The following is a 144,179-nucleotide window of genomic DNA, read 5'->3' on the forward strand; positions in this document are numbered from 1 at the left end:
TCAGTCACTGATTTTGGCCATTGAGTCTGAAAGTGACCATCAGCAAAATTTATAAGTAGTTATGATATCCAAATTCACACACATAGTATTATAACATGTACACATTTTCCATACTTTGTCCAGGCAAATAGTTGGTTATGAGAGTGTAGTATAGTCATCACAAGCATACAATAGAAAATATACCAGAACACTTTGTAATGGCAGGTCTATGAATAATCCATGTATGTGTGTTAATTCTTCTTGTACGTGTTACACTTACTGTTATCATTTCTATTCTTGTAGACTAAGACTCGGCAGCTTTGTGTGTGTCTTTATGTGATTGCAGCAGATCCAACAAACTGAGCCATTAAAGAGTGCTTCAGGAGTTAAGAGCACTGATAATCAGATTCATGAAAACCCGTGTGCTTCTATAAATAATGCATTTTCCTTATGAATTAGAACTCTGAGGTGTCCCAAAGGGCCACAGAAATAAGAAAAGGTCTAAGTTTAATTTAAAATTTCCTCTTTAACATTTTTAACAAATGTTGTGGCTTGTAAGGCTGGAGAAAGTTATGAAGCATGATGGATAACCATTGTCAGGAGTTCCAGGTGGGTGAGTTCCACACCTACTTCTCCACTGTTACTGAGGTGAACTCAAGTCTGATTAGAATACCTGAGGCAACTTTGAAATACAAAAGTGTGCCAAGGCTGAATGGAGGGGTGTGTGGAAATAGGAGTGGTGCAGGAATAACCACCTTGATCAAATGGATGAGTTGCAGGCCTTTTATAACATTCAGAAGGAAATAAACAAGGGGCTGGATGCCCAATTTACCCTGCTTCGACTAGCTATTTGGTAGGAATAGTAGATTAATCCTGGGTTTTGCACAAAGTTGGGGGCCCATTTGAGTCTTTGTTTTTATCATTATTTGTCATGTTGTGGAGACCTATGAGAAACAGTTTTTCAGATCTCCAGAGTTATGACCAACCGAGATAGCATATTAAAAAGCAGAGACATTACTTTGCCAACAAAAGTCCATCTAGTCAAGGCTATGGTTTTTCCTGTGGTCATGTATGGATGTGAGAGTTGGACTGTGAAGAAAGCTGAGCGCCAAAGAATTGATGCTTTTGAACTGTGATGTTAGAGAAGACTCTTGAGAGTCCCTTGGACTGCAAGGAGATCCAACCAGTCCATCCTAAAGGAGATCATTCCTGGGTGTTCTTTGGAAGGACTGATGCTAAAGCTGAAACTCCAATACTTTGGCCACCTCATGCGAAGAGTTGACTCATTAGAAAATACTCTGATGCTGGGAGGGATTGAGGACAGGAGGAGAAGGGGACGACAGAGGATGAGATGGCTGGATGGCATCGCCGATTCGATGGACATGAGTTTGGGTAAACTCCGGGAGTTGGTGATGGACAGGGAGGCCTGGCATGCTGCAGTTCATGGGGTCGCAAAGAGTCGGGCATGACTGAGCAACTGAACTGAACTGATACTACTTGATTTGACTTAGGTCATATCTGAATGGTCTAGTGGTTTTCCCCACTTTATTCAATTTAAGTCTGAATTTGGCAATAAGGAGTTCATGGTCTGAGCCACAGTCAGCTCCCGGTCATGTTTTTGCTGACTGTATAGAGCTTCTCCATCTTTGGCTGCAAAGGTTATAATCAATCTGATTTCAGTGTTGACCATCTGGAGATGAAAGAGATGGGAATACCAGACCACCTGACCTGCCTCTTGAGAAACCTGTATTCAGGTCAGGAAGCAACAGTTAGAACTGGACATGGAACAACAGACTGGTTCCAAACAGGAAAAGGAGTACGTCAAGGCTGTATATTGTCACCCTGCTTATTTAACTTATATGCAGAGTACATCATGAGAAACGCTGGGCTGGAGGAAGCACAAGCTGGAATCAAGATCGCCAGGAGAAATCTCAATAACCTCAGATATGCAGATGACACCACCCGTATGGCAGAAAGTGAAGAACTAAAGAGCCTCTTGATGAAAGTGAAAGAGGAGAGTGAAAAAGTTGGCTTAAAGCTCAACATTCAGAAAACTAAGATCATTGCATCTGGTCCCATCACTTCATGGCAAATAGATAGGGAAACAGTGGCAAGAGTGGTTGACTTTATTTTTCTGGGCTCCAAAATCACTGCAGATGGTGACTGCAGCCATGAAATTAAAAGACGCTTACTCCTTGGAAGGAAAGTTATGACCAACCTAGACAGCATATTAAAAAGCAGACACATTACTTTGCCAACAAAGGTCCATCTGGTCAAGGCTATGGTTTTTCCAGTAGTCATGTATGGATGTGAGAGTTGGATTATAAAGAAAGCTGAGAGCCAAAGAATTGATGCTTTTGAACTGTGGTGTTGGAGAAGACTCTTGAGAGTCCCCTGGACTGCAAGGAGATCCAACCAGTCCATTCTAAAGGAGATCACTCCTGGGTGTTCATTGGAAGGACTGTTGTTGAAGCTGAAGCTCCAATACTTTGGCCACCTGATGTGGAGAGCTGACTCACTGGAAAAGATCCTGATGCTGGGAAAAATTGAGAGCAGGAGGAGAAGGGGATGACAGAGGATGAGATGGTCGGGTGGCATCACTGACACAATGGACATGGGTTTGGGTGGACTCCGGGAGTTGGTGATGGACAGGGAGGCCTGGTGTGCTGCGGTTCATGGGGTCGCAAAGAGTCAGACACAACTGAGCAACTGAACTGACTGACTGACTGATGCTACTTGATAAATATACTAAATGCTAGCTATTAAATTGTCTTTCACAGAAGGCCACTTGAAAATGAAATCTCTACTTTGTATTTGGTGATAATTTCATAGTTCTAAATCCTAATTAATTAAAAATTGGTCCGCTTAAACATGTAGTTACATATTTGTTGTTGTTTAGTCGCTAAGTTGTGTCCGACTCTTTGTGACCCCAGGGACTGCAGCCCACCAGTTCCTCTGTCCATGGCATTTCCCAGGCAAGAATACTGGACTGGGTTGCCGTTTCCTTCTCCAGGGGATCTTTCCGACCCTGAGACTGAACCCACATTTCCTGCATTAGCAGTCTGATACCCCTGATGCCTAATTCTACCTTAGACAAATGGAGCCTTTTCTATTGGTAACATGACTTCATATTCCTCTTATCCTCTGGAAACTGCTCTGTGTTCAAGTTGCTGCTGAGTGCAGGCCTTATGACTGTTTCTGCATTTAACAAGCAATGTTAATAGCATATTTAATTGCACTGATATTAAGCCTTTTCACCTTAAAACTGTAAATTCAATTCAAAGACTGAAGCTTAAACTTTATGCTACCATAAACAAAGCCCACTTTGTAATCAGAATTCTATTCCCCCCTCACCCCCCGCCCCTGACACACACACACACACACACAGAACAATGGTCAGTTATACATCCATGGATTCCAGGAAGCTAAGCAAAAGCATTTGTCATTTAAGTAAAATAGGTTATAGAAATTTTAAATGAATGAAGGAAGAAAGGTCCAAATTAAGAGCAAAATGGATCATTTTTCTTCTTTGAATTGTACTCTTTAATATATTAATAACATAATCTCCGCAAATACAATTTTTAGTATTTTAATATTAATTTAGTTTTGAAAGTAATTTTCCCCAGTAAACATAAGTTAGGTCAACCAAAAAAGCCTCGTTTGTTTTAAACCTTGCTGTTGAAATAATTCTAAATGCATTAGTATTATTCATTACCTTGGTGAGCGCCTAGGGATATCTCACCACGTCTGTAATCTTTGCCTTTACTGAATCTCCCTATAGATGGAGGCTATTGTCAGGAATCTGTACTAACTCGGAGACATAGTCTGGACTGAAGTTGCTTTTAATTGAAGAGGCCTCAGTGTTTGGACCGGAGAAGGCAATGGCAACCCACTCCAGAACTCTTGCCTGGAAAATCCCATGGACAGTGGAGGCTGGTGGGCTGCTGTCTATGGGGTCGCAGAGAGTCGGACACGACTGAAGCGACTTAGCAGCAGCAGCAGTGTTCGGACAATGAATCTCTCTCAATTCACAGCCTCCACGTTTACCCTCCATAAAATGAGACTTCCACTAACTTGAATGACAATTGCAAAGTTCATGTACCAGTTTTCATTAAGTTGGTTTTCCCCTGGTAACCTGTGTCTTGTAAAACCTAAATCTTAAAAAAAAAAAAAAAAAACTATTAATCATAGGGACAAAGGAAATCAGTTTTACGCAAAAATGCAACCACGTATGAGAACTACGCAAATGGATGGTCCACGTTTGGCTGAAGTCATCCGACGTCCTTTCATTTGCTTTTGTATTTCCAGTTTGCCAACCCGTTTCCCAAGATTGAGCGATTACAGCGATGACACAAGTCAGTCTCGCACCCTGTCAAAGACTGTGGCCCGTTGCCAATTGCTCCTCGGCAAACTAGACTCAACTGGGTCTTATCCTCTGATTGTCTGTCGGGACTGAATTCAACACCCGAATTTGGGTGCAGGCTATTTTCTCGGGAAAAGTCAAAACATCCTCAAAGGATCAAAGAGCTCAGTCACAGAGGTGGAGGAAAGTGGAGCCAATGAGTCAGGTTAAGCAAACCCCTCAGCCCTTGTTCCTCAGCGCAGCGCTCCAGATTTTAAAGACGGTTAGGAGGACCAGGAGAGACACGAGGGATGAAGGCAAAAGGCTCGATCCTGAATCTGAGCCAGAGACAAAGGTGAGGAACTGCGCGAGGGGGACGGGGAGACGGACAGAGGGAGGCTCCTCAGCCCCCAGCCAGTGGCGTGACTTCAGGAGGACTCAGAAAACGGGCCAGGACTGGGTAAGGATAGGAAGGTGCCAGCGGGGCGGGCGAACAGGCTAATCGTAGGAGTGGCGAGGCTGGGAACGCCCCCCTCCCGGCCCCGCCCCCACCCCGCAGCGTAGGGCCGGGAAACGAAAGCCAAGCGTGCGCATGGGTCACGGGCCGGGGCGGCCCCTCAGCCTCCGGCTTCCCGGGGTGGGCGTCTCCGAGAAAGGCGCGTGCCTCACGTCCTTCCCACCCCGCCCCCTGCTATCTGCGCACGCGCGGCCTCACCCCGCCCCTCGCGTCCCCGGCGGAGCGATGGGACGGGGGCGGGCAGCCGGGGTGAGGAGGCCGCCGGGAGTCCCTAGATTGCCGGCGCGCTCCGCCTCCGCCGCCGCTCCACCGCCGCCGCTTCCCTCGCCGCGTCACGGCTCCCGGGACCGCCCTCCTCTGGCCCCTCCTACTCGCTCCCTTTCCCCCTCCTCTTACCCTCCCCCTCCGACCGATCGGTGACTTAAGCAACGGAGCGCGGTGAAGCCCATTTTTCTCCTTCCTCGCAGCCGCGCCGGGCAGTTCGCGGCGCGCGGCCCCCACGCTCCCGCCCGAGATGAATGCTGCGGCAGAAGCCGAGTTCAATATCCTCCTGGCCACCGACTCATACAAGGTAGAGGCTCGGGGAGGAAGAGGGTGCGTCGGGGAACAGCGCGAGGCTGCGGGGCGGGGGCGGCCGGGCTGGGGTCTTGGCGCTGGGGAAGCCCCGAGGGAAGGCGCGGCGGCGGGCGGGATGGGGCAGGTGAGGCTGGCGCCGCAGTTGGGAAGGAGGCTGATGGAGCAGGGATGGAGGGATGGACGGCAGGAGGCGGGGCCTGGGGGGTGCGTGGTGGGGCGGTGCGGCGAAGGGTTGAGGCGGGCCCGAACCGGTTCCCCGCACTCGCCGCCCGGGGCTCCGGGCAGCTCAGCGGCCCGACGGCCGGGGCGTCACTGGGTGAGCTCACGCCTTCCCCAGGAGTGCGGCCTTTTGGTCCTGGGCCAGGCAGGGCCGGCCTTGGTTAGGGCTTGCCTGAGGAGAGCAGGTCAGTTAGGTAACGGCCCCTGGGATTCCGCCGTGGAAAGAGGGAGTCAGGTTTGAAAAGTAGGGTTTCCCCCGCGGAGCTGAGTCAAGCAAGCTCACCCCTTAGTCGGCAGATGTGTCCCTCCTCGAGGAAGGGGTGGGCGAGGTCTAGTAGGGCTGCTGGAGCCAGCCACGTTCTTCTGCTGGTGGCCCCGGTGCGGAGGACCCTTATCTGTCTGTTCCGGGGAGCCCTGCTCGATTCCCCAGTCCCACTCCATTGGGCTCGGTTTCAAACTCCTTTGCGTCTGGTGATCACTCACACTCCTCATCGTCTGTTGCAAAGGCCGATCTGCCTTTATTCCATTAGAACCACTTTGTGATTTCTGTGAAAAGGAAAGTGAAACACAAGAAGTTTAAAAAAAACTGTAGTTAACCTAGAGAACATGTTGAGAGGACACAGCGTTCTGTTACTATGGCTATTGGACGCTTGTATGTATAGGTGTCCCGATCATTTTATTTGAAACTCACATACATTAATATAGGGAAGAGTGGTTAAAGGGAAATTTGAAGTAAACTGGATTATACTTTACTAACAAGCTTTGTTATCCAGGACACCTAAAAAATGACATGTCAGACTGAAAACTCCACTTTCACAAAATAAGTTTCAGTTTTTACTTGAGCAGCATGGTAGTTTGGAGTATAGCGATTAAAGCATGTTTTCAGATTTTTTTGTTCTTACTTTTAGTTTTTTTCTTAAATATTCCAGTATTTTCGAGAATCCCATTTTACCTCTTTTTTAACTTTTTTTCCTAGCTGGTTTAAGATTCTACTTTTGATAATTAAGGTGGGTTATTATTTAAAGTAGAACCAAGTTTCTTTAAGGAGTGGTCTTTTAAATGGAACTTTAAAATGGAAATCTACACAGTTGCAAGGAGACCATAGTGCTATCAAGGATGGTTTACTTGTGCTTCTCTTGTGGTTACTTAGTTCATGGTATTTTGAGTGTTTATTTAATAGTGATTTTAGAATGGTCTCATTCACAGTTTTCTAAAACTTTATCCCCTTAACTAAATCTTTAAAATAATTTTCAAGTTTTTTAATGTATTAATAACAAGAAAGGTAAGTTTTAACTTTTAAAAACAGTGTGCAAGCTTCTTTAGTTTGTGGCTCCTCTAGCTATTGTATATAAGGAATGTAAAATTGCTTTAACATCAGTTTCCTGGGATGAAAGGTAAGAGTGGTTACCCTAATGTTTTCTAATCTGCTAGCTAGGCATACTTAACAGCACTATTAGAATTTGTACCTATTTAATAAAGTTTATTCCTGTCCATTTCAAGTCAGACCGGTTGGTGTATTTATCCCCTTCCTAATATAAAACCTTTTAAGAAGATTATCATCTTAGTAACTAACATGTTTCATTTCCCACCCTCCCTCCCAAGAAAACCCTCAAGAGGATTCAATCAGGTTGATGTTTTATTATACCAGTGGTTTGCAGCAGTCAGTAAAATAAATTGTGTATTTTACACTTGCAATTTAGTTTTTAAGTTTCATTTTCCTTACATTTTTGGTGGTACTTATAGCCTGTTTCGGAGAAGGCAGTGGCACCCCACTCCAGCACTCTTGCCTGGAAAATCCCATGGACGGAGGAGCCTGGTAGGCTGCAGTCCATAGGGTCGAGAAGAGTCAGACAAGACTGAGCAACTTCACTTTCACTTTTCACATTCATACATTGGAGAAGGAAATGGCAACCCACTCCAGTGTTCTTGCCTGGAGAATCCCAGGGACGGGGGAGTCTGGTGGGCTGCCGTCTATGGGGTCGCACAGAGTCGGACACGACTGAAGTGACTTAGCAGCATAGCCTGTTTATCATTTTTGCTTTTTTTTTTTAATCTTCTTGGATGAAGAGGAGACAGCAACGGTAATCTTGAGTCTAGAAGCAGTAGAATTACACTTCTATTTGGAAATTACCTGAGAAGATTATATACACATCCTTATCAGTACTTACATACTGTTGGCCAGTTAAAGTAGGGAGCTAGCAGCTTTGGTTGTATTGGTGGAACAGAACAGAACAAACTAAATTGTTGATTTGGTTCTTTTGCAAGGGGTGGGTTGGGTAGAACTGAAGTAAGGATAATTGGCTGTCTAGGCACTCTAGAAAGGTATTTTGCAAGTAGATAGAATAATGTCCAAGCACATGACAACATGTAGAAATTTTGTTTTTGCTTGTATCCTTTCCAGACAGTTCAGGACAATTTGGACTAAAGGGGCATTTAAAATATGTATTCATTTCTGTAATCTCTTACTTCATTATACATAATGATAAATGAAGGAAATAGATGAATGTGGTTGTTTCTTCTGTTTTCATCCTGGGTTCTTGTTACAAATGAAAAGGACACTTAATCTTAAGTGTTAACCACTTATATTTTCAAAATGGTTTAAAGAAAATTATCTACTGGGTTATATTTACATTGTGCTAATAAGCCAGCTAAGGAAAGGTGCATTGGGGCTGGCCTTAGCCATTGCGGTGCTAAAAAAGTATTTGGAACATTTTTTTGTAAAGGAAATAAGTCATTTTTTTCCCCACTTATTTCTGGGATGACCACTGATCAGTTTCCAACTAAATGAATCAGTAAAAGATTCATTTATATTCTATTCTTCTTCCCCTTCTATATAGATAATGTCTGTAACAAACTACAGCAGAGAGTAGTTTTACCATTTCTGAACATTCTACCTGTTAGCAGGTTGAAATGGAAGATGTTGTCAATTCAGACTCAGTTGGAAAAAATAAATAACATGCAGTGCAAGAAAGAAATCTCTAAGCAATTTACAGTTTAAGCCACGTCAGACACATAAGTTATGAAATGTGCTGTCCAGTGCGGGTTGCTTCTCCAAAGGTCATTTTAAACTGGTTATCTTGAATTCAACACATTTTCATCCATTAATTAATAAATATTAGAGACCCATTAGGTATTATAATGGGTCCCATCACTTCATGGCAAGTAGATGGGGAAGCAATGGAACAGTGACAGACTTTATTTTGGGGGGCTCCAAAATCACTGTAGATGGTGACTGCAGCCATGAAATTAAAAGACACTTGCTCCTTGGAAGAAAAGTTATAACCAACCTAGACAGCATATTAAATAAGCAGAGACATTACTTTGCCAAAAAATGTCCGTCTAGTCAAAACTGTGGTTTTTCCAGTACTCATATGTATGGATGTGAGAGTTGGACTGTAAAGAAAGCTGAGCACCAAAGAATTGATGCTTTTGAACTGTGGTGTTGGAGAAGACTTGAGAGTCCCTTGGACTGAAATGAGGTCCAACCAGTCTATCCTAAAGGAAATCAGTCCTGAATATTCATTGAAAGGACTGATGCTGAAGCTGAAACTCCAATACTTTGGCCACCTGATGCAAAGAACTGACTCATTTGAAAAGACCCTGATCCTGGCAGAGATTGAAGGCGGGAGAAGAAGGGGATGATAGAGGATGAGATGGTTGGAAGGCATCACAGATTGGATGGACATGAGTTTGAGTAAGCTCCGGGAGTTAGTGATGGACAGGTGGGCCTGGCATGCTGCAGTCCATGGAATCGCAAAGAGTTGGACAGGACTGAGCAACTGAACTGAACTGAGGTATTATAAAAGACAAAAGATGTCCATTACAATCTAAGATGGGTGAAAGTTGATTTTAGAAAAGTTACAAAAGGCTGTATGATTTATGTATGGTGATTAAGCACCCAAGGTAGCTTTTTGAAAAACAGCTTGCTTCCTCATAAGTGGCAGAATAACAAATCTTATTTGGGCATTTTGGGGTTAAAGATTTGGGGCTAGATGACAATCATTCCTATGGGTAAGTTAGTCCTGCCTCAGACTTGAGCTACCAGTGTCTTCCTCTGAACTGTTCCCTGTTTTTCAAAGTTGCTTCTCCTTCACCAATTCTGGACACTTAAGTATGGTTAAAACAGCTCCAGTGGCAGCCTAAACCCTGTGAGAAGTGTGGTCCTGCTGCAGTTTGTATGTCAGAGAGCACCTGTGCATTCTTAGGATAGCGTTTTCCCAGTAAGTTTTATATTATGAATTACAGGAAAAACCCAGGCAACAGAAATAAAATCCTATATGTAAATCATGAATATACTTCATAGAAAAACTGGATGAGGCCAGTAATAATTGTAGAGTATCTTGCAAAACAAAAATACCAGAAACTGATAGCCTTTTTGTCAGTTTATGAAATCTCTCTTAAAGGTGTGCCAAGAAAAGGTGCAAGTTGCTAGGAATTCTACCAGAGTCAAGGGAAGAGGCAGCATAATGATAATGGCTGGTTTTATCATTTCTCCCCTTCACTAAAATAATATAATCCCCAAATCCTTAAATTGTATTTTGATGTTAGTAGTGCTTTATAAGCCAAATAGCAATGAGTCATTTTCTGGAGCAACAGAAGGACAGGGGTTGAGAAATCCTGAATAATATTGAAAAGAAGAAAAAATCCATTATGATTTTTGCTGTTTCTGGCTCATTACTTTTGAAAAGGTAGAGAGTCTTAATAAGTGCCTCCTACAAATGCCCTTAGATATTACACAGGTAACATAGCTTCATTTGTGACTTCGAGTCTGTTACTCCATATGCTCTTATATACACATGGTAGTGTTGAAATGTTGGCTTGTGATTATTTCTTAGTGATTATAACTGTGAAAGTAGGTTAGTAGTAGTTACCTTTGGTCATGTGATACCAATGTGGGAGGAAAGCTCTTGGAAATATATTATGTCAACCTTATAGGAAATCTAGAGAAGCTCAGGAGAAAAGTATACTTTGCTCTCACAGAAAAACTCTATGCAACTGTAATACTTCTCATATTTCTCTTGAACTGTCATACATGGTTAATTGACACTGGGAGTGCAGTTTTTAGAAGCTTATTTTTTCATGAAGTAAAATCAACCACATAACTGAAATTTAGATTTATTAGAAGAGCTACATTTTCCCTTGTGTCTCTGTTCTTCATCACACATATATTTATGTGCTGGCGGGATTCTGTTAGTTGCAAGAAGGCTATGTCAGTTTAAGAAACATTTTTAGGGGTAGTCTTTGTGGAGAATATTAAGAGAAATTTGTTATTTTCTCATTTTATAAATTTAAATTTATTGTACAGCCATTTTCTCAAGTGGTGGAAGTTCAAGGCAGTGCTGAAAAATAATATGATTTAAGAGTGCTCTTTTGGCAGGTCACTTAATTTTGAATATTATGAAGCTTTTTGTTAGTGTTTACTTACCATACTTAAAACTAAGCTCTTGATTTCCCTACCCAGTCCTTCCATGCCTTTCCTCGTCTCAGCAAATGGCACCATTATTCACTCAGTTGCTCAAGCCAAAAATCTAGGCAACATCATAAAATTCTCCCCCTCTTTATTCCCAAATCTAATCTATCAGCCTACTTCTTCAAAGATATTGAGTCATCATCTCTCACCTGATCTGAGTTTTGGCAATAGTCTCTTACTGATACTCCTGCATCCACTCAGGTCACCCTGTAATCTACTCTCCACCTCTGCCAGGCTTGTCAAATGTGAATCAGATCATAATCACTCTAGCCTAAAGCATACCAGTGGCTTCCCCACTTGAGGTAGCCTGTGAGTCTTATGTGATCTTGTCCCTGCATCTCTCTCTGACTTCATGTACCTCCTCCTCATTCTCTAAGCACCAACCACAGTGGTCTTCATTTCTGTTCTGACCCTGAAGTCAAAATATTTCCTATTTCCTTGTCATTTAGATCTTGTTCACATGTCACTATCTCAGAAGAAGCCTTCCTGGCCTCCTATTTAGTCTCCCATGCCTTAATTTTTCATAGCATCCATCTAGCTCTGAAATTATGTTATGACCTCTCGGCCCTCACTTGGAGAAGGCAATGGCACCCCACTCCAGTACTCTTGCCTGGAAAATCCCATGGATGGAAGAGCCTGGTAGGCTGCAGTCCATGGGGTCGCTAAGAGTCGGACACGACTGAGCGTCTTCACTTTCACTTTTCACTTTCATGCTTTGGAGAAGGAAATGGCAACCCACTCCAGTGTTCTTGCCTGGAGAATCCCAGGGACGAGGGAACCTGGTGGGCTACTGTCTATGGGGTCGCACAGAGTCGGACATGACTGAAGTGACTTAGCAGCAGCAGCAGTAGCAGCAGCCCTCACTAGCCCAGTGAGACTAGGGACTATGTCAGTCTATTTTACTTCCCCATCCTTAGCATCTGAACCAGTGCCTGATTACACAGCAGGTAGAGTATATATTTGTGAATGAATTAACTGTTTATAAAATAAAAATGTATTGATTTGAATTTCTGCTATATCATCTCATTTTCTGATAAAAGTTCCAAGGGGCTTAGGGTGACAAGTTTAGCAGAAATGAAGTTTAGTAAAATGAAGAGGACAGTAAACTTAGCACAACTAAAATGAGCTATTTTAGAAAATATTTACCAAGAAGCTCTGTTTAAAAAATTTTTTCCCATTTAAACAATGTATATGCCAGTATATAAACAGATCGGAACATACTATTATATTTTATTCTTTTCAAATATATTGGCTGTTAGTAAGTGGTTGATAGTAAATTGTTCCATAGTTAATTGCCAGAGAGTTTGCTTATTGTTTAGCTGAATTCTTAAATAGTTCTCTTAAGTTTCTCCAAAGATTTTAGAAGTCATACGTTATATCTAACTAAGCCTAGACAACTTTGTATTTTTAATGTTTGTTTTCAGAGAGACATTCTGAATACTTACGCAAAGGTTTTAAGTACCATAATTAAAGAACACAACTGAAGTAAAGCTTTAAAATTATATAAACGTATTTCATTATTGTCCATAACAGGAACTGTATTTGTAGGATGGAAAATCTTTAGTATACTTTTAAACCAAGGTGGAATTAAATAGCTTAGGTACATTTCCATTTAGCTTTTGACTGCTTGGTCTACTCAGAAGAAGAAAATAATTCATTTGCCTTCTAATACTTTTAAATCTGATATAGAAAAAGTAAACTATTATAAACTATTAAAGGTGCACCATTAAGTATGTGAACCTTGAAAAAGGTCCAATAACTACTGAGTCACAACTGTGAATCTTTGTTCAAATTTTACTTCATCAGAGCTGACTTTTCTCCCACCTCACTGCTTATTCCCACTAAGGAAATTGGAGTTATTTAGATTGTAAACTGGACATTTTCATTTTTATATACATGTATATAAAATGTATATATTTATATGTATACATATATACATTGTGTACATTTTCAAGTGGTGATATCTTTTTCTAACCAGTTTCTTAAGTAGTTAAAGTAGTAATCATTTATTACTGTGATCATCATGCCTATATATACATATGCATGTTTTTGCATTTTAATGAATCAGCTAATAGACTTAATTGCTCTGGATTTTGTATTGGCTTGGAGAAGGAAATGGCAACCCACTCCAGTATTCTTGCCTGGAGAATCCCAGGGACAGAGGAGCCTGGTGGGCTGCTGTCTATGGGTTGCACAGAGTCAGACATGACTGAAGCGACTTAGCAGCAGCAGCCTCTGTATTAGCTACTTCACTGAACTACTTTTTAAATCTGAAATTTACACTGGCATCAGCCCCTGAGTTCTAACTTTAAAAAACTGACATGTACTTCTAGGGTTTTTTTGTTTTTGTTTTGGCCTCGCCATGCAGCATGTGGGCTTTCCTGATGGCTCAGATGGTAAAGAATCTGCCTGCAGTGCAGGAGACCCAGTTTCAATCCCTGGTTTGGGAAGATCTCTGGAGAAGGAAATGGCACCATACTCCAGTGTTCTTGCCTGGAGAAGTCCGTGGACAGAGGAGCCTGGCAGGCTAGGGTCCATAGGATCGCAGAGAGTCAGACATGACTGAGTGACTAACACACATGCACATGAGGAACCTTTGTTCCCTGATCAGGGGTCAAACCTATACCCCCTGTGGTGGAAGCACAGCGTCCTAACCACTGGACTGCTGGGGAAGTCCCTATGCTAGGTTTTGATGAAGCTTCCATATACCTTGTAATATATAGATAACTGCCTGTGTGTGTTCAGTCCAACTCTTTGAGACCCCATGGACTATAGCCTGCCAGGCTTCTCTACCCATGGAATTTTCCAGGTAGGAATACTGGAGTGGGTTGCCATTTCCATCTCCAGGGGATCTTTCTGATCCGGGGATCTAACCTGCGTCTCTTGCGGCTCCTGCATTGGCAAGGGGTTTCTTTATACCACTGCATCATAGATGAGCAAAACAGAAAGTTGCAACTCTTACCTGACTTAGGCAACAGACCACGTATTAACAATAAAGATTCACCTCCAAGGTTACCTGTAAGCAGCATCAGGGGGCTATTAGACAGAGTTGTAAGTTGCTTCAATGAGAAAGGAAACATATTTTAAACATTTGTGACTTTTTTTCTTTCTGTATTCATTTTAGAGTTTTTGTGTTAAGCCACAAAGATTCTTTAGGTTAAAGCCAAGTTTTACTTGGATTGAGATTGTGCAGCCAAACAGGGAAAACATTAGTTTTTCTGAAACTTGAGATCAGAAGTAAACAGGGAAAATGGTTTATGTCCACAGCAGTCGTCCATGAAACTCATCTGCAAACATTTATTCCACCATTACCCTGACTCATCACCCTATCTGTAAGCTTTAAGGCATTATTATTCCTATTTTTTCAAATAGGAAAATACACAGTATTCTTCTAGTTGTTTTTTATTGGTAAAATATTGTAACCATATTAAAATGTAATAAATTCAGATTATAATGAACACAGAAAACAAAAACAAATTTTCAACAGTGGCTCTTACCTAAATTCATGGAAAAGAGATTTGTAATAACACCTCTTCATATCTTTAAATCCACAAGGATTTAATGTTGTAATTGTATAGGCATATATTTTGCAATTCAGAGGTGGTTTGAGAAAAAATTACAGAACAGGGTATTTTTTTCCACTGCTGCTGCTGTTGCTTTCATCCAGGTTTTCACAGTGTCACTATGAAGACTAGAAGAGATCGTTTCCAGTACCTCACTATGCAGATGGAGAGCCTGAAGAAGTCATTGACTATTGACTTGATGAGCGTTCCACACTTAAATAGTACCAGTACCAAATTCTGCTTTCAGTTCATTCTTGTATGTTGTATATCCCCCCAGGCAGCTGCTTCTCTTTCCCAAATGAAGACTGTTCACCAAGAGTAAACGAGATACCTTTTTTTTATTTTTCTCCCCAAGTGTCCGGTTCTATAGAGGCTATGTACTTCCTTAAATCCAGTCTGTTTATAAAAATTTATACTCGCCTGTGATTTTGAATTTAAGATACCGAAGTATTAACAGTGTCTTAATCATAATGGGGCTTCCCTGGTGGCTTGGTGCTAAAGGACCCATCTGCCAATGCAGGAGACATGGATTCAGTCCCTGGATGGAGAAGATCCCCTGGAGAAGGAAATGGCAACCCACTCCAGTATTCTTGCCTAGGAAATCCCATGGACAGAGGAGCCTGGCGGGCTACAGTCCATAAGGTTGCAAAAGAGTCGGACATGACTTAGCAACTAAACAACAATAAGCACGATACTTACTTTTTATTCTTTATCACCGGAAAAGAAGCTCATCAATAGCAAATCAGTATATTTTATCTAGTTTTTACATAATTTCAAGTTATTCTGTTCTTCTGGTATTTTCTAATTCAAGTATTTCTCTTTCATATAGGTTACTCACTATAAACAGTACCCACCCAACACAAGCAAAGTTTATTCCTACTTTGAATGCCGTGAAAAGAAGACCGAAAACTCGAAAATAAGGAAGGTGAAATATGAGGAAACAGTATTTTATGGATTACAGTACATTCTTCATAAGTATTTAAAAGGTATTGCTTTTCCTAATATGTTTAAAATACTGTTTTCATATACCTCTTCATAGTTGTTCTCCTATACTGTCATATTTTATTATTTGAAGTAACTTTTTGAAGAGTCTAATTTTGATATTAATTACATTAGGGGTTCTTTTGAAATTTTTAGCAATCTGTTAATTTGAAAGCATTAAATTGTATAATTTGTATGTACTTGGTGGTCTAAATAGGAGAGAGATTTTCTGAAACTAATAAGCTTGGGAAGAAATTTAGAGAAGTGAATAATTTTCTGAGAGTCATCTGGTTTGTTGGCAGACTTTAGTCACTAATTCAAAATAAAGGATTTGTCACTGACCTGGAAACTCATTTTGAGTTGTGATAGCAGTTAGAATATGTTTATGCTAGTCAGTTTTACCTTAAAGGCCTATGTTTCAAAACTACTTGTAACTGTAGAGTTAGTCTCAAATGCATTTTAAAGAAGCAGAATCCCCAAAATAATTTTTGTACTTTATTACTTGGAAGTCCATTTGGAGGGTGGGGAAATAGTTCCAAAGGTTTCTATACATTTTGGAAAACTTCATTTTTACCTTTTCAAATAAACGTAATCTCAGAATTGAATACAGATTAAGTTGAATTTTATGCAGATAATTTTTTCTGTAACATTGGCAGTTTTAAGATTAGATAGTTGAGATATGTTGTGCTATTGAAAATATACTTGGATATCAAAAGTACTTCATTACAACACAATTACCCAAGATGTTTTAAATAAGTTTACTAGTGATCTTATTTAGAGAGTTACCAAAGACTAATGTTACACTTCAATTTCCTTCAGCTTAAAAGCTTTATAAAGTGTTATTTATTATTAATTACAGCTAAAATATATGGCTTGTTATAGGCCAGCATTCTAAGAACTTTTATTCAGATGTCATAACTCATTTAGTTCTCACAACCACACTATAAGTAGGTATTATTCTCATTTGATAGATAAAGTTAGCTAAAGGTGTATGGGGGGGCGGGGGTGGCAACAACGTAGAAACTGTGAAAATTATTGGATTGTCAGCCTCCAAAGATATACTTTATGAATAAAGTAAACAGGTTAACCTGGAAACCACATGTCAAAGGCTTACTCTCAAATCTGAAGACTGTATAAATTAACACAGGTTTTTAAAAAATCTCCCTAGAAGTGAATTTGTTACTGTAATTTAAAATATATATACATACACACATATAAAAATCTCTTCTACTGCAAATTTGTTTTTCACATAATTAACTTTTATGCTTCTGCTTATGAGTGGTTGGAAGTGCAGATTCCTTTTCTGACTGCTGTTGACTCTGGGTAAATCATTTAACCTCTCAGTTCTTGTTTTTTAATCTATAGAATGTGTGAAATAGCTAGAGACATTAATCCTATGACAACTCAGCAATTCACAGCATGCCTTCAGAAATGTAAACAGGAGATGTTTATTTTTTTAGGTAAAGTAGTGACCAAAGAGAAGATCCAAGAAGCCAAAGAGGTATACAGAGAGCATTTCCAAGATGATGTCTTTAATGAAAAGGGATGGAACTACATTCTTGAGGTAAAAAATGTGTATTTTGTATTTTGGTTTTACTTTTAGTTCAAAATTTCTTGCCAGAATTTGAATAGAAGATTAGGCTATACAGTTGATCTTTGAAAACCAGGTTCGAGTTGCACAGGTCCACTTCTACATGGAGTATCTTTCAGTAGTAAATACTACAGCACTACAAGCCTGCAGTTGGTTGAATCTGCAGATGCAGAACCACAGATACAGAGGAATTGCGGTTACAGAGGCTGGCTGTAAGTAATACAGTAATACTGTAAGTAAGGCTGACTGGATTTTCGACCGTTGGCAGGGGGTGCCTCTAACCCCCACATCGTTCAAGGATCAGCTATAATTACAACTATTGTCTGTATGGGAACCTATAACTAATATCTATTTAGATATTCTTGTGAGAAGTTAAAGGTACGTTTAATTGTTTTTCCTCATGATTAGTATCAAGAATCTATAGCATGTCTAAGCAGTTTGATACAATATGTATTACAGTTTAAATAACTAGCAAATCAGAAAGGTGATTTAATCCTTTATCTGAAAATACATATGATTAAGAAAGGGCGTGGGGCAACTTGAAAGTTTGAGCCTATTTTCTGGACTATAGAATACCTAAGAAAATAGATGGTATGAATCTATCACTATACAATTCTAGGACATTTCCTTTACTGAATAGTTAAAATAGTTTGGTACAGATCTGTGAAATGAATTTTCATTCTTTATTGTACTGTAATATCCTATCTAACACATTTGGATTCCTTGCTTAAACTTTTGGGCATCCAAAGACATGGAAATTGAGTTAAAAGTTGAATTGTCCCCTGGCCGTTTTCTATATTACATAGATAGGTGGAGAATGGGATCTACTGACATCTTTCCATGTTAATTATCTCTAAAATGAATGTGTTTTTCATTGTAAACTACCAAACACAAAGTGATAAGAAATGCTTTAACTTTCATGCCTATATTGTAATACTGAATTTTACTATTTGGTAATTTTGGCTCCATGAAGAAGTTGGGTAAGCTATCTGCTAGTTTTCCATATCTTAAGTAAGGTCAGTAAAATCTATTGGCTAACTACCTCATTTAACTCATTTGATTTGTTTTGAGGATAACAATTATGGTTAAGTTAGATGCTGTACTTAGTAATATAATTCTCAGTCGTCAAGGTGGTAAATCTTTTCATTTTATATTCAGAGAATCTTAGGGATTCATAGATTCTCTAGAAATAATCTTGTATAATCCGATTTTACAAGCATAGAATCTGAGACCTCGAGAATCGTGAATTTTTTTTTTTTTTTAATCTAGTTATCTTGTCCCAAATCACGTAAACTGCCAGGATTTCTGAAACAACCTACCTTACTAGCCAAAAGTTAACCAGCTTTTAACTTTAAAAAAGGGGAGGCTTAATTAAGTATCTAGTAACATGTAGCTACTATATCCTCAGCCTAATCTGGGAGAGACTTGTTGCTCTTGGATGTTGATTGCAAAAGTTCTAGAAACTATACTTAGTTAGTCTACTACCAAAATAGTGTGAGGTCTACTGCCAGTATAGAGAAAACCTATTCAAGATTCTTCTACTGGCAGAGAGTTCTTTTCTTTTTTAGTTTGTTCATTTTATTTTGCTCTCTAACAGCAGTTCATTATTTAATCTTCCAGTCATTAGCCTTTCTTTGATGGAAAAGAAGACTACTTAGAAGAAAGATAGTGCTCTTAGAATATGTTGGAATAAACTCTTTGAAGGGGAAAGAAGAGGAAAACAACTTTGTTTTGAAATTATCTTCAAGTGACAATTTTTCTTAGCAAAAGTACTTTGACAGCATAAAATTTTAAAAATGAGTAATACTAAACTGTTAATCATAATAGCTAATTTTATTTCAGGAGGATAAACATATTCTGACCATATTACTAGCAATATAGTAAGATCTACAATTGTAATTTCTCTGACAGTAAGTTTAGCTTCTGTAAAATATGTAATGGTAATGGTGTACCATCTGTTGAATGAATAATTTCATTATTGTCTTTTACCAGAAATATGATGGGCATCTTCCAATAGAAGTAAAAGCTGTTCCTGAGGGCTCTGTCATTCCGAGAGGAAATGTTCTCTTCACAGTGGAAAACACAGATCCGGAGTGTTACTGGCTTACAAACTGGGTTGAGGTGAATTGTTTTTTGTTTTGCTTTTCATTCTTAACATTAATTGTAGATGTAAAAACCATTCAACTGGAATTCTAGTTTAAAAATTGCTACTAATGAAGTTTATGTAACCTCCTACCACTTCATAAACCTCTCAGGCCTCAGTTTCCTCACCTATAAAATGACAGTTGGACTAAATAATCTTTAAATTACCTTCCAAAATCTAATCTTAAATTGTAAAAAATCGTTAACAGTTAAAACTCAGCTGGCCTCCATCTTATTTGTTGCAATCCTAAATATATACCACCATAGAGAAAGAGTATAAAAACAGCACAGGTACATCTTTAGTAACTTAAGACTTTTAGTAATTGTTTTCTTTATTCTAATCTAATCAGTTTAGGGCCTAGACTCTACCACCTGGTATTTCTCATCTAAATACATTCAAGGTTCACTATAGAAATTTCACCCTATTATCTGAGAGGTGATTACTTGGTGCTTTGTATGCTTTATCTCACTAGTTTATTGGTAAAACTAATTTGTTATATTATAAAATAATACATTTGGGATTCATTTATAAAGACTAGAAACAGTTTAGAAAAATTTTTAATAGCCTAACAGGCTCTGAAACAATGAACAATTAACTAAAATAAAGATTTAAAATAGTTTACTGTTATGTGTTAAAACTCTGAATTGTGAACTCAGAGTAAAAGGAAACATATTAACACTTCTCATACTCCTTTACTGACAGATACTTTATTTTGAGGGGATGAAATTATAAAAAAAAGTAGAAGAGTTCTTAAAGAACCACATCATCTAGTGTATTTTACCTTCAGTGCCAAAAGATCCCAAACAGATAAATCTTACTTTTAAAATCATCATTTATGAATCACCTTTTTTCACTTTTTTTCTTTTTGGTTTTCTGGTTGAGGATTTAGTCAATAAGTACTCTTACCCTGTGTTGAATTGGAGTCTCATAAAGCAGATATTTATGACACAGAACTAGTTCCAAGTCTACCTTGCTTTTCATGTATGTTTTTCTTTAGAAAGTGAAAAATACTAGCCTTGAAAAAAATTTTAAGTACCTGTTTTAATTATCATTATTTAGATGTATTTCACTAAAAAAAAAAAGTTGATGTTTTTATAAATTGTGGACATCTTAGTTTGTTAGCAAATATATTTTTAAAGATTATTAAATACAAAATCCAATATGAGATTTAGATTTTGAAGGGAAAAAAGTTCCCTATTTTCATCTGCTTATCAAGTTTACCTTCTAATATATATTATTTAAATAATTTCAGTCCTTGGTATGTATTTTTATCTAAGGCACAAAAATATATGTTCTGAAACAATCCCTTTCTGATAGATCCTGTGGTTTTTTTTTAAATTGTGTTTAAATACCATGTCTCCAGAAAACACTTTCTCAGAATGACTTTGCCTCTTCTGTGGGTTAGAGGATAGAGGTGGTTCATCTTTGTCTTAGCCATCTCCCACCCAAGTTTACTACCTTGTAAATCCAATCTGTTACCAAATCCAAAAAGCTTGTTATTTAAAAACTTAAGATTTTCTTCAGGAAATGCTTAATTTAAAACATTTAAAATAATAGTGCTTAGTAGTATTCTTTCCATTTCACCCTCCCAGTATGTGCAAAGTTTGTTTTTTTGTGGGGTTTATTTTTTGGCCTCATTGCACAGTTTGCAGGATCTTAGTTCCCCAACCAGGACTTGAACCAGAGCAGTCAAAGTACAAGTCCTAACCACTGGACCACCAGGGAATTCCTTGTGCAGAGTTATTAGTAAGATTCTTTTATTCACCATACACTGAATTTTAAAACCCAGTAAAATTACTGAATTGCTCTATCAATTTTAATATCAGTGCTAGAAGAAATCTTAGTCCTCAAATCAGATTTCAAAACGTATTTAGGAGAGCTTAAGAGTTCTTCAGAGGTATCTCAGACTTAAGAGGGGCTGAAGAATGAGCATGTTGGGCTAAACTTAACAGTTTCTTCCAACCAAAAAAACAAAACCTTTTTGCTGTTAAAAATCAAAGGTGACTTTATAAACTATTACACTGATCAAATGCCCTCATTTCACAGATGAGGAAATTGAGCCCTGAAGGGCAAAGGGACTAGTTAACAGAGTAGGTCCAGTCCCCTTTCTACTATACCACACCGTTTCTCATTCTTTGAAATTCTTTATTCTGCACAGTAATGATATAATGAACACTTCTTAAATAAAACTTGCAGGTTCTTTTACTTTAGTCTTAGTTTTCAACTAAAAATTTTATCTTGATTTGTGTGGGCAAATTTCTGTTTTGGAGAAGTTTCCAACAAGGCCTATTTTATTAGACCTTGGATTAACCCAAACTAACTTGCCTTTTTTTCCCTTGCTTACATCTACAGTGATCTTTTTTAAAGGGGAGTGATTTTATTAAGAGTATAATTTAAGCTGATTTTGTTGGACTATGGAAAGGAAATGGTGATGTGAAGGATCACTGTGTCTCATAGTTATTTCTCTCCTTCCCTGGCATTTTTCGAGGGGTAAGGTCAATCTTCTACCTTTATAACTCAACTAGAGTTTTTCACATTATGTTTTCTATCTTTCTCATACTCCTAGATAATATCATTCTAAGTTAAAATTATGAGTTGATTGAATTAAATCAGCAAATGAATATTGATTACTAGTTATATACCCCAGAAGTGCTGGGCACAGATATTAGAGTAAGGTATGTGTTACTTAACAGCCTTTGGAGGAGGAGCAATTTATTCTTAACTAAACACTAATACAAGTACAAACGCTAAATTGGTAGCAGAAGTAGTGAATTCTGTGTATGGGGGAAAAAAAACCTTTTCCATTTCATGAAGGTATTCTTCATGAAAGAATGAAGAGTTGAGGTATTCTTTGGACAACAAGTAGCCCAAAGGAGACTATAGCAAAAAAGTGGAATATATCATAAAGGATAAACCTTTAGATGATAAATAAGGCAAGATTGCAGAAGGCCTCAGATTTCAACATGAATTGGCCTTCTTCCTCTGTGGAATAGATAGCCACTAAAGCATTTTAAGGAATGACACAACCTGAATAAAACTCTGCTTTAGAAGGATAACCAGCAGCAGTATAAAGAGGAAGAGAAGCTAAAGATTAGTTAGAAGTAGGATACTCATAGGCTGGGGCACTGGAATCACTGAAATTACGAAAGAAGAATTTCAGAAGCAGAATGCTTAGGTAAGAGGTGATTTGTCATAGAGTTCAAGTTAGGAGTTGCATCAGTTTTCTACTGTTATATAACAAACTACCCCCCACCCCCTCACAAAAATGCTGTTATTTCTCATGATTCTGCGGTTGACTGAATGGTTCTCTGCTGGTCTTGCTTGGACTTACGTGTCTGCATTCAGGTAGGGGTTCAGCTCAGATAAGGGACAGTCTAAAGTGGCCTCACTCCCATTCATGTCTGAACCTCAGCTTAGGTAACTGGGACTGTTGGACTTCTTTCCTTGACTTAGGCTTCTTTACAACAGGGCAGTCTCAAGGTTCTAAGAAAATGAGAGTAGAAGCTATAAAAAACCTCTTGAAACAGAAGCTTGGAAGTTATAAATATGGCTTCTGCTACATTCTTTTGGTCAAAAGCAAATCATAGGAACATCCCAGAATCAGGGATGAAGAGATAAATTACACCTCTTGATGGAAGGAGCCGCAAAGAACTTGGAGCCATAGTTAATCGCAAGAGTCTAATGCAGTTTTTCTTTTTAGGGGACTGAGTTGGGAAGTCCAAGAATAAATAATCTTTTTATTTTTACTTATTTTATTTATTGGTCACTTAGCTGGTATTCAGTAAAAGCGTGTTTTGTAAAACTTAGAAAGTAGCTTTTTGAGTGAGCACAGACTTGTTGTCATCTTAGCAGCTCTTTCTAAAATTTTTTTTTTTCCTGTCTAAAATTTGAAGCTGCTGTAATAGCAGGCTATCTGGTTTACAAAAAGAATAGGAAATTATGATCCTAGAATGGAGGAGTGAATTCCTAAGTCGTAATAATTAATATAGTTGCTGTGATTAGACATTTTTTGGAGTTGCCTGGAAGCCAAGGAAAAGGGGAGAAAACCAAGAGACAGTTCTTATCAGGAAGTAGCAAGTCTTAGTATTAGAAGGTAGCAATTCTTTCATCTCCTCATTTGGAAAACTCTATAATAGGAACTGAATTACAAAATAGGGACCTCAGAAGTAAACAGCATATGCAGAAATGTTTCATGTGGCTCTTTTATAATGACTTTTGATAAATGCCAAGGACATAAAACATAACTCTGTGAATTGAATTGTCTAGTACTAAGCAAAAGTATCTCACATACATAACCTTCCAGTAGTCATATTAGATCCAAGGAAAAATTAGATCCAGTACTACCTAGAGGAGTGAAAAAATAACTCCTCTAGATGTATACTATTCAAGGTGCAGTCCATGGACCAGTGCTGGTCCATGAGGTCTTCAGTGCAGGTCTGCATGAAATATAAAAATCAAGGATAAGCATTTAGAAACTTCTATAGAAATTGCCTTAGCATCCAAGTGTGAATATAGTTTATAAAACTATTGATCCATGATAGATTGAAAATAAATACATCGGTCCTTCATCACAGATAGTCTTCATAAAATTTGCTTCTTTGGAGCTTTGGATGGAAAAATAGGTAATTCAACATTCTCTACTGTTTGGGGCCTAGTTTGCTTATCCTTCGTATTATGGATTTGAGAGCTGAGCTCGGCACTGTATCTGAAATACATGTGGTAGGCTTCCCACCATACAGCTGAAATGTCCAATTGGTATTTCTACTAGTATGACAGTCCAGGACATAACTCCAGAGAAAGCTAGGATTTTCCCCAGAAAGAATCCAATTTTTTATGTATTAATGTTTGTGGTTAATTTTATTACTACAGACTATTCTTGTTCAGTCCTGGTATCCAATCACAGTGGCCACAAATTCTAGAGAGCAGAAGAAAATATTGGCCAAATACTTATTAGAAACATCTGGTAACTTAGATGGTCTGGAATACAAGTTACATGATTTTGGCTACAGAGGAGTCTCTTCCCAAGAGGTAAGAAACTGGAGGGAACCTCAATTAATAAAATATAGATTGTTGGTTAGGTTACCAGTATAAAGTTAGGAAGTTACTAGGAAGTTATATGGGAAGTAGGTCACATTTTGAAATTCCAGAAATTCAGTCAAGGATATTAAATACCTAATATGTGTCAGCCTCTGTTAAAGATACCTGAAATAATAGTCTTCAGTAAACATCTCCCTCCTTTATATATTTGATGGATGGATGGACAGATGACTAAATATATGTAATAAACATGTCAGATACTACTACTGAGAAGCACAAGACAGAGTAGTGGAAAAGAGGATGATGGGAAGTGCAGGTAGATTACTATTATTTAAGTAGGTCTCTTTGAGGAGGTAACGGTTGACTTCTCTTTAAAAATAACTGAAGACAGTAACTCCTTTGGGGGCTATGCTCTGTACTTCAAGTATAGGTCTTTTTCTTTTTTTGGAATTTGGTTTATGGTTTATTTTGCAGACTGCTGGCATAGGAGCGTCTGCTCATTTGGTTAACTTCAAAGGAACAGATACAGTAGCAGGAATTGCTTTAATTAAAAAATATTATGGAACAAAAGACCCTGTTCCAGGCTATTCTGTACCAGCGGCAGAACACAGGTAAAATTTCTGTTTTCATCCTTCTGTTATCTCACATTGGTTTTTCATAAATAAGCTTCTTCATTTTTGTAACTGAGTCATATTTTGTTTAACTACACAGATAGGTACTACAGTAAATCTTCTTTATACTGTATATAAAAACTGGTGTCAGGAAGGTAGACAAAACTTTTAACTGTCCTAATAGAAACAATTTAGGAGTTCTTTTTCTAACTTTTATATTGCTCTATAAGTTTTATTGTTTAAAAAATGTTAGCTTCTCTATTGCCATGTACAGATAAGTCGTGTACTTGAAGTCTAGAAGCACTCATTGTGACACCTGGTCAGTGTTCTCTCTTTCCCTGCTCTTCTACATAACTTCACTTATCTTTGTTCTGGAAATTATCTTCTGAGCCCAGTACCTTGAATTGTAGATGAGCGAGTTAACCCTTTTGATGAAAGGAAGAGTGTTCAGATTCTTAGGTTTCCTCCATTCAAGTTAAACTAGAAAACTATTATAGTCCAGGCTATAGCTGCTCTGGTTCTAGAGTTAATTTTACTGGAAGTTAGTGGAGTTTTTTAAATGTATGCCAATCCTTATTTCTGATTCATACAACAAGAACACGGTGCTAAAACCAGCAATGAGTGAAGCTGAGCTTTGATCCCAGCAGTCTACTGGATGCTACAAGGGATGGAAAGACATAAAGAATTAATCCTATCTTTTGGATAAAAAGTACACTAGCAACATTCTGCTCTGTTAAAGTGCTCTTAAAATGATACAATTAAAGTACTGCAGCAGTGCAGAGGAAGGAGAAATAGGGTCATATTCCACTGGTAGGATGAAGAAAGGCTTTATAGAGATGGTATGTAAATATTGACTTCTTGAATGTTTGGTAAAATTTAATGGCAGACACTACGGGATTCTTTATTCTCTGAATAAATATTTATTACGTACCTACCGTGTGTTAAGCATTGTCATTAAAGAGGCAAATATGGATGTGCTTAAGGAATAAGGACTGAAATGTATCTTGTACGGAGATTTTGTAGGTAACGTCAGGTGGGCTGGAAAGACAGGTTAATAAGTAAAAGGCCTCAAATGTATTTTCACATTGAATGTGCTGGGTTATTCTAATTCCATTTTCAAATGAGGGTGGGCATTTAAGTTTTTGAGCAAAGAAGTAGTGTCAGAAATGTTGTAGAAAGATCACTTTGATAGTGGGCTATCTTATGAATTGAAAAATAGAGAAAAATGAGAAGTTAGGGTTTATAGGAAATGTTGCAATAATTTAGATGATGAGATTCAGAACCAAGTGTCTAAATAAAAGAAGGGGATAAACATGAGCAGAGGCTTGGGAGATGAAATTGCTGAAATGATGACTTGAACTGGGGCTCAAGAGAAAGTGGATTCAGCTAACGTTTACTAGCATTGCTCTCTTAGTAGGGACTTGAAATATTTTCACATGTAAGTTTCAAGACTAGTGAAACTAGGAAAATAAGAGTGACATTAACAGATCAAGATTTAAGGGTTGCAGTATTTTAATTTTTGGTCTTAGATACATGCATACCTTTTAAAAACTTACTAATACAGTACTAATAAAGAGTACTCTGTATTAATGGTTTTGTTTCAAAGTAATAACATCATGAGTGTGATACTACAAATCTCAGAATAAAGATATTTTCTTTAGGAATTTCATGTTAATACAGGGTGAAAATCAACTGTGTTTTTATAGCCTCATAATATTTATTACATCTGCAAATCTGACTCCTTAATATATCAGCTGTTCTTAAATAGATAAGTCTTTTTAAACAACAGCATAGTACAGTGAAAAGAGCTCTAGATTGAAAGTTGGGAAATAGGAGTGACCTTACAGCTGACATACTGGGTGGCCTTGGGCAACTCATTTATCTCTCTGTTCATTTCCTCCATCCAAGCCAACAAAAGGAGGAGCAAAAATTTTTGCATTTCCAACATCAGAAGGTCATTGAGGAAAAATGAACTAACATCTAAGATAACTTTAAAATAAGAAAATGCTAAAATTTAGAACATTGCCATTATTGTTATATTTTCTTAAAGAATATATGAATATAGACTTAGAAATATTCAATTATATACCTCTTCCTCAAACTGGAAATGTATCAAATATGATGCTGAAAATTGGAATGGTAGTATAAGTAGAAGTCACTGACCAAATATTTATGATCTCTATATACCAAATAAAATAGGTGTTATGATTGCATTATGTGGAGGGTGCTCTAGGAAATGTCTATGGGATGATGAGATACTCATTTTCCTCCCCAACAAAATGGATCTGGAGTCTGCGGGGGGCGGTGTGGAGGTGGGGGAAACCTGGGCTAAGGTACAGATTTTGGAAACTCACTATAAGGGTATTTTTTTAAAAGCTTTGAGTGGTTTTCACATAGGGAGGTATAGAGAGACAGACTAGTGCCCAGGTCATACTGAGGAAGGCGAGCACAGCCTCTAGGGGAAACAGAAGAGGACCAAAGAAATAGGGGGAAAAATCAAAACATGAGATACGTCAGTGAAGTCATTGGAAAATAAAGCTTCAGGAAAGTTCAAATGCCAAAGAGAAAGCAAGTAAGATAAAGACTAAACTAGTAAGTTTTCTAGAAGTGATACACACAGAGTTAGATGACTGCATTGAAATAACCTCTTCAGAGTTGGTTCTTACATTGCAAAGCTCTCCAGTGCTAGTATTCTTTGAGCTTAATTCTCTCCCTTACAGAGAAAGAAAGAAGAAAAGTCCTGTCCGACTTAGTCGTGTCCGACTCTTTGCGACCCCATGGACTATAGCCTACCAGGCTCTTCCATCCGTGGTATTTTCTAGGCAAGAATACTGGAGTGGGTTGCCATTTCCTTCTCCAGGGGATCTTCCCAACCCAGAGATTGAACCCGGGTCTCCCACATTGTAGGCAGGCACTTTACCATTTGAGCCACGAGGAAGTCCCTTACAGAGAAGACCATAGCAATTCTTGATTTGAAGAAAGAGCTTTCTTTATCCATGTCTTAATTTTCCTTTCAACTGGTAGGTGCTTGCATGAAGTGGAGAGTAGGCATCATAGCTACTTTGTTCACTATAAAATAAATTTTATATAAATATGCTCTCACTCCATTTCAGTAGTTCTGGATAGCGAAGTCTGTATGTATCCCTGAAGTGTACATCCTCTGCTGTCCCCAGCATATCATTGACAGCATGAGAGAAGTTGTTTACTTTAGTCCTTTAGAGGGAAAAAGAAAACAGTTTCAAAAATAGTATGACTCTTTAAATAGTTTGGAGATAAACATATCTGCATGGGATTAAATGAATGGGTTGTTTCACTTTCCATTATTTTACTTTGGAAAATGAAGTAGAGGCAAAAACTAATAAATTAGGGAGAAAGTAAAATTACTGGGCATGAGAAAATCATAACAATTCTAAAATTATTAGGTTCTCATTAAGAATTTGTTATTTATATTATAAGTTAATCAGCAAGTACTTTAGTTAAATGCAGTTAATCTGTTCAAAAAGGACAGTATAAAAATTACTGTTATCATTCTTGCCTAATAGAAACTCTCACACTATTTCCCATCTTAATTATGTTTAGCTCAAACTAAATATTGTAATTCTTACTTCCTGGGCATATGTTAGTTAGTAGATAATCTATAAGTAAAATAAATGCCTATTACAGGCCAATTAAAGATACAACAGGTAAAGAGTTAGTTAGTTGACTATATATATGCATGATACAGTATAAGTAATTGCCTAAGTAATTGTCTTTTAAGTGTAAGGTTTGGAGAGTAAGAAAGATAAAATATATGTCCTTATTATTATTGGTATATGGTTTTGAAAATTCACAAAAGGGAACTGCATTGCTTAGTGAAATAATGGGAGTATGTGTTCATTCTTTCTAACATCTTAGCATAATGTATATAGTATTTAACAGGTGCTTTTTTAGCTTACTCATTTTAAATGAGTTAGGTTCAGGAGTACTAAAAAAGAAAATAATATCATTTATCCTTTGGTTGAATATGACTTAAGAGTTTGAATAACTATTGGAGAGATTACTTGTAGTCTTAAAAATTGGCCAAAGGGTAGTTTGGTTTGGCTCAACTAATATTCAACTAACCTCTTGATGTGCATTCATTAAACTAAATCACTCACCTTCTCTGCACTGTTGATGGTGTAGTATAGTAAACATGAGATATAATTCAGGAACAGATAATGTGTCTACCTAAGTAAATCTGTATTTTCATTTTGTTTTCTAGTACCATAACAGCTTGGGGGAAGGACCATGAAAAAGATGCTTTTGAACATATAGTAACACAGTTTTCATCAGTGCCTGTATCTGTGGTCAGCGATAGCTATGACATTTATAATGCGTGTGAGAAAACATGGGGTGAAGATTTAAGACATTTAATAGTATCAAGAAGTACAGAGGCACCACTAATAATCAGACCTGATTCTGGAAATCCTCTTGACACTGTATTAAAGGTAAATTTTAATACGTAACTTGATTATTAAAAGTGCCAATAGACCAGCTGCATCAACACTACTTTTAATTTCATTCATACACACACCATTTCAGAACTATCTGGACCAGTCCCCTTATTTTAGAGTTGCAGCCCAGAGAGAGTTAATAGATTTGCCCAAGGTCACACATTAATAACTAGAGAAAGTATTTCCAGAGTAAAGGGTTACTAATATGTAACTGTCAAATAGACTATTAAGTACTGTTGACTGTTGAATAGATACTTTCTTTTCTACTTACCTTGAAGATTAATAAATCCTATTACCATTTTTAACCAGTCCTGTGATTTGGTTACCAAGTTTGTGGTTTCTTTCTCTGCCTTTATCACAAGTTATTGCTGTACCTTTGAAGGTTTTAGTGCAAAAGAAGTATGTGCAAGGTAATGTGGAACAAAAATAATTTGAAAATACTTTTCAAGTAGAGATTCTTTAGTGATACTACCGGTCCTCAAGGTAGCCTTGTTGTCTTTTTTTTTCTTCTTCTTTCTTTTATAAGTTTTTAGGACTTGGTTTACCTTCTTTGAAAAGCACTAATAGAAACAGGTTATTGATGCTTACTACTAGAAAAATAGTGTGTTACATGCTTTGCTTAATTGTGTCATTGAATCTCCGAAAACTTTATGATCCGTATTACAACTCTTTTTTTTATAGACAAATAAACCAGCTTAGGTTAAAATTCACTTGCTGAAGGTCAGACAACATGTAATAAAATAAGCCAAATAGCCAGCATAGGTCTTTATGACTATCATACCATCTCTCTTTACCACACTGTTTGCCAGCTGATTAGGTGATGAATTACCCTTTAAAACAGTGGGGTGTAGAATCAAGGAGGTCTTTTCCTATCCTGTTAAGTAAAAGACCAGTCTGATGGTTTTATCTTAGCCTGAAATATGAACTGATTTGGTTTAGCAAACTGAACAGGTTTCATGTTTTTTCTGTTACCTAATAAAAATATACAAACCTGGTTTCAAGAATCAACTGAGTTACCATATGGAATTTTGTCATCGTTAGAATATTAAACCAGTTTATTTAGGAAAAGGGAGTGATGGTTGGGTAGAACCTTTGAATCTCTGAGGAAGCTTTCTGATAAATTTTCAGTCAGTGTTGAAGTATTTCAGCTGCTACCAAACTTTCAATAGTTAGTGAATGAGTTGCACAACTTGCATATTAAGCAATTTGGCTTAAAATAAAATTGGTGTTATTGTTAAGTGAGAAGGACTTCAGAAAATTCAGCTGGATTCATGTTTGAGTTATATCAGACAAATTAAATTATTGGCACAAGCAGAAAAAAATCCAACTCAAAAGTATCATCATGAGTTTTTTAAATGATGTTTTATATACCTTTTAAAAATATTATATTTACCATTGTAAGTTTCTAATGTTAAAGGATTTTTTCTCTGAATCTAATTAGAAAAATGTGAGGGAAAAATACTTACGTTTTGAGCCACTTTACAGCATAAATTGGCTTGATAGAAAATTGCATGCCTGTTCTAAAAATCAAATAGAATTGAGATGAAATTTTAGAAGGCTTATACATGGTAATATAAAATTTAAGTAATTAAATTTTTATATTCAAGATTGTTAGCAAAGTCTTTTTAACTTTGGAAAGTTTTTACACTTTTTTTCAGTCTTAGTTATTTTGTGTTGGATGTGTATTTTTCCAAACAGGTTTTGGATATTTTAGGTAAGAAGTTCCCTGTTACTGAGAACTCGAAGGGCTACAAGTTGCTACCACCTTATCTTAGAGTTATTCAAGGAGATGGAGTAGATATTAATACCTTACAAGAGGTATGTATTTTATATTAAAAAGTTTCAATAAGGTAATTCTTATAATTAAACTGTTTACTAATTTGATAACAATAACAATAATTTAAGTACAATTGTTATTCTTTTAGTAAGACAGTGTATGTCTTTTCTGTTAAATGCTTAAAATTTATAGATAATAGTAACTTAAAATATAGACATACCAGCCAAACCATACTCCCAGTCCTCATTGGCCACTGTGGATGATGAGCCCAAAGAAGTGTCACTAGGAAACAAGAAAATGCCAAAGAGTACTCTTTATATGTAAAACAAAAAGTCTTAACTTTTTGTTTCTTAACACTGTACAAAAAGGTCTCAGTTTCAATAGAATGGAACTTCACATACTCTAATAATGTGAAACCTGAATGATACTACTCTTTTTGATACTGTGCTTTTTCAGATGTATAGAATGGTTTGTTACCTCCTCTAAATTTAGCATTGACTGTTATCACTATTGTTAGTCAAACAGTGTAAGTTTTATATTATCTTAAACCATTTTCCTCTTTTGTTTCTCAAATACGTTTCTAAAGAACTATACTTTTAATATGTAAAGCACTCCACAACAATTAAGACTATCACTGATACCATGATATAGATTGTCAACTATGATAAAGCACTGACATTTTAATGTATACTAGTTTCAGATGATATCCACTTGTATAACACAAGTTACCAAAAGAATTTTCTGTTTGAAAGGGTTGGTGTGGTTAGAGGAAGGTCAGTACTCCAGTTATGAACAGTTTGTTTTCTAAAGATTCATTTAAAAGAAAGAACTATTGCATATAACTCTCAGTACTTCTGTGGTGACATGTATTTAGAGTTCCAAATGAGGTCTGAAATAGATCTCTTAAAATAACAGAAATGAGGTTTCTTCCACCAGCTCTTCCAAACCGCCTTGCCTAAGATAAGTGGAAACTTCCCCAGCTCTTCTAAGACATTTGGTGTTGGGGCATCCTAGGGGCTTTGATGTACAAAGGAAGAAATAGAAGAAAAGTCTTCAGCAAAGAGGAGGGAGGACCTGAGTATAGAAATCTCAGTTGGCATATTTAATTGCTGTTGTCTTCTAGCTCAGCTGAATTGAAGGTTTCTGACATGGTGTCAGTTAAGAACTAGTACCCAACCTCCGTTTCAACAGGTCCCTTTCAGATGAAGAAACCTGGGCAAGGTACTGTTTAACAGAATATCTACCAGCCCAGTGCTCTTCCCATTGCTTATCCCTGTCCTTCCTTATTCTTAGGGGCAGCTCTTTAAGTTCGGTTGTTCCATCGGGTATTTGAACTCCTCTTTAAAAACTGAAGCTCTTTGGCTTTTCTTTTTTTTTCATTTTGCTAAAATAAAGTTTGAAAATGTATATGCATTTTTAAAGTTGAGAATCAGTTCAGAACTTGAACCTTTCTTAAAAAAATAACTCCATAAACAAAAAGTTAAATCCCAAGACACACATTCTCTGGCATTGGTAAAACCTTAAACAGAATGGTCAGAGAATGAGTAGTTTGTGTTAATACATGCACTCATTACCTAAAGGATAATACCTGCTCTCTTTCCATATTGGAGATGGGTCAAAATAAGTTTTTAGAAACAAGGAAAGGAATTTATATAGACTTTTTGTCTAGTCAGGTTTCCTTTTAATTTATATGTGTAAAATTTTTTAAAGGTAATATTTCCTCTAATTCTGTAACATCCAGTAACATTAATAGAAAAATTCACATAAACTTTAAATTGTCTAAATTTCACAACTTGTGATGGTGAAGCTGTATGGGAAGAACACCTTAAAGAAATTGGTCCTAAAAGACAGAATATGACATTAGGTGGTACTGTTTCTTTGTTAATTTCTCATTCTTGTGCTTCTGAGGTGTACCTAAAATCAAGTGACAGGTCTGAAACTGTTTGCTCTATATTTTACCCAGATCTCCTTACCCTCCGTCTGTCGGTCTTTGTTTCTTTTACTCCATTTTTCTGTTCTACTCCTTGTGTTTCTTCTGTGTTGAAATTCACTTATTAGAACTTTAATTTCACGTTGTTTTATAAGGTTTTCGTTATTGTTTTAGTTATACTTGGTTTACAGTTCAGTGAGAAAATTCAGGGCCCTTGAGTATTTTGAATTCAAATGTAATAATAAAAAGACATGAGAATTACTTTAAAATAAATTGCATATGTCTCCATCTTGATTCCTGACATACAGCAGGAGAGTTAGACTGAGATTTAAAAAGAAAGTTGCATTTCTAAATGTGGATTTGTTAAAAGATGTAGGTCCTTGGAGTTTATATATTTGTATCTTATAATGTTGAAAAGTGGTAAAGAATCTGCCTGCCAATGCAGGAGATATGGGTTCAAGCCCTGGATCAGGAAAATCCCCTGGAGAAGGAAATGGCACTCCAGTATTCTTGCCTGGAAAATCCCATGGACAGAGAAACATGTTGGGCTACTGTTCATGGGGGTTGCAAAAGTCAGGTACGACTTAGTGAATAAACAGCAGCAGCTATTCCTCACTTAGATAAGAGGTCAGTTTGAGACTCTTGGTATTGGGAAGTATATAACAAATCTGTATGAATAATTCACATAAACCTATTAAACTTGATTTTGATTTTCTAATCACTTCTGAAAGTTCTGTTTAAATTTAAAAACCCCATACTTTATAATTACTTCCTTTTGACTATTACTTCCTTTTGACTAGTATGAAATTAAAAGAATGGTTATTAAACTTTATCTGCTACCTTCTACCATAAAAGTGATTGAGTATGTTACATAAGAAGAAAGACACTAGTTAACCAAGTCCTGCCTGGGAAAAAGAAATGCAAATAAGACTGATAATAAAGTAATAAATTAATGTAAAATTTAAATTATGTGTCCCTTGAAAGAAATAGTCTAGTTGTTAGAAGTCTGTGTTTATATAGGTCTTTCTTCCTGGCTTTTTAGATAATTCTGCCAAAAAAATGATCCAGTGATAAATCTTAGCTCCCAATCAGTTCATAGTTTTGCTTATGGCACTAGGGTACCAGCCAGGGCCAGACGACTGCCAGTGCCTCAACTCTTAAATTAGAGGGAGTACTTTACACTTTTTTTTTAATCACTAATATCTGATGATTTTAAGCACCCCCATTACATGACTTGCACTGTGACATGTGACAACATGTATTGAAATTTATTAATGATGAGTAGAGTCACAGAATCTACTAATTTGGGGCAAATATCTGGGCCTCATTGCTTGTGCTACTGGCATCTGGGCAGTAAATTAAAGAGGTAGATGAGAGTTTACTCAAGTAACCTTGTGTATTGATAGCCATTTTTTTCTACCTCTCATTCCCTTTATTCCCCCAACCTAAACCACAATCACTGATAACAGTACAGATTCAGGAACTTTGAATGAAATCCCCTCCTTCTACACTTATTCCTGGGCTTCCCTCTTTGAGGTGGGTGGGTCTTTTAAAAGAAAAAAAGTGGGATGTAACTTCATGTAGGCCTTATTCTTAGCTCATTGTTTACTGTGTTATAAACAGCTTTAGATGGTTTATTCATCAGTATGGCCCATGGAAAAATAACTTCTTTCCACTCCCAAATTACCTGACTTTTTAAAATTTTCTTCTTTAATCTAGATTGTGGAAGGCATGAAGCAAAAAAAATGGAGTATTGAAAATGTTTCCTTCGGTTCTGGTGGAGCCTTGCTACAGAAGTTAACAAGAGATCTCTTGAATTGTTCCTTCAAATGTAGTTATGTTGTAACCAATGGCCTTGGGGTATGTCCTTCAACTTCTACTCTTGTGTTGTTACTATCTTCTTTATGTGTAGGCCTAGAATATGCCTGCTGCTGCTGCTAAGTCGCTTCAGTCGTATCCGACTCTGTGCGACCCCATAGACGGCAGCCCACCAGGCTCCCCCGTCCCTGGGATTCTCCAGGCAAGAACACTGGAGTGGGTTGCCATTGCCTTCTCCAATGCATGACAGTGAAAAGTGAAAGTGAAGTCGCTCAGTCGTGTCCGACTCTTAGCGACCCCATGGACTTCAGCCCACCAGGCTCCTCCGTCCATGGGATTTTCCAGGCAAGAGTACTGGAGTGGGGTGCCATTGCCTTCTCTGAGAATATGCCTAGAATACATATATTGAATGCAATAGTCGAAGGATAATATGGTCCTGAACTATTACTGTATTGTACCCCTGACAGTACTCAGAAACGGGAAAAATAAGAGATAGTAGGTGATAACTTGACTTCAGAAAAGGAGAAAGACTTAGAAAAAAGAGGAAAAGTGAGAGATAATTTAAGAGAGATGATTCAGGTCAATTCATTTCTACTCCTTCAGTGTATATCTTTGAATCAAGAAGTTGAGCAAATTTGAGTGAGAATGTCAGCTCACCTGGGCTTCCCAGGTGGCGCTAGTGGTAAAGAACTTGCCTGCCAATACAGAAGATACAAGAGACTCGGGTTGGATCCCTGGGTCAGGAAGATCCCCTGGAGGAGGGCATGGCAACCCACTCCAGGATTCTTGCCTGGAGAATCCCTATGGACAGAGGAGCGTGGCAGACTACAGTCCATGGGGTCACAAAGAGTCAACGACTTAGCATGCACATACAATCATGTCAGCTCACCTAGCCATCATGCATTAAAAATAAGCAAATATGTAAACACTGTCAATATTTTAGGAAGGTGAACTGTGAGGTTCTAGTTGTGACACTAGAATCATTTTCTGGTAGTCTTAGAAGGGGGAACCCAAGCTGCAGGCAGCTGAACAACCAACTCCCTAGTAGCTCTTGACAAGCTCCTAGGAGTCTGTATCAAAGGGTGTGTGTTCAGTTCTGTCTGTAAGTCATGTCTGACTCTTTGCGACCCCATGAACTTCAGTACACCAGGCTTCCCTGTCCATCACCAACTCCCGGAGCTTACTCAAACTCATGTCCATCGAGTCGGTGATGCCATCTCGTCCTCTATCATCCCCTTCTCTGCCGCCTTCAGTTTTTCCCAGCATCAAGGTCTTTTCAAATGAGTCAGTTCTTCGCATCAGGTGGCCAAAGTATTGGAGTTTCAGCTTCAACATCAGTCCTTCCAATGAATATTCAGGATTGATTTCCTCTAGGATGGACTGGTTGGATCTCCGTGCTGTCCAAGGGACTCTCGAGTCTTCTCCAACACCACAGTTCAAAAGCATCGATTCTTCGGTGTTCAGCTTTCTTTATAGTTCAACTCTCACATCCATACATGACTACTGGAAAAACCATAGCTTTGACTAGACAGACCTTTGTTGGCAAAGTAATGTCTCTGCTTTTTAATATCCTGTCTAGATTGGTTATAACTTTTCTTCCAGGGAGCAAGCGTCTTTTAATTTATGGCTGCAGTCACCATCTGCAGTGATTTTGGAGCCCATTGTTTCCCCATCTGTTACTGTTTCCATTGTTTCCTCATCTATTTGCCATGAAGTGATGGGACAAGATGCTATGAGTTTAGTTTTCTGAATGTTGAGCTTTAAGCCAACTTTTCACTCTGCCCTTTGACTTTCATCAAGAGGCTCTTCAGTTCTTCTTCACTTTCTGCCATAAGGGTGGTGTCATCTGCATATCTGAGGTTATTGATATTTCTCCCAGCAATCTTGATTCCAGCTTGTGCTTCATCCAGTCCAGCATTTCTCATGATGTACTCTGCATATAAGTTAAATAAGCAGGATAACAGCATGCAGCCTTGAGGTACTCCTTTCCCAATTTGGAACTGGTCTGTTGTTCCATGTCCAGTTCTAACTGTTGCTTCTTGATCTGCATGCAGGTTTCTCAGGAGGCAGGTCAGGTGGTCTGGCATTCCCATCTCTTGAAGAATTTTCCACAGTTCGTTGTGATCCACACAAAGGCTTTGGCATAGTCAGTAAAGCAGATGTTTTTCTGGAACTCTATCGCTTTTTCGATGATGTGTGTAGGGGATCCACATGAAAATTAATCAATGAAGTCTACTATGTTAACAGAATAAAGGGCCAAAACCATAGCTCAGAAAAAAAAAAAAAAAGAAACATGGATTGGTTCCCTACCTTAGTTCACCTCCATCATTCTTTGGGGAGTTCTAGGTTTCCTTCTTCTGCTCCTCCAGTTGCCTTCTACCTTTCTGATCCTAAAACACTGTGCTCTAGGTCTCTAGGTTCTCAAGGTTGTCTTTGCTTCTCATGGTAACAAGATATCACTAATAGAATAAAAAGTAACAAAAGGGGAAAAGTTATGAAGTGAGCAAGCCTTTACTGTAGTAAAATCCTAGTACCCTTGCCACAGATACATGGATTTATTTTTCAGTAACATGCATGTGCTTGCTATACTTAGATCAGTTTAAGGGCAATGCATAATAGAAAAGGGGATACTTTAAGGGTCACATTGTTGACCTCAAAGACTTACCTCAGATGGAGTTATTAGTATTCTGCACTAGTATGAAAGGATTTCAAAGATTTGGATTTGGTTCATACCTTTTTCCTGACAGAGGACTCTCTCCTCCACAACAGGCTAGAGTTATATCTCTAAGAGCTAGATGCAGATTGGCTTAGTTATACCTGCAAAGTACCTTAAAATTTATTTAAATTTTATATATACTTTTTTTAATGTGACTTGAGTGAACATTTCTGATGATTAGTCTTCTATTTCTCTAACTTTAATTTGGATTCCAGATTAACGTCTTCAAGGATCCAGTTGCTGATCCCAACAAAAGGTCCAAAAAGGGCCGATTATCTTTACACAGGACACCAGCAGGAAATTTTGTTACACTTGAGGAAGGAAAAGGAGACCTTGAAGAATACGGTCATGTATGTATCTATGCCGATTGGGGTTTGTTTTGTTTTTTAAACAGTAATAAGTTCACTTTTCAAATTAAGAAAGGAGGCTTTTTCTTGGAGGACAAGTGTTATTGTAAAATGTTTACAATTGCTGACCTAGCCTACCAAAATAAGATGAAAAATAAGAAATGGCTAGATAATAAATATGAGACCTTTACATTGGGTGAAATATTTTATAAGGAAAAAAAAAATGGTGTTCCATATAGTTACCAGAAGAGAGTGAGTGAGCTTCAATAAGTGTGTGTAGTTAATCTTACTCCTATTGCCAATTAGCAGTGAATCATTTCTGAGCAGGAATAGTTAGGCATACTTAAAGGATGCTGGTCTTAGACTATTCATAGCTGTCCATGTTACAGTAAAACCGTGGTAATTTTAGTAGATGAAAGAAGGGCTTTCCAAATTCCAAGATATTGTTAAAGATGATTGCATTTTTTCAAAACAATAGAATCCAGTTCAGATGGTTTTCTTTAGTCTCATTTAATTCTCACCACAACATCTATGGGCTAAAAAAGCAAATTATGTCATCTTAATAGTGTAAGATATAAAAACAGACTTGATTCAGATTATAACTAATAAATGAACCAAGTTTTCTGATTTAAGTCAACCGAGCTAGAAATATTTATAGGATGCTTAGTCTGTATGCTCATTGACATAGAAGATTACACTTATATTCGACTTCTAGTTTTTATTAATAAGCCACTGGATTGAACAAGAAAATACTCCTTTTTAGAAGGAAACTACTCATAATTGATAAAAATCATAAAAATTTTATTTTTATTGATTATATAATAAAATTGATTTTTTAAACTTTTGATTCTTTATACTACATATATTCTGCTTATGTTACTTTTATTATATTCTTTGAAGATTTTAAGCCATAATTATTACAGTAAGATTTTTCTGTTATCTTTAATGAGAAATACATACAAGTTCCTAAAACCTTTAGAATTAGATTTGTTTATATATAGCCTGTTACACAGCCTTCATTTAACTCTTCTACTACCGAGACTTTGCTGTATTAGTTTACCCCAGCTGGACAAAAGTTACTTTAGACATGGTCATAACTGTGACTAAAACAAGACATTGGTTTTAAGAGTATGTGGATTATACTTTAGAACATTTGAGTCAGTAAGCCATTTATGATCATCTAGACATTATGATTTAACAGGAACCACCCTTCCTCAATAGATTATATTTAAATTTTCATAGTTAAATTCATAAAGAAAATGCCACAGCAAGAGCAGTGTGATTGGAAGCAACACACTGATAGCTAAGATTGTTTCAAGATGGTGGAGTAGGAAGACCACGAACTCAACTCCTCTTATGGGCATGCTAAAATTATAACTATTTACAGAATAAATAATGATGAGAAAGGGCAGAATCTACCAGGAAAAGATCTACAACTAAAGCTATAAAGAAGGAACTATGACAAGACAGGAGGGGCAGAATCACCATATAGTCAAGACCCATATCCCCAAGTGGGCAACCCATAGGAGAATAATTACAGAGGTTCTTCCAAAGAAACAAGGGGTCTGAGCCCCACCTCAGCCTCTCCAACCTGGGGGACCTTGCATTCCAGAGAGCCCCAAAAGAATCAAATTCAAAGAGGACCACACCAAGACACACAGTAATTAAAATGGCAAAAACTAAAGAGAATATTAAAAGCAGCAAGGGAAAAGGAACAACTTACATACACAGGAACTCTCATAAGGTTGTAATCTGACTTTTCAGCAGAAATTCTGCTGGTGAGAGGGATGGCACAATATATTTAAGGTGATGACAGAGTAAAACCTACAACCAAGAATATTCTACCTGATAAGACTTTCATTTAGATTTGATGAAGAGATCAAAAGGTGAGCTGAAGTTCAGCATCACCAAACCAGCTTTACGAGAAATGTTAATAGGAGTAATCTAAGCAGGAGAGAAAAATGCTGTAACTAGAAACATAATAATTACAAAAGGAAAAACCTTGTCAGTAAAGGCAAATGTATAGTAAAGGTAGCAAATCAAGCATTTACTAAGAAAGTTTAAAAGACAGTAAAATCATCTATATCTGCAATAAGCAGTTCAGTGATACACAAAATGAGATGTAAAATATGTCAAAAGCAGTAATGAACCTAAATGTAAGACATGATTCCATTAAACTCCTAGAAAAGAACACTCCTCAATGTAAATCATAGAAATGTTTTCTTAGATCAGTCTCCCAAGGCAAAATCGATAAAAGGAAAAATAAACAAATGGAATCTAATCAAAAGCTTTTGTACAGCAAAGGAAACCTACCAAAACAAAAAGACAACCTACAGAACGGGAAAGTATTTGCAAATATGACCAATAAGGGGTTAATATCCAAAATACCCAAGAAGCCCATGTAACTTAATATCAAAAAACAATCCAGTCAAAAAATGGGCAGAAGAACTGAATAGACATTTTTTCCAAAGAAGTCATACAGATGGCTAACAGCTATGTGAAAAGATGCTCAACATCGCTGACTGGTAGAGAAATGCACACCAGAACCACAAAAAGGTATCACCTCACACCTGTCAGAATAACAGCTGTCATCCAAAAGTCTACAAATAACAACTGCTGGAAAGAATTTGGAGAAAAGAGAACCCTCATACACTGTTGGTGGGAATGTTAACAGGTACAGCCACTATGGAGATTCCTCCAGAAACTAAAAATAGAACTATGATATGATTTAGCAATTCCATTTCTGGGTATATATCCAAAGAAAATGAAAACACTGATTTGAAACATGTGCATGAAATAATAAACCCACACATGAAATAATAGCACCATTATTTACAGTAATCCAAGATATGGAAGCAACCTAAGTATCCATCAACAAATGAATGGGTAAAGAAAATGCGGTGCATGCACACACATGATGAAATATTACTCAGCAGTTAAAAGTGAAATTTTTGTCACTTGAAGCAACATCAATGGACCTGGAGGCTATTATGCTATGTGAAATAAGTCAGAAAGACAAATACTGAATGTTATTACTTGTATATGGAATCTAAAAAAATAAATGGATATAATGAAACAGAAGCAGTGTCACAGATACAGACAACAAATTAGTGTTTACCAGTGGGGAGAGGGAAGCAGGCAGGGGTAAGGTAGGGAAGTAGGAGGTACAAACTTACATGTATAAAATAAGTAAGGTACAAAGACATACTATACAGCACAGGGAATATAGCCAATATTTTATAATAATTTTAAATGGTTTATAATTATTAAATCATTACATTGTACACCTGAAACTAATACTGTAAATCAACTATATTTCAATAGAAAAAGGATAAAAAGGAAACAACATAGTGACAGAAATATTAGATAATGTTATGTGCTCACCTTCAGATGAAATGAAAAACTCTGGCACAATAGATTACTTCTGTGGATTTTTCAAGAAAAACTAGAGGCAATAATTCCTTACTAAGATAGGAATGCTTTGCCAGACTCAAAAGGGAATTTAGTCTTAATTCTCTTAATTTGTCTTTGTTATTCTTATATGGATCAAATGGATTACATGTGTCAGTGACTTCTGGAATATACACAGTCTTTAAAATCAGTGACTATGTATTAGTCAAGAAATCAGTATCTATTAATGTTTCTGTTTGGGTTTGGTTTCTTATTTTTAGGGTTGACTTTTGTTTGTTTGATGGGTTTCCCTGGTGGCTCAGAGGTTAAAGCGTCTGCCTCCAATGCAGGAGACCTGGGTTCGATCCCTGGGTCGGGAAGATCCCCTGGAGAAGGAAATGGCAACCCACTCCAGTATTCTTGCCTGGAGAATCCCATGGACAAAGGAAGCCTGGTGGGCTACAGTCCACAGGGTCGAAAAGAGTCGGACCTGACTGAGGGACTTCGCTTTCACTTTGTTTGTTTAAGGCAAAAGCTTATGATTAGTAAGTTTAGTAAATTCCAGGTTGGTAAGTTTAATCGGTGTTGAGTCTCTTGGCTAGGAACAGGGACGGTCTGGCAGGCTTTCCTTGCCGATCTGTCCGTCATGATTATTAGCAACAGCCATAGTGCTTCTGGGCAGCCAAAGCAGTAAGCATCTACTAGATTTGTTTTGCCTTTAAGGAAAACTGTTTTAAGAATGTAATACTTGAATCATTCCTTTTCAGAAAGTTAAACATGTCTACATTCCATTTGAGATCTGGGTCTTGCCTCCTCTGCCTGCTCCATCAGCATCCTTTCTATATAAAATCATTTCATAATTTGAACATTATCAGCATGTCTGTATTTGACTATTCAGTCTAATTCATCTAAGCATTACTGAAAAATTTTGTTTGATGGCCTAATATAACCATTAAATTTCAATATTGTTATATTTGTGTAGGATCTTCTTCACACTGTCTTCAAGAATGGGAAGGTGACAAAAAGCTATTCTTTTGATGAAGTAAGAAAAAATGCACAGCTGAATATCGAACTGGAAGCAGCACCTCATTAGGCTTTGTTTTATGACTGGGTGTGTGTGTGTGTGTGCCTGCGTATGCGTGTGTGTGTGTTTACGTGCATGCACACATGTGTACCCCTGTGTGTGTGAGTATGTAATACATAATGTTTATTGTACAGATGTGTGGGGGTTCTTTGTGTTTTATGATACGTTACAGCCAAATTATTTGTTGGTTTATGGACATACTGCCCTTTTCATTTTTTTCTTTTTTCCAGTGTTTAGGTGATCTCAAATTAGGAAATGCTCTTAACCATGTAAAAGATAATTGCTAAAGTAAGCTTTTTAGGGCCCTTTGCCAATAGATAGTAACTCAATCTGGTATTGATCTTTTCACAAACAACCAAGAAACTTTTATATATAACTGAAGATCACATAAAAACAGATTTGCATAAAATTATCATGATTGCTTTATGTTTATATTTAACTTGTATTTTTGTACAAACAGATTGTGTAAGATATATTTAAAGTTTCAGTGATTTAACAGTCTTTCCAACTTTTCATGATTTTTATGAGCACAGACTTTCAAGAAAATACTTGAAAATACATTGCCTTTTGTCCATTAATCAGCAAATAAAACATGGCCTTAACAAAGTTGTTTGTGTTATTGTACAATTTGAAATTATGTCAGGATATACCCAACAGAATTACTAAACCTCACTGCCCCTTGTAGACTATGTATTAATCATTCTACATTAAAGAAAATAATGGTTCTTACTGGAATGTCTAGGCACTGTACAGTGATTATACAAGTTGGTCATTGTATTGTACCAGTGAAATGCCAAATTGACAGGCCTGTACTGCAGTTTTATATGTCAGATATTGCCTGTGGCTCTGCACCTCAAGATTTTAAGGAGATTTTTAGAATTTCTGCTTACACTATAGAATATATACATAAATGTAAAATATTGACAAATATGGAAGTAATTATTTTAAAGTAATTACACTTATGAATTTATTTTTCCTATTCTATAGTTGCTATGACTGAAATGAATTAGTGGAATGGGTAGTGAGTGTACTTATTTTAGATGTTTTGATTGTTATATTTTTCATTAAGTTTTTCAAAAATTGGATATTCGATTTTATGGACATCACTTACTAATTTTAAACTGAATCCCTCAATAAATAATGCTCAAGCAAGTACTTACTTAAATGAAGATAAATTATCCCAAATGAAAAATAAGATGACATGAGTTTGAAAAGAAGAATCTGATCCCACAGTGGTAATTTGGCTGAATTCAAAGTGTTCAACATTGACATGTTCTAGAGCGATTAACTACTAGATTCCGAGTCAGTCATCACACCTGACTAGAGACCAGGGTTTTGTAGATTCCTTTCTGTTCTAAGGCTGTGGCCAGCAGGCCAAATTCAGACTATTTTTTTGTAAATACATTCTGTCTATGACTGCCTTCTCCCAACAACAGTAGAAGTTGAATCATTGTAATAGTGATCCTACAACCCATAAAGCCTGAAATGTTTATTATCCGGCCCTTAATAGAAAAGTATGTTAACCCCTGTTGTAAGAAAAAGAGTGTGCCTTGATACATAGAGTTTTTCTCTTTTGTCTTCTCTGTTTTCATTTAAGAGTCTGGTATTAGAAGACTATTTAGAAGAGCTTTAACAATATGACGTTAAAGTGAAATTTTACAAATTGAAAAGCCATATATTATTTGTTCTAAACAGTTACATGAGAAGGTATTTTGTCACTAAAGTAATCTAATTAGAGATGTTATCTTTATTAAGCATCTTTTATAAGCATTATTAAGAAGAAGATGGATTTTTGCAGATGATTCTAACTACTTGTCTAGTAACAGTAGGCATCAGCCACACTCCCAGGAAAAGTTTTCATCCTGTAATCCCATCCCTGGTAAAAAATAATTTTAAAGTGATTACTGTTTTTTAAATGTATCCAAGTGAAGAGTAATAGTAAGAAGAACACACAGTTCTTCATAAAATGTGCTAAGGGGCTACAGCAAAGGGAAGGAAACTTACCAATAACAACTTTGATAACCACTCATAATTTTGATTTTATTAAACACTGGAATTACACTATAGACAACAGTCTTTGTACAGTGAATTTCAGCAATTGTAGAGTATCTAGAGGGGTTTTAATACTTTTCACTGAATGCTAAAATCTGTACATTTGTACATGGCCAATGATTGGGGGGATGGAATGATTAACTGTGTTAGCTTTCAGCCACTTGGAATTGATTAATCCCAAATCTCCATCACGTAAGCACTTAGTATTTTGGCCATCTCCATTCTGAGACGCAACTGGTTAACGTGGATACCAAATAGAGCTCTATTGTGTCACCTGTAAATCAGCTTAATCTTCAGACAAAAGCAAATGGCATGTATGAGTTTGCTCTAAATCATTAGATTTGCAGTTAGCAATTAATCCCCCTCAATTCATCATATCATGAAATATTTGTATTTTAAATAGAAGATAGGAGTTCTGCATTAAGACTCTTTATTTGTACTCTATACTTAAAATGGTTTTAATGATTATCCCTTATTTCTTTTCTTGAAGTAAATTGTTATGAAAATTTTATAAGGAAATCCATCTTGGAAAACTAGAAAGAGAAAACAGCAAGGTAATTATTGTTCTGTTTGCCATAATTTAGAATTCAAACTTAAACAAGTATTTTGTAGTTTTACATTCCTTTTTAACCCATTCAGTGGAGAATGTCAGCTTTTCTCCCAAGTTGTATGTTAAATCAATCTAATATGTATTCAGCATCAAAGATAAACATGTAATAACCATGGAAATAAAGTTTAGCTCTATTAGTTAAATGTTAAATTTGACTGTGTGCTTCAAATAATGGCATTCCCAGAGTTACCTTTTTTAGGTATTCTTCCAGTTCAGAGAATTAAGAGAATGAAAGAGGGAGAAATTTCTAGGATGACTCTTACTTTCTACCTTGTGTAACATATGGCAGTGCCTTTTAGTAAAGACACTGGAGGGAGATCAGATTGGGGGTCAAAGAACACAATTCGTCAGATAAGATTTGAGATGCCCTCTCAGACATTTAAATGTGGGTTTTAGGTAGTTGAAGACACTGATTTGGACATGAATTTGATGTATAGATGGTCAGTGGAGACTTAAGAGGATATGTCTCTAGGCAGGGTGTAGAGTATGGCATAAACAAACCACAGGCTGTAGGCCAAATCCAGCCCACCATCTGTTTTCTAAATAAAGTTTTATTGGAACACAACCACGTCGATTCATTTAATTATTGTTCATGGCTGTTTTCATGCTACAATGGCAGAGTTAATTAGTTGTGACAGACTTTATGGCCTCCAAAGCCTAAAATAATTTATTATATGGCCCTTTAAACAAAAATGCATGAATCTCTGCTATAAAGAAAAGAGGGCTTAGGGCAAAAGCATAAGTATTCTCAAAAGTTAAGTGGCAGATGAGCCAGCAAAGGAGACTGACAAGCAGTAGCTAAAGAGGTTAAAGCCAGGAGGAGAATCATGAAAGCCCAGGGGAGGGGCATTATCCTGCACAGGTGTTGAATACTACTGAGAGGTCAAGTTCAGTGAGGGATGTGAAAGCAGCTATTGGATTTGACCTCTTGGTAGCAATAGGCAGCTTAGAGACATTCTCTCCCAGTAGTAGAGGAGGTAGAGGTCAGAAAGAAGCTACTCCTGAGTGCTGGATGTATAGAGGAGGAGCAAATGAGGCAACAGCGTGTCTCCCTTTCCCTTTGTAGCTAGTACTTTATCTCTGAGAAGGATGTGGGAAAGCGGAAAAAATTGAAGACCAAAGAGTTAAAGAGATCAGTATGGTATTAGGTTCCAAAAAAGGTGGAGGACCATGGAGTCCAAAACACAGGTGAAAAGATCGACTAGATGTCTAAGAGTGTTTGTAATCTAGAAGATAAAGGAGAAGAAGCCAGACTGTGTGCAGGCTTTGGTTTTCTCTGAAATTTGAGACCAGAGCAGATTAAAATGGATGTTTTAAAACAATTCTTACGGAGAGTCAAGTGGCCACAGGTACTGGAGGACTATAGAATGGTGACAGAACTTACAGTGAAATCTGTCTCTTGTGGTTTTATTTTTGTTCCTCTCCCTGGTAACACCCTGATGCCTAGGTACAGAGAAGATAGGTATATGTGGGATTTTTCCAGGTAAGTCTGATAGAACAAAGGATAATAATTTAATAATTACTAAAATTGAGTTGTTGAAAAATGGTCCTGTGGTATCTAAATGGAATATGTTAAGGATGTGAAGGCAACATACAGTGTTGTGAAGACAGCAGTCTGACGGCAGCTCTCATCTACTGGGAGTTGTTAAGCAAGTCAGGAAGAATAAAAAAAAAACCCTCGCCTGATCTGAGAGTAGCAAGTTTATGCTGTGGTACAGTCTAAGGAATGACCTTACAGTGGCTAAGTGAGAGAAAGATCACTGGAGACAAAAGCAAGGTCACAAAACCTAGAGATAAGTGGGTTTGATAGGTGGACATTTTAATTATCCAGAGTCGTCGTGGAGAGGAAAACTAAGGTGCCAGTGTGCTCACAGAACAGAAGGGGCCAGGAGGCAGCAATAAGGAGGGGTGTGAACCTCAAAGGATCAGGCAGTAGAGACCACTGAGCCAGGCAAGCCTGCAAGAGGAGGAGCTCCGCCTCTTGGAAGTGGTCGGACAGGTGTGGACAAGTGAAAAGTTGATTAAGAAGTGCTCTGTGTGTTGCCAGAGTCAATGTCCTTTATCAGGTGCTCAAGCAATATTTGAGTTAATGAATAGACAGAAGGAAGAAATAATCTAGATTTTGAATTTCTTGGTTTCAGTAGCTTCCCACAACATCCCTTCCACTGCCACTAGTCCCAATCCCAAGGAAAGGGCCAAAGAATGCTCAAACTACCGCACAATTGCACTCATCTCACACGCTAGTAAAGTAATGCTCAGAATTCTCCAAGCCAGGCTTCAGCAATACGTGAACCATGAACCTCCAGATGTTCAAGCTGGTTTTAGAAAAGGCAGAGGAACCAGAGATCAAATTGCCAACATCCACTGGATCATGGAAAAAGCAAGAGAGTTCCAGAAAAACATCTATTTCTGCTTCATTGACTATGCCAAAGCCTTTGACTGTGTGGATCACAATAAACTGGAAAATTCTGAAAGAGATGGGAATACCAGACCACCTGACCTGCCTCTTGAGAAACCTATATGCAGATCAGAAAGCAACAGTTAGAACTGGACATGGAACAACAGACTGGTTCCAAATAGGAAAAGGAGTATGTCAAGGCTGTCTATTGTCACCCTGTTTATTTAACTTATATGCAGAGTACACCATGAGAAATACTGGGCTGGAAGAAGCACAAGCTGGAATCAAGATTGCCAGGAGAAATAGTAGCCTCAGATGACACCACCCTTATGGCAGAAAGTGAAGAGGAACTAAAAAGCCTCTTGATTAAAGAGGAGAGTGAAAAAGTTGTCTTAAAGCTCAACATTCAGAAAACTAAGATCATGGCATCTGGTCCCATCACTTCATGGGAAATAGATGGGGAAACAGTGGAAACAGTGTCAGACTTTATTATTCTAGGCTCCAAAATCACTGCAGATGGTGACTGCAGCCATGAAATTAAAAGATGCTTACTCCTTGGAAGGAAAGTTATGACCAACCTAGATAGCATATTCAAAAGCAAAGACAGTACTTTGCCAACAAAGGTCCGTCTAGTCAAGGCTATGGTTTTTCCAGTGGTCATGTATGGATGTGAGAGTTGGACTGTGAAGAAAGCTGAGCGCCAAAGAATTGATGCTTTTGAACTGTGGTGTTGGAGAGTCCCTTGGACTGCAAGGAGATCCAACCAGTCCATTCTGAAGGAGATGAGCCCTGGGATTTCTTTGGAAGGAATGATGCTCAAGCTGAAACTCCAGTACTTTGGCCACCTCATGCGAAGAGCTGACTCATTGGAAAAGACTCATGCTGGGAGGGATTGGGGGCAGGAGGAGAAGGGGATGACAGAGGATGAGATGGCTGGATGGCATCACTGACTCAATGGACGTGAGTTTGAGTGAACTCCGGGAGTTGGTGATACACACGGAGGCCTGGCATGCTGCGATTCATGGCGTCACAGAGTCGGACACGACTGAGCAACTGAACTGAACTGAGTCCCAAGTGTTCCAACCTTTAAATGCATTTCTTGATTTTTTGTTGTTTTTAATGTTTTAAGATTTACATGTTTAAAGAAACCATCTGAAGCATTCTGCACCAGTTAAAATCAGTCACCTCTTATTCAGGTTCTTCCCACCTCATTTTATTTTAATTTAGAAGTTTCTGTAATTTGTTCCCCCCAGAGTCAACTCTATCTTAATTGGTTCACAATTCTTCATTCCACTAAATTATGTTAAAATACTTATTTGTTCTTCCAGCAATGAGAAACACATTCTTGAATGGAATTTTAGAATCATTTGAATTAACAACTTTACCAAAACTTTAAATTTTAAACTAACATGAAAATGAGTCCTTGGTAATTAGGAATTTTCCTTGCATGTTCTCACATGGGCTGGTTGACCCCTCACCTCACTGGTATATAGAATTTTTGGTGACTTAATGGGTGTATTAACAAGGCACCTGGGGCTTTTACCACTCTTCAGGGCTCATGCTCTCTTGGTGAGTAGAGTAAGCTGCCTATTGACTTTTCTACCAGTTTATAGCATAATCTCTGCAGAAAAATAGAATTTTGGTGTACACTGATACATGTTCACCCCAGAAAAAAGAAGCATCTTTCTTCAGTTGACAACAAAATATAATTAAAGATACTGTTATCCTGAGGGCTTCCCTCATAGCTCAGTCGGTAAAGAAATCTGCAATGCAAGAGACCCAGGTTTGATTCCTGGGTTGGGAAGATCCCCTGGAGAAGGAAATGGCAACCCATTCCAGTATTCTTGCCTGGAGAATTCCATGGACAGAGGAGCCTAGCAGGCTACAGTCCGTGGGGTCGCAAGAGTCAGACACGTTTTAGCGACTAAACTACCACCACCACTGTTATCCTGACTTGCTTTTTTTTTAATTCTGTAATTATCTTCTGAGCTGTTACTTCTTTGAGTTAAACTCGAGAAGATGTTCTGTAGTTTCTACCCACGTGGATCAGCTATTGTACTGAGGTGCTGTCCTGAGGAACTGACTACAAGTTTAATTCATTTAGATCTTCCTGAATAGCCTGAAGATTTCTACCAAATCTCTGAGCCTGGGGAAAAAACAACGTTTATCTTCAACCTCTCCCTTTCTATTCCTTTCTCCTCGGCCAATAAATAAACATGTTCCTGTTTCTCCCATCTTTTCAGAAAAAAAGGAACTCCCTTAATAACAGCAGCACCTGTCTCCCTCTCCCATTCACATCCAGACTCTGTGTACATTTCCTCTCCATTTACCACCTCACTTCCTGTTCATCTCCCATCTGGTTCCCATCCCTCACTAAAGAAAACAGAGGCCTCTTGATTGTCAAACAAATATGTTTAGTTATCAGGGGATCTCTCCTGTATTTGCCACTGTTAATAATTCATTCCTTGAAACTGCTTCATTTTCTATGTTGTAAGACCTTGGGTTCCTTACCTTTCCAGTGTTGGCACACATCACACCATTTCCCTACTTCTTTCCTCGCTTATGCTGCCTCTGGCTTACTGATTTTAGGTGCTAGGTGATAATGCCCCCCAAGAATCAGGCAAAAATTCTGTCATCTGCCATTCTCACCCAATGCCATGTGCCCTCCCCTCTGGCTTCCATAGGTACAGAGTGTATTTCTAAAACAGCTCTAAAGGTGGATAACTTTTTCAAAGTATGGTCATATATTAATGTCTTTTTTGGAAAATCCTTAACAGTAAATTTATGAAGTAAAATGTTTCATCAAAGAGTAAGTTAAAAAACATGTAAAGAGGATAAATTATTGGCCTAAGATTTCTTTGTATGTACTTAAGTAGTTCATAACCTTCCTTGGATCTTGGACCCCTGAGAATGTACTTAGAGCTATGGACCTTCTTCAAAGAAAAACTCGTACTTGCAAATAAAACTACCTACATATAACTTAAAAGGGGGTTGCTGCATACATTCTGCACTGACTCCTAGTTAAAAGCAGACCTCAAAGACACTGCAGGTTCCATCCTAGACCACCTCAAAATAAACATCACAATCAAGTGAGTCACATGAAGTTTTGGCTTTCCCAGTGCCTATAAAAGTTAGGTTCACACTATACTATCATCAATTAAGTATGCAATAGCATGTCTAAAAAGACAATGTACATACCTTAATTTTAAAATATTTTTAATAATTTCTAAGCATCATCAACCATGCAGGGTTGCCACAAACCTTTAATTTGTAAAAACAACAAAAAAACCAAGCAAGTGCAATAAAATGAGGCCACCTGTAACTGCAGGGCAGAGATTAAGGGTGCACTCTACCAAATGCCCTTCCTTCTTTATTTGAGCTTCTGATGGTACTCTTAAAAATTTTAAGATTTTAATCACTGTAAATTGTTCTTAGAACAAGGCAGAGAAATTAAATACAATTTTAATTCAACTATCAATGGTTCTACAGACTTCATTGATGCAGATCTCAAAATTGGTGGCTATTTCAAAGCCTTTTTTACAGATGGAGAAACAGAATCTTTTGTGTAAACCAGTGACACCAAAATTTTGACAAATGCTCTCAATATTTCTATAACTAGACAATTCTGTTTCCAGAAATGTAAACAGACTAGGTAATTCTGACCACCTGCCCACTGAAAACAACAAAAATGAACAGGTAACTTTTTTTTTTTTTTGGTATTGAACTAACAGGACAATAAGAAATTACTAGGTCAAAATCCAAGTGAAAAAGAGACCCAGAATAGAGAGTCAAGCCCTGAAGGTACCTTTGTCCTTGGGTATCTATCAAGCCTGTGGACTGTGAGCTTCAGTTTGTAGGGCCTAACAGGACATGTGAATAGAAATCAAAGACACTCTACAAAGCAGGCCCTGCAAAGAGCTACTTCGGGATGAACTAGCAGTAAACCAACCCCCACACCAAGAGGGCTCTGCAAGAAAAACTGCTTTAGCTCTAGGCAGACCGAGATTAAAAAAAAAAAAACCTCTAAGGTGTCACTGCAAGCTAGCCCATGTACCTAGTTGCAATCCAAATTCATACCCCTACATGTTACAGAAACTTCAAGCTGTAAATTTAGATTAAATTGGACTGGTAGAATTCTCTAAATGCCTGACAATGCAAATTCTCTTCTGAAAGGATCCAATTTCATCCTAAGCCTCAAAAGAATTCCCAAAATAATGTTTTAAGGAAAATGAATAAGGCACAAAGAAATCACACAAGGAAACAGGACACCATGAATGAGAGTGACAGAAAAAGAATCCAGAAGTTTCAGATATGGAAATTATGAGCTATTATAAAACATGCATGTTTTCTTTAATGACATTGCTTGAAAATACCTGCATATGGAATAGTTTGTTAATGACCTAACAAACTTGAAAAAGAGATTAACAGATTTGTTTAAATAAAAAATACAGAACTTTAAAAAAATACAGAATAAAAAACAAAATTAAAAATAAAAATTAAAAAATACAGAAATTATCAGATTAGACAGCCACAGAGGAAACCAAAGGGAAGACAGAAGGAATTATTCAGAATGCAGCACAAAACAAATGGACAAAACCAGAAAGAAGCAACATGAAAGAGGGAAAGGGCCTAACATGTCTAATCGGAGCTATAAGAAAGTGAAAGTGAAGTCGCTCACTCGTATCCGACTGTTTGCGACCCCATGGACTGTAGCCTATCAGGCTCCTCCATCCATGGGATTTTCCAGGCAAGAGTGCTGGAGTGGATCGCCATTTCCTTCTCCAGGGGATCTTCCCGAGCCAAGAATCGAACCAGGGTCTCCCGCGTTGTGGGCAGACGCTTTACCATCTGAGCCACCTGGGAAGCTCGATTATCAGAGCTATAAAAGAAGAAAAAAAGTGGGATTGAAGCTATATTTCAAGAAGTTAGGGTTCAAGATTTACCTGAACTGATAAGCAACAAGTGAAAGGTTAAAGAAGCTCAATGAATCCCAGGCAAGACAAATTTTAAAAAGCCACACACAGACATGTTATAGTGAAACTGCAAATAGCACAGAAAGTGCCTTAAAAAGCAAAAAAAAAAAAAAAAAAAGCAGCCAGAGAAAAAAAGATGGTGGGAATTCCCCGGCGATCCAGTGGTTACAACTCTGTGCTTCCTCTGCCAAGGGCCCAGGTTGAATCCCTGGTCGGGAACTAAGATCCCAGCAAGCCAAGCTGCATGGCCAAAAACAAACAAAAAAAAACGCCTTCTAAGGACAGAGACCAACAACTGGACTCTGAGCAGTGGAAGCCAAGAGACAGCACAATGACCTAAAAGAAAATTATTGCCAACCTGGCACCCTACTCCCACAGAAAAATATTTTTTGAGAAAGAAAATAAAGACATTTTCAGATCACCTACCACTGAAAGATTGCCACTAGCATACCCTCACTAAAGAAAATTCTAGGAGATAAAAGAATGAAGAGCAATAGAAGTAGTAAATGCATATGGGGCAACTAAACAAAACTGATTATATGAAAAAACAATGATAATTGTTTTAAATTTGTCTAACAAATTTAAATTGAACAATATTTAAAGTCTACAGGTATAGCCTAACTCAGGAGCAAGGTAAATGGAATTCAAAGTGTTCTAAGGTACTTGAATTGTCAGAATAAGATTAAACGTATTGACAGTTTTTAGACTTTAGTTAAATATGTATGTTGAATTAATAGGAATAGGAACAAGGAATGTTACTTTCAAACAGGAAAAGATCAAAATTTTTCAAAAGTTGGCCACAAATGAGAGAAAAGGAAACAAAAACAAGTAGGGCAAACAGAAAAATAACGGGATGTATGCTACATACATTCAATATATGTAACATATATATGTAACATACATTCAATATATGTAACATGTCAATGGTACATAAATATTCTACACACACATACAGTGAAAAGAATTTTTTTAATCCCAACTATTTGCTACTTAGAAGAGACATGTCTAAAATAACGCCAAAAGGATGAAAATATTTTTGAAATGAACAATTTACTGAAAATAATTGCTATTTTCCTTTAAATCAAAGGACTTGTTTGCTGGGGATTTCTGAACAAGGCAGGCTGAAACTACACATTGCATCCCTGCTTCCCAGGGGTGCCAACCAAGTGCGGCACTCACAAGGAACAGAGCTTCCAGCTCTGGGCTCAGAGCTTGCTTTACCAAGCTTGCGGGATAGTATGTGCCTCTGGCAAACAGCCATCTCCCCTCAGATAATGGTGATGCCCAAGAAGCCACATTTAGGATTGTCAGGGGACACTTAACTGCAGGAAAAGATGCATCTGAGAAATAGTGCCTCCTTTTTTTTCCCTGAACCTTTTAGCTTCCAGTTCTTGTATTTTTTACCTCCACACTCTATATCTTTAAGCAGGGTTTACATGCATTCCCTTTTGTATCAGTAGGTGGAGTAGGAAAGGGATAGAGTGAGAATTACCTGTGGGGCTTTTCTAAAACATATTGATACATTTATTCCTGAACATATGATACATTCTTAGATATGACAGCAAAAGGGGTCTGTGTAGTTGGGATAGACCACTAGAGAATTCATAAACACCCATCATCTCTGGTAGAGAATCACTGTTCTGTATAAATCACTACTCAATTACTCATACGGGATTTTACTCCTAAGTGCTTTATAAACCTTATCACCTCCATCCTAAAACTTCACCAGCAACACCCTCCCTTCTGCTTAGAGAACAAGGCACCGTGAAAAATGGCCAAGAATGGTTCCATGAGGTTTATACAACTTGTCATCACCCTAGCCTGCCTGAGGAAAGAAAGGTCACAGTATTTTTCCTACAGGGAAGAATGAGGAAACTTACTTAGCTCTGGGAAAAGGACACATTTCAAACTATTTCCAGGTTCTGCAAATCTAGTAACATGTCAAAACATGTCCTTTCACAAACAAATGGGACCTGATCAAACTTACAAGCCTTTGCACAGCAATGGAAACAATAAACAAAACAAAATGACAGCCTATGGAAAGGGAGAAAATATTTTCACATGATGTGACCAAAAGGGGCTTAATTTCCAAAAATATACAAACAGCTCATACAGCTCAACAACAAAAAGCCAAACAACCCAAACAATGGACAGAAGACCTAAGTAGACATTCCTCCAAAGAAGACATACAGATGGCCAATAGACACATGAAAATATGCTCGATGCTGTTAATTATTAGAGAAGGGAAAATCAAATCAACAGTGAGGACTTCCCTGGTGGTCCCGTGGTTAGGACTCTGAGATCCCACTGCAGGGACCACAGGTTTGATCCCTGGCTAGGGAACAAAGATCCTTCATGTTGCATGTTGTCAAATAAAAAAGACAATGAGGTACCCCCTCGCACCCAGTCAGAATAACCATCATTAAAAAGTCTACAAATAATAAAATGCTGGAGAGGATGTGGAGAAAAGGGAACCCTGCTACACTGTTGGTGACAAGGTAAGTTAGTGAAGCTACAGTGCAAAACAGTATGGAGGTTCTTTAAGAAAGTAAAAAGAGAGTTACCATGATCCAGCAATCCCACTCCTGGGCATATATCTAGACAAAACTCTAATTCAAAAAGATACATGCACCCCAGTGTTCACAGCCGCACTATTTACAACAGCCAAGACATGGAAGCAACCTAAATGTCCATCAACAGATGAATGAAGGAGATAATGTTTGTGTGTGTATATATATAAATACATACATATGTACCGGAGAAGGCAATGGCACCCCACTCCAGTACTCTTTCCTGGAAAGTCCCATGGGCGGAGGAGCCTGTTAGGTTGCAGTCCATGGGATCACTAGGAGTTGGACATGACTGAGCGACTTCACTTTCACTTTTCACTTTCCTGCATTGGAGAAGGAAATGGCAACCCACTCCAGTATTCTTGCCTGGAAAATCTCAGGGACGGGGGAGCCTGGTGGGCTGCCGTCTATGGGGTCACACAGAGTCGGACACGACTGACGCGACTTAGCAGCAGCAGCAGCATACATATGTACACACAGTAGATATTACTCAGTTATAAAGAAGCCTGAAAGAATGCCATTGGTAGTAACATGGATAGACCTAGAGATGACCATACTAAGTGAAATAAATCAGACCAAGAAAGAGAAATATCATATGATATCACTTATATGTGGAACCTAAAAATATGATACAAGTGAACTAATTTACAGAACAGAAGCAGACTCACAGACATAGAAAGCAAATTTATTGTTAGCAAAGGGTACAGACAGTAGGGGAGGGAAAAATTAGGAGCTTGGGATTAGCAGATATGAACTACTATATATAAAACAGATAAATAAGATCCTGCTGTATAGCACCAGGAACTATACTCAGCATCTTGTAATAAACCATAACAGAAGAGAATCTGAAAAAGGATAGACACATATATATAAAACAATCACTTTGTTATACACCTGAAACTAACAACACTGTATATTAACTATACTTCAAAATTTTTAAAAATTTCCTTTCCTCTTCTCATCACATGTGATAACCTGGAAAAAAAATAAACCTTTAGAGCCTTCTAGCAACAATTTCCATGTTCAAAAAGAGTTCTGAGTCTATATGTTTCTGTGTTATCTATGATATTCATCAGGGGCAAGTATTATTGTTGTTGTAAAGAAATAACAAGCATTTTTAATAAACAGAATTACAAGTGCTGACCTTATCAGCCAAGACCATGGAATGCCCAGGACTCTTCTGGAAATGAGTTTTCCCAAATTCTGGAGGAGGGTGAGATTAGCTTTCTGCTATCATGGGTCACTAGCCCATTGAAAAAACTGAGGATCACAAAACTCAAAAGCAATTCAATTTAGCATTGTGTACCTATGTATATGTGTGTGTGTTTGGGTGGGTGGGTGTGTGTATGTGTGTACACAAAGAGAGGGAGAAACACGTCATTCCTCTCCCTTTCAGCTAGTTTTGAAACTAGGAACAGAAAACAAAATAATATATACCACCAACCTATACAGCATATTGAAAAGCAGAGACATTACTTTGTCAACAAAGGTCCATCTAGTCAAGGCTATGGTTTTTCCAGTAGTCATGTGTGGATGTGAGAGTTGGACTGTGAAGAAAGCTGAGCGCCGAAGAATTGATGCTTTTGAACTGTGGTGTTGGAGAAGACTCTTGAGAGTCCGTTGGACTGCAAGACCCAACCAGTCCATCCTAAAGGAAATCAGTCCTGACTGTTCATTGGAAGGACTGATGCTGAAGCTGAAACTCCAATACTTTGGCCACCTCATGCAAAGAGCTGACTCATTTGAAAAGACCCTGATGCTGGGAAAGATTGAGGGCAGGAGGAGAAGGGAACGACAGAGGATGAGATGGTTGGATGGCATCACTGACTCAATGGACATGGGTCTGGGTGGACTCCAGGAGTTGGTGATGGACAGGGAGGTCTGGCGTGCTGAGGTTTATGGGGTCACAAAGAGTCGGACACGACTGAGCGACTGAACTGAACTAAACAGTTGAAAAGCTATCTCAATCCCATGTTATATTCAGGGACACGTTAAATTTTAATAGGTAAAAAATAGAACTCATTGGATAAAACTACCACTTTGGCGGGCCTTCATCTGTTTCGGCACAGATGCTATGCTCTGTGAGGGCCAGAACAAGGCCTAACCTTTTAGCTGCACAGGCCTCAGGCCTAAACTGGGGCCTCGCCCCTGGAAGACATTCCCCAGGTACCTGCTAAGCAAATGGCACTTCCTAATCCTATTTACAATGCTCATTTCTCCCTCCCACCACCCCTCACCATCCTGCATTATCTCACCCTCCACCTGCCTCTTCTTTCCCTGCCCCCAGGTCCTTATTACCTGGAGCCAAATACCGGTGCTTTTCAACTGATCAACCATTCAAGTAGCCGTCATTCACCTGCTTCTTGTGGGGGAACTCCAGACTAGAACTTCCACCTGCTTTAGGCAAAAAATGGTCAAATTCGACTGTTCTCCAACAGAACTCCAAACTACTACAAATGGTACAAAGACCTCCTCAGGAACTCACAGGCCAGAAGGCCTGAACTCCCAGGGTAGTCAGAACTCCCTAAACAAAATATTGGTTCTCCAGACCATCATTTTTACTTGTTCGTTTCTACATTTTGACCACAATCTTTAGTAAGAAACACATTTCACACACTACGTACATATGTTACCAAAACCCTTACTTGCTGTGGTCTTCTTACACTGCTGCATCTGTTGTTTGGGTCTAGTCTAGTCTACTGTTTTGGGAATGCTGGTTCTAGGCCATAAAATTGGATGTCTTGAACCACTAGTGGTCAGGATCTGCAGTTAGAAACCACTGGCCTAAGTCGACCCAGAACAGCAGCACCCACCCTGGTCTTATACTCATAAGACCATAGCTCTCCAGGAAGCCCCACATCATGCCGCTCCGGAGCCACACTCAGGAATAGCCTATGGTTCACACTCCAACCATAACCAGATAAGCTTCAGGAATGTGGTGAGTAAACAGACTTTCTCACTGTGCTACTTACCACATAAATCAAAAAATGAACAATTATGCTTGCTAACACTGTGCGAGGCATGCTAGGCACTTTGCATGAATGGCCTTTCTTAATCCCCTCAACAGCTCTCTGTGGCAGGCATCATCCCCACTTTGGAGCCGAAAACAGCTGATGAAAACAAATAGAAAACAAATAGAAAGTAACAAGCTAGTGAGGAACAGAGTCAGACTTCCAGCCAGGGCTGTGTGACTCCACAGGCCACCATGTTCATCTTCCTGGCTGCACTGCATCAGCCGTAAGAAAAAGTCTTTCCTTCTTTTCCTTACCCCTGTGCCTGTCCACAATGCAGCATCTCACTCCAGATCCGGCCTTCTGTCACTTCCTCCAAGGAAGCCACTGTTTGCCAAACTCTAGATACACAGCAGGCATTTTATTTTCCACAAGGTTCTACAGTACCTGGTCATTGTGCGTGCAGTGTGTGCGGAGTAAGGGTATGTGAATGTGTGTGTGTCTATTGCTCTTCTGCTGTCAAAACCACACACAGGCTTTCTGCAAAGAGGTGCCTGCAGGCCTCAGAGCTGGACACCAGGCTCCACGGTTCTCTTTTTCTGGTGCCTCATCTGACCCAGCTACTTGAGAATGACAAGCTAGAGCATTTCCAGCTATTTTTAGTTCTTCTGACGCTGACCTAGACTATTCACCGAGGAGCCGGCAGGAGCTGGGAAGGGCTGTATCAGCCTCATCAAAACAACTTCTCGGGCAGCCGACTACCTGCAGCGCTGGGACAAGGGGTGAAAATAAATCCTATGTGCAGAGCTTTCCAAGTGGGGAAGGAACGAGCAGGCAATCCAGGATGTCCACCAGCAGTCCAGACTGCCACTGAGCCAGCTCAGGCTGTGGGCAACAAGAAAGCAAAGACCATAAAGGAGGAGGAGGTGGGGGCACCCTAACAAATCTACAACTAGCCAACACCCAAGAGCAAAAAACCATGAAAAGAGCAGAGGTGGGCTCTCTACCCTGACCACCTCCTTGAGCTTTACTCAAAGGTTTCCGGTGTACACGGTACCATGGGAAACTGGGAACAACCTGCCTGGACTATGCACTTGGAGAAGTATCCCGCATTCGCACCCCGGTAAAGGGGACTCAGTCTGCTAGACACAGACTCCTTTGGTTGGAACATGCCCTTCTTCAGACTGGAATACTCAAAGCCATCTACCTGCCCAGGTGACAATTCAGCACATACCCTGATCCAATGTCACTTTGAAAAACTTTCTAGATCTACTACTTTAAGAATACACATAGAATGTAGGTATACAGAGATATGTGGAATATATATGTGAACGTGTAGAATATTCAGAAGGAGAGAGATTATACTTGACACTTTTACTCTAAGAGACCCACAATAGGAGTGATAATAAGCACTTTAGAGAAAAACTACCTTTCAGTTCCTTATGAATGGACACATTTGCTCAAAGAACTCCAGCCCAAAAGAACAAATCAGGCCTTTTTGAATCATTTGAACTGGTGTTTTCCTCTTGATTTCGGTAGACTAAAAAGAACTAGCTAGTTTCTCAGCCTTTCTCGGTTTTTCAGAGTACTATGCGAAAGAGAACAACATTCTGCAGTATTTTTCTAAATACTTCATTTGTGAGTTTCTCTACCTTTGATTTATATTGTTCTTCCATAGCGTCTATCATTTTCTTATTCCATTTCAGCTTGTTTTAAATTTAGGTTATGGCTTTCATCTTGTTTGTGAGCATGTCCTTCTGGTGTGCTTTCCCCATCGGAAGGAATGTTATTCTTCTCTATTTTTTCTTATAAGAACTTTGTACGAACATGAACCACAATCTAATCCTGTTGCTCTACTTAAGTAAAATGAATTTTCCTTTTATTTTTGCAAAAGGTAGATGCCAATCATTTTTTTCACCTATCTCTAGAGTTCATTCTGTTTCATAATAACAAACATATGGCCTTGATACTTTCTAAAATATGTTCCAATTTGCCCTCCTTAGTTTTTCTGCATTCCCTCCTTCCATTGTCCCTATTTTCCTTTTTCTGCTCAGTTTTGATCCTACTTCCAGTCCTTTTTCCTCATGGTAGTACTAAGAAGGCTTAGCAGAAGAAAAAAAAACATGCAGCAGTGATTCATGTAGCACATAAAGCCTAATATATTTACTTTAGAAAACAATTTGCCAACCTTTTCTCTAGGGCAGCTTTTTCTCTGGAGGGTTCCTTCATATTCTCTATATTCGGGGCGATGCTGTCAATCATGGTACACCATCACAGCAATGAGATGGGACCCGAGCAGGTGGTAATATATGGATTCTTTCCTGGAGGTAAATGCAGACATTAGAAGAGAGATCTTTCTACCAGGGCGCTTAGCCATGGGTGTGCTCTATTAGGGTATTTGCCTATAGGTGCGTGACTCTCAGGCTGCTTGTGGACATTGCTCTTAGCCACACAGAGGAAGCCTGTGTCCAATGAGAGAAAAGGAGGCTCGGATTGTGAAGGAAGCCAGGGTGGCTAACAGACCCTCTAAATCAAGCTGACACAGCTGCATGTCTGGACTTTCCAGTTTCATGAGACAATAAATTCACTTTTCTGCTCAAGCTCATTTGAGGTAGATTCTGATATTGCAACCTAAAAAGCCACAGACTAACACAGTTGTATACATGAAGACACATGGCTATTTAAAGGATTGTTCTCAAATTACTCCCTACTATGTTTTTCCTGGGGTTTTTGTTTGTTGTTTTTAGCTAAGAAGAGGATTAAAGACAAAAGTCATAAGAGCTTACCAATGGATGAAAGAGAAATAAATTACTTTGGGAACAGTAGAATTCCTTAGCTAAGAGTTTATAAATTAGCCTCAATGCTTTACAAGTATGCTCATGGTTTATAACTAAAACGATCGGAAGTAATTGGGTTAGTGAGAACTAACATCACAAGGGCCAGGGCTGACAGAGTTTAAAAATGTAAAAGACTATTTTGTGAAATGGAGCTTATCAGAATCATCAGTGGAGTTTTTTGTATTTCTTTAAAAAAAAATTTTTTTTTGAAAGGCTATAGCAAAGACCTACTGTGGTAACACGGATACACAGAAAAGTTTGAGAATGACTGCTCTAATATAGTCACCCTAATGTTTTAAGAATTATGTGTATTTTATATTTTGCTGACCTTAAGGCTTTTCTAAATGATAAAGGTTCAGATTTATTTCTGTCATCTCTAAACATACAGTCATATCACCTCCAGGCAGTTTCACCAATGCTACATAACAAGTTTTCAGTTGATCACACATAGCAGTAATAAAGATTTGGGTAAATGTGTTAAAATTTTTTAATACCAAGGTCAGATCCCAAACAAAAATTAACAATCACTAGTGTATCAGAAAGCCACAGAGCTTTCTTACAAACACAGACTCGTAAAGAAGATTTATGATACTAGCAGAGCAATAGTCTCATTATTTTGAATAAGACAGTGAACAAAAATCTGACCCAGATAAATAATTTAGGCTTGGCTTTAACTAGCTTCTGATGCGATTCTCTGGATACTAAAATCATTTATGTGTAAGCATGACAGATGCGAAGCCCTCGAGCCCTTGAAAGCAACCGCTCATCAGCCTTCATTAGAGGCTGAGAAGACCACTAAATGCTCTCTTAGACATGAGAGTGGCAACAAGAAGCCCAGGATGACTACAAACTCACCTGCAAACCCCAAGGATGAAACAACACTCAGCAGTTCCATGGAACCATCAGTGCTACCAGGTGGGAGCCTCTGGGTCAAGTCCACGATGGAGGACCCCTTCGGTTCTACTGGTAAGTGCACTGCAATCTGCCCACAGAGCTCTTGTTCTCCTTCACGCCAGAGAATAGAGATGTGTGAGGGCCAGCCAGGAAGAAACAAACCGCTAGAATTTTTTGTGATTTTTTTAATATATAAAATAACTCTGTACCTTTTCTCAAGTCTCTGAAATCAAAGAGAGCTAGTTCTTGTATGGATGGAGGGTGGATCACAAGGATGTCAATCATCCTGTGCTGTGCTTCATCTGTTCCAAAACAGTGAATGCACTTCTCCCTGGTTTGATCTTCTAAAAACTCCACTTGGCCATTTCCCAGGCACTTCAACAAGGCCCAACAATCAGATCTTGGGCCACAGGTTGGTAGTAATTCTTTGAATAATTCTTTCCCACACATCCTGTCTGCAACCGCTTCCTAGAAGCTCAGGGTGACTTGCAACCAAGATGTTTTCATTTACTTCCGGTGTTGATCCTATCTAGAAAAAGAACTCCTGCCGTGCCCTTAGTAGTAGCAGCAGCAGTTATTAGCAAAAAAAAAAAAAATGACAAATACTATCACCTTTGATTTCATAACAATCCTGTGAGGGGAGGTAAGTACTATGATCTTCACTCTGTGGATTAAAAGATAGATTTGGAAAAGTGAAGCTAGACAGGAAGAGAGCAGAGCCTTGAAATTCCAGTTTTTTTTTTTTGTTTGTTTTTTGTTTTTTTTGCTATTAAAATGAATATAGTTTATTTATCTAACTTATCATCTGTTTGAGTTCATAACCAAAAAATAAAAGAAGAAATTGTCATTATCTTGTCCTTTTTTAGCTCATAGGGAATAGAATATATTTTATTTTATTTTTTTTTAGCTATAAGTCAGGTCAAGTGTCAGAGAAGGCAATGGCAACCCACTCCAGGACTCTTGCCCGGAAAATCCCATGGGCAGAGGAGCCTGTTAGACTGCAGTCCATGGGGTCACTAGGAGTTGGACATGACTGAGCAACTTCACTTTCACTTTTCACTTTCATGCATTGAAGAAGGAAATGGCAACCCACTCCAGTGTTCTTGCCTGGAGAATCCCAGGGATGGGGGAGCCTGGTGGGCTGCCGTCTATAGGGTCGCACAGAGTCGGACATGACTGAAGCAACTTAGTAGCAGCAGCAGGTCAAGGCTGTGGATCCTCCTGTTCAAAGAAGTTACATCACCTACCCAAGTTATCTCAACTAATTAGACACAGATCCTGAAACTGACTGGTTAAATAACTAGGAGAACCAGAGAAAACTGCCTCTCATATGTGAAGAGGAATCTGAACCTGAGAGGCTGGTGTTGCTTCCAAGTGCTTCCCATGGGAGTTGCAACCGCTTTGCTCTGTCACACTCTAGCCAGCTTACTGCTGACAGAATGGAGAAATGGATTTTCAGTTGACATAAGAAAACAGTATCTAATATGCCTCAGAAGGAGAGATGCTTATGCAGAGCCTAAAAATGTAGGCCGTTCAAGGAGACCCAAGCCACCTGTGGACTTGAAAACATCTCAGGACTCCTCCAGTCCCAAGGTTTCTATAAGTCCCTAGAAAAGTGGGAAGGAAGAGGAGGCTTTGAAAGCAGAAGTCATGATTCAGTGAGGACGATGACTGCATTTTTATTCTGGGTAGTGAACCAGAGAATAAAGAACAGATTTCCCTTTATTTTCTGAAGATGAAGGAGAATAGAGAATAGAGTGAGAATTAATACAACCGGAACTGGAGACACAAAAGAAAGAGATAAGCAAGCTAGCAGGGAGGAGAAGGAAAAAAAAGAAACATGCAGCTTTTATTTCCTCAGAGGGAACCCTTTGAAAGGACACTGCATATCAGCTGATATGAAGCTGATAAACTCAATATCAGCTGATAAACTCAACTTCAAGTATTCCATAGAAGAGAAAGGTATCACCTAATTGAAAAAATTTAAAAACCTATTTTTAGTCCATTTCTTCATTCCTTCCATACAAAAATATTTAACCATGCATTGCGACTGCTGTTATGGACTGGCTGAATTGTGTCCTCCAAAAAAGATATATTGAAATCCTAACTCCTAGAAGGTCAGAATGTGGCCTTACTTGGAAATGGGTCTTTACGGTAATCAAGTTAAAATGAGATCATCAGGGTGGGCCTAATCAACTATGACTAGTATCTTTATAAAAAGGGAAATGTGGACACAGAGACAGACAGACACAGGGAGAATGCCATGTGAGCATGAAGGCAGAGAAGGCAAGTAACACCAAGAACTGAGACCAGCAGCAGCTCAGAGAGGCGTGTGGGACAGGTTCTCCAAAGCACTCAGGAGGAGCCAACCCTGCTGACACTTTGATCTTTGACGTCTAGCCTCTGGAACTATGAAGCAATAAATTTCCATTGTCTAACCCGCCCAGTCCGTGACACTCTGTTATGGTCTCCCTAGCAAACTAACAGAACGGGCTCTTCTGAGTTTCACCTTTCCAGAATACACACTTTTTGATAAAGGCGTGGAATGCTCTGAATTGTGACACTCAAAAGCAAGTTAGACCAGGAACTCACTGAGTACAACTCTTGTTTCACAACAAGAAAACCAAAATCCGGGAAGGGTGAGCAACTTGCCCATGTTTTCACAGTGGCAGAGCCATGACTGAAGCCCAGACACCCTGACTTCAAGACCACACCTCTTTCCACCAAGACCTGGTTGTACCAAAACTGCAAAGACAGTTATTGAATACTGGTTGCATGCACCTGAAGTATGACACCTTAAGCTGGAGATAGCTATGTTTTACTGGCATGGCAATTGGGAGAGTGCGCCCATTTTACTCCAAGGGGAAATTGACCAAACTGACCAGGGAGGCCACTGCTGGGAGGCCTAGAAGCATCTGCTCTCTGCAGGTACACTGCATCGCTGGTCCTTCCCCAGATGGTCAATCCACAGAACTGGGAGGCTGGAAAGAATTCTACATTAGCTCAGATGCCAAGAAAGAACCAGCGACTGCAACACATGTTTGCATAAGATCTTATGGAATTCAGCTCAGAATAAACTTTCTGATCCCCAAGTAAATGCTCAAGGACGGAGGCATTTCTTTCTTCTCCTCTATATGAAAAAACTAGTCCTAGGCTATTTACCTTCTGTCATGCAGATTGAGAGTGGCGATCTGGAGTTTTTAAGTGTCTTGTCCTCCCAAGTCAGAAGGCCTGGTCCCCTCCCCAAAAGTCCTCCAAAAGAACAAGAAGAAAATACTTCACGGAGCGGGCTAGAGCAGACCCTTGGTTTCTGTCCCACTCAGTAAACATGCCAAGTACTAGGCAATGACACGTTTAAAGGGGTGGCAATTAAGTGAAATCCGGGTAAGGCATGGATTTGTCTCCCAAGTCAAGAGAAGGTGAGGGATTCCTGCTGCTATTGACTTTCTAGGACTGGACTTCTCTAGATTTTATCTCTCAGCACAAGGAATGAGGAAGAGCTATGATGAAAGTGGCTTGGAGCTCCAAGGAGTGGATGGCCAAGAAAGGGTCATGGACCATCATAGGGCATCAGGGAAGTCCTGTGTTCAGACGCTCAGATGCAGGCCTGTGGAAGGAAACCAGGCCCAGCTTGGGCACTCGGGGCCGGAGGAGGTGCCCCTGCCACTCTTCACCACCACACCTCCTTAGTCATTAGACCAGCCAGTGTCTCCCTCCTGGGGAATCTGGACTCAAATTCAACCCCAATCAGGTTGTGTTCATAAATGGAGGAAATATGATGCAGAAGCTGTTGGTAACGGCCATTTCTACCAAGCAGATTAGAAAGTAGAGAAAACTCGCCTACAAAGAGATAGATGGATAGAGCAGACTTGCAGACAAGCAGGAAAAAGAGACAGAAAGGGAATCCCTAAGTTTCCATGGGGCTTTGACCCCTAGTTCCAGAACATCCCTAGGGTCCAGCTGCCTCATGACCTCATGTTTCCTGAGAATATTTTGTTTTAAGCTAGCGCATGTAGCCTTCTGTTGCTTACAGCCTCAAGAACTCATTTATTAGAAATCATCTATGAAACCACTGGCCGGGGAATGGCCAAGACCAGAGCACTGTGGGACTCTCCTGAGCACCTCCCAGGGGTCTTGCAAATCCACTTAACCATACCTTTGAAGCCATATTTTGCCACCTCATGGATGAAGATGAATTTGAGTTTTGACATTGACCTAATATTATCCAGACACTCCCCTCACCGCATATTATACTTTGAGCTGGCAAACTAACCACAACCAAAGTCTTGTGTTCCTTCTAGATGACACGTTCTAAGGAGGAGAATAATGGGTCACACTGTGTGTGTTAGTTGCTCAGTCAGGTCCGACTCTTTGCAACCCTAGGGACTGTAGCCCACCAGGCTCCTCTGTTCATGGAATTCTCCAGGCAAGAATACTGGAGTGGGTTGCCATTTCCTTTCCAGGGGATCTTCCTGACCCAGGGATGGAACCCAGGTCTCCTGCATTGCAGGTGGATTCTTTACCATCTGAGCCACTAGGGAAGCCCTTGGGGCACAGTCCCCTTATTGGAAATTCTTGGGGCCCAGAGTTTTACAAATTCAGAATTTTTCAGGTTATAAAAAGCATGACCCCTAATCAAACACATGAACATTTCTGTAGCAAAATGCACAATGATTTTTTTAAGTGGGTCAAATCAAAATAATAGTTTCATATCAATGTTAGTTTCCTGCCAAGCAGATCCGATCAGGCCAGGTTTTGCCCTCTAGTGAGTTACTAAAAACCTTAGTTTCAGAGCTTTCTATATTGTGGTCACAGACTATTACTAACCCCTATTTAATATTAACAGATAAAAACCTGAAGACCAGAGAGGGAGAGTATTGATATTTTCTCAGGGTGACCCAGATAATAGTGGACCAAATGGGAATTCAAAACGAAGCTGTCTGGCTCCAAAGCCTACAGCCTTAACTCCCCTCACATTCTGGCGCTCCATTGTTACACTGGCCGCATGAGGGAATCAGGCTGGTCCCAGACCTGGAAACCACATAGAGAACAAGTAAGCGAACTAGAGCAAAGGGCAGAGAAAGCCAAAGAGGAGATGTGTCCATTTTCCTCAGCTACCCGTCTCCCTCCCAAATTCCTTCCCCAATTCCATTTTTCCTAAGAGGACATCGAGCTACCAAAGACACTGGAAGCAACTGCAGGGAGAAAGAGGCTCTGAGTTTGGAGACAGGACCTGAGAGTGTGTACAATGAGCAGAGGAGAGCTGTGAATTAGAGGCTGGCTGCCAGCAGCCTCAGATCTTTATCTTTCTTGCACTCATTCATCAATGAATTAATGAGCAAGAAACTGTGCCTCCATTTTGGGAAGTGTGTTAGCTTTGTTTCTTTCTTTCATGTGTGTGTGTGTTAAAGCCTGTGGTTATAAACTAGAGAAAATATAATGTGAGTTCTGTGGTTGAGATGGCCGGGTGTCAGAACATCCAAGCTTCCCTCTTAACGCAACTCCAGCTGGAGTTTACTCTCCCAGCATCCTTCAGAGCTTGCATTTGGTCAGTAGGGTGTGGGCAGAAAAATGAGGTGTGTCCTTTCTGAGTTATGCCCCTAAAAGAAACATGCATTCTGCCCCTGGCCTTTCCCCCTTCCTGCTACCTAGATGATGTCACAAGCTAAAGCAAACACTTTAGACTCAGAGATGGAAATCTTGTGTTAAAAAACAGAACTGCCTTGCCAGCATGGACAGCTCACCTCCAGACTATTACACTGAGAAAAATAAGCTTCCATCTTGTTTAAACTATTATAATTGGGGGAGGGGGTCTTAGTTTCAACAGCTAGGCCATTACTCTAATAACAAGTTTTAAAGTCTTTTTTAGCAATTTAGAACATTCTTGCTCTGCACTTGGTCTGCCTCTACCAGGGACTACTACCCAAATAACTTCTCGATATGTTTTGGTTTTTTATTTTATCCTTACTGTTTTTCAAGTTAATTTTTGTGTCCCACTACATACTGTGTTTGCAACCTGTCACTTGCAGAAAGGAAACACTTTCGAGAAGGCCTGCTAGGAGCCAGTTACTATGCTAAATGCCTGACCTGCAATGTCTTGTTCAGTTTAACAGATGTGTGAGTCCAATATCATCATTTTTATTTTATAAATAAGAGACAGGCTCAGAGAAGTTAGGGGTCTTGCCCAAGTGGCACAGCTAGGAAGTGGCAGGCTTTGGCTTTGAAGCCAGCTGATGTCCAGGTTGGTTCCTTCCACTACTCTATATTTACACTGGGGTGAGCACATCACAGGCAGCATTCAGGTTGTGAGATTGCTTTTCTTCTGGCTATAATTGATTTCATCAGTGTTTACTTTGTGACATCTCTATGCAACCTGCAATCCCTTAGGGCAATGTCTGTTTTATTTTTTATAAATTGTGGGAATACTCAGAACCTAAAACTTACCATTTACCCCATTTTAAGTGCACAGTTCTGTGGCTTTAAGTGAATTTATATTGTTATACAACCATTCACCAATATCCACCTCCAAAACTTTTTCATCACCCCTGAAAAAATATGGGATGTTTCACAAGTTTGTGTGCTCACAGGGACCACATGAATCATCTCTGCTTTGTTTCAAGTGCTGCCCGAGTGAACACAGCAGGCATGTGACTAGGTCACTGGTTTTCTAGTTGTTGGTTCCTTTCCTGCTTTTCTTTCTTCTTTCTTTCTGTGACCTGCTGTATGATCTGCCAGTAATGAAATGAACTGTCCTATTCACAGATGTACCTGTTCAGAGTCCTGAGCTAACATAGGGAGAAATTAACATGATCCTCCATAAAACGGCCTGGCTTGGATCCTGTCTTCATGTCTGCCTCACCAATCCCCAGGAGGCTGAGCAAGAAAGCAGGAGAAGACTCACAAGCTGCCCAATTCAAATCTGAACCACTGAACTGATTTGCTCTGCTTTGGGGCCACTGGGGTGAGACTCAGAGCACCGTCCAGTACCAGGGCTGGAGGAAGATACAGGGGTCGTTAGGTCTGCCCCTACTTGATTCACTGGTGAGACCATTGAGGCTCTGACAGGCAGGACTCCTGACCCTGCCCAGAGCTCTCTCCACCTTGACATCTGCTGGCAAGTCTTGCCCAATGCCCTTCCTTTCCCTCTTAAGTCTGTTTAAGCCTTTCTCTCCCTAAAAGCCAAAAGTCTATTTAAAAGCCTCAATCCCATCAGCTCTTTACACAGGCCATGGGTCCCTCTGCCCACCCCAGGCCCAGTGCTAGGGTGCTACAAGAAAACCTTAAAAATATTGGCAGTCTCATAAACGCTTAGACTTTTCTTCCCAGATCCTTGTGTTAGGACAGCAGGGTGTGTTGGCTGGCAGCTGAGAGCTGCCAGCCCTTTGCACAGTCCCTTCCCAGGGCAGATGGCAGCCTGCATCCAGAAACCGGGGCCCCAAACTGGCCAGCGTGAAGACCATCCTTGCTCCAAGCTCTCTGTGCAGCTGCTGAGGCCAGTTGTGACTATCTGCAGCCTGGCCCTCCCTCTGCCCAGTGTGGTTCCTTCCCCAGTAGCCCCTCTAATAAACCTCCTGCACACAAACCGCCCATCAGCCTGCCCCCAGGAGCCAACCAAAATAAAAACAACAACGAGGAGGTTTTGGTTAATAAATGTTTAAAGAATGGTTTACCCATGCCACATTAACTCAACTCCATTCATTACTCCCTTTCATATTCATGAGCATCTCAAGTGTCAGTACCTCTAGTAATAATTCATAGGTAAAAAGTTCTCACTTTATGTACATCCCCAGCCTATATGTAGTCATTGCAGAGAAATTGTCGATAACGATAAATTATGGTGTTTTTTATTTTTTGGCTTGGAGGATCCTAGTTCCCCAACCAGGGATCGAACCCAGGCCACTGCAGTGAAAGTGCCAAGTCCTAGTCCCTAGACCACCAGGGAGTTCCAATTAATGGTAAATTAAATGCAGCACTTACAGCCAAATAATTTCTAAGGCAAAATTATTAGATTGAACAGTATAAAACTGCTAATGTATGACTTTGGTGGCGGGGCAGGGAGGACTTTAAAAATGGCAATTACATATGACTCAACAGTATTCTCTCAAAAATATTTACCAAAAAGGTGAAAAGGTGAAAGTGTTAGTCACTTAGCCATGTCTGACTCTGCAACTCATGGACCATAGCTCACCAGGCTCCTCTGACCATGGAATTCTCCAGGCAAGAATACTGGAGTGGGTAGCCATTCCTTTCTCCAGAGGATCTTCCCAATCCAGGGATGGAACTAGGGTCTCCTGCATTGCAGGCAGATTCTTCATCATCTGAGCCACCAGAGAAGCCCAGTTTGGGCTGTAGATGCATTCTAATGACTTTGCCTTCCAACAAGCATGTAGATGCTATGAAGATGTTAAAACGGCCTTCCCTCTTTGAAGTATAAATGCAACAAGCAGAACATAGAGATGAAAGTCAAGATAATGCCAAGATCTAGGGGCAAAGAAAAGAAATTGACCCACAGACCTATGCGTCACACTGTGACTCATGGTCCAGGGTGACGTACCCATTGCCTCTTGGGGTTCCATCCTCATGACAAGCTCCCATGTCCTCTCTGCATTTTTTCCTCTTTCTATGCTCACCCTCTCTCCTAGAGACCTTCCTTGTCTGCAGGAAAGCATGGCAAGGAGAAGAATCTATAGTTTAAGGGGAGGAAACAAATTTTGTGCTTTTCTCTCTCCTTTCCATGAAAGGCTTTTCCATGGTGATACCAACATTTGAGAGCTTCCTAAGTTCATTATCCTTTCAGGCCCTTGTGACAATTCCTCAAATTTCCACAAATAAATGAGCTGATTCACTTCTCCAAAAATGTCTTGTCCCCACAAATACTTAATCATGAGAAGAACCTCTGAGTTTAGTCTGTTTGCCCCCGACTATTTTATTGATTGATTACTTTGTTTTCTGTGCTGATTTCACATTAGTATTTGGGCTTCTGATATATACTTTATGCAACTTTGAAAGTCTAATGATTGGTACAGAGAGCTCCAAGCTCTTGCAACACGGGCTCTGGTCACCACGCGTACCTGGACTGGCTGCCTCGCTCTCTGTTCCCTCACCCCATGTAGGGTGCCTGTGAGAGTGCAGAGAGCGAGGGGCACAGGGCCAAGAGCTCTCATCTGCCCAGGGTGCCCTCCAGGACCTAGTGGGGGCAAACCGAGGCTGAGTGAGCCAGACCAGAGAAACAGGAACAGGGCAGAGGCCAAGCCTGGTCCTTGAGAAACTAAAATCTTGTAGGTAGGTACATTCAATGTGAAAACTTCCTGCTATCAGTAAATAGGGGAGTTCCTTCAAAAAATGAGTTTATAAATAGGAAAGCAATGAGTAGTGGAAAGTGGAGTGTCAAGAAAGAAACTATACACACACACACACATCATTCTAAACCCATAATCGAGAGATAACTGCTTTAAATTTTCTTTGATGTGGAATCATTTTGTTGTATACCTGAAACTAATGAAATGCTGTATGTCAATTATACTGCAATTAAAAAAACAAAATTTCTAAAAAATTATCTCATTTTACTTGGATTTAGCAGGAAAAAGGTGAAGTGAAACTAGAGGAGTGATTGACCTTTATATGCATCTATATATTTCCTCAAAACAAGACCTATTGGTTACTAAGGAACTCTTCAAAATGATTACAAAATATGAGGCTTTCATTTTAAAGTTAATGGGTATTTTTTTCAAGCTTATGCTTCTTAATGGCCGTAAGTTTAAGTTTCCAGATGCTGAGCTTAAAAGACTGTCTAATCACAATTCAAAATCTTCAGGCTCCCTAACTTCAGACTATACTACAAGTCATCAAAAGTCAAGCTACAGTCATCAAAACAGTATGGCACTGGCACAAAAACAGAAATATAAATCAATGTAAGAGGACAGAACATCCAGAAATAAACCCACGTACAGATGGTCACCCAATACATGACAAAGGAGGCGTGAATATACAGTGAAGCCAGTTTCTTCAGTAAGTGGTGCTGGGAAAACTGGACAGCTACAAGGAATGAATGAAATCAGAACATTCTCTAACATTATACACAAAAATAAACTCAAAATGGATTAAAGGCCTAACTGTAAGACGAGATACTATAAAACTCTTAGAGGAAGACATAAGCAGAACACTCTCTGGCATAAATCACAGCAAGATCTCTGTTGATCCACCTCCTAGAGTAATGAAAATAAAAACAAAAATAAACATGTGGTTTAATTAAACTTAAAAGTTTTTGCACAACAAAGTAAACCATAAACAAAACAAAAAGACACCCCTCATAATGGGAGAAAATATTTGCAAACCAAACAACCGACAAGGTTATATTTTAGTCTCCAAAATATACAAACGGCTCATTCAGTTCAATATCAAAAAATAAACAACTCAATCAAAAAATGGGCACAAGATCTAAACAGACACTTCTCTAAAGAAAGCATACAGATTGCCAAGAGGCACATGAAAAGATGCTTACATCACTAATTATTAGAGGAATGCAATTCAAAACTATAGTGAGGTATCACCTCACACCATACAGAATGGTTATCATAAAAAAATCTATAAACCAAAGATTCTAGAGAGGATATAGAGAAAAGGGAACCCCTCCTGTTGGGCCTCCTCGGTAGCGCAGGGGTAAAGAATCCGCCTGCCAATGCAGGAGACACAGGTGTGATCCCTGGGTCAGGAATTTCCCCTAGAGGAGGAAATGGCAACCCACTCCAGTGTCCTTGCCTGGAAAAATCCCATGGACAGAGGAGCTTGGCTGGCTACAGTCCACAGGGTTGCAAAGAGTCGGACACGACTGAGGGGGCACACCTACGCTGTTGGTGAAAATGTAAATTGGCAACAGCCACTATGGAGAAGAGGATGGAGATTCCTTTAAAAATTAATAAATAAATAAAAATAGAGTTACCATATGATCCAGCAGTCCCACTCCTGGGCATATATCCAGAGAAAACCATAATTCAAAAAGATACATTTATCCCAATGTTCACTGCAGCACTCCTTACAACAGCCAGGACGTGGAAGCAACCTAAAAGTCCACTGACGGAAGAATGGGTAAAAAAGGTGTGGGATACACACACCAAAACATGGAATATTATTCAGTCATAGAAAAGAATGTAACAATGCCATTTTCCATGCCATGGATGGACTTAGAGATTGCCATACTAAGTGAAGTAAGTCAGACAGAGAAAGACAAATGTATCCTTTATATGTGGGAATCTAAAAAAATGGTACAAGTAGACCTATTTACAAAAAAGAAATAGAGTCACAGATATAGAAAACAAAGTTCTAGTTACCAATGGGGAATACGGGAAGAAGATAAACTGGGAGATTGGGACTGACATACACACACTGCTATATATAAAATAGATAATTAATAATTCCCTATTATATAGTGCAGGGAACTCTATTCAATACTATGTAATGACCTATATGGGAATAGAATCTAAAAAAGAGTGTATATACATATATGTACACATATAACTGATTCACTTTGATGTACAGCAGAAACACATTATAAATCAACCATACACCAATAAAAATTTATTTAAAATAAAAATTTAAAAGATAGACAATAAATATGTTTGACATGAGAATGGAAAAACATAAAATTCAAAGACACCATTACTGTGTTAAAAACTACAAAATCTATTTCTTTTTTTTTTTTTTTGTGACAGGGCAAGAGAGAAAGAATGAGAACAAAATTTATACCTAAGTTTATTGTCTAGGTGATTATTCTTCCAAAAAATATTAGGGAAAAGCTAATATACAAAGAAAATATGCTATAAAAATGACAAGCCACTTTCATGAATAAAGAAGCACACTCAACAGAGGCAAATACATATACCAAGTACCCATTACAAGTCCAAAAAGGTTGTATTTAGTTCAGAGGGCCTGTCACTAGTTCTCATATACCACTAACAGCTCAAAGCTGACTTGTTTCACATTCAGACCATGACTTCCCTGTAGAGGGTTTCCTTATATTTTCCAGAATATCTAGGGGCCATTTTTTATCTTGTTGGGGGAGGAAAAAAAAGACTCATGCCACCATCTCACTGATAGCAGGCTGTGGTGACATGTCTAGATCCTAATCACAAGATCTTGCAAGATGTTACCCACTTTCTTCCTGAAAACATTTTCCATGGAGCCCTCTGACTTCCTGTTCTAATTTGAACTCACTACGCTAGGCTGTGGAGCAACTGTCTTCATCCTAGGACATACTGTCACTGTCCTAGACTGGTTCCTTGGAGCCCATGTTTTTCTCTTTCCTGGGTTTGTTTTCTGCTTGGCTCTAGCACAGCTCTGAGTAACTCTTCTAGAAAAAGTACAGACAAGATGATCTTGCCGAGGCCTTATCTGTGTCTGCAGGTATTTTTAGGCTTAGCCTAGCTGGTGTATATTTATGTGTTCAAATCATTTCCCTCAGAACCTGGAACTTGGTGCTTCATCCTTCAACATGCACTGTTGCTGTTTGGAGTTTTCTGATCCAGTGTGACTTTAGTCAGGCAATTTTATGTTTTCTTTCTGAAAACTTTAAGAATATTCCTTTTATTCTTACAGGGCAAAAATGTCACAATATGTACTGAGATGGGCCCTTTTCAATCTGAAGACCAAGTCATTTCTCTCTTTTGAGAAAAGTCACAGCCTCTCTCCATATTCTCTTTCCCTCAAAAGTGAACTGCTTAGATCTTTTCCCAACCACTTTTCCCCTCTCTTTTGACATCATGTCTCTAAGTTTCAAAAGATTTCTTTTTTTTAATTTATTTTCCAAATTTCTAATTCAGTCCTTGGCTGCATCTATTTTTTTCAGACTTCTGTGGAATTTTGAAATTAATTTTTTTTGCCCACACCATGAAACCCCGTGGGGTCTTAGATGGAACCCATACCCCCTGCAGTGGAAGCACACAGTCTAAACCAGTGGACCTCCAGGGAAGTCCCTGAAATTAATTTTGATAATCATATTGTCAAGATTTCAATGGCAACAATTCTAGTTTTCTGATTATTCCTTTAAATGGCAACTTGTTTTCAATGTACGGATATCATGTCCTCTTGGATCTCTCCAATCTCTACTGAGACCGTCTCAAAAGTTCTCCCCAGTACTACCCCCTTTTCCCCTAGAGGGAAGTTGTTCTGCTTGTTCACAGTTCAACTCCTGCTTTGCACCAATAGTTCCTCTTTAATTAACTGGTTATCTTCATGCCTATATGTTGACAGATGGAGAGCCAGTTTGCCCTGGGCTTCCCTTGAGCTGTGTTTTGAGTAGTGGTATTTTCTAAGAGTGAGGACTAGGGATTGGGAAAGTTTGGGTGAGGTTATCTCAGGTTGACTGTAGTGTTTTATGTTTATCCTCCTTCAACTGTGCATCCTGTTAATAACAGATACTATATGGGGCTCTGAGGGTCACTGGAATAGGACCTCTATTTTAATACTGTTCCTAATACTTGATTGCAGATTTGCAGAAGTAAGCAAATAGTCAAGACCAAGAAGTTACCATGACTAGGAAAAGAGTGTCATGCTGGGGATACAAAAGAGAGAGGTGAAACTGGAAGATTTAGAGTGAGTATAAGAGGACTGACCAAAGATTTTTAATGGAGGCGGGGAGAGAGAAGCCAGTCTGATGGGAAGGGACTTCCCCGGTGGTCCAGGGGTTAAGACTCTGCACTCCCAATGCAAGGGACCCAGGTTTAATCCCTGGTCAGATTTAATCCCTGGGAACTAGATTCCACATGCCTCAACTAAGACCCAGTGCAGCCAAATAAATACATCTTTTTAAAAAATTTGATGGGAAATAGGAATACTTCTACTCCTGCCACTTACTGCTGTTTTCCCAGAGACAGATTTAAAGACTGATTTCCATTTTTCACTTGCCTCCCCAACAGAAATATCTACTCCTGCCTCTTCACAGAGTCCTACAGAATTGAGGGCAAAGCCATGAAGCAACTGGGAAAAGGAGGCCATGCTGTTCAGGGTCCAAGGACCCAGCACAGCCCTGGCCGGCTGCTCAGGCTCTGGCTCAGCTCCCCCGCGGGCGAATGCCCTATTGCACAACACCACCATGATGAGTCCACATTGCTTCCTAGCTGAACTTGCAAGTCAACTTACCATCTCTGCTGCTCAGCCAACTGATGAGGACAGCAACCTTGATGAGCTCTGCATGCTATCAAAACTTTTAAGGCTACCACTTATATAAATTTTCAAACATATTCAAAGATAAGAACAGATAATGAATGTGCCTGTCACCTAATGTCTTAGTGTGCCTGTGCTCCTATAACAGAAGAGCATGGACTGGGTGGCTTACTAACAACAGAAATGTATTTCTCACAGCTACAGGTCAAGATCAAGGTGCAGGAATGGTTGAGTTCAGGTGAAAGTCCTCTTCCTGGTACACATTCTTCTCACTGTAACCACACACAGGGGAAGAGAAGGGACTGGGGAGCTCCGTGTGGTTTCTTTTAAGGGCACTAAGCCCATTCAGAAGGACTCCACCCTCATCACTTAATCACCTTCAAAGGCCCAATATCCTTCAGGGTGTTAAGATTTCAACACATGAATTTGGGGTAGACACAAACATTCCATCTGTAGTGTTAGGAGGAGGAAACTTACTCCCACCACTTGAGTTCCTGTGGCTGAATTAATAAAATCGGCACAAGACAGATTAAGGGAAAAGAAACTAATTTTAATTATGTGCACAGAGGTCTCATAGAAATGGGGCCTAAGGGGAAGGCAGGCAGCTTTTATACTTTTTAGACAAAGAAACAATAAATTCGTGAGGAAATGACACCGCAAAGAAACTCAGGTTTGGAGTGATCAATTAGTGAAGAATCTAAACAGTTTGAGCCAGGGTAGTAAATAAAAGAAGTTACAAGCTTTATTTACACAAGCTCTGGGCCCAAATTCCCCACCTCTGGCAATAAGGGTGTCTTTCTACTTCCAAGTGTGGAGAGTACACCTTTCACGTGAGAGATTGACTTTCTGCTTTGGAGGAGACAAAAGGTCAGACTGTCCCTTTCACATTGGCCATTTCTTACATAACTTTAATTCAAAATTATTACTATGCCACTGAGGCACATCCTGGGGGCCACCTACTGGATCCCAATTCAATTTCAATTTCAAAACTATATCAACATTTTGCCAATTTAAGAACCTACTTTTGGGATGGGGGTGGGAGGAAAAAGAACCTACTTTTCAGCAGGATTCATTTTTCAAAATAAGACTCTCTTTTTCATAAACATGCATCTAAGTTCCACCTCTGGAAATCCTATCATCGCACCCAAAAAAACGTTTTATAGCACTTCATGAGTAATTCTGATGCCCACAGAAAATTGAAAGCCATTGCTGTAGTGAAATGAGAACAGGCGTATGATTCTACGATATACAGGACATTCAAAATCTTTGATAAATAAGAGAAGACCCAGAGACATAAAAGGAAAATAGTTACATCGCTCCCTATAAAATATGTAAATAGCAGGGTAGCAAAAGATCACAAAGACAAAAGGATGAGAGAAACGTTTTCAACATAGATAATATCCTTAATTCATGGAGGCTTCTTATAAATTAGTAATATTTGTTCAAAATAGCAAATCTTTGTAAAATCTCATAGATAAAGGCTCTGAAGAGACAGACTGTTCCGACTGAGAATCTGAAAATGGCCAATAAATCTATGTATAGATTCACTGTCTCTTTACAGATCAGGAAAACGCAAATAATAAGAAATTGTTTCCAACCATCAAATTAGCCAAAATTGAGAGGATTCCTCATTTCCCCATGTTGGTAAGGTTTGGGGAAGAGAGCCATTTCTGTTCACTTATAATAGGACTATAAATTGCTGCAGACTTTTGAGATAGTAATCAGGTACTGTGATTTTAAATGTATAATGCACATACTCTTGAGCCCAGAAATCTTACTTAGAGGCATCCAGCCAGGAGAAATAAAGTACAAGTCTATGAAGACCTGCGTTTCATGGACAGCCTCTGCAACTAGCATTTACTAAGGACCTACTATGTTCTGACAGCTGTGCAAAGTGAATTACAAAGGATGCTTTAATTAATCCACATGACAACTTTATGAGGCAGTTTCCATTATCTCAGGGAAAAAAGACTAATATTTAGAAATTTTAAATATTTCTCCAAATTTGTATTTTCAGTGTGCCAGTAAATGTTGGAGTTGGAACTTGGAACCGGTCAACACAACTACAGAGTTCGTGCTCTCGGTCACTGCAGTGTGTTGGCGAACTAGATACAAATAACCAGAAAAAAAGAAAACGAACACCAGTGCCCTGGGTGGAGGAACAGTTTTCACAATGAGTCCAAGCCCTAGAAACACAAAATGCCCCGCTCTGGTATCACAATTAAAATTCATTTTGGGGGTAGGAAAGTTGGAACAAATACAGTTTCCATAGAGACAGAAAGAAGTTGTGATGAGGAAGAAAGACAAGCATGCAAGTCTTCTTAGATGCAAAGAGTTTTCTCTTCCAGGCAACCTCAACTGTTCCTTGTAAACGCCTGGTTCAGGGACTTCCAACCCGGCCCCGCAAGGTGCAATTTCCCCGCTTTCCCTCTAGAAGCAGCTGTGTTGGCCTCACCCCAGCTGACCCTCCCAAGGCAAAGGGTTGAGGGTGTGAGCAACTTTTTTCATTGGCAGAGGAATGGTGAGTATGAGGATTCTCAGGGCACTGGAAACATGGCCTCAATTTTCCTGGAAAATGACCACTTGTTTGTTTTATCTCCTTGGAATTTGGAGAGAATGTCTTGAATACTCTTTCCTCATCAAGCCCCTGGCTGACCCTACCCTGAAACCTTAACCCCTGGTGGGAAGGAGAGAAGCGTCTTATCCATAGCAAGGTCATTGCCCCCAAGCTCTGGGTTTCAGAGCAGATTCTCCTAAGCCATTTCCTCCCAGGTTTTATGTCCAGATTGTGGGAAAAGATTCCACAGATAAACCACATGCCAGAGCTGTAGCTCTGGGTCCAGAGTACCCAGAAGCATATATTAGAATACGTTCTCACTTAACTATGCTTTTAAAATAGTGATCAGTATAAACAAGTTGCAAGGACCAATGTCATATGCTATAAAACAGGATTATGATTGGTCCAATCCTGTACACTTGAAACCAGTAACAAACAATATAAAATAAGCAAGTAGTAAGTATTAGCCTGATGATCTAATTAAGAGACTGTGACAACCACAGTCCTGGAGTTGTCTTTTGCTTATCGTCAACTGTTATTAATAGCTACTTAACCTAACCTTGTTCTCTCTTCAGACTCAGTAAACACACTTCTAACTTGTCCAAACCCCTGCCTTACAGTAAAAAACTCGTAAGCATATTTACTGCTCAAGCCCCAATAATGCAGTATTTTCAGATAGACTCTCCCCACATCAAAGTCCTTGTAAAAACTCCTATTAAGTTCTTCCTTTTCTTGTAGGAAAAGGTGGCTCTTTACCAGCTTGTCCAAGAAGGTATGATGCTGCTCCCACGTGCTCAAGAGCCCTGAGCACCACAAATGATCACTTATCTTCCCGAGCTTTGACCAAAACCCAAGGAGAAAAGACTGGCCTGCAGCATCAGTTAGGTAGGAAGTGCCCAGACTCCGGACAGAGTACTACTTGGGTTCAGATCCCAGCTCTGCTTCTTAACAGCTATGTGAACCTGGACAAGATACGCCACTTCCCTGTGCCTCGGTCATGCCATCTGTGAAATGGGTTTCTCCTTCACAGGTTTAAGGAACAAATGAGAAGTTACGTGTAAAACATATAGCACTATGACTACACAGAGGAAACACTCAATAAACATTCATTTTCGTTACTTTTCTCTCAACCCTTTCTTCACCTAGAAAATCAGAAGTGATTATATTTCTCCACTTCTTAGGATTGTCAGGAGAATTAAATGAGGTAACGCATGGGCTTTTCAATGCCTAGCACAGTAGTCAATAAATGTTAGTGGATTATTTTAAACTTTATACTTTTCACTTCAATTTCCACTTGAATCAAGAATTTAGAAATCAGAACACAACTGCTTTCCCTACTAAGATTCACAGGTAACAGTTTTCTAGTTAGTCCTTTTTGTCTTTACATTCCTTCTTCTTCTTCTTTTTTTTTTTTTTTTGGAGCAAACCCTGACACAGGAGTCAGATTATAATGGTATTGGCATGACTCCATGAAGTGCTAGCCAAGTGATCTCAAGAAATATCAGAATCTTAGGTTTCTTAACTGTAAAACCAGATAAAAATGTCTCTCTTTTAAAGTAGAAAGGTCTCCAGAGGGTAATGAATGAAACATGCTTTGTAAACAATTAAACAATGCAGCAATGTAAGACCTCATCATTTTCCCAGGATGAATGAGGACTTACTAGAATAAATATAGAGCATAATATAGATCTATAAAGCAGTTTCTCCATTGACTAGAGCAGATTTAAGTTTTAATCTGCTTTAAATGGTTAAGAATCTCTCGGGAGAAGCTGAATAGAAGGACAGAATTCCACCGCAACCATCAGTTAATCAGTGTGTGTGCTATAGGAAATGAGGCCAAAAGAATAGGAAATAGATATACTTTTTTCACATGGATTAAGAAGCTAAACTTTACTTCCAAGTGCCAGGTCAAGTCTTTAGGCATTTTGTGGATATGTTTGCTTCAAGTTAATTTTTATTCTACGTCTCAACAGTCTCTAATGTGGACAATGAGCTAAATTTTGTCTGACAATCTCTCAGTCTCTCTTCCTCTCTTTCTCTCCCACTCTCTAAAAATAAATCCACAAACATCAACAGAACGTGGTAGGTAAGCATTCACACTTCTATTAGAAAATGAATATTAATTAAGTCAAGAAAAAAATCGTTATTTCCAATCCTCAAAACAGTAGTGGTAGGTATCTTTCTTTTTTTCCTTCTATTTTTCTTTAAAGCAAATACATTTTTTCTATTTGAATTTATGAACTGATGTATGCCTAAGAAAATTAAAAGAAGATTTGAGATGAAAGGAAAGGAAGCTTTGTTACTTTTTCCCTTTAACCTCTACGCAGGCAGTAGCACTGGTAACCCAAATAGCTAGCCATTAAGATCTCCATGTTAATCCACCCCCAAATATCCTACTATTAGCTCCATACCAAATGCATTTTATTCTGATGAGGAAGATGCTCAGAGCAGTCAAAATGTTGATAAAACCCATGAAAAAGGAAGAAGAGGAAACGCTTTCATCTCACAATGAGCGTATCAATGTACAAAGAAACTGAAGCCTACAGCCCCGTCACGTGCCAACCTGCAGTTCAGCGTGAGATCAGAGAACTTCCTCCTGGTGTCTGCATCTATTCCTAACTGCCCTACTTAAAATGGGAAAAAAAGTGAGAGAAATATAAATTGGGGTGTATGTGTGTGTAAACAGACCTTTTTTCACGGTGTATTTACTGATTGTCTACTCTGAGCAGAGCACTGCCAGGCACATAAGGCTAAGTGAGACATGGTCTGCTCTGTTGCAAAGGTTTCCTTCCAGAAAAGTGGATTAGACAGAACAATGGGGCCTTATACCCACCCCTCTCCCTACCCCCTCACTCCCACTTCCCCCCCACCCCTACCCCCTCCCACCCTGCCTACTGCCCTACATACACCCCAACCACCGCTTCAACCAGCAGACCATAATCTGAAGCAGGTCGTGAATCCCCTCCTTCACAATCTTCCATAGGGTTACAGAGTTCTCCCTCTTCATTCATCCTGGACTCGTCACAGCTGGAATCCAATCATTGCAGCATGCCCAGCCCACACAGAGTTCTCTAGCATCCCCAGATAAATCACGTGACTGCGCCCAGCCCTAGCTCCAGCTCTCTTTGCTGCCAGAACTGCTGCTGCTTTTCACTTCCCACCTGCACCCTGCACGTCATCCCCCACCCTACCCCACTCCCACCCAGGAAGTTGTCCCTACTCCCACCTGCCTCCCCCTGCAGCCCCTCGCATCTCCTGCCCACCAGCCCTGGAGATGCTGTCTCTATTGTCGTGTCATTTTCCATCATTCTCCCCAGCTCCACCATGAACCTGAGGAGGCAAGAACCATGTCTTTATCCTCTCTGCCCTCGGAGCCAAGGGCAGAAAAACTTAAGAAATCTGTGGTCTTGAATTAAATAGAATACTATAAAGCAGTCCGTGCTGACTGTCTTCAGAGGGACCCCAGAGAGTCGTGAAAGTCCAATGGAAGAAGGGAGGCAGAGGAAGTCACAGGAAGGATTCCTTCCAGCAGCCTTAAATAAAACCTGCAGTGCCAAGAAATCGATAGTCTCAAATCTCAGAAATGCACAAGGGTAAAGGGCACACACTCCTGCAAGTGCCAACAGAAACCTTGAGCTAAATAAACAGTGATGTAATATTAGTAGAAATCAAAATAAACCTTTCTAAAAACAAATAGTGCATGAGCCACAGCTGTAAGCTTGTAAACGGACTTTTAAAGGGGCATAGGACAGAGGTTAAGAACCGTCAGGATTATCTCCACTATGAAGCAACAGGCACTGGCGAAACACAAAACCTTTGAACTCACAGCTTTAGTTCAGATCTTGGTTCTGCCATTTGGTAGCTGTTTACAGTGGCTACCATCAAAAAGACATGAGATAAATGCTGGAAACTCTTGTGCACTGTTGGTGGGAATGTAAACTGCTGCAGCCATTATGGAAAACAATGAAGAGGTTCCTCAAAAATAGTTAAACACAGAAGTGCCATACGATGCAGCAATTCCACCTCTGGGACTATTTCCAAAGGAAATGAAAACACTAACCCAAAAGATATCTGCATCACCATGTTCACAGCAGCAATATTTAAGAGTCAAGGCATGGAAACATCTACTGACGTATGAATGGATCAAGAAAACATGATATATATACACACATAATGGAATATTATTCAGCCATTAAAAATGAGGGGCCCCTACCATCTGCTACAATATGGATGGACGTTGAGGGCATTATGCTAGATGAAATAAATCGGGCAGAGAAAGACAAATACCATATGATCTCATTTATATGTGGAATCTAAAAATGAAAAAACAAAAGCAAAAACTCAGACTCATAGAAAAAGACAGAGTCTGTCATCACCAGACTCTGGAGGCAGGGGAAGGGAGAATTGGAAAAGGTGGTCAAAGTACAAGTTTCCAGTTTACAAGATAGATAAGTGCTGGGTGGGCAGAGGCAGGGATGTGCAGCATGATGGCTACAGTTAACACTGCCGTATGACACGACATACATACAGTAAAGGTGTTGAGAGGAAATCCTAGGGGCTCTCATCACAAGGAAAAAAATGTTTTTTCTTTTTCTGCTTTCTCTTTTTATATTTTCTCTTTTTGATATATCAGATGATGATGCCATCCAAACTTACTGAGTTAATCATTTCACTATATACGTAAGTCAAACCATTATGCTGTATACCTTAAACTTCTACAGTGATATATGCCAATTATATCTCAACAAAACTGGGCAGGGGGTGAGGAGATGGGTAAAGAAGATCCAGAATGTAAAAGCTTGCCACTTTGAATAGAGTGGCCATGGTAGACCTGCCTGGGAAGGTAATGTTTAAGCAAAGAGGGTGAGGGAGGGAGCTCTTCAGATACCTGAGGGAACAGTGGTCCAGGCAGGAAAAAAAACCAGTGCAGAGGTCCTGGGGCAGAGTCAGCCTTAATGTGTTCCAGCTTCACAGGGGTGTCAAGAGTGGCTGGAGCAGAGGAAACAAGGAAAGCTGTAGAAGGTCAGGGGGAGTAGGCCACTATAAAGACTTTGGTTCTGACTTGAAAAACAGAGATCCATGGTGTGGTTTTGAATATGGAGTCACTCTGACTGCATCAGCCTAGAGGTGAAAAGGAGGGACCAACTGTAAAGACAGAAGCAGGAAGAACCACTAGAACCCTATTATATAAAGTCAAATGAGTGATTATGGCAACCAGAACAGGGCTGTAGCAGCAGAGGTGAGAAGTGCAACAATCGTGGCTACACTGCTGACCTTTGAACAACGTGTGTTTGAACTGCTTGGGTCCGTTATATGCAATGGTAAACACTACAGAGCTACAGGATTCATGGTTGGTTGGATCCCAGGATATGGAACCACAGGTACAGAGAGCTGACTATAAAGTTATAATGTGGATTTTTGACTGCACAGAGGGCCTGCACCCCTAACCGCCACATTGTTCAAGGGTCAGCTATACGTTGAAGCTGAGCTAGTTGGATGGATACAAAGCATGAGAGAGAGGAGGCAGGAAGCATCTGGAGTGAGCAAACTGAAAGGATGGAGTTGCCATTCATTGTGGTGGGGAAGGCTCTTAGGAGGGCCAGGTAGGTGATCAGGCATCTGGCTGTGGACATGTTGAGTCTGAGAATCCCTGTACACATCCCGAAAAGCTGTGAAGGACACAGTTGAAAGTCAGAGGCAGCTGGTATCTGAATTTGGGAGAGAAGATATGGGTCAACCGAGATAATGTGTTAGAAATTACAGTCCGCTTAACTATGGCCTTGAGTGTTATGTCACACCATAATTAGTCTTGAACCTGTGGTTCTCAAATTCTAGAGTTCACAAAAATCACCAGGAATGCTTATAAAATACTGATTCTTGGGCCCATCCAGGGACGAGGGTGGGGAGGGAGAGCAAGGAATGTATATCGCTGAGCTCAAGGGATTCAGGAGTTGACTCACAGACCAACCTCTGAAAAATCTCAGGGTCTCTTCCCAAATCAGATATTCCAACTATCTGGACAATATTTACTTAATTTCTCCAATGACTCATAAAAATACACCCTCCTTCAAAATATTAAGGAGGTGGGGGACAGTGGTGCTGGACACAGAGTGATGACACTTGTTTAAAGCACACTTCACTTGCTGCCTCGTTATAGACGGCCTCAATGCTGGTTGGGTCAGTTCCATCCCAGCGGGGCTGAGCCATGAGTTCAGTGGGAAAGTGGACCCAGGATGGTCTCCCATCCTTCATGCTTGTTCCGCTTTCTTAAGTGCAGTTCACCCTGATTCCACATGCCACAGTTATACCAACAGAGTCATGTTAACAAAACTCTCCTCTCAGTGAACAATGCTGAGTATCTACATGGACTACATGATGTGAACAGTTTCTGTATTTAAGTATCCTCTACTGCTGCTCAGTCACTCAGTCCTATCCACCTCTTTGCGACCCCATGGACTGCAGCACTCCAGGCCTCCCTGTCTTTCACTGTCTTCCAGAGTTCAAACTCATGTCCATTGAGTCAGTGATGTATCCCACGCATGTGTGCTAAATCGCTTCAGCTGTGTCGGACTCTGGGTGACCCTATGGACTGCAGCCCCCCAGGCTCCTCTGTTCATGGGGATTCTCCAGGCAAGAAAGCTGGAATGGGTTGCCATGCCCTCCTCCAGGGGATCTTCCCAACCCAGGGATCAAACCCGTGTCTCTTGTGTCTCCTGCACTGGCAGGCGGGTTCTTGACCACTAGTGCCACCGGGAAAGCCCAAATATCCTATACCTAATATCAGTCACACAATAGGACACAACGCTTCCTTGAATGGCGTGGCAGCCAGCCTCCAAGATGGTCCCCACTGATGCTCAGCTCCTAGTGATCACACCATTCTGCAGTCCCCTCCCCACTGAATAAGAGTAGAATAAACAAGTGACAGTAGGTGACTTCCAAAGTTAGACCATAAAGTCACAAAAGGCTGTGGCTCCATCCTGGTCTCCTAGAGCTCTTAGCCTGGGGGAAGCTGGCAGTCATGCTGTGGGGACACTCAAGCGACCCTGTGGAGACGCCCAGTGAAGGCAGAGTGAGACCTCCTACCAACAGCCAGCACCAATTTGCCAGCCACGTGAGTTCAAGTGGATTCTCAAGTCCCAGTTAGGCCTTCAGATGACCTTAGCCCCAGCAGACTTCTGTTGCAACTTCATGAGAAATCTCGAGCCAGAATCACCCACCTAAGCTGCTCCTGAATTCCATATCCACAGATACTATGAAAGGAAGGAAATGATGATTCTCGTTTTAAGCTAAGTGTTGGGATGATATGTTTTATAGCAATAAGTAAATAAAAAGGGATACCCTAAGTGTTCTCACAGCTTTCCATAAAGAAGCTTATTAAAACTCATATGAATGCAATGAGGTAAGCACTTTTTAGTAAGCCCCCATATTAAAAGAAAGAAAGAAGGAAGGAAAAGAAAACAGGCAATGAGAAGTTAAGTTCTTAGCCAAGGCTACTCACTCAGGAAGTAGAAGAACAGGGGTGGAAACCAGGCGGTCTGGCTCCGAAGTTTGTACTCTTAGCCACCACGCTGTCCTGCCTTGGGTGTGGGAGTTGCCTTGAAAAGAAAATATTTGTGCTTCTTAGCTTATTCTGAGTAATACTTTGTACTCTAAAATACTTCTTCTCTGTTTTGGCATTTACACATAGTACTTTTTTAGAAACTGACTGCAGTTCAAGACGTGATTTTTGACTTGGAGTAAACATTACTTTCTTCCAAAAAACACATTTCTAATACTATAAAACATCACTGGGAAAAAGTATTCAGGGATCAAAGATTCACTTCACCGTCAAGCTATAGGCTCTTCAAAGCAAGGCACACCTCTTTCAGCCCAGCCTGCAATGAAGGAGACCTGGGTTCGATCCCTGGGTCAGGAAGATCCCCTGGAAAAGGAAATGACAACCCACTCCAGTATTCTTGCCTGGAGAATCCCATGGACAGAGGAGCCTGGTGGGCTGCAGTCCATGGGGTCACAAGACGTCCAACACGACTAAGCGACTGAGCACAGCACCCAGCAATGTTTACTCATCCTTCCTGACACAGGGTATTGTGGAGGAAACATAAAAAGAGCTAACAGTGAGTCTTGCTCGAATCCTTACCACCCTACTTAATCTGCATAATGGGGCATTTGCTGATGTTATCATGTATTCTGGGCCTTTTCTGTTAACCATCTCCCTAGCTTAACAATCAGCTCTTTGCATGAAAAGACTAATGGTTTGCATCTCTTCTACCCTCCATAGTGTGTTGCACATGATAGACTTTCAAATCTTTGTTTATTTAAGACATTTCAAACTTTCAAAAATAAAAATCATTCTAGTTGTTCCTTGAACAGCTTCCAATTCCACAAGCTCCTCTTGCTCTGACATCCATCATTTCTGTGGTGAGACTCAGTTAACCACCCCCTCCCTGGTCAGGTCGGAAATAAAAGGACAGAATGGCAGTGCTCCCAGGGTTCTAATTGTGTCCAATGGAACCAACCCAAAGTCTACCACAGGGCTATCTTGTGTGTTGTGAACCGCACACTTTAGGAGGGACCTTGGCAAACTAGAGAAGAGTGACCAGATGGAGAAAGATCTGAAAACCTAATCAGAAGGCTGAAAGGTGTTTAGTTTAGAGAAGACTGTACTTGGAGCATATGCCCAAGCATTTGAAAAGCTGGCCTGGGAGAGGAGGAACATGAGGGACTGGGATGTGGATATGTGCCTATCAAAAAAAGAGAGTTGGGTGGGTGAATAAATTTGGAAAATGCCACAAAGGCAATCCCCCCCTGAGATTCACAGAGCACATTAGCATACAAAAGATTCTGAAAAAATCCTCTAAGAAAGAAACCTGTGTTAGAATTTATTTACCGTATCTACTGTGTACACTACTCTTATTTCCCCATATAATGTCTCTATTGCAGGCAGATTCTTTACTGTCTGAGCCTCTGGGAAAGCAAATAAGGCAAATATTGCAGTAAAGTGAGTCACACGAGTTTTTGGTTTCCTGATGCATATAAAAGTTATGCCTACACTATACTGTGGTCTACTAAGTGTTCAGTAGCATTATGTCTTAAAAAAAATGTATATACCTTAATTTAAAAATACTTTACTGCTAAAAAATGCTAACCATCATCTGAACCTTCAGTAAGTCATCATCTTTTTACAACTGTTACATCAAAGATCTCTGATCACACATCATCGTAACAAATATAATACCGATAAAGTTTGAAACATTGCAAAAATTACCAAAATGTGACAGAGAAACACAAAGTGAGCAGATGCTATTGGAAAAACAGTATTGATAAACTTGTTCAATGCAGGCCTGCCACAAATCTTCAACTTGTGAAAAACACAGTATCTGAAAAATGCAGTGAAGCAAAGCACAATAAAACAAGCTATGCCTATAGCAGGCTCAAGATTCTGTGGTTCTATGATAATTATCAGGAAAGAAAACAAAATTTCCACGTTGGGGTTCCCATGCTCATTTGGCCTTCCATCTGGAGTCAGGGGTCTCCACTTCACTAGAAACAAACAGTCTCACTATTCTTATGTTCCAACTACATTTATAGCGTTGTAAGTATTTATAAAGATGCCTGTCCCTCTAGACAATGACTCAGCCTGGAGGACCCGGTCCACCTGCTCCTCAGCTGTGTAATGGACATGATAATAATACCTACATCGTGTCTAGCTTCCATGGTCTTCATGACCTTCCTGCTACATTTCCCACGCAGGGCAGAGTATTGCAAAGAAGAGAACTGCACAAGTTGCTGGGGGATGGGAGGAGTTGGGGAAGGGAAAGAGTGAGAGAGCACACACACTCCAGAGATCTGTACAGTATTCCCTTGAATAATTAACAGAGTACTGATTAGAGCATGTGTGTGAGAACTACGTGAAAGGGTTAAAGGAACAGTACCTAGATTATCTGCAGACCTAGGATTAGTGTCTGTTCCTGCTAACTAGACTGGAAAACACTATTAATTCAAATATGTGGTACTCAAAAGCATCATGCATCAGTAATAAGGAATAATTAATCCTATAATAAAGACAATTCTGGTTCTGCCTAACAAATCTTGAAAATAAGCCCTGAAAGGATTAAACTGTTCTTTTTAATTTTAAAATTTATTTTTTTTACTGTTATAAATGCATTAACTGCATTCCAGAACAAAGCTCAAGAATCTTTATAAAGATATAAAAATATCCAGTACCCGAAAAGGTAAAATTTATAATATCTAGCATCCAATCAAAAATAACTAGACATGCAAAGAAGCAGAAAACTACAATCTACTACAAGGAGAAAAAAAACCAATTGAACTCAAAACATAATGGACACAGATGCTAGAATAATCATAAAATGACATTAAAATAGTTATTGTAACTATATTTTTATCCACAAAGCTGGAGAAAATATTGAACATGTTAAGTAGTGACATGGGAGTCATTCTTAAAAGAGGCAACTTCCAGAGATGAAACTCATAATATTTGTGATAAAAAATAAACAAAATGAGGTTAATATGTAAAATAGATAGCCAATGGGAATTTGCTGTATGACTCAGGGAACTCAGACAGGGGCTCTGTAACAGTGGGATGGGGAGGGAGATGGGGGTGGGGGACATGGGTGTACCTATGGCTGATTCTTGTTGATGTATGACGAAAACCACAAAATTCTTTAAGGCAGTTAAGTTCAGTTCATCGCTCAGTCGTGTCCGACTCTTTGAGACCCCATGAATCGCAGCACACCAGGTCTCCCTGTCCATCACCAACTCCCGGAGTTCACTCAGACTCACGTCCATCGAGTCAGTGATGCCATCCAGCCATCTCATCCTCTGTCGTCCCCTTCTCCTTCTGCCCCCAATCCCTCCCAGCATCAGAGTCTTTTCCAATGAGTCAGCTCTTTGCATGAGGTGGCCAAAGTACTGGAGTTTCAGCTTCAGCATCAGTCCTTCCAATGAACACCCAGGGCTGATCTCCTTCAGAATGGACTGGTTGGATCTCCTTGCAGTCCAAGGGACTCTCCAGAGTCTTCTCCAACACCACAGTTCAAAAGCATCAATTTTTGGGCGCTCAGCTTTCTTCACAGTCCAACTCTCACATCCATACATGACCACTGGAAAAACCATAGCCTTGACTAGACAGACCTTTGTTGGCAAAGTAATGTCTCTGCTTTTGAATATGCTACCTAGGTTGGTCATAAGGCAATTATCCTTCAATTAAAAAAATTAAATAAACTAAATGAGGTTAGAAGCATATTAAATATTATGAGAAAATGATTAGAGTTTAAAAACATAGCAATAGAAGTTATCCAAAATAAAACACAGGAAAAAGACTAAAATATAAACAGAGCATCAAAGAACTGTGCAAAAACATCAAGAGCCCTAATACACACATAGCAAGTTTCCAAAGGAGAGAAAAGAGACAAATAAGCAAAAACACGTGCATAAATCATAGCTTCAATTTTATAAAATTTGATAAAAATTATAAAAACATCCAAGAAGTTCAACAAACTCCTTGCACAAGCCCAAGAGACATGAATACAACTATACCAAAGCATATAATGTATCAAATTTCTGAAAACCAATGTTAAAGGGAAAAATTGTTAAACCAAACAGAGAAAATAGACACTTTACACTCAGAGGAACAAAACTAAGCAAGATATTAGAAATAATGTAAACTAGCCAAAAATGAAGCAACACCTTAAAGGAACAAAAAGAAAGAATTCACCTATACCCTGTGAAAATATCTTTCAAAAATATATGTGAAGTAAAGACATTGAGGCCTGTAATAGTGACAAAAACTTCTCATTGGCAGTTGTACACTATTGAAAAAAAAAAAAGGTAAAGTCCTTACCTTTGGAAATGAAAGAATGAGGAGGGAAAGAAATGGAAATGATGTCAAGTGAAAATGTGGATCCATTCAAAAGATTGAAGACCACTGGAAATGATAACGATGTTGGTCCAGTATTTTTCTTCTTATTTAACTCTTTAAAAGACAACTGTCTATTTAAGAAGGATAACACATCATGACCAGTGTGTGGGGGTTAATCCCCCAAATGCAAAGTCAGTTTAACATTTAAGAATCTACCAATGTTTTATGAATACAATACACTGTATTAACAAACTAAAACGAAAATCCACATGATCATTTCAATAGATAACAGAAAAAATGCTGGACAAGATCCAACTCCTTTCTGATAAGATGAGCAAACTGAGAAAACTGAAAATATTAAGGAACTTTCTTAATTAGATGAAGGATTTCTATGAAAAACCTATTAATTACATCATATATAATTGGGAAAGACTAGGTTCATAAGGAAATACAAAGGGCATAGAATAGACAACTTTGGAAAAGAAAGTTGAAAGAGTAGCGCCATCTGACTTTAATGTTATTATAAAGCCACAGATATCAAGACAGTGTGGTATTAATGTAAAGGGAGACAAATAGATCAATGGAACAGCACAGAGTCCAAAAGTAGATCCACACTGTGGGCAACCAATTTTCAACAGCGGTGCAAAAGCAATGCAGACGAGAACGGACCATCTTCTCAGTAAATGATGCTGGAGCAACTACATCCACACGCCCCCAAATGGACTTCGATCCGTATATCGTATCATCTTTAAGAATTAACTCAGAACAGGTCATATACCTAAGTGTAAACCTAAAACTATAAAACTTCTAGAAGGAAACCTAGGAGAAAATCTTGTGTTAGGCAAAGATTTCTTAGCTATAATAGTAAGTATACAATTCCAATAAATGAAAAAAAACTGATAAATCATACTTCATCAAAAAAAATAAACCTTTTGCTCTTTGAAAGATGCCCTTAAGAATGAAAACACAGTCATAGATTGGAAGAAAATGCTTAAAAATCATACATCCAAAAAAGGACTTACATTCAGAATATATAATGAACTCTCAAAACTCAGTAACAAGAAAACAACCAACATTAACACTCGGCGATAAATTTGAATAAACACTTCACCAAAGATGACATAAAGATCGCAAATAAACACGCTTTTAAAAAGACGCTTAACATCATTAGGCATTCAGGAAATGCAACATCGAGTAACAATGAGGTAACACTACACACCTGTTTCCAAGGCTAAATACTTGAAAACTGAACACAGTAAGGTTAGTGAGGTGTGAAAGAACTGGAAGTGGGGATGTAAAATAGAGCAGCTATTTTAGAAAACAGCACAAAAGTCTCTCAAAATGTTAAACACCCTTAGACTATATCCAGACCATATTCCCCTCCTAGGCATTTAGCCAAGAAATGAGGGCAGACATTCACACAAAGAACCACACATGAGTATTCACAGCAGCTTGATTTGCAGTAGCAAAAACTAGGAACGATCCAAATATTCACGAAGAGGCAAATGGATAAACCAATTGTAGGCTATCCATACAATATAATACTGCACAGCAATAAAAAGGAATGAGCTATTGATACCCTCAACAATGTCGATGAATCTCAAAATAATAATGCTGGATAAAGGAAGTCAAACAAAAATATAAACTGTTATGATTCTATTTCCATAAAACTCTTTAAAGTGCAAACTAATCTATAGAGACAGAAAGTTGATCAGCGGTTGCCTGAGGACTGAAGTGGGTGAGGGAGGAAGGAGAGGAAGAGATTACGAAAGGGCACAGGAGACTTTAGGGGTGATGGCTATGTGCCTTATCTTACTTCTCATGATAGTTCCATGGACATATGAATATGTCAAAACTTATCAAACTGTATACCTTAAAATGCACCCTTTATTATATGCCAATTACACCTCAACAGAATAGGTAAAAATGAACAAATAATAATAAATGCTAACTTGATCAAACCAGTAAAAGTAAACAGAAGGTAAGTTGGCAGAATACAATGAGCTTATCAATTGTCATTAAAAGTAAATAAACTGAATTAATTCATTAAAAGAGACAGTAAGACTGGCTTAAAAAGAAATTAGACTCTGTACTACACACAAAAAGCAGATGTAACCTACCATATGTTAACTTTCCTCACCCAGAAGAATTAAAATCTTAGTAAATTAACGATTTCTCTTAAACAGAGGAGTTAAAACTTAGGATACTTACTAACATGATTTTACATAAATCATGATCCGAGAGAGAGGGCAGTATTGATTTTTAAATTAACACTCTAAAGTCTAATTAACAAGTTTTTCAGAAGAATGTTGTCCTTGTTGGAGGTTCTGGGAATAACACCACTTGTTAACTAATGCACTGCAGTGCTCTTTAATCTTTTATTCCCAAGGTTTCCAAGTTGTTGCTTCTAAATAACTATACATGTTGGAGAGTCTTTGAGGGGGCAAGTCATAGTCTGTGATTTAACCAATGAGTTAACAGCATTTATCCATCTGGAAAAATACTGGAGGATACTAGTTTAACACATTATTCATTTGCTAATCATTGGTGGCCAACAGCTCTGATGAATCTTGGGTTAGAAACATATCTCCTGATTCTCCTTTCTAATGGAAAAGGGATTTGGGGTCAGTGTAATGACTGGCTCTGTATTTTGTTGCTTATTGCTTGGTCCAAAGTGTCCATCGGGGTGGGGAAGAGGAAGATAAGGATCATGTCCAATCTGTGATGGGCCTTGACTGGCCCTCTACAAAGGTCCAGAGCTCAGTAACTACTCACGGACGGCTTTAACCGGTACTACAAATGGGGTGGATTAGAAGGAACACTGGTTGTATCAGAATCACCTGAGGTTTGTTAAAACGCAGATTCTTGGGCCCCTGTCCCAGTGGCTGACTCGGGAGGTCTGGGGAAAGGTTAAAAATGTGGATTTCTACCAAGTTGCCAGATAAGCTGCTGCTGCTAATTGGGAGACCACCATCTGAGGATCATTCTTTTTCTTTTTTTGCCACGCAGCGTGTGGGATCCTAGGTCTCCAAAGAGGGATTGAATTCGTTCTCCCTGCATTGAAAGCTCTGAGTCTTAAGCTCTAGACCACCAGGGAAGTCCCATGAGGAACACTGTTTCGCCTGTTTTCCCTTCTCAGCTTCAGCCTCCAGCATTTCTCTTGCCACCTTTTGAGGACAAGTGTGTGGTAGTGAGTGCCTTCTCCAGGTTCCCCTTGTAAGACTTGACCCCTCATTCCCTGACAGCGGGGAGTGTTAGGCACCTCTGATTGCACTAGCCTCAGAAAACTGGATGTTCAGAGATTTCCTGAGTACCCCGGGTGTCAAGAACATGGTGAACGCACACAGATAATCCTCCGAGGTGGTGGTCTGGCACGTAACAGGGATGCCTTTGCTGCCCTCCTGGCTTCCGGCTGGTCACAGGGTGAAGCAGCCGCCACTGCCAGGCGAGTCAGATGGGTGCCTGGTGTGCTCACCAGCCTGCAGGCAGACTCCCAAGGAATGTGCAGCGCTCCAGGTATGCACAACCACACAGGCAGGCGGGGTCAGAGGGCCGGGCTTCGAGGGAGCAGGGAAGGAGCCTGGAGGGTTCCTACCCTGATGAGGGGTACTGTGATCTCCCAGCCCATTACCCCCAAGAGGCCAGCAAGTTCCATCCTGTACTCACAACCCGTCAGACACATTAGGTCTAAGAAATGCAGGGCAAGGAACAATGGTTTAACTAACGCTTTTTTTCATTCATTCAACCAACATTTGTTTGAGCTTCTACTATATGGGCTTTAGGTTAATCTTGATATCTAAAGGGGATTAAAACATAATCAATCCCTTTCAAGTTGTTCACAATATGGTATAGGAAGCTGGACAGGAAGAAGGTATCCCAGTGAAGCACCTTTAGAGGCGGTATAACCCATGGCTAAGAGCTCTAGAGCCAGAACATCTAGCTCCAAATCCTGTGCACCCTTGGGCAAGTCACTTAACCTCTCTGGGTCTCCACATCCTTACCCGTAAAAATGAGACAATACGTCATAGGTACATCTGGTGTAAGGTCTAAATGAATTAATAGAGACTTCCCTGGAGATCCAGTGGCTAAACCTGTGTTCCCAACACAGGGGCCTGGGTTTGTTTTCTGGTTAGGGAACTATTAATAGATCCCACACGCTGCAACTAAGAGCTCACATACCACAGCTAAAGATCCTGCCAGCCGTCATTAAGACCCGGCACACCAAATAAAAATAAATAAATAAATATTTTTTAAAATGAGCTAATACATCCGAAGTGCTAACAGTGTAGCTGGTACCGAATCCTGGTTGCTAACTATTGGCAATATTGGCATGACAAAGCGAAAGCTGCTGAGGACATGCAGGGAGGAGAGGTCGGAGACCCAGACATAAAGCTCAGCACCTCAGAGCGGCAGCCGGCCCTCTGTCACACGAGCAGGTGCAAACAGCACCGCAAGGCCCCTTCCGGTGAGAGCGGCGGGCCGGAGGGCCAGCCAGTAGGCACACTGGACACAGAAGTGGAATTTCTCCTGCCTAGATGTGGAGGAGTTAGGGAAGAGTGAAGGGCCTCTCTACTTCACTTGGATTCAGGGGACGTTTGACAACATCTCACTCACAGTCAAGGGCATCAGCTGAGACTAGCCCTGGTGGTTCCGTGCTCGGGCAGGCCCCTCCTCCACTCAGGGCCCCCCGGAATTCGGGGCTACATCCTCCGTCCCAGCCCCACCCCTTCAGTGCCCCCACTCCATCTCTGGGCCTGTTTTCCTGTTCTTTTCGCAACTGCCACTGAGAACCTGCTGCTGTGCACACACACCAGCTCTCCTGGCCAGAGGGCCTGCCAACACCGCAGCACTTGCTGGCTGGAAACTCTCAGACAGCCTCGGGCCAAGGCTTTTGGGAACACAGCCCTGTCCATGAAGACCCAGGTCAAGAAAGGATGACATGAGAGCCAGAGCTCACAGCAAGGCCAGTGGCTCCCTGGACAGTGACTCAGGGGCAAGTGGGTCAGGAGAGAACTGGCCAGCAGGCAGCCCTCCTCTCAGCTGCCAATCTGGGTGGCCCCGGCCACGTGGATCACCCTTGCTGGACTCAGCTGGACCTCCAGCTTGTGGTCTTCCGGTGCTCATGTGCCGTGAGGGTGACTGATCACAGAGAAGAGAGAAATCACCGAGCAAATTCAGAGTGTGCCCAGGGTCTGCCTTGTGCTGTCTTATTCTCTAAGCACTTCTTGCCTGCTCCCTTCTCCCCAACTCCAATTAAGAAAAAAGGGAGGGACCAAGTGCTTGGAACATCCTGGATGCTAATTTCAATCTAAAACCCTGGGTAAGAGCCCTGGCCTGCAGCCCTCAACTTCCAGCTCAGCCACCCTAGGCCTCCATGGCTATAAACACTCAAGTGTTTGATGAGGCAGCAACAGACCCCAGGCAAGCCTGGGGGTCTGGGTGCCCTGAGCAGCAGAGTGGACCCAAAGATCTCAGGTGAGACCCGCCAGCTGCAGACAACAGCCAGTGTGATGACAACGACAACATCTGGAGGGAAGGAGAGCCAGGGAAGGGAGATGGAGAGGGGTGAGGTTCTCACAGCCCAGAGGCACTGGTACTGCCAGGACCCAGGGGCCCAGTGCTGCCATCAGCAGATACCCAGAAGGTAGCATGAATGAGCAGAGCATAAAGATGGAAAGAAAAGGGAACGGTAGGAACTATGATGAACTGAAATTCAGATTTTTAAATAATACCATATCAGCCAAATAAAATCCTGCCTCAGGCCTGCAGATGTTGTGCATGACACACAGCCCCAGCTGTGTGGAGGAGGCGACCCCAAAGGGATATTCCACCATCAGCCATTCATTCTTTGTTTCTTCTGTCTCCGGGTAAAATGCAGACTGTGGGCTTTAAGATTTCTTAGCTAACACAGTTATCCTTACTGGTTTCTTTAAGATAGAAGGAAGGAAGAATAGAAAAAATAATCAGCATGAATGGGTAAATTATTTGATAAATTAACATTTATTAATATGTTCGGAATCAAATGTTACTTGTATGAGGTGGCAGTTGTTCAATGAAAGGAACACTTGGCTAGGAGTCAGACAGGCTTGAGTCTAAATCCTGGCTCTGCCACCCACTAGGAAGTTAATTAACTTCCCTAAGCTGCAGCTTCCTCCTTGGGAAAGTAGCAATAATATGCGTACCCTGGATGACTATGAAGATTCAATAAAACAAATCCAGGACAGTGTGCGACCTAAGATAATTCACACTCAATAAATGTTGTATGAACTCTAACCATCTGAGAGCCAGGTTCTGCAGGACAGAGACTAAGGGCTGGAGGAGAGAAGGGCAGGGAAGAGCCCTTCAGAGCAGCGCTCTCCCGGAGCCTGCGTCAGAGTCCAGTCTACCTCGGAGCCACATGGGGCCACACTGCCCCGCTGCGGCCACTGGCTGCACTACAGCTGCATCTGGCTCGTGCCTCATCTTTCCTCCGCCACTGGAGGACTAGCAGGCCAGTAGACCTACTTCACCCTTGTCTCTGCTTCCTGTGAGGCCCTCATGCTGTCTTACACAGAGCTGGTTGGCTGCTGAAGGTAATTATCTGAGACTGCAAGAGCCAGGCTTGTCCAATCTCCCAAGCAAGCTGCCCAGACTGGGGGGCATTTGCTTAGCTTCCCTGATCCAGCACTAACCTCAGATTTCCAGCCCAGATGGTATATCAGGACACCTGGGGGAGACATTTAAATAGGGAGTGATGTGTACATTCTACCCTACTCCAGTGGAATCAGAATCTCAGGGTGAACTGGAGAAGCCATATAAAATGAAAAAAACTCGAGGAATCTCAAACATAGTCAGTCTTGAAAACGCATTGTTTCAACCTCCGCTGTGCCGCACCCAGTCCCCTCCCGAGTCTGTCGTGGCTGTATAAGTAGCACAAGCAAGAAAAGACAGTGTTCCATGCACTGAAGTTAGTATTCTCGTGGAGCGGGAAAAGCGAGGGGTGAGGAGCCAGTGAGATGGGTAGAGAGAATAAGGGGCACGAGGAAAGATGCAGAAAGGCAGGACAAGGGGAAGCAAAACTGGTGTGCGTGTGTGTGCACACACACACACGTGCACAAAGATGGGGCAGAAAGGAGAAAGGAGGGAGATACAGGAAGGCAGATATTCATGACCATGACAACATTTTGTAAGGCAAGAGATAATTCAAGCCAAATCAATGAATAAATCCTAGATTAAGAAAAAAATGTTTTAATCTAGGCAAAGTATATGCGACATGCAAATGCTCTTACATATTGACAAGAAAACAAACAACACAATAGAGTCAGAAAGAGAAAATCCAAATAGCAAAGTCATGAAAAGATGGGGGAGTGCACAAGTGGTTGGGGAAATGCAGATGGTTATTTTATATCCAAGCGGCTGGCAAAAATCAAAAAGCCACTTACTTATGGCTAATTAGGATGCAGGAGAAGTGATTTCTTTAAATCTGCATGATAAAAATATCAACTGTCAAAGAACTTTGAAAAGCTATCTAACACCATCTAACAAAATTTACCTCTCATCATTTAGTCCACCTGTTCCAATGCTGGGACTAGATGACCTAGAGATAAAATCCCCTGTACATAATGATGTATGTTCAAGAATGTTCACTGCTACATTGCTCATGGTAACAAAAACACTGGTAATAAAGAGGAAGTCCACAAACAGGGTACTGTTGAATAATGTTAATACATCCCGCCAGCTTAATATGCCTTAAACATCAATCAAGGAGAATGAATAAAAGCCTTACCACAGTTGGATTGCAGAGACTGAGTGTTGTTGGATAAACTGCAGTAAGGCAAAATGTTTATAATATTGCTCCGTTTTTGTGAAGCATAAACACTGATAGAAACTCCTGTCTGTGTGTTCATGTGTGTGTTTACGTGTGTGTAGAGAGCTGGCTTGTAGGCAGCACACACTGAGAGCCACTGGTATTCAGCTGGTGTTTATTCTCATTGGTTGCTACTGTGCATATTTGTGCTACATATTTTGAATGTCACTCATACATGTATGTGATCATATTATTGCATGTAAGTACACAAGAAGTACGGGGCTTCCCAGGTGGCTCAGTGGTAAAGAAACTTCCTGCAACGCAGGACATGCAGGTTCAATCCCTGGGTTGGGAAGTTCCCCTGGAGTAGGAAATGGCAACCCACTCCAGTATTCTTGCTTGGAAAATCCCGTGGACAGAAGTGCCTGGTGGGCTACAGTCTGTGGGGTTGCAAAGAGTCAGACACGACTTAGTGACTGAGCATACATATAAGAAATACGGAGAAAATACAAATAGGAATATTATAAGGTGTTAACATGAAGTATGTGGGAAGGAAAACAGGGCTTTGGTGGGATGGGGGAAGAAGGGTAGCCAATCTAATAAACAAAGAAAAATAAAGCAGTTTAAAAAAATGTGTAACAGGATCATAGTTATATTATCCACCCATGTAAAATTATATGTATATATGTTTTCATGTATACACACTTTCCTAAAATATAATTGTTAAGAGTTTATACAATTTGATTATTTTTGCAATAATGTTGTTTAATAAACCAAATCCCAGAGAAGCTACACAGGCTTAAGAATCCTGCCAGAAGAGGGAACTAGAAGTGTGGAGCGGGAGTACCCATACAAGGCAGAAGTAAACCTCTGACGTAACACGGCCAGCAAACTCTAGACCCCACCTGAATGCAACAAGTAAAGGCTTAAGGAGGGATCTGCTTACTTCAAATGCAAAAGCAGCGATGAGGAACACCAAGGATCAAGGAAACACGTCATCACCAAAAACTCCAGTAACCCTCAATTAGTGAGACTCTTCGACAAATGGTGCTGGAAAATCGCGACAGCTACAAGTAAAAAAAGCAATTAGATCATTCTTTAAACGATACACAAAAATGAGGTCAAAATGGATTAAAGACCTAAATGTGAGATTGGACACTATAAAACTCCTACAGAAAAACACAGGCATGACATTCTGGGACATAAAGGATATCTTTTTGATCTGCTTCTTAGAATAAAAGAAATGTAAACAAAAATAAATAAATGGGACCCACTTAAACACATTTGAACAGCAAAGGAAAAATTAAACAAAACGAAAAGACAACCGACAAGGAGAAAATACTCCCAAATGATGTGACCAACAAGGGATGAGTCTCAAAAGCTGACAAGCGATTCACAGCACTAAACAGCATGAAAACAAGCAACCCAATCATGAAATGGCACAAGATCTAAGTAGATTTTTTTTTCCCAAAGAAGACATATACCTGGTCAAGAGGCATATGAAAAAATGTTTAAAATCACTAATAATCAAACAAATGCAAATCAAAATTACAATGACATGGGCCATCACACCACTTTAAATGGCTGTCACCAAAAAATCAACAAAAAATAAATTCTGGGGAGGGTGTGGAGAGAAGAGAATCCACCTACACTGCTGGTGAAAATTTAAACTGGTACAGCCACGGTGGAAAACAGCATGGAGATTTCTGACAAAAAACTAAAAATAGACCATCATATGACCACACACTTTCACTCCGCAGACATAACCATGAGGCAAAACAATACACGCAAACCAATGTTCCCTACAGAACTGCTTCCGAAGACATGGAAACGCTTATATATCAAAAGATGAATGGAAACATGTGGTACATATACACAAAACAAACTTACTCAGAAATAAAGATGAAGGAAAGAATGCCATTTGTGCCAACATGCCAGGACATAGCAGAGATCACATTAAGGGAAGGAACTCAGACACAGAGAATGTGAAAACCATCTTGGTGTTCTGAATGGGGAAGCATCAGGGAGGGGAATTCATCAGGAGTTTGGAATGATCAAAGACTGAAGCCTTACTAACAATAGCCACGACATGGAAGCAACCATCCATCCACAGAGAGTGGACCAGGAAAACGTGGCACACGTATAAAAGAGAATACTATTCACCCACTAAAAAGAAGGAAAATACGTCATTTGCAGCTAGCAGGACAGACCCACAGATTGTCATACTGAGTGAAATAAGGTAGGTGGAAAAGCAATTATTTCCAATTGCATCTCCGTGGACCTGAATGAAGTTACTGTTCTGATAACTGCACACAATATGGAGCATCCAATCTAGTCCAATACAAAAGAGACATTCATTTGGCACACAAATGGAAAGCCTACTGCATTCTGCTGAAGGTTCGGTGACCCGCGCTGGGGTCCCATGCTTGCACCCCTAACAGCCTCGGGGCCCATGGCTGCATGGTCATGGGACTGAGGGAGCTGAGAAACTGCTGCCTGAAACTGAGCCCCCACTGGACCTGTCATGTTTCTCCCCACCGGATGAAGCCACAATCTCCGGGCGGGGGTCTGCCCTTCAGAGCTAAAGCAAGTCTAGTACACCCAGAGGATGGTGGACCCTGTGGCTAGAAGAGCTCTGAAAAGGCGTCTCTGCCTCTCCAGGGGTGGGGTTCCCACCTCCAGCCTCCTTCCTAAAGACTTGCCCCACTTCTGGATGACAGCATTGAAGCCAGGCTAAATTCAAGGGCTTGGGACTGGTGGGAAGTGGGGCAGGGGAGGGTGAAGGGTAAGTGGAGAAGACATTCACTGAGGCCCAGGTGCCCCTTGAGCACATATGGGAATGACCCAGTGCCGCCACCTTGTGGCCATTTCTGGTAACAACAACTTGAAAACCCCTGTCTCTGGGAACTTCAAACTCACAAGGACTGTGGAGCTAGAAATGACTCCAGCCCTCAAAGACTGGCCTGAGGTGGGCCATCGAATCACAATTCGAAACAGGGCAGGCTTTCCAGAAGCAAATCTCAAAGGGTAAATTCAACAAACCTCGTACATGGGAAAGGGAAAAAAAAAAAAAACCTATCAGATAAAATACTCCTCTCCATGGCTCATTCCCTGCTGCTGCTGCTGCTAAGTCGCTTCAGTCGTGTCCGACTCTGTGCGACCCCATAGACGGCAGCCCACCAGGCTCCCCCGTCCCTGGGATTCTCCAGGCAAGAACACTGGAGTGGGTTGCCATTTCCTTCTCCAATGCATGAAAGTGAGAAGTGAAAGTAAAGTCGCTCAGTCGTGTCCAACTCTTAGCGACCCCATGGACTGCAGCCCACCAGGCTCCTCCGTCCATGGGATTTTCCAGGCAAGAGTACTGGAGTGGGGTGCCATTGCCTTCTGCAAATCAAAGTGGCAGAGAATAAGCTCGAAGCTTATACAAAAGCCATCATCAAAACAGCTGCAAACAATGAAACCAAGAGAGGACCTGGATAAAAGGGAACACTCCTGTGCCTCTGTTGGGAGAAATGAATAGGTAAGAGCCACATGGGAGAACAGCATAGAGGGTCCGTCTAATCCTAAAGCAGAGAGAGCTTCTGATCTGCAATCCCCAGTTAGGCTCATGTACGGAGGCTTATCAAGGGAGAAAAGTCTAATTGAGAAAGACAGGCACCGCAAAGTTCCCTGCAGCCCTACTCACAACAGCCATGACAAGGAAGCAACCATAATGTGCACCGACACTGAATGGACCAGGAACATGGGGCACACATACAGGAGGGAATGCTACTCAGCCATTAAAAAGGATGAGAATATGCCGTTTGCAGCCACATAGATGGACCCAGAGACGACATACTAAGGGAACTAAGACAGATGGGAAAAGAAATGCATCTGATGACATGCCTTATATGTGGCATCCAAAAAGAAATCATACAAATGAACATATTTACAAAACCGAGACAGACTCACACACATACAGAATGAACTTATGATCGCCATGGGGGAATAATGGGGGGTGGGGGAGGCTGGATCCTTAGGGAGCTGGCACCGACTGTACACACGGCTCTATTCAAAATAAATGACCAACTCGGTCATACCGTGGAGCACACTGAACTCTGTGTGACAGCATGGGGGGAGGGCTGTTTTGGGGAGAAGGGATGTGCATATATGAAAGGCTGAGAACCTCGCGATCCACATGCAAAGAACACCACAATGTCAATTGGCTATTTTCCAAAACAAAATAAAAATTGGAAACAACACCCAACAACTTATTATCACCTTCGAGCCCACAGGATGGGCACCATCAACACGTGGGAAAACCAGGAATCCTACAGAGGGCCTGGGAAAAGGGAACGCTCTTCTGCCTCCCCTGGGAATGCCAATTAGTTAACACCCACTCTAGAGAACAGCAGAGCAGAGCCTGAGAAACCTCAAGAAAGAGATGGCCTAAGATCTGGAGCACACATCCTTGGGCCTGTTGCCAGAGGAAACTATACTTGAAAAGATACATGCACCCCAACCTTCACGGCAGCACTGCTTCCAAGAGCCAAACCATGGAAGCAACCAACAGGGAAAATGACACAGGCCTGGACAACACGATGTGGTACATACATACAAGGGAAAGGCACAAGCCATCCAAACAAAAGGAAAGAATGCCACTGGCAGCGACAAAGGAGGACCTAGGGAGGAGCCCAGGAAGCCAAGCCAGTCAGAGGAAGACCGATAGCATACGGCATCACTTCCAGGAGGAAGCTCAAAATTCATTCAAATTGACTCACTGAGAAAAGAGACACCAACTCACACTGGAAACCCACTGGAAGTTCCAACTGGAGAAACCTCTGAGCAGAATCCATCAGGAGTCTGAATAGACAGTCACATACGGATATAAAAACAGGCCTCCATGAGGACCTACAGGAGAGGACGGGGAACCCTACCCGTCGCCCTGTACAGCCCAGACAGACAGGCAAAGCGCCAGAAATGACTACATATACATCTCTGTGGACCTGAATCAAGTTGCTGTTCCCATAACCACACACAACATGGAGAATCCACTCTAGTCCAGTTAAAAAGAAACATTGATTTTGCACATAAAATGAAAAGCCTACTGGATTCAGCTGAGGCCTCGGTGACCTAGGATGGGATCCCATGCCTGCACTCCTAGCAGGCTCGAGACCCAAGGCTGCACCGGTCCTAGGGCTGGGCAACTGACATGCTTGTGCCTGAAACTGAGGCCCCCGCTGGACCTGTCATGTTTGTCCCCTTGGGATGAAACCACGATCTCCAGATGGGGCCCCGCCCTCCAGGGCTAAATCAAGTCTTCAAACTATACTTCAAAATGACACATGCAGCCCAACCTTCACGGCAGCACTAATTCCAAGAGACAAATCATGGAAGCCACCAACAGGGTAACTGACACAGGTCTGGACAACACGATGTGGTACATACGTACAAGGGAAAGGCACAAGCCATCCAAAGAGGAGGAAAGAATGTCATTTGCAATGACAGAGGAGGACCTCGGGACGATGCCAGGCAAACACACACTAGAAGCTAAAGCAAGTCTAGTGCATCCAGATGATGGCGGACGGCGTGGTGGAAGAGCTCTGAAGTCATGGGGTCTCCACCTCTCTCAGGGCCAGGGTTCCCGAACCAGCCTCCTTCCTAAAGACTCGTCCCACTGCAGGATGATAACACCCTGAACCGGACAATATTCCAGTGCTTGGGACTGGAGGGAAGTGGGGCAGGGGAGGGTGAAGGGTAACTGGGAGAAGACGACTTTCACGGAGGCCCAGGTGCCCCTTGAGCTCACATGGGAATGACCCGGTGCTGCCACCGTGTGGCCATTTATGGTAACAACAACCTGAAAACCCCGCCTCTGGGAACTTCAAATTCTCAAGGCCTGTGGGGCAGGAAGACTCCAGCTCTTGTCAAAGATTAGCCTGAGGTGGGTCATCGAAAATAATTTGAAACAGCACCAGCTTTCCAGAAGTCAGTCTCAAGGTAAATTTAACACACCCCATGAAATTAAAAGACGCTTACTCCTTGGAAGAAAAGTTATGACCAACCTAGATAGCATATTGAAAAGCAGAGACATTACTTTGCCAACAAAGGTTCGTCTAGTCAAGGCTATGGTTTTTTCTGTGGTCATATATGGATGTGAGAGTTGTACTGTGAAGAAAGCTGAGCGCCGAAGAATTGATGCTTTTGAACTGTGGTGTTGGAGAAGACTCTTGAGAGTCCCTTGGACTACAAGGAGATCCAACCAGTCCATTCTGAAGGAGATCAGCCCTGGGATTTCTTTGGAAGGACTGATGCTGAAGCTGCAACTCCAGTACTTTGGCCACCTCATGCGAAGAGTTGACTCATTCGAAAAGACTCTGATTCTGGGAGGGATTGGGGGCAGGAGGAGAAGGGGATGACAGAGGATGAGATTGCTGGATGGCATCACCGACTCGATGGACATGAGCTTGGGTAAACTCCGGGAGCTGGTGATGGACAGGGAGGCCTGGTGTGCTGCGAATCATGGGGTCACAAAGAGTCAGACACAACTGAGCAACTGAACTGAACTGATACATGAAAAAAAAAACTTCATCACATAAAATGGTTCTCTCCAAGGCTCATCATTCGAAAACTGCAAATCAAAGTGGCAAAGAGGTATCACCTGAAAGCCCACATAATGACAATAATCAAAACGGCTGCAAGCAATGAAGGCAAGAGAGGACCTGGAAAAAAAGGAACCCTCCTGTGCCTCTGCAGTAAATATCTAACAGCCGCAGTGAAGAAATCATAGAGGGTCCTTCCAGTCCTAAACACAGAGACAGCTTCTAATGCGGCAATCCCAGAACTGGGCTCATATATGGAGGCTCATCAAGGGAGAAAAGTCTATTTGAAAAAGGCACAGGCACCACAAAGTTCACTGCAGTCCTACTTACAAGAGCCACAGCGTGGAAGCAGCCATCATGTCCATCGACACATGAATGGACCAGGAACGTGTGGGACACATACGAGGGAATGCTACTCACCCATCAAAAACGATGAAAATGTCCTATGTGCAGGCACATGAATGGACCCAGAGACTGACATACTGAGGAAACTAAGAAAAGGGAAAAAGCAATATATCCGATGACATCCCTTATATGTGGCACCCAAAAGGAAATCATACAAATGAACATATTTACAAAATCAAGACAGACTCACAGATATCCAGCATGAACTTAAGGTTGCCACAGGGGGAAAATGCGGTGGTCAGAGTGGAGGCCAGATCATTAGGGAGGCAGCTCAATGTGTACACGCAGCTCTTTTTAAAATAAATGACCAACAGGTCTTACTGTGAAGCACAGAGAACTCTGCTTGACGTCATGTGGCAGCCAGGATGGGAGGGCAGTTTTGCAGAAAGGTGTGCACATATAGCAGAGAAGGCAATGGCACCCCACTCCAGTACTCTTGCCTGGAAAATCCCATGGACAGAGGAGCCTGGTAGGCTCCAGTCCATGGGGTCGATAAGAGTCGGGCACAACTGAGTGACTTCACTTTCACTTTTCACTTTCATGCACTGGAGAAGGAAATGGCAACCCACTCCAGTATTCTTGCCTGGAGAATCCCAGGGACAGAGGAGCCTAGTGGGCTGCCATCTATGGGGTCACACAGAGTCGGACACGACTGAAGCGATTTAGCAGCAGCAGCAGCAGTGCACATATACGGACAACTGAGAACCTCAGCTGTTCACCTGGAGTGGCCACGTCACTGTCAAATGGCTAGTCTCCAATACAAAATAAATATTGGAAACAACACCCAACAACTTGGTGTCACGTTTGAGCACACAGGATGGACACCATCCACATGTGGGCAAACCAGGAACCCTGAAGAGGACTGGGAAAAAGGAAGCCTCTTCTGCCTCCACTGGGAATGTCAATTAGTTAACAACCTCTCTAAAGAACAGCAGAGTGGGGCCTAAGAAACCTCAAGACAGCGATGGCCTAAGCTCTGGCACCCCCATCTCTGGGCCTGTCACCAGAGGAAACTACACTTGAAAAAGACACGTGCACCCCAACCTTCATGGCAGCACTAATTCCAAGAGCCAAACCACAGAAGCAACCAACAAGAAATTGACACAGGCCTGGACAACGTGATGTGGTACAAACACACAAGGGAAAGGCACAAGTCATCCTAAAAGGAGGAAAGAATGCCACCGGCAGCGACAAAGAAGGACCTAGCGAGGACCCCAGGAAGCCAAGCCAGTCAGACAGAGGGAGACCAGGATCACACAGTATCACTTCCAGGAAGAAGCTCAACATTCTTTCACATCAACTCACTGAGAAAAGAGACACCGACTCACACACTGAAAACCCAGTGGGATTTCTGACAGACAAACCTCAGACCGGATTCCATCAGGAGTTTGGATCATCACAAGCACACTCACATACAGATATGTATAAAACAAGTCTCCACGAGGACCTACAGGAGAGGACTAGAAACCCTACTCACACTTCTGGACAACACAGACAGATGGGCAAAGAGCCAAAAGACTACACGTGCCTCTCTGTGGACCTGAATCAAGCTGTCTGATAACCACACATAACAGAGTATCCACAATGCCTGCTAAGTCTCTTCAGTCGTGTCTGACTCTCTGCGACCCTACGGCCTGTAGGCTCACAGGCTTCTCTGTTCATCGGATACTCCAGGCAGGAATACTGGAGAGGGTTGCCATTTCCTTCACCAGAGGGTCTTCCCAACCCAGGGTTCAAACCCATCTAGGGACCGATACAAAAGAAACATTCCTTTGGCACAGAAAATGGAAAGCCTACTGGATTCTGTTGAAACCTCGGTGACCCCGGGCTGAGGTCTCATGCCTGCACCCCTACTAGCCTTGAGACCAAGGCTGCACGATCCTGGGGCTGAGGGAGCTGAGAAGCTGGTGCCTGAAACTGAGCCCCCACTGGGCCTGTCGTGTTTGTCCCCTCGGGATGAAACCACAGTCTCCAGATGGGGCCCTGCCCTCCAGAGCTAAAGCAAGTCTAGTGCACCCAACTGATGGTGGAACCTGTCGTGGAAAGGCTCCGAAAAGTCCTGGGGGCTCCACCTCTCCCAGGGGCAGGGTTCCCACCTCCAGCCTCCTTCCTAAAATCTCACCCCACTGCAGGATAACAGCACCCTTAACCAGGAAGAATACCAGGGCTTGGGACTGGTGGGAAGCGGGGCAGAGGAGGGTAAGGGTAAGGTGAAGGTGAAGAGGACATTCAGGGAGGCCCCAGGGCCCCTGGAACACACGTGGGAATGACCCAGTGCTGCCACCATGTGGCAGTGTCTGGTAATAACAACTTCAAAATGCCTGCAACAGGGAACTTCAAACTCTGAAGGCCTGTGGGACTGGAAGTGATCACAACCCTCAACTGGTCTGAGGTGGGTCATCGAATAACAATTTGAAACAGGACAGGCCTTCCAGAAGCCTGTATCAAAGGGTAAATTACACACACCTCGTACATGGGGGAAAAAATCCATCACATAGAACAGTCCCCTCTATAGCTCATTCTTAGAAAACTGTGAATCAAAGCGGCAAATAGGTATTCCCACAAAATGGCCATCATCAAAACAGCTGCAAACAATGAATGCAAGAGAGGACCTTGGAAAAAATGGAACCCTCCTATGCCTCTGCTGGGAAAAGTCCATGGAAAACAGCATAGAGGGTCCTTCCAATCCTTAAGACAGTGATAGCTTCTGTTCCAGCAATCCCCCTATTGGGCTAATACACGGAGGCTTATACATGTAGAATAACTACTTGAGAAAGACACAGGAACCACAAAGTTCACAACAGCCCTACTGAAAATAGCCACGCCATAGACGCAACCATCATGTCCCCCAACAGATGAATGGGCTGGGAAGATGTGGGACACATATACAAGGCAATGTTACTCAGCCATCAAAGAGAATGAAAATATGCCGTGTGCAGCCCTGTGGATGGACCTAGAGATTGTCCTACTGAGCAAAGTGAGGCAGATGGAAAAAGCAATACATCCGATGACATCCCTTGTATGCAGCATAAAAGATAAATCATACAAATGAACATATTTACAGAACCAAGACAGACTCACAGACATCCAGAATGAAATTATGTTTGCTACAAGGCATTAAAGTAGGGGGCTGGAGGCTGCATAATTAGAGCGTTGGCGTCGACGTGTACACATGGCTCTGTTTGAAATAAATGACCAGCAAGTCCCTACAGTGGAACACGGGGAACTCCGCTTGTCGTCATGTGGCAGGCTGGTTTTGTGGAGAGAGGATGCACATATACGGATGGCTGAGGCCCTCCACAGTCCAGGGGGAATGAGCACCACAATGTTAACTGGAAATTCTCCAACACAAAATAAAAATGGAAACGAACTCTTACAACTCAGGATCACCTCGCAGCTGCCAGGATAGGTTCATCAACACACGGACAAAGGACGAAAGCTGCAGAGGGACTGGGAAGAGGGAACCCAAAAATGCCTCTGCTGCAAATGGCAACTGGTTAACAGCCATTGTAAAGACAAAGGGAGCGGGGCATGAGACATCAGGACAGCCATGGCCTAAGATCTGGCACCCCCATCCTTGGGCTGTTGCCGAGGAAACTATACTTGAAAAATACACATGCACCCCAAACTTATGGCAGCACTGCTTCCAAGAGACAAAATACGGAAGCAACCAACAGGGAAATCAGCACATGCATGGACAACATGATGTGGCACAAACACACAAGGGAAAGGCACAAGCCATCCGAGGAGGAGGAAAGAGTGCCACCGGCAGTGACACGGAAGGACCCAGGGAGGAGCCCAGGAAGCCAAGCCAGTCAGACAGAGGAAGACTGATAGCACAGGTATTCCTTCCAGGAGGAAGCTCAAAATGCGCTCACATCAACTCACTGAGAAAAGAGACACCAACTCACACGCTGAAAACCCACTTGGTGTTCCGACTGGAGAAACCTCAGACGGGAATCCAGCTGGAGCTTGGTTCATCACAGACACACTCACATACAGATATGAAAACAGGCCTCCACGAGGACCTACAGGACAGGACTGGGAACCCTACCCGTCGCCCTGTATAGCCCAGACAGATGGGCAAAGTGCCTGAAAAGACTACACATACATCTCTGTGGACTTGAATCAAGTTGCTGTCACATAACCATATACAACATGGAGACTCCCCCCTAGACCACACACAAGAGCCATTCATTTGGCACATAACTGGAGAGCCTACTGGATTCTGCTGAGGCCTCAGCGACCCCGTGCTGGGTCCCATGCCTGCGCCCCAGTAGCCTTGGGACCCAAGGCTGCATGTTCCTGGGGCGAAAGGAGCTGAGAAGCTTGTGTTAGAAACTGAGCTCATTGGACCTGTCCTGCTTGTCCTCTCAGGATGAAACCACAGTCTACAGACAGGGGCCCACCCTCCAGAGCTAAAACAAGTCAAGTGCACCCAAATGATGGTGGACCCTGTGGCTGGAGGAGCTCTGAAAAGTCATGGGGGGTCCACCTCTCCCAGGGGCAGGGTTCCCACCTCCAGCCTCCTTCCTAAAATCTCGCCCCGCTGGATTAGAGAGCCCCCATTGGACCTGTCATGTTTGTCCCCTTGGGATGAAACTGCAATCTCCAGGTGGTGCCCTTCCTCAGGAGCTAAACCAAGTCTAGTGCACCCAAAGGATGTGGAAGAGCTCTGAAAAGTCCTGGGGGCTCCACCTCTCCCAGGGCGGGGTTGCCACCTCCAGCCTCCTTCCTAAAGACTTGCCCCACTTCCAGATGACAGCACCCAAGTCAGGTAAAATTCCAGGGCTTGCGACTGGCGGGAAGTGGGGCAGGGGTGAGGGAAGGGTACTGGTAAAGAGGACATTCAGTGAGGCCCCAGTGCCCTTGAGCACACATGGGAATGATCTAGTGCTGCCGCCTTGTGGCCATTTCCTGTAATAACAACTTCAAAATGCCTGCAACAATCAACTTGAAGCTCTCAAGGCCAGTGGGACTGGAATTGACTGCGACCCTCAACAATTGGCCAGAGGTGGGTCGTTGAATAACAATTAGAAACAGGGCAGGCTTTCCAGAAGCCAGTCTCAAGGGGTAAATTACACAAGGGGTAAATTACTTCGTACATGGAAATAAAAAAACAAAACAAAACAAAAGTCCATCACGTTAAATGGTCAACTCTAAGGCTAAGTCTTAGAAAACTGCAAATCAAAGCGGCAAACAGGTATGCCTACACAATGGCCATCATCCAAACGACTGCCAACAATGAATGCAGGAGAGAACCTGGAAGAATATGGAACCCTCCTATGCCTTTGCTGGATAAGTCTGTAGAGAATAGCACAGAGGGTCCTTCCAAACAAAAAGACAGGGAGAGCTTCTGATCCAGCAATCCCCCTACTGGGCTAATACACGGAGCCTTATAAACGGAGGAAACTGTAATTGAGATACACAGATGCATCGCAAAGTTCACTGCAGTCCTGCTTACAATAGCCACAGCATGGAAGCAACAATGTTATCAAAGGATGAGTTGACCAGGAAAATGTGGGACATATATGCTACAGAATGTTACAAAATCATTAAAAGGAAAAAAATATGCCATTTGCAGCCATATGGATGCACCCAGAGATTCTCCTCCTGAGCAAAATAAGGCAGATGGAAAAAGCAATATATTCAATGACACCCCTCGTATGCGTCATCCAAAAAGAAATGATACAAATGAACATAATTACAAAACCAAGACAGACTCACAGACATGCAAAATGAACTTAACGGTTTCCACAGGGGAATAACTGGGGTTGGAGGGAGAGACAGAATCGTTAGTGAGCTGGCATCAAATGTACACAGCTTTATTTAAAGTAAATGACCAACAAGGTCCTACTGTGGAGCACAGGGAACTTGCTCGCATCACATCCCAGACTGCATCGGAGGGCAGTTTTGGGGAGAAGGGATGCATGTGTATGAAAATGGAAAGCCTACTGGATTCTGCTGAGACCTCGGTGACCCCGGGCTGAGGTCCCATGCCTTACCCCCCTAGCAGCCTTGCGACCCAAAGCTGCAAGTCTGGGGCTGAGGAAGCTGAGAAGCTGGTGCCAGAAACTGAACCCCCATTGGACCTGTCCTGTCCGTCCCCTCGGGATGAAACCGCAATCTCCAGACGGTGGCCTGACCTCAGGAGCTAAACCAAGTCTAGCACACCCAAAGGACGGTGGACCCTGCGGTGAAAGAGCTCTGAAAAGTGCTGGGGGCTCTGCCTCTCCCAGGGCGGGGTTGCCACCTCCAGCCTCCTTCCTAAAGACTTGCCCCACTTCCGATGACAGCACCCGTCAGGTAAAATTTCAGGGTTTGGGGTCGGTGGGAAGTGGGGCAGGGGAGGGTAACGGGGGCAGAAGACTTTCACGGAGGCCCAGGTGCCCCTGAGGACACGTGGGAGTGACCCAGTGCTGCCGCGTTGTGGCCGTTTCTGGTAACAACAACTTGAAAACCCCTGCCTCGTGGCACTTCAAGTTCTCAAGGCCTGTGAGGCAGGAAAAGACTCCAGCCCTCAAAGATTGGCCTGCCGTGGGTCATTGAATAACAATTTGAAACAGCACAGGCTTTTCAGAAGCCAATTCAAAGGTAAAGTTTGTTTTTCATACATGAAAAAAAAAACTTCATCACATAAAATGGTTCTCTCCAGGGCTCATCACTCGAAAACTGCAGATCAAAGCAGCAAAGAGGTATCACCTGAAAGCCCACATAACGGCAATAATCAAAACGGCTGCAAACAATGAATGCAAACAGGACTTGGAAAAATCGGAACCCTCCTGTGCCTCTGCAGTAAATAGGTTAACAGCCACAGTGGAGAAATCATTGAGGGTCCTTTCAATCCTAAAGACAGAGATAGCTTCTAATGTGGCAATCCCCCGACTGGGCTCATATATGGAGGCTCATCAAGGGAGAAAAGTCTATTTGAAAAAGGCACAGGCACCACAAAGTTCACTGCAGTCCTACTTATAACAGCCACAGCGTGGAAGCAGCCATAATGTCCATCGACACATGAATGGACCAGGAAGGTGTGGGACACATACGAGGGAATGCTACTTACCCATCAAAAAGGATGAAAATATGCCATTTGCAGGCACATGAATGGACCCAGAGACTGACATACCGAGGAAACGAAGAAAAGGGAAAAAGCAATATATTCGATGACATCCCTTATATGTGGCACCCAAAAAGAAATCATACAAATGAACGTATTTACAAAATCAAGACAGATTCACAGATATCCAGAATGAACTTAAGGTTACCACAGGACAATAAACTGGAAAGGCAGGAAGGGGAGGGAACAGGTGGGATCCTTGAGGAGTTGGCATCAACGTGTACACACGGCTCTATTTAAAATAAATGACCAACAAGGTCTTACTGTGAAGCACAGAGAACTCTGCTCGACGTCATGTGGCAGCTGGAAGCGAGGGCAGTTTTGCAAAAAGTTATGCACTATATGGATGGCCAAGTCCCTCTGTAGTCCATCTGTATCTGCTGCCACAATGTCAATTGGCTATTCTCAAATAAAAATAAAAATTGGAAGCAACACCCAACAACTCGGTATCACCTATGAGCACACAGGATGGGCACCATTCACATGTGGGCAAACCAGGAACCCTGAAGAGGACTGGGAAAAGGGAAGCCTCTTCTGCCTCCACTGGGAATGTCAGTTAGTTAACAACCACTGTAAGGAACAGCAGAATGGGGCCAAAGAAACCTCAAGACAGCAATGGCCTAAGATCTGGAGCACACATCCTTGGGCCTGTTGCCAAGGAAACTACACTTTAAAAAGACATGTGCACCCCAACCTTCACGGCAGCACTACTTCCAAGAGCCAAACCACAGGGCAACCAACAGGGAAATTGACACAGGCCTGGACAACATGATGTGGTACAAACACACAAGGGAAAGGCACAAGCCATCCGAAAAGGAGGAAAGAGTGCCACCGGCAGCGACAAAGAAGGACCTAGCGAGGACCCCAGGAAGCCAAGCCAGTCAGCCAGAGGAAGACCAGGATCACACGGTATCACTTCCAGGAAGAAGCTCAACATTCTTTCACACTGACTCACTGAGAAAAGAGACACCGACTCACACACTGAAAACCCAATGGGATTTCTGACAGACAAACCTCAGAGGGGATTCCATCAGGAGTTTGGATCATCACAAGCACACTCACATACAGATATGTATAAGACAAATCTCCACGAGGACCTACAGGAGAGGACTAGAAACCCTACTCACACTTCTGGACAACCCAGACAGATGGGCAAAGAGCACAAAAAGACGACATATACCTCTCTGTGGACCTGAATCAAGTTGTTGTCTGATAACCACACATAACAGAGTATCCACAATGCCTGCTAAGTCGCTTCAGTCGTGTCTGACTCTCTGCGACCCTATGGACTGTAGGCTCACAGGCTTCTCTGTCCATCGGATACTTCAGGCAGGAATACTGGAGAGGGTTGCCATTTCCTTCTCCAGAGGGTCTTCCCAACCCAGGGTTTGAACCCATACAAAATAAACATTCATTTGGCACAGAAAATGGAAAATCTACTGGATTCTGTTGAGGCTTCAGTGACCCCGGGCTGAGGTCTCATGCCTGCGCCCCTACTAGCCTTGAGACTCAAGGCTGCAAAGTCCTGGGGCTGAGGGAGCTGAACAGCTGGTTCCTGAAACTGAGCCCCCACTGGGCCTGTCGTGTTTGTCCCCTCGGGATGAAACCACAGTCTCCAGATGGGGCCCCTCCCACTAGGGCTAAAGCAAGTCTAGTGCACCCAAAGGATGATGTACCCTGCGGCTGGAAGAGCTCTGATAAGTCATGGGGACTCCAACCCTCCTGGGGTGGGGTTCCCACCTCCAGTCTCCTTCATAAAAACTCAGCCCACTTTGGGATGACAGCACCTTCAGCCCGGTAAAATTCCAGGGCTTAAAACTGGTGGGAAGTCGGTCAGGGAAGGGTGAAAGGTAATGGGGAGAAGCCTTTCACTGAGGTTCATGTGCCCTTGAGAACACGTGGGAACAAGCCAGTGCTGCCACCTTGTGGCCACTTATGGTAAGAACAACTTCAAAACTGCGGCTGGGAACTTCACTCACAAGTCCTTGGGGCTGGAAAGGTCTCTGGCCTTCAATGATTGGCCTGAGGTGGGTCATAGAAAAACAATTAGAATCAGGGCAAGGGTTCCAGAAGCAAATCTCAGAAGGTAAATTTCATACACCTCATACATGGGAGAAAATAAAAAACTTCGTCACATAAAATGGTCCTCTCCATGGCTCATCCCTAGAAAACTGCAAATCAAAGGGGTAAAGAGATATCAGCTCAAAAACCACACGAAGGCCATCATCAAATTGGCTGCAAACAATGAATCCAAGAGAGCATCTGAAAAAAAAGGGAACCCTCCTATACCTCTGCTGGGAGAAGTAATCGGTAACAGCCACAGCGGAGAACAGCACAGAGGGTCCGTCTAATCCTAGAGACAGAGAGAGCTTCTGATCCTACAATCCCCCAATCGGGTTTATATACGGAGGCTCATCAAGGGAGAAAAGTCTAATTGAGAAAGACACAGGCACCACAAAGTTCACTGCAGCCCTACTCACAACAGCCACAACAGGGAAGCAACCATAATGTCCACCGACACATGAATGGACCAGGAACAAGGGGGACACATATAGGAGGGAATGCTGCTCAGCCACTAAAAAGGATGAAAATACGCCATTTGCAGCCACGTGGATGGACCCAGAGACTGACATACTGAGGGAATTAAGAAAAGGAGAAAATCAATATATTCGATGACATCCCTTATATGTGGCACCCAAAAAGAAATCATACAAATGAACATATTTACAAAACCAAGACAGACTCACAGATATCCAGAATGAACTTAAAGTTGCCAAAGGGGAATAAACTGGAAGGGAGGGGGGAGGTGGGGTGGGCAGGATCCTTGGGGAGTTGGCATCGACATGTACACACGGCTCTATTTAAAATAAATGACCAACAAGGTCTTACTGTGAAGCACAGAGAACTCTGCCCAATGTCATGAGGCAGCCTGGATGGAAGGGCAGTTTTGGGGAAACGGATGCATGTATATGGACGGCCAAGTCCTTCTGCGGTCCACCTGGATCTGCCGCCACAATGTCACCTGGCTCTTCTCCAATACAAAATAAAAATTGGAAACAACACCCAACAACTCGGTATCACCTCCCAGCCAATAGGATGGACACCATCAACAAGTGGGCAAACCAGGAACCACGCAGAGGGCCTAAGAAAAGGGAACCCTCTCCTGCCTCCACTGGAAATGTCAGTTAGTTAACAACCTCTCTAAAGAAAAGCAGAGAGGTGCCTAAGAAACCTCAAGACAGCCATGGCCTAAGACCTGGAGCACACATCCTTGGGCCCGTTACCGAAGAAAATACACTTGAAAAGACATGTGCACCCCAACCTTCACAGAAGCACTACTTCCAAGAGCCAAACCACAGAAGCAACCAACATGGAAATCAACACAGGCCTGGACAACATGATGTGGTACAAACATACTAGGGAAAGGCACAAGTCATCCAAAAAGGAGGAAAGAGTGCCACCGGCAGCGACAAAGAAGGACCTAGCGAGGACCCCAGGAAGCCAAGCCAGTCAGCCAGAGGAAGACCAGGAAGACCAATATCATACGGTATCACTTCCAGGAGGAAGCTCAAAATTCAATCACATCCACTCACTGAGAAAAGAGACAGCGACTCACACACTGAAAACCCACTTGGTCCAACTGGAAAAACCTCAGAGGGGAATCATCAGGAGTTTGCATCATCAGAGACATGCAGACATACAGATATAAAAACAGGTCTCCACAAGGACCTACAGATAAGGACAGGGAACCCTACTCATCCTCCTGTACAACCCAGACAGACGGGCAAAATGCCCTACAAGACTACATATACATCTCTGTGGACCTGAAGTTGCTGTTCCCATGACCACACACATCATGGAGAGTCTACCCTAAGCCACACAAAAGAAACATTGATTTGGCACATAAATGGAAAGCCTACTATATTCTGCTGAGGCACACTGACCTGGGCTGGAGTCCCATGCCTGCACCCATAGCAGCCTTGGGACCCAGGGCTGCATGGTATTGGGCTGAGGAAGCTGAGAAGCTTGTGCCAGAAACTGAGCCTTCACTGGGCCTGTCGTGCTTGTCCCCTGGAATGGAACCACAGTCTCCAAATGGGGGTCCGCCCTCCAGAGCTTAAACAAATCTAGTGCACCCAAAGGACAGTGGTCCCCGTGGCTGGAAGAGCTCTGTAAAGTCATGGGGTCTCCACTTCTCCCGGGGCAGGGTTGCCACCTCCAGCCTCCTTCCTAAAGATTCACCGCAGATTGGGATGACAGCAGCCTCAGCCGGGCAAAATTCCAGGGTTTGGGATTGGTGGGAAGGAAGGTGAAGGGTAACCGGGAGAAGCCGACTTTCACGGAGGCCCAGGTGCCCCTCGAGCGCACATGGGAATCACCCAGTGCTGCCACCTTGTGGCACTTTCTGGTAACAACTTCAAAACCCATGCGGAAACTTCAAATTCACAAATTGTATGGGGCTGAAATTGACTCTAGCACTCAAGGACTGCCTGAGAGTGGGTCATCAAATAACAGTTTGAAGCAGGGAGAAGGCAATGGCAACCCACTCCAGTACTCTTGCCTAGAAAATGGACGGAGGAAATGAAAATGCTCCTCCTGCCATGGACGGAGGAGCCTGGTAGGTTGCAGTCCATGGGGTCGCTAAGAGTCAAACACGACTGAGCGACTTCACTTTCACTTTTCACTTTCATGCACTGGAGGAGGAAATGGCAGCCCACTCCAGTGTTCTTGCCTGGAGAATCCCAGGGACGGCGGGGCCTGGTGGGCTGCCGTCTATGGGGTCGCGCAGAGTTGGACACGACTGGGGCGACTTAGCAGCAGCAGCAGGCTTTCCAGAGCCATTCTCAAAGGGTAAATTTCACAAACCTTGTACATGGGGAGGAGAAAGAACTCCATCAGATAAAATACTCCTCTCCATGGCTCATCCCTAGAAAACTGCAAATCAAAGAGGTATTGCCTCAAAGACCACACACTGGCCATCATCAAAATGGCTGCAAACGAAGAATGCAAGAGAGGACCTGGAAGAAAGGGGAGCCACCTGTGCCTCTGCAGTAAATAGGTAACAGCCACAGTGGAGAACAGCATAGAAGGTCCTTCCAATCCTGAAAACAAAGAGAGCTTCTGATCCAGCAATCCCCCGATTCTCTTGATATATAAGGAGGTTTACTGACGGAGAGATGTCTACTTGAGAAAGACACAAGGACTACAAAGTTCGCTGCAGCCCTACTGACAACAGCCACGACATGGAAACAACCATAACGTCCATCGACAGAGAATGGACCAGGAACATGGAGGACGCGAATACGAGGGAATGCTACTCAGCCATTAAAAAGAATGAAAATATGCCATTTGCAGCCACGTGGATGGACCCAGAGACTAACATACTGAGGGAACAAAGACAGACAAAGAAAAAACAAGATATCTGATGATAGGCCTTACATGTGGCATCCAAAAAGAAATCATACAAATGAACATATTTACAAAACTGAGACAGACTCACATACATACACAAATTTGCCCGGCTGAGGCTGCTGTCATCCCATTCTGCCGCAAATCTTTAGGAAGGAAGCTGGAAGTGGCAACCCCACCCTGGGAGAGATGGAGACTCCATGACTTTTCAGACTCATGTGGCTCTTCCAGCCACAGACACCACTGTGCTTTGGTGTAACTAGACTTGTACACATACACAAATGTAAGTTCATTCACTATGGTTGCTACAGGGGAATAACGGGGCATGGTGGAGACAGGATCCTTAGGGAGTTGGCACCGACTGTACATATCAGTTGAGTTCAGCTGCTCAGTCGTGTCCTACTCTTTGCAAACCTGTGGACTGCAGCATGCCAGGCCTCCCTGTCCATCACCAACTCCCGGAGTTTACTCAAACTCATGTCCATTGAATTGGTGATGTCATCCAACCATCTCATCCCCTGTCATCCCCTTCTCCTCCCTGCCTTCAATCTTTTCCAGCATCAGGGTCTTTTCAAATGAGTCAGCTCTTCACATCAGGTGGCCAAAGTGTTGGAGTTTCAGCTTCAACATCAGTCCTTCCAATGAATATTCAGGACTGATTTCCTTTAGGATGGACTGGTTGGATCTCCTTGCAGTCCAAGGGACTCTCCAGAGTCTTCTCCAACACCACAGTTCAAAAGCATCAATTCTTCGGCACTCAGTTTCTTTATAGTCCAACTCTCACATCCATACATGACTACTGGTAAACCATAGCTTTGACTAGATTGACCTTTGTTGGCAAAGTAATGTCTCTGCATTTTAATATGCTGTCTAGATTGATCATAACTTCTCTTCCAAGGAGCAAGTGTCTTTTAATTTCATGGCTGCAGTCACCATCTGCAATGATTTTGGAGCCCCCAAAAATAAAGTCTGACACTGTTTCCACTGTTTTCCCATCTATTTGCCCTGAAGTGATGGGACAAGATGCCATGATCTTAGTTTTCTGAATGTTGAGTTTTAAGCCAATTTTTCACTCTCCTCTTTCACTTTCATCAAGAGGTTCTTTAGTTCTTCTTTGCTTTCTGCCATAAGAGTGGTGTCATCTGCATATCTGAGGTTATTGATATTTCTCCTGGCAATCTTGATTCCAGCTTGTGCTTCATCCAGCCCAGAGTTTCTCATGATGTACTCTGTATATAAGTTAAATAAGCAGGTTGACAATATACAGCCTTGACGTACTCCTTTCCTGATTTGGAACCAGGAAATTAGGTTGTTGTTCCAAAGCCTGTTGTTCCATGTCCAGTTCTAACTGTTGCTTCCTGACCTGCATACAGGCTTCTCAAGAGGCAGGGCAGGTGGTCTAGTATTCCCATCTCTTTCAGAATTTTCCACAGTTTATTGTGATCCACACAGTCAAAGGCTTTGGCATAGTCAATAAAGCAGAAGTAGATATTTTTCTGGAACTCTCTTGCTTTTTCTGTGATACAACAGATGTTGGCAATTTGATCTCTGATTCCTCTGCCTTTTCTAAATCCAGCTTAAACATCTGGAATTTCACATACTGTTGCAGCCTGGCTTGGAGAATTTTGAGCATTACTTTACTAGCATGTGAGATGAGTACAATTTTATGGTAGTTTGAACATTCTTTGGCATTGCCTTTCTTTGGGGTTGGAATGAAAACTGACCTTTTCCAGTCCTGTGGCCACTGCTGAGTTTTCCAATTTGCTGGCATATTGAGTGCAGCACTTTCACAGCATCATCTTTTAGGATTTGAAATAGCTCAACTGGAATTCCATCACCTTCACTAACTTTGTTCATAGTGATGCTTCCTAAGGCCCACTTGACTTCACATTCCAGGATGTCTGGCTCTAGGTTGGTGATCACACCATCATGATTATCTGGGTCATGAAGATCTTTTTTGTATAGTTCTGTGTATTCTTGCCACCTGTTCTTAATATCTTCTGCTTCTGTTAGGTACATACCATTTCTGTCATTTATTGTGACTATCTTTGCATGAAATGTTGTTCCCTTGGTATCTTTAATTTTCTTGAAGAGATCTCTAGTCTTTCCCATTCTATTGTTCTCCTCTATTTCTTTGCATTGATCACTGAGGAAGGCTTTCTTATCTCTCCTTGCTATTCTTTGGACCTTTGCATTCAAATGGGTGTATCTTTCCTTTTCTCCTTTGCCTTTAGCTTCTCTTCTTTTCACAGCTATTTGTAAGGCCTCCTCAGACAACCATTTTGCCTTTTTGCATTTCTCTTCCTTGGGGATGGTCTTGATCCCTGCCTCCTGTACTATGTCATGTACCTCCATCCATAGTTCATCAGGCACTCTGTCTATCAGATCTAATCCCTTGAATCTATTTCTCACTTCCACTGTATAATCATAATGGATTTGATTTAGGTCATACCTGAATGGTCTAGTGGTTTTCCCTACTTTCTTCAGTTTAAGTCTGAATTTGGCAATAAGGAGTTCACAGTCTGTGCCACAGTCATCTCCTGGTCTTATTTTTGCTGACTGTATAGAACTTTTCCATCTTTGGTTGCAAAAAATATAATCAATCTGATTTCGGTATTGACCACCTGGTGATATCCGTGTGTAGAGTCTTCTCTTGTGTTGTTGGTAGAGGGTGTTTAGTATGACCAGTGAGTTCTCTTGGCAAAACTCTATTAGCCTTTGCCCTGCTTCATTCTGTACTCCAAGGCCAAATTTGCGTTACTCCAGGTATTTCTTGACTTCCTACTTTTGCATTCCAGTCCCCTATAATGAAAAGGACATCTTTTTTGGGTGTTCTAGAAGGTCTTGTTAGAGCAGGCAATGGCAACCCACTCCAGTACTCTTGCCTGGAAAATCCCATGGACGGAGAAGCCTGGTAGTCTGCAGTCCATGGGGTTGCTAAGAGTCGGGCACAACTGAGCAACTTCACTTTCACTTTTCACTTTCATGCATTGGAGAAGGAAATGGCAACCCACTCCAGTATTCTTGCCTGGAGAATCCCAGGGACGGGGGAGCCTCGTGGGCTGCCGACTATGGGGTCGCACAGAGTCGGACATGACTGAAGCGACTTAGCAGCAGCAGCAGCAGCAGCAGAAGGTCTTGTAGGACTGTACACATGGCTCTATTCAAAATAAATGACCAACTCGGTCTGCTGTGGAGCACACTGAACTCTGTGTGACATCATATGGCAGCATGGCAGGGAGGGCCATTTGGGGGAGAAGGGATCCACATATATGAAAGGCTGAGGCCCTCCCGATCCACAGAGAAGGACCACCACAATGTCAATTGGCTATTTTCCAAAACAAAATTAAAATTGGAAACAACACCCATCAACTCATTATCACCTTTGAGCCCAAAGGATGGGCCATATTAACATGTGGGCAAACCAGGAACCCTGCAGAGGGCCTGAGAAAAGGGAACGCTCTTCGGCATCCCGTGGGAATGTCAATTGGTCAACACCCACTGTAAAGAATAGCAGAGCGGTGCTTGAAAAAACTCAAGACTCCAACAGCCTAAGATCTGGCCCCCCTATCTTTGGGCCTGTCGCCAGATGAAGCTGTACTTTAAAAAGACATGTGTACCCCAAACTTCACGGCTGCACTAGTTCCAAGAGACAAAACACAGAAGCAACCGAGAGGGAAATCAACACATGCATGGACAACATCATGTGGTACATATTTACCAGCGAAAGGCACAAAGCCACCCAAAAAGAAGGAAAGAATGCCATTTGCAATGACAAAGGAGGACCTAGCAAGGGTCACAGGAAGCCAAGCCACGTTTATATTGTAACCAGCTTTGTACGTGTGTGAGTCATGATTAAAATTTCCTTGAGAACTTTTTATAGCCCTCCATATAGATAGACAGATTTAGAAAGAGCAACCCAAAAAAGGAATCTGGGAGGCTAGAATGTATGTTTTTAGAGCAACATCCCCTGAAAACGCCGGCAAATACGAAGTCCACACCTGCCAGGGCCGTGCTTCAAAGGATGGACACTGATACATGGAAAGTGACCAACTTGGGAGGAAAAAGAAAACCCACTGTAAATCCCTGCTGTGGTTCCAACTAGCTGTACCTAAGATCTGTGCACCTAATGCTTCTCCATGTCACATTAGTGTAATGACACAGAATCAATCAGCAATCAGTAGTCAAGGGATTAGTAGGTTAGGTGGCAGCTGCAAGGGACTACTTGCCAACAAAGGTCTGTACAGGCAAAGCATGGTTTTTCCAGTAGTCATGTATTGATGGGAGAGTTGGACCATAAAGAGGGCCAAAGAATTCTAAATTGTGTGCTGGAGAAGACTCTTGAGAGTCCCTTCCAATCCTAAAGGAAATCAACCCTGAATATTCACTCAAGGACTGATGCTGAAACTAAAGCTCCAATACTTTGGCCACCTGATGCAAAGAGCTGACTCATTGGAAAAGTTTCTGATTCTGGGAAAGATTGAAGGCAGGATGAGAAGGAGATGACAGAGGATGAAATGGTTGTATGGCATCACTGACTCAATGGACATGAGTTTGAGCAAACTCTGGGAGATAGGAAGCCTGACGTGCTGCAGTACATGGGGTCACAATTAGTCGCACACCACCGAGCAACTGAACAATAATAACAACAATCAAAATGACAAGGGTATATCACCTTCCTCCTGTTTGTTTGCTATACATCTAATAGTGTGCCAAAGATAGACGCAGGAGAGGGCCTGGAGCAAAGGGAACCCTCCTTTGCCTCTGCTTAAGAATGCAGTCTCATAATAGGCCCTGCAGAGAACAGGATGGAGGTTCCTTAAAAACCTAAAAACAAAGGTACTGTATGATCCAGCAATCTCACTGTTGGGCATGTATCTGCTGGAAACTGTAACTGGAAAAGACACATGTACCCCAACTTTATGCAGCACCATTTACCACAGCCAAGGGATGGAAGCAATCATAATATACATACACAGATTAAAGAAGATGTGTTATATACATACAAGAGACAGCTAGTCATAAAAAAGAAATAATGTCATTTGCATCTACATGACTGGACCCAGAAATTATCATACTAAGTGATGTAAGTGAAACTTAGAAAGTTAAGTACAGTATCCCGGTTGATTAATGATAGCCTATAACTTTTTTGCTAGATACTATCACAGGGAAATATGTATTCCCTTTTGTTAAAATGTGGTATAATTCATCTGGCAGGATGAGACCTTTTAGAGGCATATAATGTGCACATTGCTTTTCATGTAAATGTGAAATGGTTTTAGATTTAGAAGACATAGAATCATATCAGAACATAATTACTGAAAAAAATGGTTATGAAAACAGACAAACCAAGGGCAAATTAATCATTTACTATTATAAGCGCTTGAGAAATCTTCATCTTCTTCCTCAGATACTGGCAAATTTAAAGTGTCTCCTGGTATTAAATTAACTATTGATAACTCCAAGTCTGACCCCAATATTAGTGAATATCCATCAGACCAGAGGCAGTAAATGGAATAATACCTATTATTCAGGAATTCTGTGAAAAAAGATTTATAATTCCTTGTATCAGTGCTGTAATACTCAATTTTCCTGTTAAGAAAGCCAAATGGAAAAGACTGTAGGTTTGTTCAGGAACTGAGATCTATAAATAATTTTCTGACTCCTTTCCACCCTGTGATTCCTGCTTATTCTCACACTCTGTTCTCAGCCCTTCCAGCGGACACCGACTATTTCCATGTAGTGTATTCTTTAGTATTCCAGTTGAAAAAGCAAGGCACCAACTCTTCACCTTCACATGGGAAGAGGGTCAATATACCTGGCTGGTTATACTACAAGGCTATACTAAAAACCCTACTTATTTGTTTCAACTGATTTGGCTGATGTGCAACTTTCCTAATGGCTCTGCTTTATTTCCATACATAGATAATTTACTTCCAGGACTGAGCAGCGAGACTGCCAAAGAGATACTACCCATCTATTACAACTGTTAGCTTCTAAGCAGCATAAGACTTTCAAAGACAAACTACCATTCTGCTAACCAGCTGTGACATAAATATTCAGGTCACTTAATATTAAAGAAGGAATATTGATTGACTCTGAAAGAATGAAAGGAATCCCAGCTTTATCACTCCCCTAAGCAAACCACTAAGAGGATTTCTAGGTCTAACCAGACATTGCACAAATTGGGGACCTAGTTTTTCCCACATTGCCCAACCTCTGTACACATTGTTAAAGACTGACCAGCCAGACCCAACTGAATGGATGATAGAGGGAGAAAAGTTATAAATGGTTTAAAATCTGCATTAGCTCAGGCTTTAACATTCAGCCATCCTAACTATACATCACCATTTTTTCTCTTGGAGCATGAAGACAGAGGAAACACCTGGGTATATTAACTCAGAGCCATGGTGACCAAAATCGACCTGTAGGATATTATTGTCAGGAGTTAGATTTGATGACAAGAAGGCTCCCACCCTGTATGAGGGTTATTTCAGCAACATCTCTCTTATGCAAAGCTATTAAAGAACTTACAATGGTCTCCATCAAAGGTCTCCTCTATTTATGTTCCTCAATCAGTTGACCGTCAAATTCTCATCATACTCAACACTATTCTGTGAGTGAGTCGCTTGTCCTCTTAGGAAGTACTGTTACTCTCATCACCCGATAACATTTTGGCTAATTTTTTTTCAATTGGAGGAAAATTGCTTTACAAAGTTGTGTTGGTTTCTGCCACACAACAGTGCAAATCAGCCATAATTATCCATGTATCACCTCCCTCTTGAGTCTCCCTCCTCTCCCCCGCCCCCATGCCATCCCTCAAGGTCATCGCATAGTGCAATACTTGGCTTGATGTAATAGTCTTAACCCCACAACTCTGCTTCCAGGGCATCAGGATGACAACAGCATGGCCAAATCACGCTAACTCGTATTTTCTTACTCCTAGGACTGATTCACAAGAATGTTAACTATCTTCTCACTCCTAGGACAAGTTCACAAGAAGTTCCCATTGATAAGGCTGATTTAATTCGGTTTAAGATGGATCCTTGTCAAACAATGAAGAAGGACATTATCAAACTGGGTATGCAGTAACTTCAACAGCAGAAATAGTTGAAAGTTCTTATCTACCAGGCACCAAATCAGCCTAACAAGTTGAACTGACTGCATTGAGTAGGGTTTGTCAATTAGCCAAAGATCAAGGAGTCAATATTTATACTGATAGCCTCTATGGTTTCAGAGTAGTGCATGATTTTGGAATGCTATGGATATTTCTTAGCTCTTCTAATCAGCTTATTAAAGAATAAACAGCTAGAGGTTGATGAAACTGTAGCCTATTATATAGAGTGAAGTAAGTCAGAAAATGAAACACCAATATAATATATTAACGCATATATACAGAATTCAGAGAGACAACAATGATGATCCTATACGCAAGGCAGCAAAAGAGACACAGATGTAAAGAACAGACTTTTGGACTCTGTGGGAGAAGGCCAGGGTGGGATGATTTGAGAGAATAGCATTGAAACATGTATGTTAACATATGCAGAATAGATGACCAGTGCAAATTTGATGCATGAAGCAGGACACTCAAAGCTGGTGCTCTGAGACAAGCCAGAGGGATGCGGTGGGGAGGGAGGTGGGAAGGGGGTTCAGGATGGAAGGACACGTGCACCCGTGGTTGATTCATGTTGATGTATGGCAGAAACCGTCATAATATTGCAAAGCAATTATTCTCCAATTAAAATGAATTAATTAAAAAAAAAGAATAGACAGCTAGTCTCAAAACCATGAGACTCCATCCAATTGCCCAAACAGCTGGCCATCGTTAAAACATCTGGACATTCCAAATCTGATTCAACAGAAGCCAAAGGGAGTTGACTGGCTGACGAAGAAACCAAACAAGCTGCCTTAAGTCTGTTCTCTCCTAATTTTGAGTATGTCCTCTGCTCAAACATAACTCTGATGAAACTGTTAAGAAACTTCTTTTGCAGGCTGAAGAACTAGCTTCAGAAAATGAAAAGCAGGCCTGTAAGAAAAAAGCGTATATTTTGATCCCATCTCACAAATATGGTTCAGATCAGATAAAAGGTTTATAGTACCCATAAGTGTTCAACTCGGAGAAGGCAATGGCACCCCACTCCAGTACTCTTGCCTGGAAAATCCCATGGACGGAGGAGCCTCGTGCACTTTCACTTTTCACTTTCATGCCTTGGAGAAGGAAATGGCAACCCACTCCAGTGTTCTTGCCTGGAGAATCCCAGGGACGGGGGAACCTGATGGGCTGCCTGCTGTCTCTGGGGTCGCACAGAGTTGGACATGACTGAAGCGACTTAGCAGCAGCAGCAGCAGTAAGTGTTCAACTGGGGTTCCCAGGTGGCTCAGTGGTGAAGAATCTGCCTGCAGTGCAGGAGATGTGAGTTTGACCCCTGGGTCGGGAAGATCCCCTGGAGAAGGAAATGGCAATCCACTCTAGTGTTCTTGCCTGGGAAATCCCATGGACAGAGGAGCCTGACGGGCTACAGTCCATGGGGTCATAAAAAAGTCGGACATGACTTAGTGACTAAACAACAGCACAGGGTTTAATTACCTTTACTCCAACATGTTCATTTCCTGATCCACTGGGCATCTAAAAAAAAATGATATTATGGGGAAAACAATACATCTCGAAACCTTCTCCCACTATAGCTTGTAAAATTTATGACCAACGCTTTATCTATCCTAAATATAATCCTGATAAGCCCTTTCATGGCTCTCAAGGCCACTTTCCCCTCCCAAAGGAACCCTTTCAAGTTTGGCAACTGGATTTTATCCAGGTGCCTTCCTCTCAAGTCTACAAATACATCCTGGTAATGGTAGACATGTTTTTCACACTGGATGGAAGTGTCTCCTTGCAGAAGAGCAACAGCCTTAACGGTAGGCAAATTACTATTGAAAAGAACAGTTCCAGTTTGAGGGATTCCTTTGAGCTTCACAGTGACCAGAAAACCTATTTTACTGGACCAGTCATTAAATCTAGTTGTGAGATGTGGCTGATAATGCAGCATCTTCACTGTGCCTATCACCCTCAGGCCTCAGGATTGATAAAAGATCCAACAGCACAATTAAAACACAATTGCCTAAACTTTCAGAGGCTTTTCCTCTTCCATGGCCAAAAGTCCTTCCCTTGGTATTCTTCAACCTTAGGACTATCCACTTTAGTCAGCACTGTCTCCTTTTGAAATAATTACTAGACAACCTATGCATCTAGATGAAGGTACTTATAAACCAACGCTTCTTAAATGTGATATTCTACATTACTGTCAAGGACACATCAAAGCGCTTGACGAATTAGTAACTGATTCCTTCCATAGTGAGCTCCAGTGAGAACTAGACTTTAAGGACCCCAGAAGTTTTGTCCATTGGAAAAGACATAAAATAAAGGACTCTTTACAATCATGTTGGAAAGGACCATATCAGTATTGTTAGCAAATCCCTGTGCTGCAAAACTTCAAGGAGTAGGCTGTGGGATTCACCTTTCTCACCTCAATAAGGCCTCCCCTCCTGAATGGAGTGCAACTTGTATTTCTGACAGCCGGCTTTGACTAAGAAAGGCCCCACCAAGTCAGAACAAGAAGATGACAGCAGTGGTAGACAGCTAATCCAAGAGTTGAGGCCGGTCTGTAATACTTATCTTACTAGTTCCAATTACCTCTCTGTCAAAGTGTCTGTCTCCATCAAAATTGAAAGTTATTGTTCTATTTCTGGCCACGATTTTGTGCCAATGCTTAAGATGGAATGAAAACTCTTTAGTAAAACTATCACAAAGCTACAGGGGACAATTAACTGTTTGATTTGTCATCAAATTCCTCAGGCAATACAAGGTCAACTTAAATCTCTTGGAATTCCTGTCACTGACTTCTCAGTGTTCCTAACGTTGGAGAAGACTCTTGAGAGTCCCTCAGACTGCAAGGAGATCAAACCAGTCAATCTGAAAGGAAATCAGTCCTGAATATTCATTGGAAGGACTGATGCTGAAGCTGAAGCTCCAATACTTTGGCCACCTGATGCAAAGAACCGACTCATTGGAAAAGACCCTGATGCTGGGAAAGATTGAAGGCAGGAAAAGAAGGGGACGACAGAGGATGAGATCGTTGGATGGCATCATCAATTCAATGGACATGAGTTTGAGCAAGCTCCGGGAGTTGGTGACAGACAGGGAAGCCTGGCATGCTGCAGTCCATGAGGTCGCAAACAGCCAGACACAACAGAGCGACTGAACTGAACCGAATGTTACCACTTACTCAGATCAATCTCCCTCTGGCCTAACCTTTCAGGTTCAAATTTCCAGCACATTAATATGTCCATCCCTTTTCTGAATTATATTCAATTCTTAAAGACCAGACACAACTTACCCTAGGAACCTTTGCTCTGTCCCTTAGTTGGTTAATAGATACATTAAATTAAAAAAAAAAAAACAACCATAAGTCACTGATGCCAGCAACCCCCGCCATGTCAAGTATCATACAGACAGCTTTTGGAAAGCCTGCAAGACAGAGATCTGTGGTTTAATATTATGTTAACACATAACATTTGTGCTATCGCTTACACTACTTGTTGCACTTTTGTCAGCAGCTCTAAAGAGGTTGACAGATGCCTGGGAAAAATTTTCCAAAGAGCAAAATAGTTACAAGATGTAAGAAACACTGCCCTTTTAAATGACCTATTTAGTTGACTCCCCTCAGGACTAGGAAATTTTTTCCTCTCTGCTTTACAGACAGTTGTTAGTTTCATAATATGCGTTATCATCCTTTTCCTGGCTATCAAATTACTCATGACATGTATCACTGCTTGCTTTAAGTCTACTGTCAAAAGCACATGTACAATGATTGTACAAATTGAGATGACTGAACGAATGCATAATCTATAAAACTTTTCTCCATCAATATATTTATATGCTTATTTACTGCATTTAATTAATTTACTATGATTATATATATACACATACAAAGCCCCGCTCATAGCTCAGTTGGTAAAGAATCTGCCTGCAATGCAGGAGACCCGGGTTCATTTCCTGGGTTGGGAAGATCCCCTGGAGAAGGAAATGGCAACCCACTCCAGTATTCTTGCCTGGAGAACCCCATGGACAGAGCAGCCTGGTAGGCTACAGTCCACAGGGTCACAAGAGTTTGACACGACTTAGCGACTAAACCATCACCATACACATATACAATGCTTAGTGAATTAAACTGAATTTTAACATGAATTTAAAATGAATTCAAATGTATTGAAACTGCTGATCAAATCTATAATTCTATACAAGATACTGGACATGCACAATGCACATGTAAGATAAAATTGGCCTAAGTCCTCTTGGACCCCCTAGGATTGACTATAAGCCCTTAGCATAACTCTCTAAAAGGAAAGAAAGAAAGAACTCATTTTCAAGGCCCAGCACTGAGGGACATGATCTAGGGCAGGCAAGGAACCATCCGGGCAACAAGGGACCAAATAGTTCATCACCTAATGCTTTCTTTGTAAAGATATACGATCAAAAGGAGGAAGATGAGGAGGAAAAACCATAAATGTTTTTCTATGGTAGGACAATCAAATGAAAACAAAAAGAAAAAAATAATGACGTGAGCCCTTTGTGGTAGGACTTTCCCAATGTGCAATGTACATCTAAGTTATACATTAACCAGACCTCCTTAAAACAGGAGGATGCCCCGACATGCCTCGCCGAGGCCATCAACCGCTGGATTTGAATCGAGGCATCACTTGGTGGCAGTGGGATGGGCACCCGGTGGTTGCCTCCGGCCTGGGAGCTCTACCTCAAGAACCACTGCATCTCCACATTTAAGAACTGGCCCTTCTTAGAGGGCTGCGTCTGCATCTCAGAGCAGATGGCTGCCGGCAGGCTTCATCCACTGTCCCACTGAAAGCAAGCCTGACTTGGCTCAGTGTTTCTTCTGCTTCAAGGAGTTGGAAGGCTGGGAGCCAGATGACGACCCTATAGAAGAACATAAAAAGCATTCATCTGGTTGTGCTTTCCTTTCTGTCACGAAGCAGTTTGAAGAATTAACCCTCAGTGAATTTTTGAAACTGGATAAAGAAAGAATCAAGAACAAAATCGCAAAGGAAGCCAACAATAAACAGAAAGAATTTGAAGAAACTGCAAAGAAAGTCTGCTTTGCCATAGAGCAGCTGGCTGCCTTGGAATGACACCTCCCTATCACTGCCGCACAGCAACACAGACATGTTGTTTCCAGGGCACACCCCTCAGCATTACCAGTTTTTCTGGGGCCTCTTAACTGTGCCTTAGGAAAGGAGAACATCAACATTTTGAAATTCAAATATTTAAACTGTATTTTTCACTTTTTTTTCTTGAAGTTGGTGCCAGGGGCTACTTCTGTTATATAGCTGGAGCTAAGTATAGTAACTGACCCTGTCTTTTATCTTTGGTAGTTTTCACTTTATTGCTTCCTGGACTCAGCAGGGTGAGGGGAGATGTTTGTTCACATGCATATATTCCTTTTACAGCAAGGTGTTTGGGCTTCACGAAGCTGGTAAATGGCTGTCCAGCTGAGATGTGATGGGTGAATGCGACCACAGGTCCGTTATGACTGGACAAACAGGATTAAGAATGCCATTTTAAGTTTCATTTGCATAATAATCTGCATTTATGGTGTGCACTTATCATGTTCCAGATGTTCTGTATTATCTCACATTGACCTCTGCAGGTCTGGTGACCATCCCTTTTACCCCCTCAGGTCTGTGGTGTCACAGCAGCTCCCTTCCTCCTAGACAGATTGTGTGACCCATCCCTGCCACACCTCTGAAAGTGCCCTGTGGGTTAGGGGTTTCTTGCCATCCCATCTTGTGATTTTCAGGTTCACAGGAGTCACCATGGGATTAGACCCCAGGCTCTCCCTTTGGACTTTATCTGTGTCAGAGTCCTTTCCATGACTGTCGTATGTGTGGCTTGGCGAGGGGGCATGCAGAAGGACTGATGTCTTGAGAGTAGAGCTGGCCTCGTGGCAAGGTTGCAACATTTTTCTACAATAGAAAAGAAGAAGGTCTTTCACGCAGAAAAGGAATATTTCAGAGGCCTGATTCACTGCTTCTGGATAGTAGGGCAGACAGTCAGAGTGGACTCTTCCTGGGGAGTCCTGCTCTGGACCAGCCGTCATCCATTGAATGGGACACACAGGGGCAGGATGAAACATCCGAGGAAGGAGTTCATGGTCTTAAGTACTTTTAATACTCTTCAAATACCTACTTCCCATTAATGAGGTGAATTAGGCAACTGATAATTCTCCTGTCTTTTCAGTGTGAATCTTTCAAAAGGAATAAATTAATTTAAAAAGTAGATTGCAAAACCTCTTTGGGGGAAACTTAAAAAAAAAAAAAAAGGCATGGCTTTTTTATGTTGTTTTCAGTCTTGCAAGATCATAAATGCAATGATGTATGAGTTTCAGCCCCAGCACAGACTAAGCAAAGAATTGGAGCAGCTGTATAAAAGGTGTGTGGAAGACCCACTCTGGCCCTGATCTCTGCCCTCTAAGGGGATGCTTGCCTTGTGGGCTTGGTTGGGCCTGGCGCCTATTGAACTGGAGCTGCAGTTTCCTCACCAGTGATCTGAGGGTCTTAGAGACAGCTGCCTCAGCTGGCTTTTTTTTTTTTTTTCCCACTGTGGCAACAGGATTTTCATGTAAAGAGAAATTGGGACAAAGCCCTCAGCCCCTCCTAAGACTCTGCAGTGTTGTTTTCTTATTTTGTTTGAATTATTATTTTGCATAACAGGATCAACTACAATTAAAAATGAGCACAGCAAAAGAGACACAGATATAAATAACAGACTTTTGGACTCTGTGAGAGAAGGCGAGGATGGGATGACTTGAAAGAATAGCATTGAAACATGTATATTATCATATGTGAAAGAGATCACCAGTCCAGGTTTGATGCATGAGACAGGGTGCTCAGGGCTGGTGCACTGGGATGACCCTGAGGGATGGGATGGGGAGGGAGGTGGGGGGGAGGTCAGGATGGGGAACACATATATACCCATGGCTGATTCATGTGAATGTATGGCAAAAACTACCACAATATTGTAAAGTAATTAGCCTCCAATTAAAATTTTTTTTAAAAAGTGAGCACAAAGCCTTTCTTAGTCATTGGGGACACCAGTGTGTACTTTAGGTGGATTTGGACACAAAGTAAGATAGCAGGAAATATCCAGCAGAAGCTGTCATGAAATTGCTGCACGGTTACCCAGCCCTAGTGAGCAGGAGGGCGCATGCTGGCTGCTCCTCTGCGAGAACAATGCAGTGGCCTGAATCCCTTCTAAACTACTTGGCTCAAATCTGTGGGGACTTGGTGGGCTGTGCAGGCAATCAGTCAGCCCTGACTGGCTGTGTCTCCATTGCTCCACATCTGTGCCTTGTTCTCCACAGCATCGCCTCCGCCACAGCGGTCCCCTCCTCTCTTCCCCGAGGCCAGCTCGTGCTGAGGTCCGATCTTCAAATTAGATAGATTTGATTTCACCCTCCTTCATGAAGTAAAGCTGCAGGGTGGATTGTTACTGTCTTATTGGAACCTCTGGGAGTCATCTTGGTAGTTGCTGAAGAATAAAAACTATTTCATTTCAAACAAACAAAAAAAAAAAACAGGAGGAGGAAATCAACCTTTGAGAAAAATTGGTCCCTTTCTTCAGATGCCAGCACTGTAATCCTAAAATTATCAATATTTCCTTTTCATCTCATATAGGGGTCACATTGGCCAAAGGCTTGTTCTGTATCAATACATATACAACTGGCTTAAAAAAAAAAAAAAAACTTTGATGAACTGTGTGCACAATTGTTAACCTATCAATATGACACACAAATTCTTTGTCTTAAAAATGTATAAAATTGCATCTCTAACTCCTGATTAATCAAACAGTTCTCAGAGCTTCTGAGAATGTTTCCTGGGTTATAACCTTCAGTTTGGCTCAAATAAAATTCTCTTTTCTTTTTTCTTAGCTTGACTGTTATTTGATTTTTTGTTGACGTACTCTACACATTCATGTGTATAGACATGTCTAAGATATATTATTAGATTTTTAAAATCTAAGTTCAGAAAAATGATCAAATAATACAAAGTGGCAAAGAAAACCATAACCCAGTCAATAAATATGGAAACATGCTCAATCTCTAATAATTGGGTGTCTCTTATTATAACAACCATAAGATACCATTTCACCCTCACAAAACTGACAAAATTACTTATGATAATATTAAGTGTTGACAAAAATATGGAACAGCAGAACTCTTACACATTAGCAATAATATAATGCAAAAGTTATAAAGAAACCTGCCTCCTGGGGCTTCTGAGTGACGGAAATACAGATGATGATTTGGAAATAATAAAATATTTTTCTTTTTTGATAAGGTTGTAATAATGCAGACCACATACAGAATATGAATTTTAATCAAGTACTTGAAAGGGGCTTTTATGGCACCCATGTGGACTATATGAAGCCATGTTGAGTTGACAATTAGAATTAGGAGCATCCATAGCCAACTAAACAAAGAGATCAGGTTGATTATCAGCCAAAGTGGGTCTAGAATCAGCTCACTCAACGCCTTGGGGGACAGGACGGACGGCATGTTCACCCAACGGACAAACTCTCCACCCAACAACAGTGCACATCCAACTGATTTGCTGGACAAAGGAAAAGATTCAAAAGCACTGGGCACAAACAACGAAGAATGCTATAAGCATCAGTGTTCAGTAGCTGAGTTCAGAATAGCGACAATGTGATTATCAGCAGTTCACATAAAACAAAAGCGGAGACTTTTTGTTCATTATAAGATCAACTTGAATCAATGGTATGATGTGGCAACACTTGTCCCCCCCTCAAAAAAAAAAAACACATGTATTGCAGACTGAACTATATTATTAGAAGTGTTCAGAACAGGGTGAGCTGATTAATCATTATCTGAAGTGCCAAGTGCAGATTTTGTTTCTACATTTAAAGAACAGTGGAAATAGTAATCCTGTTGATGATGTAGCAGATATTTACTAAGTTCCAGGGTCCACCTAGAGTCAGAGTCTCTCACAAGGCTGCAGTCAACATGGTTCCCAGGAGCACAGTCTTCTCAAGGCCCCAGTAGGAGAAAGGCTGTACTCACACGGCTGTCCTAAGTCTCAGAAGACCCACTTAAAAGCTAGCTCACGTGGCTATTGGCAGGCCTCTGGTTCTTACTGGTTCTAGGATTGAAACGTCCATTTCTTGCCACCTGGGCCTCCCCACAGGGCTACCCACAACATGGCAGCTTGAGTCACCCAGCCAGAACTCTCTGGAAAAAATGAGTGAGCAATTGCAAACAAGGCAGCAGTCAGTGCTTTCATGCCCTCATCTGGGAAATGACATCTGTCACTTTTGCCCTATTCTCTTTGAAGCAAGTCTCTAGGTCCTACCTTACACTCAAGAGAAAGGGAATACAGAGGGCAAGAATACCAGCAGGCAAGAATCACTGGGAACCACTGTAGAGACTACCTGATACAACACCATTCAAGCCCTTGGCGTCAGCCACACCTAAAGCCAGATCACTCCTTGTCTTCTCAGTTATGAGAGCAAATATAACCTTCCTTTGCTGAAATCAATTTGAGTTGGGTTTTTGTCATGTCATGTGTAACCCATGGAGTCCTTCACACACTCTGAAAGCAAACACCATCATCAATAAAACCAGAGTGGCAAGGGTGAGGTCAACAGAACAAGCTTTTTCTGGAGTGGACAAATAAGCCAACCAGAATTCTTAAATGTCCTGTATGATCCTGGATGATATTTTTGGATTTTTTTTCTGCCTGGATTTATTCTAGCAGTTCTGAGATTCTGCTCAGCTAATTTAGCAAGCCCGTGTCAGTGTGAGAGCATGCCAAACTCGAAATTTTACTGCCAAAAATGACAGTGAATAGAATTAGACCATGAGGAGTGCAATTAGTTTGACATGCTATTAACACTCCAACGTGAACACAGAAGGAAAAGCTTGAAAAAAAGTAGAAAGTTAAAATAAAGTTTAGTTCAGTTAATGGCAATGATAAAATTACTACCTCAAATTGTTTTGTTTGCCATACCAACTGAATGAAAATAATAACATACAAATGATGTGAAATTTAATAAAGACTTGTATAATTTTAGCAGGAAGACAATCTATCATGTTTCTCTGGGTAATCAACCATACTGAGACTTGAGAATGTTCCTCTACACCCATCCTTAAAAATGGATCCTATTTAGCACCCAATCATGGGAGATGATGTCACTTATCTCCCAGACAGTAACCATGAGAAAAGAAAAAAAAAAAGCCAGATAAATTGGTTCCCTTTAGAAAATAAATCAGCTGTGTAGTATTGCCTAAAATACACTATTTTTTTAAGAAAAATTTCAGTAATGATGTTTTTAATAGAACATTTTCACAGGCACAGTGGTGGCCCACCTCCCTCCAAGCAGATGTCAAACCTAAATGGGCTTCAGAATCATCAGGGGGCTTGTTAAAACCTAGACGGCTGGGCCCTGACTCTAGAGTCTGATCGTGTTGGTCTGGGGTAAGGGCCTAGAATCTGCTTTTTTTTTTTTTTTTTTGCCTGCACCACATGGTTTGTGGATTTTAGTTCCCCAACCAGGGAACAAACCCAGTGAGAGCACTGGAGTCCTAACCACTGGACTTCCCAGGAATTCCCTAGAATCTGCATTTCTAACAAGCTCTCAGGTGCTATGGCTACTGCTGCTTGGTGACCACATCCTGAGAACCACGCTCCAATGGCAAAGGAACTCAGTCCTCTTGCAGGGACTCTCAAGCTCCTTGCTGGTTCTTGCAGCCTCCAGAACTCTGCCTCTCTCTCGGGCATTGCTATTTAACTCCTTCTCTCTTCACATCTGCCATTTCTCCTAGCCTTCAAGACAGACAACCCATGCCGCTACTGGCTTCCTCCAAGAATTTCAGATTTCCCAGTTTCACTTCAAAAAGTGTGGGCTGTGAGTGGGTTTCACCTCATCTCTTGCTTACAGAGTAACAAAACTGGAAGCTGAATACTGATAGAGCTCAAAATATTAGCCACAGAGTAGGATTCTAATTGATTTATTATACAGCCTAAGAGGACGTTATTACCGAAAAGATACTGCATTAATTCAAGTAAGATCCCAGTTTTTTTTTTTTTTTAGTGTACTAAACAATTGTTTGGGAAAAGTGAATAAATTCAAACAAATGAGATTTCAGTGCCGCTCAGGGACAATGATCTCTTAAATTAGATCTTTTTCTTCTTTGTTCAAACAATTTGTGTTTAGACAGAGTCTAGGCATGTATTCAGACTTCAAGGGGGAAATATATTCAAAACAGATGAAAGAATTTAGGAGTTGCACAACAAAGAAATGCCATCCAATTTTATATATGTCAGTCTAAGAAAATTTGAAGCTGTCATCGACTATAACTGAAAGAACAGAAAAAAAACGTTTAAAGAAATTCTACGTTTCTTGGCCTTTCTTCACCAAACTGCTAAAGCAAATTGTTTTCCAGAACCGCTCAGAAGAGAAGATGCCAGAGAGTGGTTTCAAAGAGTTTCTAATGAAAACGAGCTGTATTTATTCTGACCTCCATGTGAAATGGAGTTGGTCTGTTGGGTTTTTTGTTTTGTCTTCACTTTTCTCATATTTAAGACTTCTCCTTTCTGATGAAGAGTTAAATGGAACGACTGAAAGCCACTCTGATAGAAACTGCTGTATTTTCCACTCCGTATAAAGTACTTCACACATGGTCAAGCATTCCAACTTAATGGTATATAACTTCGGTCTCATCAGTAAACACTCATCTATTCATTCATTCAGACACATACTAGGTACCTGCTGGGTATGGGAGATACAAACCTAAATGATATATGGTCCCTGCCTTGAGCCCACAGTCTAAAGGTCTAGGCTGAAGATCTAGACTCGGAAGGCAGAGTAAGCAGGTATCCACCACTGTTTATGGGAGTCCCTGGTGGCTCAGTTGGTAAAGAATCTGCCTGCAATGCAGGAGACCCAGGTTCAATCCCAGTGTTGGGAAGATCCCCTGGAGAAGGGAATGGCTACGCATTCCAGTATTCTTGCCTAGAGAATTCCATGGACAGAGGAGCCTGGCAGACTACAGTCCACGGGATTACAAAGAGTCAGACATGACTGAGCAACTAACACTTTCCATTTCATTTCATGCCATCACTCCAAGCTGTGTGTAGGCCAAAAAGCTGGAAAAGGCTGGAACCTGAAGGAAGGCCAACATTTAGGAAGACAGAGACAACAGCAGGGTGAGAGAGGAAATCAGAGTATGGTGAGGGGCAGGGGTTATGTCATGGAAGCCAAAAGAGCTGTTTCTAGGAGGGAAAATGGAAAAATGTGACAATGCGCAAATGCTGTGTGGAGGCCCAGTGAGAGAGACCTGAAAGAGTTGTCGGGATTCCAAGTTTGCTGATGGCCTTGGTAGAGGTGGTATCAGGAGATAGACGGGCGAAGTTCACTGCTGGGACTGAGGAGCAGATGTAAATGAGGTAAAGGCGACAGGCAGGGAGAAATTCTTCCCATATAGAAGAGAGGGCATGCCTTTCTGGTGTGAGAAAGTATTCCTCTTTAATAGGGAAGAGCAGGGGAGAATTTACCATGAATCAAACAAGTGAATCTTAAGCTTCAGGTCCCTCACCAGTATGGATCCGCCACCCCCACCAGGCCCTGGGAGGGACCCTAAGGTAGGCAGACCTGAGAGATACCACAGGTTTGGTTCCAAACCACCTCAATAAAATGAGTATCAAATAAAGCAAGTCACATGAATTTTTTTGATTTCCTAGTGCATATAAAAGTTGTTTACACTATAAGGTAGTCTATTTAAATGTACAATAGCATTACGTCTAAAGAAACAACACACATATCTTAATAAAAAATACTTTATTGAAAAATGCTAACCATTATCTGAGCCTTTAGTGAGTGGTAATCTTCTTGCTGGTAATCTTGTGGCTGGTCTTGCCTCGATGTTGATGGCTCTGCACTCCTGACCCAATTACCTCCCAAGAGCCCCACCTCCAAATACCAAGACCATGATGATTAGATTTCAACATCTGAATTTGGGAGAAGGGCATACAAACATTCAATCCATAGCACCATCCTGCTGTTGTCTCTCACAAAATGATACTAGAAAATCTTTCATGTGTGAGGATGTGCTCGAAGAGTGTGTGCATGCTAAGTCACTTCAGTCGTGTCCGACTCTGTGCGACCCTGTAGAGTGTAGCCCACCAGGCTCCTCTGTCCATGGGATTCTCCAGGCAAGAATACTGGAGTGGGTTGCCAGAATATGCAGTTACAGATATAAAAGTATTATAGAGATATACTGGGCAGTTAATAACTACTGTTTTGCTGAATTTTTGTGACATTTCTGGTGTTTGTTAGCTTAATTATTTTTTAATTTTCTATGACTTCTTTCACATTCTAAATATACACCTTCATATCTAATTATTATGCCTAATTTTGCATTATTTTCTTTAAAGTGCTTGCACGGGCACACACACACACATGTGCATGCATGCGTGCACACACACACACAATTATATAAGCTTCAGACCTCACAAAACCTGGGTCTGCCCCATGGTGTTAGCCTTCAGGGGAGAGGCCTTGAGTGAAGGAAATGAAGGTTGAGTACCCAGCGTGCCTCTGGGATCGACTCCTCACTCCCAGATGGACAGAGAGAAGCTCACTGAAAGGTTCTGACCATCTAGCAGGGAAGCTGGCACTGAGTATGTAGGTGGAGGCTGCATGGCCTTGGGCACAGCACAAGGAAGTGGGCTTCCCAGGAGCACTGGTCACCAGATTTCCAGTCCCTCCAAGACCCAGGGCCAGGGGAAGCTGTAACCAAGCAGGACGCTACGGGGCCATCCTCTGCTGCAGCTCCTCTCTGAAATACCCAGATAACAGTATTTGATGCACATTTCCTGAGTTGTTTTGCAGAAGTGAAAATGCCCCACCAAATGAAAGATGTTAACTGCTTGACCTGAGACACAGCCCCAGGCCTCCTGGAGCCTAAGGACCGACCCCTGTGATACCATCCTGTTCACGTATCATCACCCAACCAGAGAATTGTGCATGAGCTGATCACATATCCTGTGACCACCCCATCTGACTTGTAAAAATGCTTTGCCAAAACCCTTCGGGGAGCTCAGGACTTTCTAGGGCATAAGCCAACCATTGCTTTCCATACCCTACAATAAACCTTTCTCTGTTCCAAACTCTGACATTTCAGTTTGCATGGCCTCACTGTGCACTGGACACACACAACTGTGCTAACAAAGCTGGCCGGTGTCAGTAGATCCTGGAAGAAGTTAACAGCTTTTGCCTGTACAGAGGGTGAGTAGTATTTTGAATATTTTCCCTGGAAGCCAAAGGACCTAGGGTTAGAGAGAAAGAGAAGCCTGGCATGGTGGAGGCACGGCTCCCAGGGACTTAGGGATTTAGCTACATGCTCAACAGTTCTCTTTGCTGCAAGAATGTAAGCTCCTTTAGGTGAGCAACCTTGGCCATCAGTGTCACATCTGCATAAAAACAGAAAATTATAAACTTAGGGGCCTTGATTCAACTTGATTAAGATTATAGTTGAAATCAGAGGCTACATATTTCAAAAACGGTTAAGGAACTTCAAGAAGATGAAGATACTATTCTTATCACACATATTTGAGAATACAAGCCCAGAGTGAGTCCAGAAGACACCAAAAAACATAAATCTTAGCCAAGATGGAGTGAAGGCTCTTTGAAGACAAATCATAAAATTGGGTTGTTTGCCACAGGCGTTCTTGTGAAATTCTATTGTAGCTGCAATGATTTACTGTTACAGAATTAGAGACTGTGACACTTGTTCAACTTTTTGCTGTAGAAAATTGAATTTACTCATTGTACATTTGTTATGGTCAATTTGGTTTACCATAAATCTTGTCTTATTTATCCCATTATCTATGACTTATCTGATCTCATTACAATTAACCAAGCTAGTACTCTTGCCTGGCAAATCCCATGGATGGAGGAGCCTGGTAGGCTGCAGTCCATGGGGTCGCTAGGAGTCGGACACGACTGAGTGACTTCACTTTCACTTTTCACTTTCATGCATTGGAGGAGGAAATGGCAACCCACTCCAATGTTCTTGCCTGGAGAATCCCAGGGATGGGGGAGCCTGGTGGGCTGCCGTCTCTGGGGTCGCACAGAGTTGGACATGACTGAAGCGACTTAGCAGCAGCAGCAGCACTACAAAAGTGGTGTAGATTCACTTGGGCTTAGAAAGGACAACACAAACTTTTCGTCCCTATGTAAGTCATGCAAGTTTGTGTGTGTGTGTGTGTGTTTATTTCATTGTCAATAATGATAATGAAACAGTTGTTGGAATACAGTGGAAGACACTTTCTTCCAGCTGGATCCTAGTATCTAGAAGAGTGTACAGTACTTGTAAGCATTCAGTGAGTGCCTATTGACTGACTTATTTGCTGACTTCTCATTAACACTGAGGAAAAGGATCTATTAGAAGAGGTATCAACTGGACATCAAGACGTTAGAGGAGGACTTTCCTTGGATTCTCTGAGTAATTTTTATTAATTTGTTTCAAATATTTCATTTAAATAACTGTACCTTCTTTAAATACATAATTTAATATTATGAAGGAAGCTGAATCCAGTCAGAGATGAAATGCAATCATGAAACACATCCTTTAAAACCCTTGTTTCAACAACTGCATCCAGCATACAGGCTGGATCATATACCTGCAGTAATTCAGGAGGCCACTAGAGGGTATAAAATGGCCAGAGAGTTATTGAAAACTAAGGAAGACATGCAAACGGACCACAGCCTTGTCTAATTCAATGAAACTATGAGCCATGCCGCATAGGGCCACCCAAGACGTATGGGTCATGGTGGAGAGTTCTGACAAAACGTGGTCCACTGGAGAGGGGAATGGAAAACCACTTCAGTATTCTTGCCTTGAGAACCCCATGAACAGTATGAAAAGGCAAAAAATAGGACACTGAAAGAGGAACTCCCCAGGTCGGTAGGTGCCCAATACACTACTGGAGATCAGTGGAGAATAACTCCAGAAAGACTGAAGAGACAGAGCTAAACAACACCCAGTTGTGCATATGACTGGCGATAGAAGTGAAGTCTGCTGCTGTAAAGAGCAATATTGCATAGGAACCTGGAATGTCAGGTCCATGAATCAAGGCAAATTAAAAGTGGTCAAACAGGAGATGGCAAGAGTGAACGTCGGCATTTTAGGAATTAGCAAACTAAAATGGACTGGACTGGGTGAATTTAACTCAGATGACCATTATATCACAGTAATCCAAGTCTATACCCCGACCAGTAACGCTGAAGAAGCTGAACAGTTCTATGAAGACCTACAAGATCTTCTAGAACTAACACCCAAAAAAGATGTCCTTTTCTTTACAGGGGACTGGAATGCAAAAGTAGGAAGTCAAGAAATACCTGAAGTAACAGGCAAATTTGGCCTTGGAGTACGCAATGAAGCAGGGCAAAGGCTAATAGAGTTTTGCCAAGAGAACGCACTGGTCAGAACAAACACCCTCTTCCAACAACACAGAGAAGACTCTACACATGGATGTCACCAGATGGTCAATACTGAAATCAGACTGATTATATTTTTTGCAGCCAAAGATGGAGAAGCTCTCTACAGTCAGCAAAAACAAGACCAGGAGATGACTGTGGCTCAGATCAAGAACTCCTTATTGCCAAATTCAGACTTAAATTGAAGAAAGTAGGGGAAACCACTAGACCATTCAGGTATGACCTAAATCAAATCTTTTATGATTATACAGTGCAAGTGACAAATAGATTCAATGATTAGATCTGATAGACACAATGCCTGAAGAACTAGGGACAGAGGTTCGTGACATTGTACAGGAGGCAGGGATCAAGGACATCCCCCAAAAAAGAAATGCAAAAGTCAAAATGGTTGTCTGAGGAGGCCTTACAAATAGCTGTGAAAAGAAGAGAAGAGAAAGGCAAAGGAAAAGGAAAAATATACCCATTTGAATGCAGAGTTCCAAAGAATAACAAGGAGAGATAAGAAAGCCTTCCTCAGTGATCAATGCAAAGAAATAGAGGAAAACAATAGAATGGGAAAGACTAGAGATCTTTTCAAAGAAATTAGAGATACCAAGGGAACATTTCATGCAAAGATGGGCACAATAAAGGATAGAAATGGTATGGACCTAATAGAAGCAGAGGATACTAAGAACAGGTGGAGAGAATACACAAAAAAGATCTATACAAAAAAAATATCTTCATGACCCAGATAATCACAATGGTATGATTACTCACCTAGAGACAGACATCCTGGAGTGCGAAGTCAAGTGGGCCTTAGGAAGCATCACTACGAACAAATCTAGTGAAAGTGATGGAATTCCAGTTGAGCTATTTCAAATCCTAAAGGATGATGCTGTTAATGTGCTGCACTCAATATGCCAGCAAATTGGAAAACTCAGCAGTGGCCACAGGACTGGAAAAGGTCAGTTTTCATTTCAATCCCAAAGAAAGGCAATGCCAAAGAATGCTCAAATTACCACACAATTGCACTCATCTCACATGCTAGTAAAGTGATGCTCAAAATTCTCCAAGCCAGGCTTCAGCAATATGTGAACCATGAACTTCCAGATGTTCAAGCTGGTTTTAGAAAAGGCAGAGAAACCAGAGATCAAATTGCCAGCATCCTCTGGATCATGGAAAAAGCAAGAGAGTTCCAGAAAAACATCTACTTCTGCTTTATTGACTATGCCAAAGCCTTTGACTGTGTGAATCACAATAAACTGTGGAAAATTCTTCAAGAGATGGGAATACCAGACCATTCCTCAACTGTGTCCCTTGGTAAAGAAAAAGATTTTAGGTTGTTAGGATTCTTCTAACGTCCTGTATTGCTCATCACCCTGGAAGTCAGTAGTCACTGTGTAATCTTAAACTTTCTCTACACCTTCATTACCTCACCTGTTAAATGGACACAATAACAGCCCAAGGTAGTTGTGTTTTCTATGAAGGATTCAACAGAGACTTCATATTATGGAAGACAGTAATTTAAGATTGATCCAGCCAAAGAATATCAAGCAATTCTATTGTTAAGCTGCATAGTTTACAATGCACTCAACCAGTCAATCTTGAAGTTACACAATTCTTGGCAAAATTTGGTTGTTGGGTCATAGACGAGACACAGATTTTTCTTTATTTCAAAATTTTCACACAAAGTAAGACTTTGATTTTTTTATTACACTATATAAATTTTTTTCATTAAATTTTAAACTAAGTTAAGTACTAATTAAATGGAGTCTTGGACAAAAAGGACGTAGAGTAGAATTTGATAAATATTTTTATCTGTCGGCTACTGCAGTGTAACAAAACACCCAAAACTCAGTAAGTAAAAACAGAAACCATTTGTTAATTCCCACCTATCTGCCAGTCAGCTAGGGAGCTGGCTAATCTAGGCCAGGCTTGCCTGGAAGGTTCCACTGGTCTCATCTGGCTTCACTCACACATCTAGTAGTTAGCTGCTGCTGCTAAGTCGCGTCAGTCATGTCCGACTCTGTGCGACCCCATAGACGGCAGCCCACCAGGCTCCCCCGTCCCTGGGATTCTCCAGGCAAGAACACTGGAGTGGGTTGCCATTTCCTTCTCCAATGAATGAAAGTGAAAAGTGAAAGTGAAGTCGCTCAGTCGTGTCCGACCCTTCACAACCCCACGGACTGCAGCCTACCAGGCTCCTCCGCCCATGGGATTTTCCAGGCAAGAGTACTGGAGTGGGGAGTAGTTAGCTAGGGGTCACATAATCTAGGCTAAATTTAATTGAGATGGCCCTATCTTTTCAGCTTCCTCCTGTGATTATCAAGCCAGGCAGGGCACATCCCTTTCCTGGAAGTAACAGAATTACAAGAAAATGAGTGGAAATAGACAAAGACTCGAGGTCCAGTCTTGGAACTGGAGCTCCATCACTTCTGCCTCATTCCATTAGCCAAGCAAAATTATGCAATCAAGTCCAGATTCAAGAATGTGGAAATAGAGTCTGCTAACATATATTACGTATTTCTTTTAATGTCTCCCACAACTAGAAGGTGCATATGCTAAGATCCCCTAAATGTTCAACAACAGACAAAGGAATAAACATGTGATACACGTATACAAAGGAATACTACTCAGCCATAAAAAAGAATGAAATCATGCCATTTGCAGCAACATGGATGAACCTAGAGACTATCATACTAAAGGGAAATAAGTCAGAGAGAGAAAGACAAATACCGTATTATGATATCACTTTATATGTGGAATCTAAAAATAGCACATAAATGAACTTATCTACAAAAGAGAAAGAGTCACAGATGTAGAGAACAGACTTGTGGCTGCTAAGGGGGAGGGGGTAAGGAGGGAACTTGGG

At 41.3% G+C, this 144,179-nt stretch overlaps 1 protein-coding gene, 2 long non-coding RNA genes and 1 pseudogene across 4 annotated transcripts; 2 read left to right on the forward strand and 2 right to left on the reverse strand.

Moving 5' to 3' along the window:
* Nucleotides 1–5,119: 5,119 nt before the first annotated feature.
* NAMPT (nicotinamide phosphoribosyltransferase) lies at nt 5,120–45,790 on the forward strand. Its single transcript, XM_070369630.1, has 11 exons — nt 5,120–5,409; nt 15,496–15,652; nt 17,108–17,211; nt 19,231–19,359; nt 24,251–24,409; nt 24,893–25,029; nt 29,270–29,495; nt 31,200–31,319; nt 34,928–35,068; nt 37,958–38,092; nt 42,462–45,790. The coding sequence occupies exons 1-11, from the start codon at nt 5,353–5,355 to the stop codon at nt 42,570–42,572; spliced, it is 1,476 nt and encodes a 491-aa protein (XP_070225731.1). The 5' UTR covers nt 5,120–5,352; the 3' UTR covers nt 42,573–45,790.
* On the reverse strand, nt 6,053–37,951 carry LOC138987630 (uncharacterized). Of its 2 annotated transcripts, none has more exons than XR_011464017.1 (4): nt 37,337–37,951; nt 31,499–31,560; nt 30,968–31,021; nt 6,053–6,179 (listed from the first exon to the last, which is right to left on the reverse strand). It is a non-coding gene; the product is annotated as an uncharacterized lncRNA (long non-coding RNA). The 2 variants fall into 2 exon arrangements; XR_011464016.1 differs by lacking the exon at nt 6,053–6,179 and adding an exon at nt 27,936–28,242.
* A 4,996-nt stretch (nt 45,791–50,786) lies between the features above and the next one.
* Nucleotides 50,787–62,307, reverse strand: LOC138987543 (uncharacterized). The gene is made up of 3 exons (XR_011463899.1): nt 61,810–62,307; nt 60,306–60,438; nt 50,787–52,502 (listed from the first exon to the last, which is right to left on the reverse strand). It is a non-coding gene; the product is annotated as an uncharacterized lncRNA (long non-coding RNA).
* A 67,202-nt stretch (nt 62,308–129,509) lies between these two features.
* Nucleotides 129,510–129,939, forward strand: LOC102277979 (baculoviral IAP repeat-containing protein 5 pseudogene; annotated as a pseudogene).
* The last annotated feature ends 14,240 nt before the right edge of the window (nt 129,940–144,179 follow it).

This window comes from Bos mutus, chromosome 4 (assembly GCF_027580195.1).
Source record: "Bos mutus isolate GX-2022 chromosome 4, NWIPB_WYAK_1.1, whole genome shotgun sequence".
Classification (NCBI taxonomy): Eukaryota; Metazoa; Chordata; class Mammalia; order Artiodactyla; family Bovidae; genus Bos; species Bos mutus.

What these genes read in the sequence shown, in the direction of transcription:
- NAMPT (XM_070369630.1), top strand. Translation starts at nt 5,353, where the DNA reads ATGAATGCTGCGGCAGAAGCCGAGTTCAATATCCTCCTGGCCACCGAC. An exon ending in TCTTCATAAGTATTTAAAAG is followed by an intron (nt 15,653 to 17,107) that starts GTATTGCTTTTC and finishes TTATTTTTTTAG; the next exon opens with GTAAAGTAGTGACCAAAGAG. An exon ending in TTGTAACCAATGGCCTTGGG is followed by an intron (nt 35,069 to 37,957) that starts GTATGTCCTTCA and finishes TTTGGATTCCAG; the next exon opens with ATTAACGTCTTCAAGGATCC.